The sequence below is a fragment of the Trachinotus anak genome, unplaced genomic scaffold (genome assembly GCF_046630095.1).
Source record: "Trachinotus anak isolate AG129_WGS33_773 ecotype Australia unplaced genomic scaffold, CSIRO_AGI_Tana_v1 ptg000004l, whole genome shotgun sequence".
NCBI classification, from domain to species: Eukaryota; Metazoa; Chordata; class Actinopteri; order Carangiformes; family Carangidae; genus Trachinotus; species Trachinotus anak.
The window spans coordinates 17143340-17277056 of record NW_027273855.1 but is presented as its reverse complement, the minus strand read 5'-3'; the positions used below and the strand labels follow the sequence as shown (position 1 = coordinate 17277056).

The 133717-nt window shown below is 41.2% G+C and overlaps 5 protein-coding genes across 19 annotated transcripts in view; 2 read left to right on the top strand and 3 right to left on the bottom strand.

Annotated features, from left to right (window-relative positions):
- The window catches only part of uckl1b (uridine-cytidine kinase 1-like 1b), a 16017-nt gene extending 4507 nt beyond the window's left edge, over positions 1-11510 (bottom strand). Inside the window, exons 1-8 of one of the 5 annotated variants that reach the window (XM_071476477.1) lie at positions 11362-11509; positions 5554-5747; positions 4843-4949; positions 3364-3534; positions 2927-2998; positions 2448-2637; positions 2151-2212; positions 996-1012 (exon numbers count right to left, since the gene is read on the bottom strand). In XM_071476477.1, the coding sequence (XP_071332578.1) occupies positions 996-1012; positions 2151-2212; positions 2448-2637; positions 2927-2998; positions 3364-3534; positions 4843-4949; positions 5554-5747; positions 11362-11435 (887 nt within the window). In that variant the 5' untranslated portion in view covers positions 11436-11509. Of the gene's footprint in view, positions 1-995; positions 1013-2150; positions 2213-2447; positions 2638-2926; positions 2999-3363; positions 3535-4842; positions 4950-5553; positions 5748-7358; positions 7620-8457; positions 9938-11361 lie in introns of those variants that run through there. The other 4 variants (XM_071476479.1, XM_071476476.1, XM_071476478.1 and 1 more) reach the window with 4 other exon arrangements.
- Positions 11511-12508: 998 nt separating this feature from the next.
- znf512b (zinc finger protein 512B) lies at positions 12509-38014 on the bottom strand. 9 transcript variants are annotated; one of them, XM_071476471.1, is made up of 18 exons: positions 37596-38014; positions 36800-37069; positions 35070-35204; positions 26809-26888; positions 26525-26653; positions 25998-26173; positions 25603-25886; positions 25431-25502; positions 24425-24559; positions 23383-23510; positions 22065-22157; positions 19424-19522; positions 18623-18874; positions 18126-18467; positions 17653-17754; positions 17403-17465; positions 16809-16907; positions 12509-16446 (listed from the first exon to the last, which is right to left on the bottom strand). In XM_071476471.1, exons 3-18 carry the CDS (start codon positions 35200-35202, stop codon positions 16102-16104), a joined length of 2532 nt encoding a protein of 843 aa, XP_071332572.1. In that variant the 5' UTR covers positions 35203-35204; positions 36800-37069; positions 37596-38014; the 3' UTR covers positions 12509-16101. The 9 variants fall into 9 exon arrangements, with proteins under 9 accessions (XP_071332572.1, XP_071332573.1, XP_071332575.1 ...); XM_071476472.1 differs by having other exon boundaries at positions 36982-37069; XM_071476474.1 differs by lacking the exon at positions 26525-26653 and having other exon boundaries at positions 36800-38014.
- A 3641-nt stretch (positions 38015-41655) lies between these two features.
- samd10b (sterile alpha motif domain containing 10b) lies at positions 41656-90194 on the bottom strand. 2 transcript variants are annotated; one of them, XM_071476464.1, is made up of 5 exons: positions 89808-90194; positions 69694-69878; positions 59462-59630; positions 52020-52160; positions 41656-43480 (listed from the first exon to the last, which is right to left on the bottom strand). In XM_071476464.1, exons 1-5 carry the CDS (start codon positions 89818-89820, stop codon positions 43458-43460), a joined length of 531 nt encoding a protein of 176 aa, XP_071332565.1. In that variant the 5' UTR covers positions 89821-90194; the 3' UTR covers positions 41656-43457. The 2 variants fall into 2 exon arrangements, with proteins under 2 accessions (XP_071332565.1, XP_071332564.1); XM_071476463.1 differs by lacking the exon at positions 89808-90194 and adding an exon at positions 79290-79451.
- A 9419-nt stretch (positions 90195-99613) lies between these two features.
- prpf6 (PRP6 pre-mRNA processing factor 6 homolog (S. cerevisiae)) lies at positions 99614-112217 on the top strand. Its single transcript, XM_071476460.1, has 21 exons — positions 99614-99868; positions 100359-100521; positions 100687-100805; positions 100941-101019; positions 101436-101612; positions 102176-102304; positions 102416-102510; positions 102611-102767; positions 102924-103086; positions 104004-104122; positions 104259-104477; positions 105813-105935; positions 106027-106148; positions 107147-107285; positions 107428-107547; positions 108593-108769; positions 108936-109069; positions 109598-109689; positions 109890-110004; positions 110143-110269; positions 110785-112217. Exons 1-21 carry the CDS (start codon positions 99681-99683, stop codon positions 110935-110937), a joined length of 2910 nt encoding a protein of 969 aa, XP_071332561.1. The 5' UTR covers positions 99614-99680; the 3' UTR covers positions 110938-112217.
- Positions 112218-117214: 4997 nt separating this feature from the next.
- aar2 (AAR2 splicing factor) lies at positions 117215-120155 on the top strand. Of its 2 annotated transcripts, XM_071476461.1 has the most exons (4): positions 117215-117317; positions 117584-118399; positions 118495-118724; positions 119345-120155. In XM_071476461.1, the coding sequence occupies exons 2-4, from the start codon at positions 117616-117618 to the stop codon at positions 119510-119512; spliced, it is 1182 nt and encodes a 393-aa protein (XP_071332562.1). In that variant the 5' UTR covers positions 117215-117317; positions 117584-117615; the 3' UTR covers positions 119513-120155. The 2 variants fall into 2 exon arrangements, with proteins under 2 accessions (XP_071332562.1, XP_071332563.1); XM_071476462.1 differs by lacking the exon at positions 117215-117317 and having other exon boundaries at positions 117324-118399.
- Positions 120156-133717: the final 13562 nt, after the last annotated feature.

The window sequence follows — 133717 nt, the reverse complement described above, 5'->3', positions numbered from 1 at the left end:
GTCAAACGTCTCAGAAATACGCTTGCCACTGAGGTAAACGTCCATGTTAAGTAAAATAGTATTTACTGGTTATCACTGCATTGGTCATGTTACTGAGAAGAAATGAAGTAACAGACTATACTTTAAAAGAGCTTTACGGATACTAGGGTTAAAGAGAGCACAATCAAATTTTGGATAAGATTTGTATATCTATACATGTGCATCCATTGTGTGTACGCGTGGGAGGTGCACAAGCTACCGTGCGGCTGTCACTCTTTCACCATGTAGAACAGAAGAGGTTGGTATTTCAGCTCACAGGCCCCAGCACATCCTGTGTCTAAAGACAGACACCAAGCTCACTTCCGCTCTCTCTCTGTCTCAGATACTGTGGCCGACATTCGATGGAAAAACTCAGCGCTTTGTAGTAGGGTATTGGAAACTTTCTCTGTGGCTGAGGTATGCGATAGTCAACAATAGCTGTAGCAAAAGCTTCCTCTCTCTCTTGCTTTCTGGTATTGTCACTCTCTCTCTCTTATTCTTGTTGCTGCTAAAAGGAGGGGTCAGTGACTTGACTCATTGGTGTATTTTTAGACACAGAAGGCAGGAAGAGTGTGAGTTGTCGTTTCTCTAAAAGGTAGAGAGAGGGAAAACCAACGTCTTTACATTAAATGCTGGCTGCACCACATCACTTCCAAACGATTGATCTATGTTTCACTTTCAAATGTTGACAGCAGTTTTCATGCAGTTTTTAAATTCATTCAATGCTGGTGTGGACTAAATCTTTACAATACTTTGATGCAGTCTTATCACAGATCCTTAATGAGTCATATTTGGTTTGCAGATTCAGAACAAGAGTGCCGCCTTGCGATGTGCCATAGCAGCCAGCAGGTCAATAGAAGGTAGAAGTTGGTTTTGCTGGCCTCTTTTTCTCTCCCTCCCCATAAAAAGCTGGAGTGGTTGGGGAACTGGGCAGATGGTGAGGAAGAGAATGATAGACAGGATAAAGGCCACTCTACCTGACGCTGAGCTCGCGCTGTGAGCCATGGAGGGATTTAGGGTGGGGGGATATGGGGGAGAGAGAGTGAGAGAGTAGTCCATCAACAGCATGTGTGTTACTGTGTGTGTATAGTGGGGAGGAAACAAAGCAAAGTGCAGTGTGGCACAAAGTGCTCCCAGTAGGTAAAAATGTGCCTTTGGTGACAATTAGTAGGCTACATGTTGCACATCAAATCAAAAGGCCATGCCATGAATCAACACTATGAACCATGAATTTATTATTTATATTATATTTAATTCATGATTTATCAACTTAAAGCTGAAAATGTGTTAAACTGCAAAAAAATCTTAATTTATTTCTTCAGCCAGGACCCCATTATATGTGATATATGATTCACCTAACTCTATCCCTGAATGCATAGTTAAAGGGCTATATTCAAATTCACATATATAGTATATCATTGACCTACTGGACTTCAGTGGAGAAGGAGAAAATCCTTGGAGAAACCAGATGTCAGAAAATGTAATCAAATGCCAAAGTGAAAAAAACAATAGATTTGCCAAACATTAGGAGCCTGTAAAGTCTTTGTCCTAAAAGTGAAAATATAAAACTTTGGCTTCAGACTCATCAGATAATGACTATCAACAATAGATTCTGTCTTATTACCTTCAGGACTGTAGCTGTATCAAGTAGCAACTAATTAGTACTCATTTGTAAATGAGGACCCTACTAAGACACACATACAAGAGTGAAGACTTCATACTTGTTAATCTGTTAAACTGCACCAAATAAGCAAAAAATGTGTCTGGCTCATATTTTAATGATTTTATTCCCTGAGACTAATATAAATAATTACAGTTAACAATTGTTATCACAATATTTTACAGAATAGGCCCAGGGCAATCATGCACAATCATCCTCCTTTAAAAATCTATGCAATGCATTTTATATCCACTAGAGGGAATGGTGGAGCTTGTAATTACTGACTAAAAAAAATTTAAGGCGAATTTACAACTCTGAGTGCAGATCATCTCTACACTTGCTCCTAACAGTAAAATAACATGAGGAGAATGAGGAGAGCGAGGAGCCTTAACGCTAACACTAACATGTAGTTGTCATATTAAATGGGAGTGAGTGTATGTGTGTGTGGGTCTGTGAGTGTGACCTCACTTACCTCCTCCAGCTGACTGTGGACATGCTGCACAATCAAATCAATGGCCACCATGTTGCCACCACCTGGCAGGATGACCACAAAACACAACGAAAAACCCCCCCCCAAAAAAACCCAGAAAAAAACAGTAACATTATGTTAAGTTGCAATCCTGGAGGATTCCAAACACAACACACTTGAATACAGTAACTGTACTACTACACTGTATAGTAAAATTAAAGACTTAGTAGTATCATACAAGTAGCTATGTAAAATTGAACCTGTATGTACATAAATATGTGTGTCTGAGTGTGTACATACCACGTGGCACCACAATATCAGCCAGGCGCATGGTGGGCTCAATGTACTGCTCAAACGCTGGCTTCACGAACTTGTTGTATTGTTTGATGACCCCCTCAATTTCTCGTCCCCTCTCTGAAATGTCCCTCCTCAACCGGCGCACCAGCCGGATATCAGAGTCTGTGTCCACAAAAAGCTTCATGTCCAGCAACTAACAGGAGAACATGAAACCAGGACCAACTGTTTAGCTTAACATCAAGCTTTATAACAGACACAAAAAAGACATTAGAAAAAAGCAAGCTAAAGATACTCTCTTGATTCTATTTTGAATGGATTTATATTTAAATCAGGGATTGTACATTTAAAAGACCTCCGATGCTTGTTTTTGCATAGACGATACTAGCTGCACGTTTGACCATGTGCACAAATAACACTAAATCTGACACCAGCGACTTCCAGTGACCAGCTGACCATATTAGAGGACAATAACCTTGCCTTACCTGCAAGAGCTCTTTATCTGCGAAGGCCATGATTCCCTCAAAGATGATAACACTGGCTCCATATACGGTTTTCTGTGGTGGACACACGTGCATGTAGTATTACAGTTCCATGGACATACAAACAACAGAATGTGAACATAAAGACAGTAGACACCTAAGTATATTGCAACAGTCATTGTGATCAACCATAACTGACAGGTGCCACTGACGAAAGAATATTCAACTTAATGGACATTAAAATATAAAAACAAGTAGAGAGAAATCACAATGATGATTTGTCAGAGACCATCTGGAGCAGCAGATTTGCGATGTGACTCTAAACCTCTAGCAAGGGAGATTAAAACCCTTTTAGGTAATCCAGAAACTGAGATTATATGCAGTAAATTATTAACTTACAAAGTGCATTAATGTGTGCGGATGTGTGCTTTCAATCTTACCCACTCCTTATGTCTCCCATGAGTTGTAAAGTCATACACAGGGATTTTCACGCTCTTCCCCTGTTTGAGTTTGCGCAGGATGTGTTTCAGCAAATCAAAGTCAAAAGCGTCAGGGTGGTCGAAGTTATAGTCATTACTGGCAGCCAGAGTCTGCTCCTCCGGGGTCAGGACCTGAGGACAACGACCACAACAATGTTGGAATGACTTTACAGTAACCTTGCCACAACAAAGATGCTTTCCAAGCAAAATTCAAGATGGTGCAAAATATTTTTTTAAAATATGGTGCAAAATATTTCTTTGTCTCTCAGTCTCTGGTCTTTTCTTAGACACACACATATTAAAATTAGCATATCAAGAACAAGAAAAGACTGATGAAACATTACACAAATGTGTTCTAATAAAACAAATACACATACTCAAATAATGTTTTGCTACATAAATTACATAAGCTTATGTAAAAACACTTGGACACAGATCACTGTTCAAGAGCAGTTGAAGTTAGGAGACCTAAATTTAGGAGAACATCATGTGCCACTATGACGTCTGTACCAGGTGGCGCGCGTGTGTGTGTCTGTGTATGTGCCCTTAGGATGGTGGAGCATTAAAACCCTAGACCTGGTATGTTGCAGTTTCAGAACAGCAACACTCCCTATTCAAGTTAACTGATTACACACTTAATATGATAAACCAATATTACAGGGTCTCAGGGGGCTGTGAGCAGGCAAAAGGAAACCCTTCTTCTTTCCAACACAAGAACACGAGATATGAATTTACAAAGAGACAAGAAACAATTCCATATGAAATGTTTTGGATGCCGACCTACGGCAATGCAGTATGCAAACTGGCACTTGCTGAGGGCTAAAGTACCACTGGTCACTGGTAGATTCCTCCTACTCCTGTTGTGACAGGATTGCATAACCAGAGAGTGGGTGGAAGTATAGAGGGGCATGAATGACGGCTCTTGCTTGATTGCTCTCCCCCACTCTTTTTTTTCTCCCCGATTCGCTCAACACTGTGCTTCTCTTTTGACTCATCTGCCTTCTAATATTTTATCCTTTCTGTCTCCTTTATCTCCACTGACTCATCTTATCTTCATTTTCCCTCTGGGATTTAAAGTGAATCCTATATTCCCTCTTTTACTCTGTCTTTACTTTATCTTTTGCACCCAGTCTCACTCTTTCTTACCTTTCCTTCAGGCCACTGGGTGAGTTAGCAGTCATATAAGACACAAATGAAGCAATCACTAAAGGAACAAGTTATTTCTTAGACTCATCTGATGTCAAGATTCCAACCTCTAGTGTTTAAAGGCATTTGGATTGATGTAAGGACATGCACAGACATGTCAAAATTCACATAACTAAGTAAGTAATAGGCATCCTGTATCCTTACCTCACATTAAAACATACAGACAGCTGTGTGGCTGCATGCAAATGGACACAGACCATCATCATGTACCACACATACTACACACATGCACACCTTGTAAAAAGAGTCCATGGACAGTAGTACAACCCATGGAACATCTAGAGCTTCGATAATTTTTCTGGCTACGGTTGTCTTCCCTGAAGCGCTGCCCCCACACAGACCTGTGGCAGAGTATTGACATAAAAGAATTACATAATGTGTGCATACATGTTTAATTGCAAAGGTGTAATTTTATTTACTGGTGGGAATGTACTAGCGCTAACTTGGCAGGACATCCTGTTATGTGCATGTTGAAGTTGCTCTAGGCAATTATTTGCATGTAGACAAGCAGGTAGAAACAGAGACCGTGATAAACATTCCCATTAACAAGTGAAGGTATTTTCAGAAAATCCTATTTCCAACACATCTCAGTTGCAAAGCAGAGCCACTTTTAACTCAGTTAAATATCAATAATGACACTGAATGAGCTTGTCAATATCAATTAGCAGTACATAAGGTGATCTATTATTTCTACAAAAGACACTTCTTGATCTGCTTATACAGGGAATCAGTTAACTTTGTTTCCAGCAGATAAATAATTCTGTAACCCACAGACTGATACTAAATTCTTTAGATTTAGACTTGGTACTTGAACTAGTCCAGGGATGCTTTTTCCCTTCAGGTTTTACAGTACTGTAAATTTATAGGAGAACATACTCTAGATGAAACAACAATATCAAAGTAAAAACAGGTCAATGTTGTTACATTATGTTGTTTGTATCATACCAATGACAAAGGCTTCTTTGGACTGTGTTCCATGTTCGTTGTACCAGGGTGGGCGTCCAGCGGTGTAGATGGTTCGCTTGGAGGTGCGTAGGAGAGGAGGCTCAGACTTACACTGGCTAGTGGTCCTTTTCCTGGGTGACAGGCCTGTGCTTACCGAGGGGAGAAGCCGGTCTAGTGATCCCTCACCATCTCCACTGTAAAGCAAAAAACACACAACAAAGCAAACCATCACTGTCTGGAGAAAAGGAGGAAAGACTTGTTTGTTTATTTTTTGCAATTTGTTGGTGTACATTTTATAGAACTGGACAAACTGCTGGTCTTGCATACAACTCTTTATACGTTTAAAAAAAGCAACTTCTTGTCAGTTTCATTTTGCCAAGGGTTAAGCTAAAACATCATCATTATGAGCAACTTTATCTTATCAAGTGGTAGATAATAAATGGTAGTAAATGGTTACAGTAAGACAGGGGTTTTTCATTTTACTAAATCAGCACAACACCAGCACGTAGTACAACCAATGCTCATTAGTGTCATTGTGTAGCGTTACATTTGAACAGTGGTTGTAAACAGACGATAACGCACAAATGCATTTAACAGGATCATCAAGATCAACATGATCATCTTTAGCAAAAGAAAAGCTCCTCCCTGTTAAAGCTTTCTGCTAGACTGCTTGATTGTCCTTTTAATGAGTAATTTACCAAACAGACATACAGACAGATGTCAGTTTGGGTGTCGACTTTAAAGAAATGTTATAGAGTTAATGACAGTAAACAAGTTAGTGTTGTTACCCTGTCATGGGTTAATCTTTTTTTTTTTGTTTTTTTTTTACTTCCAACCATCGAGTACAGTATAACTGCCTCAGGTACCATGTTATCTCTGTGGAAAAATGTTGACTCACCTATATGAAAACAGTCATTTGATCATTCGTGCAGTTTAACGACATGCGCATACAATATGCTGAGGGTGTTGTCCATGATTAAGACAATCGTTATGATGTGTTATCACAGGTCCTCATAAACAAATGACAGCAAGCTCATTCAAAACAGGTGCGAAGCTCTCGGGAGCCAGGCACAGAGTGAATTTGCATAAACTATTCCAATCAAACATGCAGGTCAATCACATCTTCTGCAAGACACAATGACAATACTGATGACCAACTTTCCACGAAGAAAGCTTTGTGCAATACTCGATGCAAGTGTCTTGAATTTCAACACCAAAAGAACTGCACCTGCATACTTTTGTAAGAGCTTTTCAACTTTTGTAACTGTTTAGTTCCTAATTGGTCCACCCAGAGACCATGTGTTCGGTTTAGTAACATTACAATAGGGAAGTGAAGAAGAATGCACATTAACATTCAGTCAGTGGTTGTGGCTAATCATGATTCAGAGCACAGAACAACAGTACAAAGAAGTGGTCTACCACATTGCTGTATAAACCATCTAGAATTCAACTTCCTCTGGAAAACACTTATTCTTTTTAAAAAAGGCTCTCTCTGAAAAAAACCCTCTTTCTTTATATTCTTAAGTGTTCTCTTAAAAACCACCTTTTTAAAAAAGGCTAGTCTAACCAACTCTGAGGCATCTGTGGTGTATTATCTATAAAAATATTACAGTCCAAAGAAAAAAGAAACTCGAACATTATTGGTGAAGTGATCACTTTCAATTCACTGATGTCGCAAATATTAAGTTGCACAAGGAATATCACCAAGAAGCATCCCCAAAACAAATGCTTCCTTAGTTGTTTCACAAACACAAGTTTCTCGTAGTGATAAGGCTAACCAGGTAACAGTTGCCAGCAACACTTACTGCAGTATCCGAGAAATCCACACTTCACCCAATGAGGACTGTAAAAAGCAAGATGCCATAACTATAGGAGGCTGTGTATGAGAGTAGTCAAAGATGTTCCTTTGTCTGTTTCTCTGTTTTTCTGTCAACTCTTGGCTCCCACTTCTTTTTATAGATCATACACCTCCCCATGTGTAAGAAGATTGGAGGTGACGCAAACAAGCAAAGAGAGAGCAAAGATTTATCTTATCACATCAGGGTTACCTGAGCTTGGATGGAGCCAGGGAGTGAACTGAAACTGAGAGAGCACATTGACCACATGCCCATGAGGCACAGCGCTCTCCAGGATAGCACACCCCAACTGGGTTATCAGTTAAAACCAAACTAGGGTGCCATAAAAGATAAGCCTAGTCGACTATGCTGAATCATGCCCTTGTTCATTGGTTACAGTAACAGTACACAGTGCTTCTAAACATTGCATACACAGATCTATGCATGAACCTTTATGAAACCAAAGGTTGACATGAGGTTACAGTGCAGGGTACCTGAGACCAGACTATAAGAAGATTTTTATAGAGCAGACCTGGGGACCATCTGAGCCCTACAGTCAGCAGTGCTCGAGGACAACAATAATAGTAAATAAGGCACAGGGTCATACAGTATCTTATACTATGTGCTGCTTCTTTTTCCCTCTTTAGAATCCTTGATTAAGACCATCTGGCTATGCAGAGGGTGACAGAAATTCAGTCCAATTACAATATGCATTGTAATGCAATAGAATTGTGTAATATGATAACATGATATGATCGTATCATTACATGTTGATTCCACTTAGACTTTGGGTGTCAGCACGAAACCACTATTGCAGTCACTTACATCAAAATGTAGCTCTTAATTAACAGACACAAACTTTCCCAAAGCATGTCAACAAAAACCTTATGGCTATATTCCAGAGAGCTGATGACTGAGGTTGTAACTCCTGTTTATCCACATTACGAAGGGAGAAACTCACGACACTTAAACCTTCACTTAGCAAAACACTCAATCGTTAAATACACGCGACAATACTAGAATTAAAGGAAAAAAGACACAATATAAATATATGAATAAATTCACTTACCTGCCATCAGATGTCAGAGTCCAACAGCCAGATATTCTAGCTCCTGAGTAAGTCGGTAGATAGCTCATGCCTTGAGACAATGTAATTACGGCTTCCACTTTGTGTACTGTGCAAGTTTTGTCTTGATCTTATATTTTTGACTCAGTTTATATACACACTCAAGCACAATGAAGCAGTTAACAACACTGCACTCTGGTACAACACATCCAGAGAGAGAGAGATAGAGGGAGGGCAATATAGAGGGGAGTTAGCTTTAACGAGAAACAAAACTTTAAACATCTGTTTAGCTTTCTGTTTCTTCCATTCAGTGGAGCAGTAGAGAGAGAGAGGAGGCACTGCAGCTTGGTAGACAGCGCATTCCGAGTGAAACTACAGTACAGCTTTTCCCTCCTCTTTTACTTGCTCTTCCCTCCTCCCCTCACTTGTCCAGCCAACAAATGTAAGAGGATAACCTACCCTACAGATTATGTTCATTAGGTGGTATTAATAGCATCAGGTTAGAGCCAGACCTTCCCACTCCTGGCACACACACACACACATATGTACACACACTCATAAACACACCCATACACATGCCAAGCTTGGGTCATCTGTCTTTGACAGTCAGTGTTGCAATACGTAGCTGGAGGTGAAAGAGGAACCAGAAGGGAGCGACAGAGACACGAAAAAATAAACTGGGGAAAAAAGAAAAAGTGTAAAAAAAGACCCAGTAGGAATATACAAACAGACTGCTATTATTTTCCACTGTTATTGATGCACTTGACCGAATTCACAACAGATGCTTCAGGCTGTGTTGGAGAGGAGAAGAGAAGGAGAAATGAAGAGGTTAGAGAGGGAGAAAGCAACAGAGGAAAAGGGGAGGCGATGTGCTTTTTCCCCTGCAGGGACTCGCCATGTCTCTGTGTACCTTGCACCAGAGTCTGGAGATGTCAGCACTACAGCGAACGCACACCACACAGACACAGACACACACACACACACAAACACACACACACACACACAAACTTCACCCACAGGGAATAAACAGCATGATGAAACCCAACCCTACCTCCACTGCTCTATCAGCTGACAGTCTGCGGAATAGCCCTGGGCACATACAGTACAGTGAACAAACACACATGCGCACGGGCACGCACTCACACTCCTCCCGGACCACAACTTGTAGAGACAAACAAATCATTATACTCAGAGATCAGGGGAGACAGACTAATTCTTTTCCAGTGCAACAAAAACAAATCCATGGACTGCACAGGCCACGGTTTAAGAACCCTACTGCTTAGAGAAGACACGATTTAAACCAACATTCAAGGCTTTTCCAAATATTTGGACTCCGGATTTGACAAGACCTCATTTCTGCTACTTCCCTGTTAAAACCACAAGGGAGAAACATAAGAGAATTCAGTGTTTTTCTCTAATAATCACTGTAGTTTTGGGATTCTTGCTGTTTCTTTAAACTGCAGTCAGAAGGCAGCTGCCAAGTAAGAAAACCACATCGAAACAAGAAGCCTGAACTGGTTGCTATGCCAAACATTCAGCTATCTCTCTATAGCTACAGGGACACACGGCAGAGTTATGGGCCCCCCAGTTGTAAAACTTCACTAAAAATAATATTGTTAAGTACACTGAGAGAAATGTTAAACTATTTATTAAATGTAGCTTATTATGTGGAACAAACCCATTTGTCTCTAAACTCTTATGACTCATTTTCAATAAATAAGTAATTAAAGAAAATGAATGCCTTCAGTGAAAAATGGAAGTTACATTCCACAGAAGCCATGAAGGTATAACATTTTTCAACATGACCCAAATTCCAAACGCATATTCTGATCTATTTCAGAAACTAGGACAGACTTATGTAAGTAGAAGTATATTCTGTACATACAGTGGACAATATAATTGAAATGCTTGTCCCGTACGTTGCAATTCAACATCATGAACCTGCAGTTGAATCCTACTTAAATTTAAATTAGATTCACCTGGTAATTTTTGATGCCAGATTTATTTCCTATTTTTTGCAGTAATCTTCAGACATACTTATGTCAACAATGCTTTGTTTGACCATGTGAGTATAACTTAAATGCTTGTGACACGGTTTAATAAACAGGAATAAACCCTCAGTGGATTGACTAATGCAGTAACACCCTCTTGTGGCTCAGTAAGGTACCAGGCTGTAGGCTGGTTTTATTGTAGGTGGACACAGAAAGCTGACTAATTGGATGAATGACAGTATGCGTATGCAAATTCAGCCACAGTGTTAGTCACCTAATTCAAACGTCATACTCATCTCTAGCCTCATACTGCCTTGGAGAAGATGGCACTTGTTTGTCAGAAAATAGCACTTACTCATGCTGCAGTGCCAGCACAAAAACACATGCCATGTTTCTTTCCCAAGCTAAATGAAAGCCCATTGCTTCACTTCCTCTGCGTTGCCCGGGCTATTACTTTCTCTCCCAGCTTCAACCGTCACTTCGCAGTTAGCGCACACGCTACACCACATTAGCATTATTTCATGCGAGGTTTGCTACGTGTTTTTAAATATTCTCGTGTTTTCCTCGTTTGAGAGGATGACAAGAGAAGTTATGTGAGGAGGATACCTCGTGTAAAATGTGGCAACTGTTACAACCAGAGTGAGAGAGTGGACAAACCGACGGGCAGAAAGCACCCCGAGTTAATATGACATCTGTAAACTATCAATTACACTGTGCGTCATGTTACTTGTACGGTAAGTTAAAGTGACTGTACCCATTAAGGCAAACAATGTGACAGGTCCAGTTTCCTTAAAATATGTCACCCAACTGCCAGTGGAGATTTTTTTTTTTTTTTTTTTTTTTTAAGTCGCCAAATAAAATCGTTATGTCATTCCAAACTTTTCCGAGTAAACCTCACGGTATCTAACCCTTTTACCTGTTCGATATTGAGGGAGTTTTCTCTTCGTTCTCCATCTTTGAGGGCCTGTCTTCCCTGCCAACGTCAGACATGCTACTCTCTGTTGTTGAAGATTGCTGTTGAGAGTACAGTTAGCTCTGAGGCACCATGGGGCTTGTAGGCGTATCGTGTTTCAACATCTCAAGTCCTCACCCGCATCGAGCCTGAGATGGACTACATACCCCAGAATGCAGCTGTTCTGTACGGTATCATCATCATTCAGGGTCTTTCCAACAGATCAAATCCGTGAATTTGCTTTAGGATCTTTAATTGTTCGACAGGCCACGAATGAAAAGATTTTAGATCTGAACACTGGCCTTTTTAAAAATGTATAATTTTATTGTCATTTTGCAGTTGTGCATCATAATAAATATATATCATGAAAATATTTATATTACTTTGTGATACAATACACTGAATCAAAAGTCAGTTACAACTGAACTAGGGCATTCACAAACTCCTAACCCTGGGAAAGACACATTTTAGCATGAGCCTTTTTCAGTGCTCACTTTGACATCTTAGCATGGAAATCACAGGTGGAGTGATAGGCTGTTAATGTAGCAAATTAATGCGACTCATTTCAATTTGCAGTACTGTGCAATACTTGGGAACTTTGGACGTTTAGATTCATATCCACCAAATTAAACTATACTAGGCACCTGGAACACATAGTATGATCCCTAGAGAGCGATGATCTCAACATCATGGAGTCAGTTTGGGATCGCATGAAGAGGCAGAAGACACTGAGATGGCCTAAACAGGGGCAAGTTCTCCAAGATGCTTGGAACAACCCCCCTGCCTGCTACCTCGCATGTACGTGTAGACTGTGCAGAAGTGTACATGGGAGGTGCTTCAAAGGCAAGAGGTGGTCGCACCGAACTAGTTCCTTGTAAAGATTCATGGCATTATTTCTGAAAGCATCCTCATTTTACTTTTAGTGCCTAAAACAATTACACAGTGCTGTGTGTGTCAGTGAACCTGCATGCACAAAACAGGATCCCTGCCATTATCAATCTTAGTCTGTTCAATTCTAGTGATCCTAGATTCTAGACATCCAATGTAAGCTACATGAGCTATAGATAACAGATATCCAGACTTACTTAAAGGTTGAAAGAGCTGACAAATGTTTAGTCAACAAACTTTTATTAATTAGTTGAGGGATACTAATGCACAGGTAATACAACAAGTTTGGGAGAAAAATTGTAACAGTTCAGACTCAAAGGAGGTGTTGATGCCTCCTACATTAGGTACTATACAGCTTCAATTCAGATATGGAAATCTTTAATACATCATTAGTCTCATTTCACCTGTTACTTATATATCTTAACCAGTTATGAGCTACAACATCATCTCGTAAAACTCTCAACAGTTTCATTACAATGGCCCCGACAACAGAGGTGGGAACCATTTCCTGCTTTTGAAGTAGGTAGCATACAAAATGAGCCGCTGCTGTCCAAATAAAAGGGTGAAATTCTCAGGCTGTCTAAGGGGATTTCTAAGGATTAATCTTGGTTTTGGAAATAACATTGTTGACAAAGGGAAGACGCTTGAGCCTGCTGTTTCCCCAGGTACAAAAGTCACACCACACACAGTCCAGGTAACTAGAAAGCTCCAACAACACTCCTATTTCAAGCCTATTTCATGGTATAGTAAGTGCACTAAATACAGAAACAAACACACATACATATGCCTTGTTGTCCCATATTGAATAGATAATAATAAAGGACTCTCTCATGTGTTTGTCATTGTGTACTGAAAAAGCTCAATTTATGTGCATCATCAAAATGAATAAAATAACAGTGTATGCCGACACATAGGCCTACAATGTTCTTTGTGGTCTACAAATTTTTTCAACCTTTTCTTTTTTTTTTTTTTAGATTTCATAATATGTAAAAAGCATTTTCAAAGCAAACAAACAAAAATAGGGGAGTGAAAAAAGCCATACATTTTTTGAAAAGACACATCAATATCAAAATATCAGCAAGCCAACAAAACCAGCTAAATATGGTGTATTGCTGTACTCTCTAAACATGTTGCAGTTAGCTCACACTGCGGGATAGATATGTGTTTTCCACATCGTAGGAAGACAGATAGTAAAGGGTGTGATAAAATATAAAATACCCACTGTTAAAAGCAGTGCTAAACTATCATATTGCAACACCAAAGCTTGTCAGGTAAACACAGTCAATGTGACGTTATTAATGAAAACGAGTAACAAGCAGCTGATGAACTGATTCTGTGCCACAGCATAACACTCAACGAAAAGTGTTACCATTTCTGACATCCAGTCATTACAAAGGTGCTAACTGTTTAATACACTCTCACACACACACACACACACACACACACACACACACTCTCGCAGACACGCAAACACACACACAAGGACTGGACAACTCATATTGGAAAGGTCCAAGGACCAATCAGTGCTTGTCTTACTTATCCTCTCGGTCAGTTGAACCTGGATAGAAGATAAAGGTCCATCCCACTAACAGAGACAGACACATGCATATTCATCCCCACCTGAATAAACTCCATCAGTTGATTAATTATGGAGGAATTCAGCTCAAATCTTTGCTTAACAATATAAAAGGTCATGGTGTAGGGATGACACACAGATAAATTTCAAATCCAATGTTTCTTGAAAATGTTCAGCTGACCTCAGTGCTTGATTTAAATGATGACATTGACATTTGTTGGTGCAAATTTTAGAGGACTTGCCAGTAAGGAGAAAATGGCAGGATGGATTGATGGACTTAACTGAGTTGTATCAGGTCCTTAAGGTAGAGTGGCAAGTAAAGCACCCTTATTATCTCACCAGAATATCCTCACATCACAACTTTACCCAAAGCTATCAGATTGCTACCTACATAAGACACACAAGAGAATATAAAATAGATTTAGGATCTGTCTTTTTTTCTTCAGTAAGCAAGTCATTATTTTTATGGACATAGACTGTAAATATAAATCAAATATTTATGGAGTTTTCATTTGCTCAAATTGTTAATATAACTGTGGATTCAAGTATCTACTTTAAACATGTTTAAGTGAAAATATTCTCTGATTGCACACATTTTAGATTTGAAAAGTTATTTAATAATATTGGATTACTTTGTTTAAATCTGAAGCTAAACTAGCATTAAGTGATAGAGCAGCCTTAATTCAACAAGACCAGTTATGGCTTTGCATGGTGAGTCATAATTACACGGTCATGTTGGATTACAGATACTATATAGAAAGAGTTAACCACGCTGCTCGTTACTCATGTATAGACAAATTTAGTTTTCCTCTAGTTTAATTTTTCATCAGAGTAAAATATTCCCGCTCCTGTGCCTGACAGCCGCTAGGCTAAGTTGAATACTCCTGGAGTGCAAAAATACAAGAGGGGAGCGAGAAGGGTTAAGGGTTAAAGTGCAAGGCAATAACTTTGAGCATCCAGGAATTAAATTCATATACATCATTATATGTGAATCTTCATTTGCAATTTTTCTGTTTAATAAAAGATTTTTTTGTTTCCTCAACCTCTCTATAAAAGATAGTATTTTTATTCTCTCCTCAGTTCTTCAATTCAAGCTAAAGCAGTGGCCAAATATATGGCCTTCATTAACATGGTGTCACATCATTTGATTGTGCTGCAACGGTGCAACAAGCTTCACACAAAATTCATCCTTCTGTCCAACATTTAGCTTTGCCAGTCTTATTTTAGACAGAATACTTCAAGTTTCTTTTTGTTTAAAATCAATTAAACAATGCCATATTAAGTATTATTGTAACTAACTCATACTTTACAGATGGAAATCTCAAACAATCACTTGTGGTGGTATTCTGCTTACTAACTTCAGTGTAAAAGAACTGTGGAAATAACCTTTTGACACGTAATTCTGGTTGTCAAAGCAGATACCTTTCACTGTCATGTGATGCAGATAAAATAAAAATAAATGTCACTGAAGTGACACCCACGTAGCTGTAGGAAACACAGAGTGAAACATGATTAACAACTGACCAACATTTTAGCTTATATGACATTTGCTTACATGAAATATGAAAAGTATAAAACAATAAAAGTAAAACCAGAAAGAAAGTTTAAAAAAAAAAAATCAAGTTCAAAACGACATTGCACTACAGCACACACTGCAAAAATTCTGATTGCTCATGATCCAATTGGACGTGTCAGGCTTGAAAATGACAGATGGCATCATTGCTTTGAGTATATAGATATATAGATATAGATATTGTACAGTACAGTATATCTGTGAAAAAAATGTGAAAACACTAGCTATCATTTAATGACTTCACCATGCTAATAGAATATCCTTTTTAAAATCTCTCAAACACAACATGAATCTCGTAGAGAGAATTACTCTACATTTGTTTGGAATACTACCTCTGTTTATAAAATGCTATCCATGTAGAAGTCAGGATTTTATCTTCGATTACACCGTCACCCCTGCTGTGAGTACAGAAACTGAAATGTGTGTCTTAAAAAGGAGACAAAAGTGGAATGGAGAAATCAAACACTACTGTTACATGAATATTGTTTCTAACAATAGCCACATCAACTCTGGGGTTTAAAAATCAAGATTGTGTTTTACTTCTTAATGGCTGATTTAACTTTCTTCTCAGTGCCAAGTCCTTGTGGAGTTAGAAAGGTCTTTTAGCTTCCTGGCATTACATTTACAGTAAGCATCCTCTCTGGCTCCTGGGTCGACAAAAGCAGAGCTACTCTGACAATGACAGCCTCTTGGGTTTGCTTCGTCTGGCAGCGGAGGGGATGGGCTGTCTGTTTTGGCCTGAATTAGCACTGTCCGTTGGGTCGGGGATCAGGGTCGGAGATTGTGTTAGGCCCAAGGAAGGAGTCATGGCAAGGGTTGAATTTTGAGTAGTGGCGGGTGCTTCAGTTTTTGTTTGAAGAGGCGCAACCACAGGGGGACGCTCTTTGGGTTTGCGGCCCCTCTTCTTACCAGTGGTGGCACCGTTTCTCACCTCGGCTTTGATCCCATTGTTCTCTGGTGCTTTACTCTTGCTACTGGAGACCACTTGACTGGCTGCTGCACGAAACCAGTTCTGCGGCATTAAAAAAAACACTTTCAGTGATTATTACAAGTTCCAAAGAAAGAACAAGAGCATGTCAACTATAATTAGTAGGACAAATCAACATGTCTGAATACAGAACAATGAAGTCCCAGAAGACTTAGGAACAAACTACTATATAGTGGGAAAAAGTAATTTTGAGGGAACAAAATCAGTAGTAACAAGTTACTTCGTTACACATACTGTATTTGAGCGGGAAAAAAAAGATTAGTATTCCAACAAGACCTGTAGATATTTGGTCCACTTGGTTTACTGTACATTAACAGACATGAAAATGCTGAAATTCGTGTTATGAAATAGTTCAGAACTTCGTTTTAATGTTCAGACTGACCCACCTGTGAATGTGTCTTGCTGATGTGGTACTTGACACCACTCTCTGAACTAAACTCCTTCTGACAGATCAGACAGGTGTACTTCCCCAGTTCTCCACCACCCTGCAACACACACACACACACACACACACACACACACACACACACATGCACACGTATACACACACACACACACACACACACACACACACACACACACGTTATTCCACTTGGTTATTCTCCCGTCATTATCATTAACAGCTCAGCATGTTATCTGTTAGGCATCCATACCAGGGATCAATCAACACTAGAAGCTGAAAATTAATATAAGCATCTGTGTAGACAACAGTTTTCTCACACCTTGTATATTGCGCTGCTATCCTGTGTTGTTTTTAAATCAGGTCAGGAAAGTCGGTAATGTCCTTTATGACTCTTCTAAATAACTATTTTTTTTAGAAGATACGCATGTTCCAATTCTTATACATTCTTATACGTCCATAATTCATCACACTTAATTTCTGTCAGAATTCTGTGCGTGTGTTTTCTTATTTTCATTTTAGTGTCCACACAGACAAATGTAATCAGACTGGTGTCTTTTCTGCAGGTGGGTGTTTGTACCTGGCTGCAGTTGGCGAGGTGGGCTTTCAGTCCTGATACACTGGAATAGACAGCTTCACAGTTCTGAAACAAAAACAGAAATAAATGAGTGAACAAACTTGATTCATATTCCTGCAAAATCAGTAGCTTTAGTGTTAAGAAGCAGGTGCACACTATGAAGGCAAATCTTTGATTCAACATCTTGTTTAATTTTAATATGGAAAGTAATTGTCTGTACATGGCGTCACATTAAGCCAGTTCATGTTCTTACTTCATTCGTGCAGCAGATGAAGCCCTTCTCCTTGACTTGGTTCTTCCAGGTCTCTAGCAGCTCTGGGCTGAAATTGGGGAGGCCAGGGCGGGTGTAGTTTAACTATATAAAAGAGAACGTTTATTTCATTATTCCTAGTAGTTTCACCATGTACTGTGTGTGCAGAGTCTGAGAGAAATGTTTATCTGCTCGTTTCACCTATTACCACTCGCACCTTTAAGTGGAGCCTTTTCATGGAGAGGTAGGCTTTGATGCATGCCAGTGTGTAATCCTTTTTGTTCTTCTGTATGTTTTGAGTGTGTGTTGATATATTTGAGTTGTCGTGCAGTTGTCCTGCAGTGCTAATGTATGTCTGTTCCTGTGCCTGTGTGTGAGCTGAGTGTGCATCTGTTTCTGTCTATTATGGTCTTTTTCTTCATGTCTGCTAGGCATGCAGATCATGTGCGCATAACGCATCCATTTTCTGTCCTCACCCTCTTGCTGTCAGGCACCAGGTCATCCTTGATGCGACGCTTGGTGCCCCAGTCTTTGGCCAGCTCATCCTCTGCTATCTCCTGCAGGTGGAACACTGCTACCTGCGCTGACCGGCGCCTCACCCTCCCGCTGGGGGTTCGTTCAAAGTCCTCCCCCTGGCTCTCATTCTGCACTTTTTTTTCATTGCCACGCTCCCTCTCCTTTTCTTTCTCCCTGTCTTTCTCCCTGGCTTCCCTTTCCTTCTCCTTAGGCTGGGCGGATGGTGCTTTCTCCTGCCAGTCCGTCTTCTCGGGCAGGCTTTGCTCCTTCTTGCCTCCTGATGGAGACTCCTCAGAGGCCACCTGGAAGAGCAGTGGGACACCTCTTTAAGTGGGAAATGTTGAGAAACTTTGGCTACTTAACTTAAATATAAATACAGTAAAATACGCTTATAAACAGTGGAAAACAGCTGTCTCCTTTATTAACTACTATTTCCTTACCCTTAGTGTTTTCTTACCCTCTCTTTGCCAGTGTTGTTGTTGGTGTCAGTTATATTGTCCTTGTTGTTGTTTGTGGTGGCTGCCACGGTGGTGGTGATGCTCGGGGAGTGTTCGGTACGCACATGGTAGTCTCTGCCAGCCTTGGAGCGGTAGGTTTTTCCACAGTGCTGACACAGAAACACAGGCTTCTCATCGTCAGAAAACTCTCCTCCACAACGCTTCTGGTGATACTGGTAGCCCATCAGACTGGAAAAGTGGGCTGAGCAGCCCTGTACAAGTGTGTGTGTGCGTGTGTGTGTGTGTGTGTGTTTGCACACATAATGTTTATGTGATTGTGTGTGGCGAGTGACAGAAATGGGACAGAATTAAAACAGACATTAAGTAGGAAACTGGGTGAGTGAAGTAAAGTGTAGGTTTAATGGAACAACATTACTGCACTTGGTTAATATTTTGTGGTTCCTCTTAAACAGACATTTTTCTGCGTGAAGACATGTCACTGTAGAGAGTCTATTTTTTACGGCTCTTTCTCTTCCTCTCTGCCTTTTGCACTCTAGTGTGAGTAATGGGAAGCAGAGTGTTGATGTGGTTTTGGGCAACATGTCAAGAACAAGGCATAAAGGAAAAAGGAGGGAGAGAGGTAAAAGGAGGCAGACAGAAAAAGAGGAGCCTGAGGAGGAGGGAGAAATAAAATCGAAACTGGCATTTATGAAGAGGGGAAAATGTGATACGAAAGAAAACTTGGACACATGTAATTGAGGGACACAGGAAAGACTGAGAGAAAGAAAAAGAGAAAGGGACAGTAATAAAGGAATGCATACCTCACTGGGACACTTGATTCGTCCCATCTGTTTGAGAACTCGGCGCAGCCTTTCTCGCTCCTCATGCTCGTCACCCGTCTGGCCTTCGCTCCCCGAGGGCTGAGGGGGAACAAACACAACATTGCATAAGTGTGTCCCACCACACTACCTCCCCCTCCTTTCTAACTTTAAAAAAACGGTGATGAAAATGTGTTTTCCATCTTGGGTGTTCACACTGTGCCAGGATCATTAAATCGTTTCATGGTGAGGCTGTTACTCAAGGCATGTTTATGACAACTGTCAAACTCATGTTTTCACTCGAGTGTTGGCTGGTGCCAAACCCCAGCCAAGACCAGAACAACAGATGGTGGGGCTGCCAGGGAGAAGAAAGAAGAGAAGTGCAGGGTACTAGAGAGAGTCTGGACTTGGGAATCCCAGTGGAGCGAACTTCATGTGTTTTCTCATGTGTTAACACACAGAGCAAGAAGTGAGATGGCTTAGACACAACCCTAGCTTTCTGTAAAGGTAGGGAGGAGATGAGATACGGCCAGAGTACTTCACTAATTCAAGTAAATCATGCTCAAGCCTGCAGGCAAGAGAACAGACACAGGCTCAGCCTTTGATTTACATAGACAGGGGAAGAAACCACAGAACAACATCAGCATGTATTCTTAATGCCTCGATCATAGACAGAGCGTGCAAGAGAGCAAGCACGAGAGTTAGACAATAGGCGGCAGTATCACAGTCGCAACCGCTACATCAAGGTCAAACTCAGTGGGTGACCCCCGTCCTTCTGTCAGCCTGCTGTGTTTTCCCACACTGCACTGGGGCTAGGCCATGTGACTGCACTGACAACACACTGGACCCAGGGTCAGTGCAAATGCCAAATCAAATCATATAAAAACCAAGTCAAACTTCCCTGCTTCACCGCAGACTGAATCAGTAAAAGCATTTTTCCAGTTCCCATTTATGGACACACTTCAATGCCTGTGTAAAGATATTGGACCAAGAGACTGAAACACTGTAAAATACAATACCTCAGTGTATTTACAGAAACAACACCTCTGTAAATATGTCCTTAGGTAACTGTCAGGACTTTGTTGCCTGCCATGGACACAAACAAGAAACCTAGCATGAGCCTATACTCAAAGACACAAAGCAACTCTCCCCTTCTCACACATGAATACAACAGTGCTGACAATATAAACTCTATACAGGGGCCACATAGTGTACAATTAATAACATGATTGATACAGCTAACTGTTACATATACAGACATAATAGTGTAGAAACACACCTTAATGTCAAATAAAGTACATTTATCTAAATGCTCAGGGGGCTAGACGTATGTGTAAGATTCAGTGACAAAAATGAAATAGGATAGAATAGAACAGAAGTCTATTTAGCAGCTCTTCGTCAACGTACAGCATAAGAGAAACAGCATAAAAATGCAGCCTAATGTGCTATCTCTTTTGAATTTGTTGCTGTTTAAAGTTTTCTTGGAAGGAAAAGAAATGAGAGTATGACACCAATCAAACCTGCAAATAAAGGCCTTGAGCACAATCACTGACGCCAGCATACTACCACAGAATTCACACAATGGTGGCTTGAAGCCTGTCGCAAAAGTTTTAATTATCTAATCTGAAAACATGTTGCAAAGGTTTAGTAGTTTCCTGAGGAAGACTGAGCATTTTAGTATTAACACACACACATAGTGCTTTCTTTTCCTCTGCTGCACTGGCATGCTGCTCATAAGGTCAGGGCACCACAGGTCTAGACAAATGGAGAAGACAAATGGCGGAATCAAACAGTTTAGCTTGGCCGACACAGATGGCACAGTCATCTATCATCACTATTAAACTGGCAAACATTACACACACAAACCTCCTCACACTCACACTGTACACGTGTATGTGAACGTATATCATATACACTACTGGAAACATGCTTGCAAAAAAAACAAAAAACAAAAACAAAAAAAAACACAAACACACATGCAGTATGCCACAAGGTTTGCTGCACGTACATTCATTAATCTTTCATGATACTTTTTGAAACAGGCAGTGTTGAATTATTCAGCAAACTTCATAGCAGTACCATTGCTCTAATGCAGGAGTGTCATGATAATATCTTAATGAAGCTCTCTGCCGTCGGAGTTAAGACAGCTGGAGGAAGAAATGTGAGCACTTCAAGCACAAGAATACCAGTCACCAGTTCAAATGTATCATCGTTTACAAGAGAGGGGCACAGCAGCTGACAATGAATATGCAACAGTGACAATATAGAGTAGCTCATGGGAATGAAATTCGGTTTTTGACCGTGGTGGCCATCTACATGCAGGACACCTTTAAATGAGCCCAGTGAAAACTGACACTAGCATTCGCATATGGTGGATTTCCATACATAGAGTCACCACTGCAAGTCTGACCACCCCCTGAATAGGTGTAGTGCTTTGGCGTGGTGTCTAATTACTAACTACCGTGTTCAGCGGGTCAGTGTGCCAGTGGCAAAACATTTGTATCCCCGCCTGGATACTGACTACTGAGTGATGGATTAAGGGGCAAAGATCATTCAAAAAGAAGTTGCACAGGCAGCCTGTTTTAAAGTTTGTTATTTGACATTTTGATGCAGGCTTTAGGTATTACAGGATCTGTGGGTGTACCTTGGTGCTGTGTTCAGCCATGGTGTGGTAGTTGAGGCCGGCCTTGGACCGGAACTGTTTGTGGCACTGCTGGCACTTCAGGGCATCCTGGAGCTGCAGGGGTTTAAGGCCAAACAGAGGATCAAATAACATTCCTATGAAAGTAAACTAAGAAGGAGCCCAATCTTGCCGGCTTGGTCTTTTTTGGATCTATCAATATAGCAACATTTCATCTAGAGCCTAATAGAGTTTGTTATTAGTGCACAATTCTGAACAAAATAAAGGACAATGGACATATCAACAAACTTTGGGAACCAGAAAAAGCTAATTTAACACTCAGTGTTCCTTTTCGTAGACTTCTCTCCCTGCCTTGGTATCGATTTGGAGACGGAGGTGTTTTGATGGTGAGTGACCCAGTAGTAATGTGGTGATTCTGTCATTGCTTAACAGCAGGCTGTCACTTTAATGGCACATGGGCCACTGGGTCACAGAGCCATTAAAATGGCTGTAAGAACACTTCTCTCTGAGGACCTAGAGGCTACTGCACCACTCAAGGTGGCTTGTCCTCAAGAAAAGCTCAACATAATGTAGTTATATTAACTTTTTCTATGCTTTACCCCTACTTAGTTTATTACTATGATTGAACATAATTGAGTGCAATGCAAACAGAAGCATAGTGCCCTTCCCTTGATCCATTTCAACTGATATTAGCTTTCATATAACAGCAGATGAGTAAAGGATATTACATGGTTGAGATTACTGTACTGAGATACTGTCCGATGTTATTTCTACAGCCTTCCAATCAATAGCTACTGTAAAGGCTCCCCAGACTCTGCACAATGGGGTCCTCAGGGAGAGGTATCTAATAACATTGCAGCTGAAGTTATAATCCAATGTGGAGATTACAGCTCTGGGTTGAGAGAGTTTTATTCCATACTCAGACAGAAAAAAGTTTAATGATTATGGTATGAAAAAGTTTTGTGCATATGAAAACTGGTTTTTGTTTTTTGTTTTTTTTTGGAGGGGTGGGGGGCATGTGTGCACACATCATGTGTGCTGCAAAGTGTAACATGTTACACAGAATCCTAATTTAAACAGGAGCAGCTCAGATTTTCTTTCCACTGGAATCACATGATGGTATAATGCTAAGGAAATTCATGTCTTATTCAGATTTTCAGCAGGCAGACTCAAATGCAATGAAATCAACTTTGTACTGACATTTGTCTTGGTATGATATTAACTAGTCTGATAGGATTTTTTTTTTTGATTTCACAGTAAACTATACCAGAAGCTGTGACAGCACTCCAATATCTAATGGAAGGCTGTATCACCCACTGACCTTCTGGCAAATCTCCATGTGTTTCTTGAGGCCGTGGATTGTTTTCCTGGTGACGATGGAGCAGGTGGGACATACCACTTCACCTCGCTCTGAGATTGCACGCTGCCATTGGATGTCAGGAACGGCACCTTAGAAACACAAAGATATTACTCTACTGTCAGTTAGCCAATCAAGCATGACTAATATTATGTCCTTATTAGCATAACATTCCCCTCTGTGTGCTTAAGACAAGCAGATCAGGTCTGTCTGTAGCACTTAGGCTGTCAGCATTTGAATGTAATCAGTGTATCAAACAGGTATAACAGATTTTACTTGTCAGTTTGAATTGATAATTAAAAAAAAAAAAAACCTCACCGCAGACATTTCAGAGTTTGTTCCTGTTACTGACCAAATTATTCCCATTGGACCAAGTACTGAAACAGTCAGTTAGCAGAGTTGATGCTAAATGCTTCATCAGATTCATAGTCTTGTTAAATTTTTCTTTGGACAGATGTCACTATGAGTAGTGCTGTAACAATCAACCATTAATTCATTAGTTGATTGTAAGAAAATAGATTAACAACAATTTTAAAGATCAATTAACACTTTCGGAGGTTTCCTGAGCAAAAATCCCAACTGGTCTCAAATGAGGATTTGTTGTTTTCTCTGTTTTATATCATTGTAATTGGGTAATCTGGGAAACTGTGAGCAGCATTTTGAACTATTTTGTGAAATATTAAATATTAAATGTATTAAAAATATTAATTTATTAAATGAAGACCTAATGAATAATTAACTGAGACATTAATCGATAATGAAAATAATCATTAGTTGTAGCCCTAAATTGCTCTATGTTTATCATGTATGTTATTTAGGCCTAATAAAAGTTCTTGGAGGGATGATATCAGTGATGAATTTGAAACGCTAGGCTTCTCATGAATGAAACATTGGGGTTTAGTAAAGAAAAAAACATTAAAAAAACTCAAGTATTATGATTGCACTGGTATCACTGGTAACATTTTTGAATGACAATTCCTAAAGCCCTAAATTTATCGGTTTTCACCAGAGCTTGTTGTGCCTTGGTCTTTCCTGGAGGATTGACTTGGAGTAGGTCTTCTCTGAGGCTCCTCACTGAACCCACTCCCCTCTGCTCTCTTCGCCCGGCCTGCTTTCAGCTTCTCCTCCACCTTAGTCATACCTGTAATGCACACACAAACACACACACACACACACACACACACACACGTGAGTCATGGTAATAATTAATAATGAAAAATATTCAAGGTAAAGTGAGAAATACAAGCAGAGAGGGACAGATGGAGGACAATGCTGAACAAGAGAAATACAAAAAAAACCAGAAAGATGATACTGAATATATGAAAAAAGAAAAATGACTAAGTGTGAGTGGGTTCAAAAGAGAGACAGAGATAGAAAATTGAGAAAAGAAGGTTGTTTATGAGTTGCACCAGAATAGTCACAAGCAGACTGAAAGGGAAGAAGAGAGCGCAGTGAGCCCTACAAACTGTGGATGATTTGTTCAATGAGAGCTGATGAGTAGTTTACAACACTGTGCATGGAATGAGTCAGTGAACATTTTCAACATATGAATGAGACTGAAAGAGAGAGAGAGGAAGCAGCGTGATGTCTGCTTGGTGTGTGAGTCACTGATTCAGTTAGCCACATATGAAACACCTCTACAACTGCCACATCAGCACTGGCCGATACCATTGATCAATAGGAGTAGAGAGCGCTCGCATAGCCAATCACATGATGTATTAAAGTCCTTTCGAACAAGCTCCAAACCCACAATCACCATAACTATCTTCCAGCAGTGGTACATTTGGTTTCCACTATTCAGTAAATAATCACAGGGTTCCTGAGGCCGGCTGTATTGTCAGCAATCAATGATGAATCAGCCAGCACAGCAAAAGATTACAATTTCTTTTATTCATTTATTAATATTACACCCACATGAGATGACAATACAAAGCTGTTTGATTATTATGGGCAATAAAAAACATGGTTAACTGTCAACAAAAGGGTGAAGTGAAAGAAATTTTGATATCTACCTTTCAATCCAAATGTTCCAGATATGGACGGCTGCTCTCCAGTGAATTTCTTTGGAGTTTTCTGCTTCCGTCCTGGCTCAAGAGAAAAACAGAGCAAGGAATGGTCAAACACATACACTGCAAGTGTAACGAGACTATGAAGTCCATCACAAAAGATATGCTGTAATCTTACTGTGCCTCATTCGCTCTGGGTCTTCGTCAGGGAAAGAAGGGGGAAGACTTCCCCCCTCACTTTCACTGCCCCCTGCGTCAGACGACGTGCTTTGGGACTGCGACTGCTGGGACTGAGGAAGGACTGGCTGGGACTGGTGAATCTGCTGTGAAGGCTGGCTGTGGCTGTGCTGTTTCCTCTCACTCTTCTGGTGGGCCAGCTCCCCGTTCTGAGAGGGTGTGGACACCTCGTGGGTCTTTTTCACTTTGAAGAACACAGGAGAGGGGGGACTGTTCTCCATGGGCCTGAATTCACAGACCGAAGGAGGACAGTTTTGGGCAGTCAGCATTAGGACGTTACTAACACCATAATGTGGGTCAGTGTGGGTGGGAATTTGAGCTCTAAATCCCAGTCACCTTTTCTTGGTGTTAGACTTGACAGGGGTCTTTTGAAGTTTAGGCTGCTCGTCCTTGGGCTCCATAGTAACCCTGTCGGGGTGGTTCCACAGCTTGTGCTTCTGCAGGCGCACCTTTGTGGCAAACACTGCCTCACAGTAGGGACAGCCATGACTCAGCTTCTCGGCAACGGTGGCCTGATACAAACAGAGACATGAGGAGAGGGGATTTAGAGTGAGCTTCCTCTCTGTGCATCTGTGCAGATGGCAGTTGGTAGCTGTTACTGGATATCCTGATCATAGGTTCCTTCAACAGCCTAACTAATCGCTCACGTACGGTCATTAATTACTGGAGAGTATTTGGAGAGTGAGCAACATACATTATCTAGAAGTTTAAACTGATCTCCCCACTCAGTTATCACTGACTATTATGGTCCTTTACTTGAGGCTTTTCTTCAATACTTTACTGTGATCCACTGTTAACATCTACTCTGAAGCACAAGGTAGAAATAGCCGCATAGCAGGAAAGAGCAGAGGTTAGTGACTCACCCCCTGGCAGCGTTGATAGTGGTACTTGACGCCATAGATGCTGGGAAACTCTAACCAGCAGCCTGAACACGGACACTTAACCCTGGAGCGCCGCTTAAACTCTTCCTTCCATTGTACTATCATATGGGCCTGCTCAGGGGTGAGGAAGAGAGAGTTGAATACATGCAAGGGTTATCGCTATACTGTGCTGTATATTATGCATATTCATGGGGAGCCGCCTACTCTGTTGCAAGAAAAATGAAGCCCACTTCAAACACCCACTCCGTTCAAACAGAATTACTCACAGGGATGCTTCTCAGTTCCTGCACTTCTGCTTTAGGACGACCTTTCCTCTTCCCCTCTGCTGGCTCATCACAAACCGGACCTGGCAAAATGAGAGCAAAAACCATTTCTGAGTTCACACTGCTAAGTCAAAGTAGTGCCAGTACTTCATATTCATAGAATGGAGATATTAATTACGTGGGGTATCATTTGAATCTCAAAGACTAGTTGCATTCGGACCTGTATGTTCTAGATCTATCTTGATCTAACCACTTTTAGATATTTTCTTGGCGCTGCACAAAACCCCAAAAGTAAAATACCTTTTCACGCCGCTAATTATGGTCATATATTCAAACTACATGAACACATACAGTATAACGAACAAATACAGCTATGGTGGTGGGTTTGAATAGTGAGAAGCGTTAAGATGTGGTCAGAGAAACTAAGGAGGAGAGAGCATGTGTGTTAAGGGGTGTGTGTTTGTGAGAGAGAGAGAGAGAGAGAGAGAGAGAGAGAGAGGGCAGAGTGGGTAAAGGCCTTCTGTTGAGCCAAATAGATCAGCTATAAATCCATAGTGCCTGTGTGAACCTCTGACACAGCACACAGCAGACCGACCGCCTCAGCTCTCCCTCTGCTCTCTATTACCCCCTCCCTCCATCTCTCACGCTGCTGCTTTCCACTTTTCTCATCCCATGTCCAGCTTTCTCACTTTCCTTCCTTTTTCCCTCCCCACACCCTTCCTGAGCTTTCTCCATGTGAACTTCAGAGGACAGGCAGCGCGCTGGCTCATTACTGGTCTCTTTTCTGCCACAATTAAACCCCTGCACTATCAGCCCCGCACTGTATTTCCTCTATACACTGCTTCTTGAGAGAGGGAGGGAAGATGGAGAGAGCCGAGGATGAGTGTGTGCATGTGGGAAAGAGAAGGGGGGTGTGGGGGGGTGGGGGGTGACAAAGGGAGAGAGGAGAGCAGAGGATGCTGAGGGAGAGAGGAGAGAATTGCAGAGGCGTATGACTTCTTCCTCTGACCAAGCAGAATACTGAATGACAGTGCTGCAGGTAGGAGCTGAGGCTGTGCTCTGTTCTTCAGAGTGATATATCTTTACATGCGCTCTCAACTCGGCTGCATTGATCTGGAAAGGCCGGGTAGCGGCAGCAGAAACAAGGCAAGCAAGAGACACAGATGCTATTCAGTCATATCAGATCTAGGAAATGTCAAAGGGAAACTACCTGGAGTAGAGATGATAGACCTTTGTTGTGAAGTGGAATGCAGCAGTGGTCTTGCACAGACTCTCTTTTGAATCTCTTTCACTTCCCCATGGTGAGGAACACAGCACTCTGTCTGCCAACTGCTTTCTTCTCCTACAAACTCACTGACGAGCAGCGACAGGATGCACACATGCCTGCTGCAGCCCATTTGCGGCCGGTCCCAAAGTGGATCAGAGCACTCTGTGTGCCTACCAGGATTATAAAAATGGTTGGAGGATTTCTCATCAAATAAATTAACTGACTTCCTGCCATTATTGCTCATACAAAAAAAAAAAAAAAAAAGCTCATGTGGGCAAAAGAATAGCCCTCAACCCAAAAAACATCTCTCTTTCTTATGTCAGTGATGTTGATGTTTATAAGAAACACTCCAAGACTCACCTAACGCGACCTCCCCTTCTCATTTCCCTCTGTGTTTTATTACACAGTATCAACTTTCCCTTTTTCTCTCATTTGTCTTCTTTTTGTTTCTCACTCACAAGCACAGACACAAACACAGGCTGAAGGATTACATGTAATCTTTTACTTCAGACTCACAGTAATAAGGTAGAAAGAAAATAAGGCAAGGCTGAATAAGATTGAATGAGAGGTAGCACAGTGTTGCTGGCTGTGTTTGGGAATAGTTCATGACACAAGATGTAAACACATGCGTCAAAGCACACACTGATACACACAAATAAGTACACAAAACCATTACCAGTGTGTGTGAGTGTGATTTGTGTGCATGGATATGAGTGTATTAATATTCTCCTGGCGACACAGCATTTCTCTATTAGCTGTCTGGGTAGCAGCTGGAGAGGTGATGCAGTCGGCGCTGCAGCCCTTGTGCTGAGGAGGAAATTGAGCATGCATTCTAATTCCTGTCTTAGAAAATAAAGGTCTTGTAAAAGAAAGGCATAATTAATGAATTCTGCTCTTGGGAAAGATATGTTCTTGTTGCTATGGGAATAGGATCCACTTGTCTTAGTTACCACTATCAGAGGCCTCTTTGCAGCAAGCAGAACAATTAGGCCCTCATACAGTAGGCTACAATGCAAATAGGCATGTGTACACAAACACACACACACACGCCAAGGCAGGACAGGTGCAGGTGCAAACTCACAGTAAAAGTTTACAACAGTACACAACAGCACACTTGTCTTTCCTGCCGTGATATGCAAACACAATAAAGGGTGTTCAGTGTCTTTTACTTTGTTTTGCTTGCTTGAATATGGGTAGCACGCTCTGGCTCTCAGACGCTCCAGCAATAACAAGCATTGTCTTGGTATGAAACAAAGCAGGCCCATTGTGTCAAATCTACAGCCTGGTTCTCAGGCACAGGCCATGGGGATAAAACAGCTGTTCAACTAATGTCAGAGTATGACTCGCTCCCAGCTGTCTGCAACTGTTGCTCCACACTGGTTAACCCTGACAGAGGAGAGGAGAGGAGAAGAGGAGAGGAGAGGAGAGGAGAGGAGAGGAGAGAAGAGAAGAGAAGAGAAGAGAAGAGAAGAGAATAGAAGAGAAGAGAAGAGAAGAGAAGAGAAGAGAAGAGAAGAGAAGAGAAGAGAAGAGAAGAGAAGAGAAGAGAAGAGTCAGGGCCCAGGAGTGCTGGCAGCTGCCTAATGATCTCAAATAACCTCTGAGTTCTCCTAGCTACGCCTGCAACTGCTCCCCCTGAGTGCAAGGGTGCACACATTACCCACAAACACACACTCACATATACACACACAGGCGCACACACAGAACAGTCATTTGTTTTCTTTGACAAACACTCACACAGGAGCCTTTGTCTGTGTCTGCACAGTAGGGTTTTAGACATACTGTAGTTTGGAAAGACAGCGCACACAAATACAAGCACCACTCACCACTGACACAGCTCCGTGGAAAGAAGACATAGTATCACTACTTCCTCAATCTCAACAGACAATAGATGGAGAAATTGATACACCTGGACACAGTGTAGAGTAAACACACTGACAGAGTGTAACTACCTCCTGTATATGTAAGCTGTCCAACCACTTTTTTTTTTTTTGCTTTCAGCTTTATACTTTTACTTCTTCACAACTTTCCCCTCTGTCACACATTCTCTGTTTAGTGGCACGTCAGCACACACACACAGACACTCACACTCACTCACACAAATACACGTAGAGTACAAACCCATCATATACGCACCTCTCTTTGAAGACATCCCCATAATTCCCTCCCAGTCAGGCCTGATTCCAGACAGTGAGTAAGAAGAAGAAGAGAGGTGGAGCAGCACCAGAGCAGTGCTACTCAGACACTGACTAACTGAATGAAAACCAGACTCTCTCGGTGAGTTCGGCGCTCTCTCTCTGTCTTTGTTTTTTTCTTTCTCTCTCTCACTCTCTTTCTGCCCTCCCTCTCTCACTCTCTTTCTGTCCCGCTCTATATCTAAGCTAATCTCTTACATATATACACTTGTTGACACAAACATACAAACATGTTTCAACTCGTTTTTTCTTGCTTATTTATATTTTTTGTGGAAAATTTGCAAAATACCTCTTCTGATAATTACTGATATTTAAAGTGGACAGCCATTCTTCAATAGAAATGTATATCACTCGGGACGTGCTACAAGGGGTCGCGGGGTCGGGTAAGTGTGGCTTTACACATATTCCACTGGGATCATTGCAAAGAAGAAGATGTGAGCTGATTTCATCACCTCTTCGTTTATTACTGTCTATAATATTTTGTTGTTCTGTGAGATAGATAATGACACAGTGCATTAAACTTTAGGGCTAGATATAATGGACTGAACCCACCATCAGCATCAGTGACAGTTATTCTTTGACATTACTACTGGGGGCACCAAAGATCTGAAATTTAAAACTGTCAATACAGAGACTTTAACAGTTGTATTTTTTGAGGACATAATTCATTCATTCATACTTTATTTCTTGATTAGTATACGAGGAGTGAATCTCCAAAGGAAACACCAACTTTAACTGTCCTCAGAGGTCTTAACTTCTGTAAAGGAAATCACTTTGTCTAAGAGGCCAGGACTCACCACACAGACCTGTGTTAGGCTATCAGTTTACTGGCACCACAAAACCACATTTAAAGCAGCCAAATCAAAGAAAAGAGCTTGGGCTTAAGATTCCTGCTACATAATCTGGTGACTCACAGTACCTCGACAGCCTCTTCAGACCTGCATTGATTTTACAGCCTTCCACATCAGCTGCATGCTTTATATTATTGGAAACCTAATCTGTTGCCTGATGCCCATTTGGCCCACGGCCAATAGTGTGTTTAGTGACATCCAATCACAACAGCTTCGGATGACTGGACACATATGTGGCCAGTGAATTCCTGGGGGATGATGCTGACAGGTGAACTGACAGCGAAGCAGATAAAACACTTTTAAATGTAAGGCTGACAGGACAGAAAATTAAAATATGAAAAATGTAAACAGAAGATGGTGGAGTTTACAATCGTTGAACTGAAACAGGCACCCACGAAAAAAGGCATGTGTCTATGCAACAGTGCATACAGTACTGTATATGCGAGCCAGACAGACAATGCCTGCTCCAGACTGTTTGCAGTGCCCTCCTTATGGACAGTGACTCACCAACTCAATCTCTCTCCTCTTCTATTTCCCTGTGCTTCCTATAATCTGCCATCCTCAAGCCTGCCAAATAAAGGTGTGACAAAGATGACAAAGGGCTCTCCTCAAAACGAGACGCCGCATCAGGCTGAAAAAAGCAACAGAATTCAATTTCACCCCAAAACAAACATTCTCCAATCTATAGCTCTGTATCGATTTTATCTTTCGGTATTTCACTAATTTGGGAGACTCAAAGCATCAGCAGGCGAGAACTACAAAACATATGAAATATGAGACGTGAGAACAGTGAGGATGGGTAGGGGTAGGGTAGAGAGGGTTGCAGGGATGGAATTGACTGTGGCAGGAATAGTGAGGTTGGAGGCCCGGTAATTCACTGCTGCTGATAATGCTGCCTAATAAGTGAGACAAGAGAGAGATGAAGAGTTTGGGGGAGGATAAAACGGAAAGGAATGACAGTTATGTGTGGAGAATTGGACAACAAACAAGTGATGGAAAGTGTGACAAAGCAATAGATAGAGAGGAGAAGCGAGAGATTGCTGCTGAAGCAAATATGCAGGGTCAGCAGATGGTGACTGTGGGCCTGGAATGAAGGTCCTGCAGTCAGAGTAGTGGACTGTCATTTGAGAGCGCACGTGCCAAACACACACACACAGACATGTAAACACAAACAAAGCGCACAAACTAACACGTTCAACATTCACACATAGCCTTGAGCATACAAACCTCTGCAGACTGCTTGCCCAACCCACTTACCCTTCATCCCTCCCCATATAAACAGAGACTGCATCAAGGCCTTGCCTACAGCATTTTGGCAGAACATCCAAATACTTTTACGTTGTTTGACAGCTATTGGTGGAGAGAAAAATGACAAAACTAGGGTTCTAATTAGATGTCAATGTGAAAAAAAAATCTGCAGCAAAGCAGCAAAGAGAGAAACAAAGAGAGATCATGTCACCCTCAAGGACCACATCCTTTCCTGTGAGTTGTCTGGTGTGGCAAGGTGACAGCTCAACCACGACGCTCTAGGAAAGCACACAAACCCCAATTTTAGTCTTTGTTTCCTTGTATAGAAGCAGAGAGGGATTTCACACAGGATTCCTTTATAGTTACTATTATGCAAAATTTCCGACAGGGACATTTATCAATCTGTGTAAGAACTGATAAAACAGCAAGGCCAGCGACCAGTGGGAAGAGGGCAGATAATGTGGTACCTGGTTATTTGAAGAGCACACTGTGCACAATGGGCCTAGACGGAGCATTGAAAAACCTCCACAGGGAGCCTTAGATATTAATGCCTTTGTTTCCTCAAACCGTAGCTCACAGCCCCCCTGGGATAGATGAGCTAGCGCCAGACTCATTATGATTAGCACTGTAGCATTTCTCCTCATCATTACCTATCGAAAGCTCAAGCCAGTCACTGATGAGTAATAAGCTAAGAAGGCCAAATTTAAAAAGATGGCTTTTTGTATGGAAAAAGTATTTTGATGTAGAAAGAGCTGGTGTTTCACTAGATGGAACAGGCCATTCGCAGTCAACGAACACCCTCTTGCTTCAGCCTTGACTACATCTGAGGAAATTTTAAGTCAGCTGTGGTGTGATGGTTGGGGAATACAAACTCCACTGTAATCAAGTGCCTTTTTGAAATGAAAATGTACAATACCTCATGCATTTCTTATGCTCTGCTTTGTGTCTAAATGAAGTCCAACTTTTACATTAGGTTCTGCATGTGTTTCAGTAGCCTTGTGTTCCCCCTTAAGGTTGCTGGATGGTCTTAGAGAATCTTCAAACCATAATCACATAAAACTAAGTCCACTGGCAATGTTACCAACTAAGCCTCTCTAAAGGCTAGGGAAACCCCTGGTAATGTTCCAGATAAGAGCAACTTTCCAGCCAAACAAGACAATTCTTCAGCTACAACGTAGTGGAATGTAGATTCTTATCTTGTGCAATCAAATACTGCTGGAAGCTGTCCTTAAATCAGATTTAACAAAAACAGACTCCTTAGCACTGACTTGCAATATCAAAAACATTGATATAATTACTGTAGTCATAATTCTGAGAAGCTTTACTTTAATGAGAGTCAATGCAGATCAACTGTAGAAAGAGAAAATGAAACAGACGTGCAGAAACAGTAGAGTCAAATTACCAGAAAAAGTCCCGTAAAAACCAGGATCATCACCTGTATTAACATTACTCGACACATAAACACACACAGTCGCAATCATCAGCCTTACTCATTAACAAACCTCAGCAAAGTGTGTTTCTCTCAATTCTAGCCTTCAGTCACAAAATGATCAGGGCAGAGTCCACCTCCAACTTTACACCGATTGATTTATAAACAGTCCTTGTTTAATGAGTAATAAAGTGTAAGAAGTCTATAAAACATAAGACTGAGAGGCTGCAGAGAAAAACCTGCCATTCAAATACACTGCCTTCTGCTACATAAAATCCTTTAATAGCAAAGACAACACAGCAGCCAGCAGCCTCTATACAATGAGGAGTTGGAGAACATACGGTGGGCCTGTGCTATACTGCTAACTGTGATAAGATTAGGCAGAAAATCATGAACATAAAAAATAAGCTTTGGACAGCAAGCAAACACACACACACACACACACACACACACACACACACATGCACGCACCCACACAAGCGTGCAAATCCAGCCTACAGGGCTGAATATTAAGAAAACAAATTGAAGCACCTAGTCTAGATGTTGGTGCTCCGTGTGTGTGGGAATGAGAGGCTATTTTGTAGTAACCAAAACAACTGGGTCATATTAGAGCAGCCCCAGTTTTCCAAGTCTGCCTGACTCCATTAACAAAGTCATGATGATCTGCTGGTTATTGGATTGAAACATAATTCCCCAGTCCGGCTCTCTCTTTCCAAAATCTTCCATCTCCATCCAGATGGCTTGGGTTTTCACTCATGTCAGTGCTTGGCAATACTTGTTTGTTTGGTTTTCTCACTGTAAGGCAGTCTGAGGAAAAATGTTGTAGTTTCCAGGCCCTTCTGTGGTGAGAGGGGTAGAATTACATTGAGGATGGGGAACCATTGATTCTTAGTAAAATATAACCCATTCAAAAAAGCAGCAGGGACAGTTTTATGTATGGTATGTTGATCAAATCCTTGAGAAACAACTCTGAAGTTCTGAAAAAGCCTAGAATTACAAAACTCCAGCCGATGGAATATAGACTAATACGCAAAAATACAATTGCAAATGTCACATATGTGTTAGTACGTCATGTTGTATGCAGACAATAGCTATTCTTTACGCTGCAACTACCACGTGGAATTCACCCTGGAATCAGTCCAGGAGCAAACCTCGGTCACACAAACAAAAGCTCTCCCAGTTCCCACATTTAAAACAATCTGTGAAGAAATGCTGCATAGATCTAAAGTCACACACGGTTTTCATTCAACAAAGTGTACCAGCTCATTACTCACTATGTTTGTTGTTGTTTTCAGACACTGGCGTGGTTCTGACAGGCTCCTGGGGATGTCCATGCTTGGGGGTCCGGCCCCTTGGCAGCCCTGATGAGGACAGCTTCCCAAGCCTAGGGCCACTTGGGCTCTCCATGCCTGTAATGGTAGTTGAGGGGGCACAAACACACAGGAGAGGTAGATAGCTAGAGGCAATATTGGTATGCTTTCTGCCTTCATTAATCCTGTTCCATTGCTTGTCAAAACATTATTAGCAATGTCCACTGCATCAATAGCCTGTGATGATGCTGCCTCCTTGTTCTATAATGCACTTTCTTCATGTCGGCCATCGGTGCTATTGGACTGAAGGTTATCCGAGTGGAGCCGCACACATCATTTGCAGTGGTAATGAGGGTGTGACCTTCCATGTTTCATTTCAAAATCAATACTCTCACTTACACACTAACTCCATGCTCTGCCCATTAAACAAAAGGTGACTCAAAGATAGGTGGGGGATACAAAGCTCCCTTCCTTTCTGTCTTTATATGAAAACCAGTGATGCACTCTTGCACTCTTGATCGGGTCAAATGGTCAGCACCAAAGTTTTTTTTTTTTCTTTTAAATCAGGGCTAATCCTCATTTGTTGTCTGCTAGATAGATCACACAGCAAAGCCCAACAATCCATTTTAAATCTCATCACCATCATCATCATCATCCATAGTAAACCTATATGTCAGTTGTGGGCTCTTGGTGCTGAACCCTCATTCCTCGACAACATGGGACAGTCTAATGGATGAAGGCTGACAATCGCTAATTATGCTAAGTGGGACCGATTACGATCCAACATGCTTTTTCTTAGCACACATTCATGTCACTCTCCTAATGAATTACAACAGCACACAAAGGGTCAGTCAGTGGGGGCCATTCAGTGTCCATTTACACGCCGTGCAATTCACTTTACACTGAGTGATGACACCTCATCCCTCACAGTCATAATATGCTCACAGTCTGATATAAGGTATTAATAAATTTGATTTTTAAAAGGCATGGTGAGCTCGCTGCACAGTGCAAGTTGCAGAAACACTGCACACACCAACACTAGACACCTTCCTTCCTTTTCCTGTATGATGTGTCAGAGTGTGAAGAGAGGGTGCATTCAACTACTGCAAATAAACAGATGTTGTGAGAGAGAAGACAAGGTGGACTGGTCTGCTGAATTATCACTGGTGAAAAAAAACATTAATTTCCTTTAAGGTAACAGAGTGCGTGTAATATTTACTAGTGAGTTTCAATAGTGACACAATATCGTGGACTATGAATTTTGATTTCCTCTGTTAGAAAATGGACATTCCTATAATATTCCTGTGGCACAACAGTTTTTTAGGTTTGCTCTGATGTTTTAACACCGTGACCCAATTTTTAAAAAAAACAAAAAACAAAAAAAAAACATTGCAGCTGGTGTTTTCATAAAAGATCAGCTCTACAAGTAAACCACAGCCCCCTAACAGTAACTACATACATTTTGCCAGACACAACAAAACCTGGTGACACCCACTCACATCTCCTCACACAATCTGCTGACAAACCAACCTGGAAATAAGTATTCTAGCTCCGCACATGGCACACTGCCATGCTGTGTGTGTGTGTGTGTGTCAACTACAACAAGGCTACAGAGTTTCCTATTTGAGCGGTTAGGAAAAAGAAAGCTCCACTTCACTTCTCTTCTCTTCTCTTCTCTGCTCGGCCACACCTACCTGAAGTGTCGGGCAGTCACCCAGAGCCAGGGGCCGGGTGGCCCCGGGTCACCCACGTGAGGGCGGAGGAGGAGGAGGAGGAGGAGGGGGGAGGAGGGTGGGGGTGGGGGGTGGGGGGGTCAGGAGACAGGCACCTAAAGTGGGCGTTTTTCCACCAATGTTATGTTACATGGCAATCACACCTGCTGTGCGTCAAGGACCGGTCAGACTGGGGTTGGGGGGGCCAGAAAGGAAGAGGACAGTCGTCACCGTCGTCCTGTTCCCCCCACTCTGCGGATGACGACGAGGTGGAGGAAAAAAAAAAAGAGCAGGGCAGGAGAAGAGAAATTACAATTTCGTCTGTACATGAAAAGAAAATCCAGGATACTTTCACCTTATTCCCAGCTTGCAGTTGCCTTGCCCCCCCCCTCCGTCCCCGCATTAATATGTATACCACGAGGCACTTCTTCAACCTCTGTCTTCTCGTTAAACACTCCAGAAATGTTAGAAATAGCCAGGAAAGATAGGTAGGTCCCCGACTCCTTGAGGAAAAATATTAGAATACGGGATGGTTTATATAGGCAGTGAAGCAAAATGGCGACTTTATTACGAAGGAGGAGTAAAAAAAAAAAAAAAAAAAAAAAAAAAAAAAAAATCCTTGCGCTGGCTGGAGCTAAAGGGAGGCACAAAAATATGTTTAGTGCAGTAATTTCGACGGCTGCGAGACAGTTGGTTAGAGTAAAAGAAAACGAAGCGAAGGAAAATCAGCAGAAGCGCCAAATCTCAGTCGGTTTTGGTTCACTCCTCGGCTCCTTACCTCGGGATTATTTCGCTTTTTTATACGGATATTATCTCGGCGGCCGTGTACAGTATTACAGTAATGTGTGTTGGGTCATGCGCGTATCCACTCCACCTTTGACAGTTGCAACTACAGTCTTGAGGCAACTTGCAAACTCTCGCGTTATTATTATCTATATCGAGCAGATTAATTTTGGGGGGTTTTCTGTCTGATAAACTCGCTGCAATGCCGGGTCGTGCTGCTCTTCCGACGTAACGGCGCTCGTCCCTGACGAAAAAGGGTCAGGGCTGAAATTCCTTAAATCAACCTCCGCCAAGTGTTTTCATCTATTTGCCGCTAAACGCTCTCTCCGCGCGTCCTCCAGCCTATCGCAGCTCTACCAGATCAGACAGGGAGCATGGTCATTGTCCGGTCTGTGGTAGGCTTTCTCCGGTTGTCATTGCCTCACTGTAGGCCGGTGCTGTGTAGCCAGTCTCTGCAAGTGGCTCTCTCCAAAAACCGCTGGGATAACTAAATATTCCTATAATTTCCTATAACAGCTGGATTTCATGGATTATACAATTACAAAATAAATTCAGGCTTTTGTAGTCATGCTATCTCATAATTCAAGGTCAATATTAAGACACAAGCTATTCATCCCATTGATGTCAGCCAAACGACACACAGGCCTACAGCCAATTTACACTATTGGATTTTTAATTGCTGTAGCTGAACGCTGGCTACAGGCTATGTGCACAGTACTGGCATTTCCCCATTTAACTCAGCTAATAATAAATGTTTCACACATGGTGTGAAGCCACATCTTTCTCGTATCACAGCTCAGCGCATGAATAATTCATAGCATCATTGCCACCTCACTCGTTTCAGTAAAACAACAGAGGGTCCCTCTTAGTCTTTGATTGGTGCCAGTCATCATGACCTAATATTTCCTATTAGTGGAAATTATCTGAGACCATGATGTAATGTGTGTGTAAAAAAGAAATGTTTTCAACATTGCCAGTAGAGGGCAGGAGAGCCTCATTTTTTGTACCAAATGTACTGTCATGTGTCAGCCCATAGTAGGCGTTTAAGTACATTGAAATCTACTTTTTTAATTAATTAGAAAAAGACCTAAAAGTCATATTAGAGACGCTACATTTAAAAGAGACACATCTCCTAATGCATGGTTTAACTCTGAGTGAATATTGGAGAAGTAAAAAGATCACAAGGGGCCTGCGGGCCCAACTACTGAGGAATCAAATAAGAGCTCCGCAGGTTTTCCTTAATTTAAACATCATAATACCAAGAGCCGCAGAAAATATGAGAATAAAAGTTTTTAATATTAATCTGCACATTTACAAAAAAGTTATAAAAGAAAGAACTGAATTGTTATTATAAATGGTTTATTATTCTAAATTATTATAGACTCCTGTGCTATGTCTTATTTTTTCTACTTAATAAAAATACTTTATAACACATACTTATTGTTAAACAATATTATATATCAAGTTGTTAAGTTTCAAACATATTGTTAATGTCAAGTCCAGGTTTGTCTGCATTAATCTTCCACTAGGGGGTAGTGCTGTTCTGTGATTTGTAAGGAGCAGCTCTTAAACCATATGTACACGCTGGCCCCTGTAGCATCATTGCCACTTATTAATGTGTGGTTGTTTTTCATGGCGTTGTCATGTGTGTTGTTACAAACACATCGCTCGCCTAGAGGGGACGCTCAGCTGGTTCATCATGACACTCTGAGTCTGAGGGGTGTGTTCATCCCTCAGCTGACTGACTGACAGCTGCCATTCTCCTGCACAGTGTGTTCAACTGATGAAGTGAAATCTGCTTTCCGCTGTCTTTGATGGCTGCCGATGAATAGTTCACGCTGGGCCTCGTCTGACCCGTGATTAATCCTTTTACTGTGGCAGTGATTTATTTTCCCACTCCTCCTGTGCTGACTGAGCAAAAGGCTACTTAATGGTTTTTAAAACTGGCCAGGTGGAGTGGTCTGTGCCCTAAAAGCCTCTTTAAGAGTCCATCCAGCCACTGATTGTGTTATTTATCTTTTGACCTTTCCAGAGAAAGTTGACTGATGTGCCTTGTAGTGGTATGACGAATATTAACACTTGGGTGCTGAGCAACTGCACTGGAGCAGCTGCTAGCGAGCTTCTCAACAGTAGCTGATGAGAGAGGACGGAGTGTTTCTCATTCAGTTTCAGTGCTGTCAGAGGACTGAGATCTAGATGATCAAAGCCACAAGCAGATAATGATAAACAAGCCGGATAGAGAGGCTCCGCTTTTGGGTGTTTAAGAGAGTAATGACGAAAGGCAAGCTTTCAAAAATGAATTGCACATTTCCTAAAAAGAAAAGAAAGAAAAGACACTTAACAGTAAACAGTGCCCAATTAATTGCACCATCCAACCATCTGCTCCACAGTTTCATTCTCAGTCAGGGTTGAGAAGGCCACTGTTCACTGAATCTGTTTATCATACATGTGCCTGGTTATTAACAGGTGAGATGCTTCATGTCTCTCAGTAATTGGATCCCGGTATGTGTGTACGTGAGCAAGAGACAGAGAGCATGTGTGTCTCTAGGCAGGCAGCGCTGTTTTGCATTCACAAAGTCGGAGTCGTGGCTCGTCGACCCTGACTTGACAGGTCAGAGGGCAAGTGCAAGTCCGGGACAAGCATGTATATAAACATGCACTATTTAATGTAATAATTGATGAGTAAATGAATGAATCAATTGATGAATCAAAAGAGGTAGGGAAGGGAGAAAGAAACGTACACAGCATGGGATAAAAACAGAAAGAAAAACAAAAGAGAGAGGGAAAGAGAAGAAATGTGTATCCTCAAGAGCTGTGCAGCAATTCTTGGTTATGGCCAGAAGAGGATATCTGGGAGCACTTTTGGGATTTGTGGAAAAAACCACTGAGGCAAATCACTTTTGTATGACTTAAATCAGAGCAGTTGGCGTTCGTGTGTGTGTGTGTGTGTGTGTGTGTGTGTGTGTGTGTGTGTGTGTGTGTGTGTGCATGTTTATGAATGTATAGACAGATAAATAAAAACACACAGGGAAAGAGTCGTCTCATAATGTTTCTGTATGGTTATAGCAGAAGAGTTATTTCTAATTAAAACTACTTTCATTAGTGTCAGACAATGTGTCAGACAAACAGAGAAAAAAGAAATGGCTCGGGATGAAAAACAAGCCGTTGGGAGAGGTGGTGGTTTGATTCTGGACTCCTCCAGTTTTCATTTCGAAGTGTCCTTGCCCTGGATGTATCATCAGTGTGTGAGAATGTGTGTATGATAGAGAAGCATTGTATGTGTAGGAAAAGGTGCTGTATGAATATGTGCGTGAAAGGATGAATGTGGTCTCCATTGTGAAGCTCTTTGAGTGGTCGATAAGACTAGAGAATCCTGAGAAGAAAGAATTTTCAAGTTGTGAATATCATTATTATTATTATTCATTCTCAAATTTGTATCATTTATAGTCTCAATTTGGTGATAACTGCAAAAACTTACACTGATTTTGGGATTGCCCAATGCTAGATTTATTTTGGTCACATTTTCCAGTTTCCAATGTGTATAACAAACTATCCTTCCCCACAGAGTCTTGGTTATTTTTGGGCGCATGGAGGACACTTTATCACTCTCCTCTCATGTGGAATAAGCTCTGAGGACAGGGACACTGCTAGCCAAAATTAAAAAAAAAAGATTCTTAAAAAATGGGAAACTACAGTTCCACTTGTTTCCAAACATGGATACAAGAACATGATTTCTGTCATACATTTGGAAAATCTTTGTTTTAACAACTTGAATATCCTAAGATAAGATTATCCTAAGATAAGATAATTGAGGGTTGACTCTTGGTGTTTTGATAACCTACTTAAGTTGAACAGAGATTTAGAGATGACTCAACTTTCTTTTTTCTCCTTTCTTCCTCTAAGTTTTTATTATGTCTTGTAAGGTTATTATGTTTCTTTGATATGACCTTTGAATCAGATGTGTCCATATATTTCAGTGTGATGACCTGACTATATATGAAAAACTCCAATAAAAACAATAAAAACAGACACATTACAGAAATCAGGACCAATGCTTCGTTTCAATTAGTTTATTCTAAAAAGACAACTTTCATCATGTTCCACATCGTCTTTCCTCATATCTGTAAAGCAAATAAATATGTTTCATTTTTTCCTCTGTTTGCATTTCAAACAGCTCATCAATCATCTTACGAAGTAAACCAAAAGTGTCTATATTTACAGTACATCAGGTAATTCAAAAAATAATACAGAGTGTTTTACCCATTTTAACAGTCAGCTACTTACATTACCCAAAGACTCCTTGTCAAAGGACAGTTGAAAGGATTTTGGAAGGGGAAGTTTGGTTTGTTGGACGTTTTTGTATGTGTGTATGTATTTATTTATTTATGTGACTTAAACACCATCATCATACATAGCTGTCAAGAGTGACATCAAAGGTGCAGTCAGGTGCAGTCACGCTGGGAATCTTGCCTCTGGGTAGCTGTCAGAGTCTCTTGATTTCCAAGCATTTGAAATCACAGTGTCACATCAGGGGACGGAAACTGGGTAGAATACAACAACAGAGGCTTGTCCCTTCTCCTCATATCTGTGTGTGAGAGATGACATACAGTATACAGTATAGCACACACAAAGGACAGAAGCTATGAGGTTGGCAAATGCTACCACTTTAACAGGAAAAAAATGTGTTTCCCTCAGCAGACACTGACACAGTGCATGTCAACTCTGTAAATAAGTTTCCATAATATTTATCCCACACTGTGCTGTTCCTTTTCACCCACTAGGCTTTAGATTATTGCTTTATCAAGCATAGACAGTCAGTGATTATCACATTAACCTCTGTGTCCCCTGGATTCATTTCATTAATAAAAGACTAAGGTACTGTTACCATATACACAGATTAAATTGTATGTTATTCTACAACGCTCATACTGTATATATATATGTGTGTGTATATATATATATATATATATATATATATATATATATATTTCTAAATTTCTCACTGACATACTGCAGATCAGTCGTAATACAAAAAATCTGATTGTGGGAATGACATTCAGCTTGACGTGTTACTGTTGATCCTCCAAACCTACAACTTCAAAACTCAAAAGTCCTGAGAAGAAAATGCACTGTGACCTGTGGCTGAGGAACTGATTACACTGGCATCACTCAAATGCATTTAAGACCGGCTCTCAATCCTTCTGAGCAGGCTCTGTGTCATAGCTTCAAAGGGAGATGGAGATCGACTTCAGATCAAGTGGCTGGATGGTGGTGTCTCATGTAAATCTGTGTTTATGCCATACTTCAAGCAATCATCTACACAGTTCAGCGTCACTGTGTTTCAGAGATTCAGGTGATTTAAAACCGCAACAAAGAATTATTCACGATGAGAGAGGAAAAACTGTGAATCCTGTTTGGGCACATGTGAAGCTTGTGTTAAGAAATAAACCTGTGTGTGTGTGTGTGTTCACCAAGCTTCTGATGAAACTGCCCGATCGGTCCAGTCCAAACAAGGCAGGAAACCAAAAAGGAGATTTGCCGTGATCAAGCATATACCAGTGACGGGCCTACATCATCACTAGGGCTGTGAATCTTACATCTTATCACTATGTTACAGTGGGTATCCCTGCCCTGAGTGGGGCTTTGTCTCTGTGTCAGTGTCTGTAAACCACATTGGCCGTGTTGAATGAGAATCCTTCAGACTGGTTGGCATGTCGTCTATAGGCTCGTCCTCTCCCCCTTTCACTCATTGATTCTCCGCTCACATATCTGAAGACAGCAGCTCTTCCATGGCTCCTAGAGACGTATTGTGACAGGGGATGAGGGAAAGGGGCTGCCAAATGCATCCAGGGATGAGCTAAGAGAAGTTTCCAAAGGAGGCTGCAGAGAGAGGGGACAGAAGGGAGGGAAGGGGGGGGGGGGTACATAATTAGGATTCACATAGACAGCAAATGGAGAGTTTAAAGCACAACAATAGATTGTTCTCACATCATGCTCCTTTGTAAACTCACTGCACGGTTAAAAATACATTCCTCTCTCTAATGAAGTTGTTTGTCCTCTGTGCTGAGCCCCTGTTGCCTTGAAAACACACCAGTCTCATAAGAATCTTTCCAGAGATCAAGTATTGGGCTCCTGAATCTGTATGAGACACCTTACTCCCCCAGACTTTACTGAATTATCAAGTAACCAGTGCAGCTGACCTCGCTTCATGTAACACGCTGCACTCAATCACAGAGAAAAACAAGACTTGTTTTTCTCTGTGATTGCTATCATGGCTCTCAAGACTGAGAGAACAAGAAAATAACAGCAGTGCATGAAAATTACTGCAGTGTCACCAAAGCAGGTAGTGAAAGAGACACTAAAATAATGATATACAAGATGATTAATAAGGCGAGTCTTTTCTTTTTTTAATCTGTGTCATTATCGCTTTCTCTCTCTCCTGAAACAACAGATGTGAGCAGGTGGTTTCCCTGACACCTCGCCAGTTCACTCCACCTCGAGAGGCAGACGTTCCTCTCTCCAGCTCTAAAGCCCTCCCCTTATTGATAGCCAAGGAAGACGGGTCACCTGTCTCTAGACACAGACAGATGTAACGTGGCACTGGAGTGAACCTGAAGCAAGGAAACAATAGTGAGAGACAGAAGGATGGAAAAGCGTCGATATGACTGGAGGCTTGTACAGACACAGAGGGAACCACCTCTCTGATAGAAATCATTTTAAATGAGCTCCCTATGGAGTCGTCAGAGCTTGGGTGCAGCACAGGAGGAGAGGAGAACAGCAACCAGGCAAAATTTGTGTTGAAGAGAAATGACATGTCTCTCATTTTGCTCTGTCCTGTCAGGAGTGGGTTCATTCATATTCTAATTCAGAGCCACAGTTCAGCTGGCAGGCACCACATGGAGCTTTTCAAGGATGGGCAGCATCACAGGAGAGTTTCAGAGCTGCAGCGTTACCCAGACAGTCTTCCAGAGCAACCAAAGTGCTGCTGACAAGAAATCTTGCTGCAGTGGGTTAGGGGTCAAGGGTCATTTTGAGGTTATCCACAATATCATTTGCTTTGAGCTAATCACCTCTGAGAGTTTGAAACATGGCAGATGGCTACACAACAGCAGAGACTGACTTTGATGAAAATTTGATGTGCTAAGAAGGAAGGAGTTACTGACTGTTTATCATAAAGATATACCAACAGCCAGAGGCTGAGAGGAAGGAGGGCAGATTACCCACTGGGCTGAGCTAAATCCTCCCTCCAAAAGCTTTCCAGATGTTACAACAACCCCTGCATGGTTTGAACTACCGTGGGAGAGCTGTGGCTCTGGGCTGTGGAAGACTTCATCCTCACTTTTCGCTGACTGACTGATGTAACATAGCCTAGTCTGCTGAAAATACATGAAATACCATAAGTGAAGTGTGGGAAAAATGTATAAATACAAGATTCATGTACAAAAAAAAAAAAAAAAAAGAAACCCAAGAAGCAATAGTTTCCCCAATCCTGAAAAGTAAGTACAAGGCACAACAGACTATGAAATAATGCAATATATAGTGTGTATGTACACACAATGTATAGTACAACAGTGAAGGTTGAAGTAATGGATGTGGCCCTTATATACTGTACATTTGCATTTCACTGATTTAAATTTCCACACTGCATGAATTTTAAGTTTTTAGGTCCATGACCTGAAACTTTGTCCCAAGTTTAAACAGATGCTACAACAACAAAGTTTTGAGCTTCCAACAGTTGAAATGTGGCTGTAAAAAGTTTGCAGATGCCAAAGGTTTTTTTAGATTACAATGCATGCAGTGTTCTGTATATTGAGTGTAAACCACTGCTTTTGCATAAATATGACAATTTGGAACACAGGGAGCACACATATAGAAGACAGCAAGGTGGATTATGCTGCAGGAGCATAATCTGGATCCTTTTTTTCCACCATGAAACGAACTATAGCTGTTGCAACTCATTTCATCTGACATGAATTGATCCCGTGCACGGTTGCTGTGCTCAGTGAAGGATGAAAAAGAGTATAAGAGTTTGATATTGAAAAAATTTTTCTGTGGAGTATGACTTATTTATCAATTTTGCTTTTCGTTTGCTGAAATTTTACTCTTTGCTCACCACTTCACATAAAACCATGAAAATGTCATGTACTATTTATAATAGTTACATTATTCTGTGTCAACAACAAATAATCTGTGATTCAGAGCTTGTGCTCATTTCATAAAATATTTGTACTCTATTATTCCCGCGCTGTCTGCTGTCTCGAGCTGAAATCTGATTCACATTTATCAGAACCCGAAAGCGTCAGATGCTGTGTTGTGTATTGCGTAAAAACATCAAATTCAGGACTTCATTCACGTATTCTGTCATTGTAGTAAAGAAGTAAATAAGCAGGCAGGAGTGATCTGTTGCCTCTGTTCACTCAGGAAGAAAAGAAAACTGTCATCAGTCTCTGAGGAGTTCATGTGCTCTTTGCAACCTGAGAGCATTTAGCTACTGTTAAAGAGAGCAGAGTCAACAGACCTAACTTTAATACACATTTAATTCCACTGTTAAATTTATCCTGAAATGATTCATTATTGATTAAACAGTCAATAACTTAAATAACATTTACTTTTAGCCACTTTGGGCAGAAGAAACAAGCTGGAAACACAACATCGATATATCATATTAAAAACACAATATGTAACTTCTGCCACAAGGGGTTTCTCAATCAAAACAGTAACAAAAGACAGCATTTGGGTGATCATGGAAGTCTTCACCACCAACTTCTCCCAGTTTGGATTCCTTTGGTGACAGTCGTTCAGGAACAAAATTATCTGCAGAGGTCTCCTCCTCTCCAAAACAAACAGATCAGGTGATTATACACGGTAAAAACACTGAATAAAGCAGTTTCACATTAAAAGTCAGTGTTTTGCTGATGCGGTACGGCAAACGCGAGATGTCAGGAAAGGGTTGAGGGCTTAGACTGCTAGCCTGTGTTTCAATCGTTTCTCTGATAACTTCTGATCCAGACATTCAGGAGGTTTTTAAGGGGAGCAGAATCACCTGCTGAGGTGTTCTTCTGCCCATAACAGATGGACCAGGGGATTAAAACCAGTAGAAACACTGAGAAAAGCCGTTTCACGTTAAAAATCTGTGATATGCTGTTGCAGTCTGGTGGACACAGGACGTCTCTGAGGGGCTGGGAGCTGAGCTGCTTAACATTTGCTTAGCTTTTTTCATTGATAACTTAAGATCCAGACTAAAATCCATCATCTAGTTAAAAAACATAGTTAAAAATGATGAAGGTGACAAATGTTTGACACTGCTGGCAGGCAATCACAATGCTGACACATGCGCATAGGGGATATGACGCCACTGACATGCGACCAAATGAAACAGACCCTTACCACGATTAAAATCGTGGATTTCACTATATGTTTGAAAAACACTGGAAACATTTGGGATAATGTAAGTAAATACTGAGGTAGAGTAAATATGGATGGGCAAATGTAAATTCAGTGTTGACTCTCTTTTTTTTTTAGCCCTGCTTTGGGCTCCACCAACTCCTCTGGGAAATATCTGGCTTATGTTTACCAGCTTGTTCCCTGAAACAAGCTGCCTGCTGCATCTGAAAATGGCACTGAAGGGAGCAGCAAGAATGAAGCAGAACATTAAAGTTGCAGCCTGAAAAACAAAGCAATAAGCAGAAAAAACAGAGCTGAGTACAACTATAAATTAGGCGGATAATTCTGTATGGGTTTGTCACTACAAGTGACCCCTGTCACACACACAAGTAATGACGTGTGAGTAAAACATTTGATTTTAGCCACTTTAAAATGCTGGTAAACATTGAGATCATCTTCAAACAACCACTTTTTCTCTCGACTTTTTCATCTCTCTCTTTCAGTCATAGACTCGTGCTTTTTTCCCTTCGTCATTGTGTGGAGAACATCATTTTCAACAATAATTTGCAACAGAAGTAATGTGATTCCATGTTGAGTGTGAAATGTTATTATGCTGCTTTGAGCAAGTGAGCCTGCCACAGACAGATTAGCATGGTGCAGAAAGCAGGGCCCCACAGCCAGGGAATAAAAGTGCTATCAGACCGAGCTTTCTTTCACTATCCATGTCCCTCCATTAACCTCTTTGTCCATCTCATTTCTTTATCTCTGTGATCTGCTGATTTCATCCCCTGTGTTTTTTCTGTATCTGTCCAACATCTCACCTCCGCTCGCAGTTCCCTGTCCTCCTCTTTATTGCATGTTCATCTTCCTTTTCACCCTTCTCCGTATTTAAATCTCACCCCTGAGGTGTGTCTGTGCTCTTTCCTATCATTTGTTCCTTAAATTCTGTATTACAGCTCTGTCCTTTATGTTATTTCTCAAAAGGAGTTGGAGGTTTAAAGAAGTCACTGAGGAGACGCTTTTACAATGCTGATGTGAAAAATGCGAGCGCCTTGTAAAGGTTGTGTTAAATTGTGCTATCATGGCTCAGTTCAGAGACAGTCTCACATCAGATTCAAGCTTATTTGTATTTTCATCCTCTTTTCAAACGTTATTGTGAGATCAATATTTAATTTTTGGTAAATCCATTGGAGATGAATCAGACCTGACAGGCGGTGTGACATAAGGCTCCACTAAATCACTCCAGAATTGTAAATGTATCGGGAGAATCGCTCAGTGAGAGAAGATGGAAGTGTGTGTGTGTGTGTATGGAGGTCTGTGAGCAAAGATGAGCATGAGAGCAAATTCTAAATGTGCATTAGCTACTGTGCGACAAGTCTGGCTCTTTCCTTCGCACCTCCAGCCCTCATCTTTCCATCTCACCATCACCATGCTTCTCCACACACATCACCTCCGATTTGCCAGTCAAAACATCAGCGCCTTTCATTTTTTTTCTTTAGGCCCACAGAGTGTAAGAGTCTGCAGCTGTGCTAGCAGCTCTTTGAAGCTGTACTCGAGCACAGCAGTGCTTTGAGCGAAATATGAACATGTGCATTAGGACAGTGTTTGCATGCTGATGTTTTGCATGTATAATGTTTACTGTGTTTACCAGCTTAGATTAGGGTGTTAGCATATTGACATTTTCTAATTAGCCCTTGACACAAATAACAGCTATCAGATAACACACCTTCCAAAAGCTGTGGATATTTCACTTAAGATGAACCTCATAGCGGTGCTACAGGAAATGTAAGGGAGTCACCAAAGTAGAATGAATTCTACATGAATTTGTACAAAATTTCATAGCAATCCATTTAATAGTTGTTGAGATAGTTCACTAAAAACTACAAATGTCTTGTGTGAAAGTCAGGGGATCACTAAATTCAGTAGGCTCTGGGGACTCTGAATGTCTGCACAACATTTCATGACAATCCATCAGATTCTTGCTGACGTGTTTCAGTCTGGACCAAAGCAGTGGACTGTCAGACTGACTGACATTGCCATCCCTAGAGTCACGAGCCAGCATGACTGAAATTATGTACATACCGCATGACTCATTCAGAGAAATTTGATGCTGATGGCTTTTGCAGTTTTTTTTTTTTTTTTTTCAAAAGACCTTATTCAGTTCAGTAGTTTGAAAGAAGGCAGAGATGCAGAGACATGGCTCAGCTTATCTTTACTGAAGTGTCAGTTGTCATTTTGTAGATAATGACAGGAAACGCTGTTTCCTACAAATGACATTTAGATGAAATTAAACTGCAACAGTTTAGGAAACGTAATCGCTGGCTGGATTATCTTAGGAGGCATAAGAGGCATTGTCCCTTAATGAATGGACCGCTACATTTATGAACTCAGCAGAGTCACCAGGTGGTGATTGGAGCGGGTGGCAGCTAAACAAAGGGCTCAAATTAAAACATTGTATCTAAAGTCACAGTGGTTTTTCCCTAACCTTAAAAGTGCTGTGAGTGCCGAAACATGACCATAAAAATGTGTAATAATCACTGAGTGGATATTGTATTGCAAGATTGGATATTTCGGTGGAAAACAAACATATTCATCATTTTATTGATATGATCAGTATCAACATATTTACAATTTGCTAAATTCATGCATTAACAACATTTCCTCATTACATTGATAGAAAATGTAATGTGGTCACAATTATGTTTCCTACAAAAATGTATTTGCTGTTGTAGTCCAGCTCGATATTAAGTGAATTTCCAGGAGACAGGATTGTCGGGATTGTCATTATATAGTCGATTGTTTTCCTGTCCACACGTAGACCTTCATCACCTCTGCCCTCATCTCCCCCCTTATCACCACCTCATCACACTTCTCATTTCATTTTCAGCACTGAAACACCCCATTATCACTCCTTCAGACGCCAGGATGTCCTACCTTTGTCACATCTGAGTACCCTCCAACCCTGTGAACCTCAGGTGTTTTATTATGAGGCCACCAAATTAGCTTGGCCTTATAGCTTGGAGTCATAGCCTGCTGAACTGGCAAATTACATTTGCATTGCTCTATCAATAGAGGTGTCCAACAGCAATTTCATTCTTTCTCTTTACCAGTCAATTGCTTTCCTTCTCTCAGTTTAATTCAGTTTCATTCAATTCAAAATGCTTGACTGGCATGAATGTCATCAAAAACACTTTTCCCACCACGTGTCTAAGAGGAATGAACAAAAATGATAAGAGACAAAACATTAAATTAAAACACAAAATAAGGTGAGTCCAGGGGTCCTGGTGATCTGCCGGTTTAAGGAACATGCCAAGTAACTGTGACGTCTCTGGTTTGGTCACATGTCACCCCCGTTATGCCCTCCTCATTTCTTCCTGTCACTCTCTTGTGACACCTTTTCACTAAAGCACAAATTCCATCAATACTTTAAAAAGTCAATTCAAATGATTTTTAAAAGAGCTTCAGTTTAGACCTCAAGGAAAGAACCCTGTGCTCCATGTAACCTTGATGCATTTATGATTGGACTGAATTAAAGGTTTATTTTTTAATGTTTATTATAATTGGAGAATAACCCAATGTATTTTGTTATTTTCAATGCAGTTGGAGGGTTCACAGCTCAGGTTTCATATGGAAAATGTTTTTGCTTAAATTATAACATGTGCTGAATAGGTTACTTTCTTTTTTTTTTTTTTTTTACATTTTTATTCTGTACAGATCAACCTCTTTCTGTCTGTTTTTCTGTTTCCCTCTCACAACACTTTTCATTTTCTGCCACTCTATCCATACATGCAGTAGTTGATGTTGGTTGGTCATGGAAACATTAAAACTGAGATCAAAACCAGAGTTATTTATATTGTTTTGGTTAAAAACTCACTGCAAAGCAGACTGTGGAAAAAAACACCAATAGCATCAGCAGCAGAAATGATCAGAAAGTGAGAGTGTGAGCTTGTCAGCTTGTTCTTTTACTCATTTGAATGTTACTGATGATTATAAGAGCCCTTGCACATCAGTTCATAATGATAAGTTGATGGCAAAAAACAATTTCACTGCATTTGCAGTAAGGACTCTGCTCTTTAGGATGTTCTGTGAACAAGAGGAGCACAGCAAAACATCCACACGCTTAATTTGCCTCTTGTTTCAGTACTGAATTACTGGGGAGAACATAGGAAACAACTACAGTAACAAGCAAGCTGCAATCCTCCTTAAATGCAGCTGATCTCAGCAAATGAGCTCAGCCAGGAAGCTGCTGCTGGATATATGTCATGTTCTTGAAGATTATGGTGCCCGAAGGAAAACCTGAGTGAAATAGCCAGAAGGTGCTCAGTGCATTTGGCTCAGAATACAAAAACTAAGGCACTCCTCATCTATCAAAACATTAAATGTGCCTTTTATATATATATATATTTGCTTGAACTGTGGATGACATTTCCTCTGATCAATAGGTGCCTATGTAGTATTTATCCAGGCACCTACAGGGAACATTTTGTTGCAAAACTGGAAGATTTAAAGAGTCTCCGGGGAACATTTAAAATCCAGAGAATATATAGAGAATACAGGGAATACAGAGAAATAAAATTGTGTTGACATTGTACTTTGATGACTAGAGGCCATCAATGAACCCAGTAAACAACCACCCATAACGATGGCCAAAACAGCCAAAACAGGCCTGCAAAAAGCGAGCCACCTCAGCTGCTGAATCCAGGTCAGCAGAGATTTACTGAGCCAGTTTATTGATGGCTGGATAATAAAAGTGTTTACCGAAGCCATCATTCAGAGGCAGGGCAGCAAATCAAGAGCTCCCATCAATAAAACCGCACACAGCCACAAACAATTGCACTTGGATGCCCAATTCCACGTATGTCACAGCAGGGATGCAAGGCCTCAGTCTGCCTCCTTCCAATTTAGCCAAACCCAACTGCTCTCCCCCTGCTTGTCACTTTCTTTGTCTTCCCCTCTCTAACATGAACAGAGAAAAAAACAATTACTCACAGAAATGCACAGAAAAATGGCCACAAAACATCATCTTGTTACTTACTTCTGCTAAGGAGCTGCAGGTTGCGGACCTCTTCTCTGACCTGCAGCTGGAGGACTTGTTGGAGGACCTCCTGCCTCAGTGTCTCCTGGACGATTCCCATCCTCTCTAGCTTCTCCCCGTTCAAACGCAGCAATGCCCGTCCTGCCAGGAAGAGGCATGAAGGGGTTAAGTTTCTCCACTACTTTTGAAAAATAGCCCTCTTTGCACAGCATTAATATTTCCATAAGAGCTGAATTAATCAGTAATTTGATTTAGTCCGTGAAAATGAATGATTTAAGTCAACCAGATACTCTGTAAGCATCTAATATATGGTTCATAACATATTATAATGTAGCTGTAAGAAGGTATGAAAATTTTTAACAGTTTATTTGTCAACAATAACTTCTCATACAAAGGCACATTTTAAATACTTACAACAGTAACAGTAATACTTAGTTTTTTTACATTACATTACTAAATACATATGTCTTCACAAAGCGCTTATAAATGCTAAATAGAGGGACTCAAAGTGACCTAAGTGAAGTGTGACCAAATAATTTAAATTTAAATTACTTTATCCATGGACAGAACAGTGTGAGTGTGTCACATGCAATGTTGTGCTCTACATATGTGTCCTATAGGTTCAAAATATATAATATAATAGGGGTTTGCATATTCTTCCTGTGTTCGTGCGGGTTTCCTTACAGTCCACAGGAGACTTTGGATTTGAACGTGAAGGCCTACATAGTGCATGAATGTGTCTGCAACTGTACATTTGACATTGTCTGTACTAATGTGTGATTTTCTTTATGTTTTGTGCTTGCTGATGCATGCATCTAATTTACATCCAGAGCTAGGGTATGTATTTTCCTGGTAGTCACTGCAGCCTCGCAGTGAAGAGGCTGGCATGGGGAGGATTACCAAGGCTGCCTGTGTTCTGTGGCTGAGCTTTACTACAGAGTTTGGCAGTTAACCCTGGGGACACACACATTTAACATACCATTACCCACAGTAAACAGCTTTTACAACTAAGCTGTACTCACACAAACGCAAAGGAATTATGAAAAACTTCAGAGATGCATGTGTGGTAATGCAGGCACAAACACACACACAGGTTACTATGGGTAGAGGAGCTATGTCCTTCACCGGTGCAGACAGAAGAGGCATCCATCATACCTGCAGCCGCTCCTTAAGGTGCCGAAATCATAATTAGACTCATTATTCATGCAGTTCACTCTCTGTATCGTTCCATTCATTCCCATTTCCTTCAGTACATCCTGTGTATCTGTCTGTGCTCTGTCTTTCTCTTCATTTCTCTATCTGTGCATTTTGTCTGTACTGCAGGGGAAAAGTACTCAAATGTGCCCCCCCCCCCCCCCCCCCCCCCCCCCCCCCCCACTGTCACACACAAGCGCATGTGCACGCACGCACGCACACACACACACACGCACACACTTATCACATATTTATCCACAGCAGCTAATAAGCATGTCTGTGAGACGAGAGCAAAGAGCACAGCTGAAGAGATGAAAGAAGAGAACAGAACAAAAGAGAAGAGAGAGAAAGAGAAAGGTAAATGAAAAGAGAACTACAGTCCTTCGTCCCCTTTCTCTTTTCTCAGCCCATGAAATATAAATATCCTTAATAGGGAGTCGGCACTCATATTTTATAAGACAGGCTTTAGGCTGCAGAACAGACATGTGCGTGTAATCGTGTGAGAGACTGAGGTGGGTCTGGTTGTGACCCTCAGAGGACCCGGGCCTGGGCTGAGTGCTCCTGAAAGCATGTCAAGAAAAATGTAACACAAATGGATACATTTGTAATATTACTGTAGTCCAAAGCCATATGAGCTTATAACAGCTACTGGAACTCTTTTTTTTCTCCATCATTAGTTTATGTGGCTGGACTTCTTGACAATCTTCCCATGTTTTAAAATGTACAACTCGGTTGACTCATCTGCTGACCAATGCAGTCTCACAAATCAAACTGCAACTCTGTCTGCTCCATCTTCATTTTCTTCTTTTATGTAACTACTGTGCATAGAGCTGTAGGACTATGTGCCCTCTGGAGGAAAATCACATTTAAGTATTGAACGTTTAGAAAATTCAGTATTGAATCTCTCAGAGTGGCACTGAAAAAAAGAGTTACATTTTGTACTCTTTTATCTACTGGAATGAGGAAATATTCTTTTGTTAACAAAGCTCTGAGTGATTGATACTTTGTAGGCAGCAGACAGGCTACTGAACGTTATATAAGGAAAAAGCAATCATTATTTATTTATTTTTTTGTTTTTTTTTTTGTTTTTTTTACATGACATCTCTTTTAGTTATGATATATTGCTCTCACTGGAGCTAAACAAGCGAAATGAGTACAGAACTGTCACCCGCTCTTTGCCTTACAACCAGATGGGCTGAAACAATACACACAATAACTACTTCTACTGTGGGCAAGGCTCCCCTCCCTGGGAGACAAAGCCATGACAAACCAGTTAGCTTTCATAATGGTTTAATGGATATGTGTGTGTGTGTGTGTGTGTGTGTGTGTGTGTGTGTGTGTGTGTGTGTGTGTGTGTGTACGCACACACATATGGTACTGTAGACAGATTATTTACTTCTCTTCAGAGTCCAGGAACTCTCTGTTTCTAGCACATAGAATGGAACAAACCATTGTGTGTGAGAACAACTACCTATGGGATACAACAACAATAATTTTTCATATATTTTGTGCACATTTACAGTATTTTTTTACACACACATACCTCTGATTGCGTGTACACACTCATCATCAACCTATTCACCCATCTCCCCTAAAGCAATGCCAGTGCGTCCTAGAAAAACCACTGCCCTTGGTCTCTCTCTCTCTCTCTCTCTCTCGCTCTCGCTCTGTGTGTGTGTGTGTGTGTGTGTGTGTGTATGTGTACAAATGAGACAAAGCAGATGAATGGAGCTCAAATCAATTCTCCACAGACAGACTTAATACAGCTCCTAATAATTGCCTGCAGATAGGGAGAGTAGTGCTGTCAAAGGGAGAAAAGAGACACAAAAACAAAAGCTGTTTCAATAGAGATCGCTTCTCTCAATTTGGCTTCAAAATAAACTGCTTATTAGCAATGTCTGTGGGCAAATGGGAAGCAGCTCTGCCTTGGCTAAGGCAATAAAGACTCTTAAAACAGTCTGAAAAACAATCCAAGAGGGAGGAGGGTAAAGCTTTCCTTATAAAAGAACAAGCTTTAGATTAAACCTTTGATAGTAGACCAATTCAGCACATGCTTTCCCTGAAGGCCTCCATACTGTATTACATTTCGGTCAGCTTGTATATACAGAGGCAGAAAGGTTGAGTGTGTAGCTCTTTGGCCACATTTACTATTTGACTCACTCATTTTATTTCAGTATTTGTTCTGTGTACTGTATGTTCTCCCTGTATCTTCATCTTATCTGTCTTATTTGACACATAAACCTGGTGACCTGCATCAGGATATATTACCTTGATAAGGAAAACAGAATATTAATGCAAGGTGTAAATTCATGCAGCAGCAGCAGCTGGACTACATCTGGAGGTGGTCTAACTTGCTTTATGATCAGATCTCGGTCTGTAAATGCAATCAGTGCAGCTTGCAGTCCTGACAGAGTATCTGCACATGAGCTGAGGAGAGCAGATGACAGATTAATGACTGTCTGACAGCTGAAGTCTTCCAACCTGCTGACCTACTATATGTTTGCAATTTCTCATCGCAGTGTGGACAGTGTGGATGTAGATAGCAGTAAAAAAAAAAAAAAAAAAAAACACAAGGTGTGAATGCAACTGTGGCATTATTCAGAGAACTAATCTATATACAGATCACGTTATTAATACCTGGGGGTCTTAATAAACAGGTGCTCTGTCACTAAATCACATTCGCACCATGGCATCCCTTTCACTGCTTTCAACTTTCACAGTCTGCCAACCACGAGTGTAATCCAAACCATTACTTATACAGTGTTGACGTTGCTAAAGTCTGCCACAGTGGTGCAAGAAGTATTCAGATATTTGACTTAAAGTGACACTACGTAGCCTCTGAAAGAAGAAATAGGACATTTATTCCTTAACAAATGAAAAATTGATTTCATAAGAAATTAAACACACCCTTGTTCGATTCATTACACTCAGGGGTTTTTCTGCTACAGCCTCACTTGGTGTGACATGACCAGTAGCTTGTAGCGGCTAATGTTAGCAAACTTTTGATACATGCTGGTGGCAGTAAAATTATTGCTGTGTGGTGTGTAACTTTATTGAGTAAGTTTTCTGACCTACTTGGGTTACTGGTTCACTACGGCTTAGCCTTTACCATTATCCTGTAATTTAACAGTGACACAGAGTTCACTGTTTAGCAAAAGTTAAACAGTAGAAGCACAGAACACCACACTGTGAAAATACACCCTTACAAATAAAAGTCCTACATTCAAAATGTTCTATAAAAGTACTTATCATGCTAAATATTGCCAAACAACACCTATGATATATTTTCAGGTGGTATATCTAATTACAGGCGTATTCAGTTATATGTTTAGCAAAACCTTAAATTTGCTAAATAATTAGGTAACTACAGCTGTCAAATTAATGCAGTGAAGTGCAACATTTCTCTATAAAGCTGTAAAAACACATGCATAACATATATATGCATGTGCATAACATATTCTAATATAGGCCAAACTCAAAACTGGACCAACCTCATATCAAACATGTTCTGCGAGTGGATGAAGAAGTGATGCGTTTTGAATTTGCTTCATTTCTCTTATCAATAAGGGGAATAAATCCCTGATGTGATTCAGGGGAACTCAGTTCATGTGATTGAAAGCTCCACATACATTACTGTGCAGTCAAAGTGAATTATAATCACATTGCACACATTGACTGACAGTCTATTTCCTGCTTTTGATGTACTACTGCAAATAATAATATTTGAAATAAAAGCAGACAGAACAATAAAAACAGTCATGACTAAATGAATAAAAGTACGATAAAAGATGATAGCATGAATCTAAGCACCAATAAAATGTAAGAGCAAGAAACACTAAAGAAGCTGCACTGACCCGAGGCAGTTTCACTATAATGGTGTCCTTACTGAGAGACTGAGAGAAAAACTATTACTTTTGGGTCAATGAACTAAGATGATACAGACACAGAATCCATTTCTCAACCGCTGGTGAGTTCCAACTTCCTTCTGTGTGCGACAAAAGGCAGAGTATTTCTATGTGATTCTTTGATACTGATCATATGCATCAACAACAAAAACACATATTCACCCAGCATTTGCAAAAGAAAACACTGGGGCTAATAACCCAGGCAAAATAAAATCCAGGTGGACATCAGCAAGTGAATACATAAGGATAATTGGATCTCAGCCTCTCTCTGTCTCTCCCTCTCTCTGTTTGAGAATACATAAATAAAAATGATCAGATCAGAGCTGCTGTAACTGTGACGGTGGCAGCAATGTTATCCCTGAAGCCATTGTGTATGTATGTGTCTGTATGTGCCTGTGTGTTTGTGTGTATGTGTGTACATGCAAATGCTAAGCGAGTGGTGGCTACCCCTACGGCACAGAAGAGCAATCTGTTCTCTGCGAGACACTAAAAAAGGAACCGCTCTACCGTCTGGTCTGTCAAGGCCGGGGATGTGTACCAATAACTGTGTGTTTGCATGCATGCGTATACGCATTTGCTCATGTGTGTCCAATGGTGCTGTGGTTTGTGTGTATATGCACTTGCAGCAGTGTGTGTGTATGTGTGTGTGTGTGTGTGTGTGTGTGTGTGTGTGTGTGAAAGTGTGTTGTTTGAACTCGAAACGTGATAACCTACCATTTTCTGCACAGCCTTCCCTTTTTTCTCCAAAAATAGGCTGCCCGCCTTTCGTCACCTCACATGAATGACTTTTAAATCTCCTTTGCAGAGATTTGAGTGTAAACCTGTTTCCAGTTGAAAAAGCTAAGCTGTGGAACCACAAACCTAAAAATAATACTTGTGTGAGATTTGGTAAGCCTTTTATAGCATTGGTTTGCAATGTCTTAGCCCAAAGGAGCATCACTAAGGTCAATGCACAAGGTTTTAGGATATTATAGGATAGTTTCAGAATTTTTCAAGTCTGTCTTAATATTGATAACAGTCTTGGTCACAATACTCTTCATCCTCTCTCTGTGACTACGCTGTAAGAAATGGGGGAAAAAAACACAGCCCTTGCTCCAAAGTTTGGCTGACTTTGGGTGAGTTTGCCCTGAGTTGGCTTAGTTTCCACTCAGCAGTCCCGCCAAGTTGAATCCAGTCGATGTCTTTCAAAGTTACAGTCTATTTAACACAAACTTCCCCCTGTTGTTTCCCCAGGATTGTAGTCCCCAGCTGAGCTGTGGCGGAAGGATACCTTCTAATAGTTGCATGTGGTGTTAGAAACAGAGTACAAAAGTGGTTATGTCAGACTTTGAATTGGAGGAGCAATTCACATTGTATGGCATGTTTGGAGTATTTCAATTTATTCTGACAAAGCTGAGGCAAATAATGTCAGTGTTGCACTGTAGTTGAGCGGCTCAGGATATGTCACCTCCTTACCAACATGGATGTGCCTAATCTGTTTAGAAAAGCTGCAGCTTCATCATAGTCACCTGACCGGTCATGGTACAGCCGGACTCTTCAGACTTTTTCTCACATCCTCTGAGCCATGAGCTCCATAGACACAAGTCTCTCAGCTAGTTGCAAACAGTGTACTTACGCCCATTTGACCACTATTAGCCACAACTTGCTCAACTCACTGGAAATCTATGGGATGCTTCTTGTTTCTTCCATTAATCCAAACACAAACCAAGTTCTGTGCAGATGAGGCAGGAATAAATCAAAGGGGTCTTGAGGACAAAAGAAATTGCTAGATTGACCCTGAGATGCCACACATGCACAAATATAATCCAAACACAAACTCAGAGGCGGTTTTTACCAAATCATTTGTGTCCCACATCCACAAAGTGCAAAGAAATACTCCAGCTATCAAATCTGCAAAGGACAAATTCACTATTCACTCCAAGTTAACTCAGAGCACAACTTGAGCAGTACAGGCCAGTTAACAACAACAAGCTTAAACATGAAAACTAGAAGGCATCCTGTAGGTAGTCTTATGAGCCTCAGCAAAATTTAGAGCCCATTTTTGCATGGCTGTCCATTTCCTACATCATAGCTGTGTTCAAGGTGAAAAGTTTTAAGGCCAGTGTGGAGAATGTCTTTACAAACATATGGACATATCAATATTATTTTTTTTAAAATCCAGAACCTTTCCTTTAACATCAGGTAACACCTCTGTCTTAGGTCAGTTTTATATGTTTTATACTTTTAAATTGTATAAATTATCAGCCAGTACAACAAAATAGCCATTATCAGTGTGGTTTTAGTAGGAGATGATGCTAGACAATATCTTTGTGTGAATTCAGCTTCAAGTGTTGTGGACTGTACCTGTGATGGCGTGATGAGAGAAGGCCTCTACATAGGTTAGGTAGTTGTGGGGACAGTGTTTCTTAAGCCACTTGCAGACGTCCTGCTGAGTCCACAGCACCACAGGTTTGGACAGACTGGACAGCGTAGGACTGGTGTGATACACAGTGAAGGCTTCACCTGGACGCAACTAAAGAACACACAAGAAGCAGAAAGCTTTATATTTACCACAGTTCCAACTTGTTTCATATAGTAGATTTTTTTATTTCACTTTTTTTTATTAACTTTTTTTGCTTTTTGTTTTCACATAATCACCTTTTAATTGCTGTAGCTTTCTTTAATACACACCACGCTGGATTTTCTCATTAATGTGAAATTCGTTGGGATGATTCATTCTAATGCCACAGTTTGCAACAAAATCCCTTCTGGTAGTTCACAAATAGAAAATGTACAGAGGGCAAATAAACTGATGTAATGGAAAGCAGCTTATTAAAGGTCTGGACAGTATTGTGTAGCCTGTGTTATATCTCACATTTATCAGAGATACAAGCCAAACTGTGCAGTAGTGTTACCTTTACCTTGTAATAATTTGAAAAGGTTACTCTTTTCTCTTGCGTGAGACAACTGAAATTCCCATAATGAGCTTAAATGAAAGCCTAATCTAAGCCAATGTGAGAGTGAACATAAGGTTTAAAAGCTTGTAGACACTAAAGGGCAAACAGATGCTGTTCTTCTGATTCAATGGAGCACCCAGATTTTCACCTTTCAACACTAATTTAGAGATAACGATGCAAATTTCCACTGCATCTCCATATTTTCTCACACATTACGTTATTCTAATTCTGTTCTTCACCTCTCTGTCAACAACATATCTTGATGCAGTAATTACATTCCATATATTATTTCTACCAGCATGGGCGCTGACGTTGGGTCGTTTTATGGCTGGAATGGTCTCATTCTGGAGGTTATTGTCCCTGACAGCACTGCCTTCATTAAACACTCTGCACAGTATTAGTGTGATTCTGTCATCTTTATCTTTCAACCTCACACCTTTCTTCCTCTCATTCTTGGTTTCTCTCTCCCTTCGTCTTCTCCACACAATTTCCTCTGACCCCTGCAAGTTGCCAGATAGCAGCCCTTTCTTTGTGTGCCATGGCCATGTGCAGGGGAATTAATACGGACATTAATAAAGTCACAACCAGTTCATATGGGCAGAAAACACAGCTGTCTCCTTGTCCCCCCTCAGCTCTCTGCCTCTTGTGTGACTTACTCTCATATCTAATCATTCATTCATGCTCTGACTGAGCCAACTCCACAACAAAAGACTTGGCTGATTTTCAGCAGGAAAACACAGAACTGCTGCCAAACGTTCCACTCCATAACTGACTGCATTTAATGGGATTATGTATGCTGAAATGTCATACACACAAATGCAAGATGCATGCACCCTTGTAGCTTCATATCCAATGTTCTCCCTGCTGCTTTCTCGTTAATGATGCAAAGACTTAATCTTAGAACACCTTCACATCTCAGTATGTGATAGGTTCATAACTATTTACATCTTTGCAAGCTCCAGTAATGAAATCTCCTACTGTCAATTTAAGCACAAATCAGCCCTTTCAAGTTCTGGCTGGTCCACTCGCTAAGTGTGTTCTGCTCTGTAGGTTGTAATTGAAAACAACTCCATTTCTCTGCCCCAGTGTGTTTGCTCATTTCCTAATTACACACATACTTCTAGTCTGACTCAATGGAGCGCTGAAGCCATTTTAATAACCCAAATTTACTGCTCGCCCCCATCATTAATTGAGATTGCGTTGGAAGAGGTGTGGAAATGCGCTCTCTCTTGTGGATGATTGAGTGTGGACAAGAGAAGGTAAAAATGTTCTCTCATCTTTGGATGACCATTACATCTGACCGCAGCAAAGCTGGAAGCCTGCTGGTTTCGTCCCGTTCAGCTTTACAATCCTTATGTTGACATAGTTGAGTAGGTGCTGCGAATGCCTGGACAACCATTAAGCGTGGTAAACAAGACAAATATATCTTTGTCTAGACAGGACCTGCTGTTTGCTCTCTCAGTACCAAATACAAAGGTCATAACCTTTGACCCGGAGAGCTGAAGGTCTTCACAGGAAATGAAAGGGATTTGATTTTTGAGGGAATGGTGGGTTTATTTGGAGTGAGGAGCAAACAGCAAGTTGAACAGCCTGCAAGTTAAATGAAAAGTTCCACATCTGTGTACTTATGTTCTATCTTGCCAAGAGTTAGAGGAGAAACTTGATAGCCTACCTCACCAGGCATGCAGTGTTCCTCCATGTTTCCAGTCTCATGCTAACTGGCTTCTATCATCCCTTCACATTTATCATACAGACATACACATCTCTGAAAATGTCAAACTATTCCTTTAATATATGACATCATTGTTCATAAAAGAATGGGAACAGAGATGTTTAGTTGCACGAGGTAGTGGGACTAAATACGGGTGTGGTTGCTGGTGGTGAGGGTAAGAGTGCTTTAGCTTCTTCTATCATTTGTGTAGTTTAACAAGAGATGTACATATTGTAGATACAAAAAAAAAACAAAACATTTTTTTGACACTGAGTTGAAGAGGATTATGTTACACAAAAAAGAAAGACAGGTAAAATGATGTTGAAATTTCACCTCTACTGTGACTACTTCTTTTGTCTGCATGATGCGTGGGCTTCGGTTGACATGTGTACTGCCTGTATGAGGCATCTGAAGTGTTCTGCACTTACAAGTGGAGAGGAGAGCAACTCTAGTAGCTCTACAGCCCATAACATTTAAGCATAAATCAACACCATCACCATCAGTACAGTTAAAGACTCAGCAGGGAGATTCATTATAATCCAGGGAGCTATTTTGTAAAAAAAAAAAAAAAATGTAATAACTACAGTATATACAGTATGCTCCCAGAAAGATGACCCAATAATCAGTAATAACTTATCTTTGATAGCTTGTCTTTAATAGCTACAAGGGAACTGACATCATTACAGCAGAAATAAAATGTTCTTAAGATCTACTGAGGGATCATTTAGTACTCATAACAAATCTTGAAAACAGATAAGGATCTTTGCATATAGAGCTGTAATGATTAATTATTGAATATTTCATGACTCACATTGGTTGACGTCTATTTAAATGTGCAGTATATGTCATAAACTGAGTCAATGAAGACAAAGACTGATGACAGATTGACAGTGAAAAAAGACAGACAAAAAGTGGCAATAAGAAAGAGAGGAAAGCGTGCAGGGGAGAGAGGTACTCTCCCCGTGATTAATGGCCTTCATCATCAAGAAGCCAGACAGAAGGGAAATAGAATGATAGGTCCCCATCATCCTGCCTTTTCGTTTCTTCTTCCCTTGCTTTTCTTGCGCCTTTCTTCCGTCATCCATCTTTGTGCACCACCGATTCTCTGTCGTCCCTGTTCACCCTTTCCTGTCTGCCCCACTCCTCCTGAGACCTACTTCTGTCCAGTGGGAGGAGCTCCTTCATTCATTACGTACAGGGGAGAACAGGGAGAGATGGAGCTGAGGGGGAGGAGAGACGTAGGCAAGATGGACGTGCATATAGAGCAGAAGCCTAATGAGAGAATGAGGAAGTGAAAAAGGGGGAAAGCAGGAAATATATGCAGTAAAACTGTAGTCAGTGAGCCAACGTGTATTTAACTGATGACTTCTTTTAACTGATTAAAAATAAAAAGACGAATATAGTATAATCAAAACATTTGTCTGTCTGTATGGTGAATATGGAACTCCAGCCAGGAGGAGGTTAGCTTAGCCAGTGTAAAGTTAGCCAGAATAAAGATTGGAAACATCTGCCTACTAGTATCTCTAAAGTTCACTAATTAACATGTTACCGATCTAATTTGTTTAATCAATACAAAAAACCAACATCACTGTGAGGCGACCTGCAAACACTTCAGGAAGTCATTGCAGTGGGGCACAGAAATAGTTCTGCACTTAAGCTCCAATTAAACCTACAGCTTGTCATTTCTACACTTCTCAACAAACAAGATATGGTGTGTTAATTAGTGAGCCTTAAAGGTGCTAGTACATGAAACACTGCCATAAATTGTGGCCACTACCATGATAGGTGTTAACTGCGTTTTATACTAAGCTACAAGCTAGCTGGCAGCATCATATAATTAGTGAACAGATATGAGATCGAAAATTAAAGCAAAGACGCCTGATAAATTATAATGATCTAGTACGTTATGTTTAGGTGTATCTGTATCTTGAAGAAGACAAGTTCTGTCTCTGCTGTTCCCTGTTGTCTTTTTTCCTCACTTCCACATACTCTGACTTTATTCTCTGCTCTTCCCTATTGATCATTCTCTTTGTATCCTCAAACAGCTTATTTGCCCTTCCTTGCTTACTTTGTTCTATCATGTCTCACACCGGCCCCCACCCCACCCCCCACCCCATCCCCCTCTGCTTGCTCCTCATAAATTTTACCCTCTGCCTGCCATCCTCCCTCCTTCCTTTCGCTTGTTTCCTCCCTTCGATCTTTATTCCTGACTTCTGTGCACAGAGTTACTTTTTGTCCATTTAAGAGCTTGTGTTTCAGTAAATGTGTGTGTGTGTGTGTGTGTGTGTGTGTGTGTGCATGCCCTGCCTCCCTTGTGTAGCTGAATCGGGGATTAGCTGAAAGTCAAGGGAGCGTGGGGAATCCTTAAAATTCACTCTTTGTGACCGCTAACACCTCTCTTCCGATGCCTGCCTCTGTCTCTGCACATCCAGACTCCGCCTGAGATTGATCAGTGATGCTATACCCATAAATAAGGTGATGCTATGTTTTATAGCACGCACGTCACATATGGTGGCTCACACCTGCCTTTCTCCGCTCTGCATCTCTTCTTGCTGTCACTTCATCTCTCCACAGGATACAAAACTCTCCTCCTCTGTCTTCCTTGCATGCTCTGCTGTCCCACCTAACAACACTCCCTACCACACCTATCCATCTCTCTTTCTGCTGAGACTCACAGCTTCAATCCATCTCTCCAATCCCAAAGACCCTGACATATCCTGACACATGATCCTTCATATCTCCTTCACACCTCTCTCCCCCACTTCTCATTTACCCTTCATTCCTCTCCTCTCAGTAACACTGAACCCGCCCCCTTGTGCCTGGCAGTTTCTGATGCATCATTTAGCACCCAGGTGTCTCCCACTGCTCACGAGAGCCTCGTGCATATGTGTGTTTGAGTGTGTCACTGTGATTCTGAAAATGTTGAAGTGTGAGCTTTTGTGAGTGCCTGCTCGACTGTTCCTGTGCAATGAGTGTGTGAACTGTCAGCCTCGGTTAGCTTCGTACAACTCTGACTTTAGTTGTCCTCAGAACTCTCAGTGTGTAAATGTCTTAAACTCATGTGAATGTGAGTGGGGCTCTCATCGGGCGGACAAAGGGCCAGATGGGATTTTCACAAAGCTCTCTATTTAGCATGAATCAAACATGTGTCTCAGTCAGAGCAACACATCACTGAGTGGATAGACAAGGCCAACAGAGACTAAAGCATTTCTGACTCACTGGCCAGAAGCTCTCTGTGTCTCTCTGCTGTGTCTTTAAAACCACAAGAATCCAATGCATCATCGCTACACCAGCGCAGCCACTAGCCACCAAGGTGATGCTTCAAAACAGATCGTCACACCTGAACGACAAAATGTCATTTGTCTCTGCCTTCCGAAAAAAACAAAAACAAAACAAATGAGCATTTTCTGATCTGCTGCTTCTATCAGCACAATGACAACAAGATGGGATGTTTGTCTGCGCCTTTCAAAAATGACCTGTATGACATTTGCATAAAAAAAATAAAATCATATGAGGGTTGTCTGATGTGCCACATTTATGGGTAAACTTGGTTAAGGTTACAGATGGTCCACGTCACTGGAAACCACCAAAAAAAACTAATGCTGTCTGATGCAAGGAGATGTCAGGCAAAGTGCTGTTTCTGTTGTCAAAGACACTTTGCATGCACAACCACCCACACACCTCCTCATTCAGAGGTTTTGTGGCAGGATAAAAACATCACACTACTTCCGCCTTTCCTTCTGAGAGAGGACAATCATTATTTGCATGACAAGAGGTAACTTGTCATGGAGATTTTTGAAATCAGTGACAATTGCTCCACCACCCACATTGAGAAGAAGCTGTTAAATGTTAAAGTATTTAATAAACAAAAACAAAAGAATTCTCTTGATTTGACTTAAAAGGCTAATATGAAAGGTAATCTGTGTGGGTGATGGTGTTTGATTAAAAGATCAAACATATTGTAACAAGACTAAAAGCTCTGACTCAGATAATGCACAGCAGTGCTTTGAGCAAAATGGTCGGCATGCAAACATGCTCACACTGACGATACTAACACGATGATGTTAAGCAGCTGAAATGTTCACTGTCCTACTTTAGAAATGTTGGTATGCTAACATTTGCTAATTAGCACTGACCGCAAAGTAAAGCTGAGGCTGATGGGAAAGTGAGTGTAGCTTAACTTGTTACAGCTCTACATTGGTGTACACGATGACAATATAAGCTATGCCCATAGATCACATATTGGTGGCTATGATAGGAAACAATGTGTGATACAGAACGGCACAGAGCAACATACTGACGCTATGCTGATGTCAGTGGACATTTACTGCAGTCTGACTTAATGGCATTCTCTGACTAGCATTACCAAAGTGGACAAGCAGGACAATCACAGCAACAGCAGCTAATGGTGGACTCCATGTATGAATCCAACTGGTGTATAAAATAATGAGCTGGACTGATGACAGCCACTTTAACGATGTAGGATGTATCTTGTTCATTTCTTTGCGAGGAGTGGTCAGAGTTTTGTGTAGTTTATTTGAATGTTACTTCACTGCTTTGTGTTGGTGTCAGCTGAGAAGGTCAGCCACTGAGCTCTGTAATGAGGAGGGAAAAATAATCACACACGGGTTCCTCTCATTCGCCCACCCAGTGAAGCAAATTAAGACTTACTTCCTGTAACAGGCTTGGTTCTGATACAGAAAACGAAGGCGCAGTGGCTGCTGTAAGTTCCTAAATTGCGTCTCTGTTATTTCACCTATTCCCCAGTCTCATCTAAAGGTTCACCCACAAGCTGTGTGTCAGACAGCAAAATGAGAGCCACCCACAGACCCCTCCCCTCACCCCATCTGGCTACCCAAACAACAGCCAATTCAAAGGATGGCACAGAAGGTGCGCCAACTACACAATGACTCATTATTTGGAAAAATCCTATTAGCAGATAGGTCTGCATACAGGTCCACCTGAAGCAATGTAACAACACAAATGAGTATATAACTTCCAAAATCATTTACGCTGTCAGTGAGTCAGTGAGTGGTGCTGGGTGATGTTATATACCTGTTTCCAATACAAATGAACTTGACTACAGTCAGCCTTATTCTGTCTTCTTTCAAGGCACACACTTTCATTTCGACATTTCCATCAAATTACTAAAAAATACTTCATTATGGAGGAAAAATGGAATTATGCCACCTTTTTGGTATTTTTTTTCTATTACACTGTGAATGAGACAAAAATATATCATTTTGCAGTGTACTTTGTGAGTGGCCACATCTGCAAACTGTAATCTATATGTGTCTACTTTAGGTCAGTGCTGCAGACACTTGGATGCTGGCATCATCTTTGTTATAACAACCGTGTGTGCATGCATGAGCAAGAATATACTGCATAACTAAGATGTCTTGACTCCCTTCTCTGTAATTCTTGCCACCTCCCTCTGCATCAGCATATTTGTGTGTTGTGTGTCCGTGCACATGTGTGTGTGTGTGTGTGTGTGTGTGTGTGTTCAGGATGGGAGTTTCAGGACATAATGTGTTATATCAGCTTTGTTAAACAGATAAGAAAGATTCCCCAAGTGTTACCTCATATATATATATATAAGCTGAGCTGTGTTTCACTGAACTGGCTCCCTCATCACAGCTGATGTGTGCACAACCAGTGTAATGAAGAGTAATCTAATCATCACTCCTCAGAGAACTGAGTGCACAAACACCAATCCACACAACTCACATTCACATACACACACAAGCGCACACACACAAACACACACACCAGAGAGAGCTGGACTGCTCTCCCATTTGTTGAATAATGCATAAAGAGGCTTGTTGCCACAATGAAATGATAAGCCTTACTTCTCATGGTATAGAGGAGGTTTAATTATCCAGTCTCTGTGTAATCACATGGATACAGCTTCCCACTCGTCTTTTATTAAGCCTTTTATAGCTGTTATAGCTGAGGGGGCACTCTTTTATGAATTATTGAACAATCTTGCAGTGCATATGTACAGCTTACAGCCTCATGGTAGCAAACTTTCTTCAAGGCAGTGGGGAGACTGAACAAATGACCTCCACTGGCCTTTCTGCTCTCTTTCATGTGAGGAGTAGGAGCCAGGAAGGAGGCTGTTGTGTCATATGCTGTTTCAGGTCAAACACGGACAGAATACCTTAAAATAGATCTTTTTTTTCCTCCCCTCTTTGTTTTGCCTCTCTCTGCTGCTGCGCAGATGGGTTTCCATTTTAGACAAGAGCGATGTGTGGAAGTAAATGATGCTCTGGCTGTTTACATTATACTGCTGAGACACTGAGCCACCAAGCAGACATTCCTCACCACCCAGTAAGGCTTATTCATATCTGGTGTTTATATCTGTACAGCTTTGGAGAAAAAGAACATGCATTTGTGGAATAAATACATTTTCAGACATATATGAGAGACAGTAGTAACTGTAATTTTTTTTAGTCAATTTTCTGTGCAGCATGTGCTCCCTTGGACTGTATAAGCACTGTTACATCACTAGCCATGAGGTAACCACTCCTCTGTTATGTAAGCATTTTCTCTCTGGTGGTATCTACTGAGGGCTCAGGTGAGACAAGCCAACATCATGTACAGGATAAAACAATTAGACTCTCTGTTACCACTGAGATTTGGCAGCTAGGGATGCAGCAGTGATGTTCTCTCTTGTCTCTCTGATGATAACAGATTAACTGCCACAGTGTATATACAGCTTTTTCCGCATCCAAGTCAAGACAGCTTCATTGCACCAATCCTTCTCTCACATACTGTAGTTAGAGATGCTGCTTTGAAAACACAAAGCTTTTATGAGCTCCCAGTTATTTCACACTGGACGATAATAAATTACAGCAAAGCTCCCCGCAAGGGAAATAATGTTTTCTTTAAAAAGTTCACACTACTTCATGAAAATGTTTCATCACCACTGTTATGTAATTTAATACAAAACAAGTGAACCGTAATATTAATTGGAACGTATTACAACATAAAATAAGTAATGTTGTAAGTGAAATATTGATGGTGACTATCTCTCTCTCTCTCTATCTATCTATCTATCTATCTATTTATATATGTGTGTATATATATATATATATATATATACATATATAGATAGATGGATAGATAGATAGATGTAGATATAGATATTGATATCTTAATGTGCAGAAATAAAATAAATGAATAATATCTTCCCCTCAGTAGACTTGTTCAGCCAGTACTTTATGATCAGACAGCATTTAGTAAATGTCACCTTGCATCTGTTTGCCAGCTTTTTTGTGTTATTGGTGTTATATATCTTAATATATTGTCATGTATCTTCATCATGCGCTGTTTTATCTTGAGGGAAAGAAAATTTTTTGATTTCCTTGAATGTCTCTAAAACATTGATCACAAATAAAATCACCTAAATCCTCAAAATGCTAAATGCTAAGGCTTGGATATGAAAAAAACACGACATCTCCTCTTTCTTATTTCATTATGCCTTAAAATGACAGAAATAAACCACTAAAAATACTAGCTGAATGCGGAATTGGCTGAGCTGACTCTAAGCTACACTGCAAAATGTGATTAGAGCGAGAAATCTTAAAATATTCCTTTTTTTAAATGTTGGTAAAAAATAAATAAATAAATAAACAAATAAAGCTTTCTTTTCCTAAACTGCTGTGATTGCCCAGTGGCTGGAATTTATTCCTTTTGAAAAATCCCAAATCAGCCACAGATTATGCACAAACAATTTCACCGCAGATTGCTTCACCAAGTACGTGTTGGGCCTCAGAAGCTTTCTTTCTCTTTCATGTTTGTTATGGTCCAACCTTCCCAGTTCTGAGCTACTGCCTGAAACAACTTATTGTAGCTGCCTGTAATCTGTTTCCGTAAGAGAAAACACATATGAAAGTCATTCACATGCAGTGAAAACGTCTTTATACCTGGATGCCCTCTGTGCCGGGCTGCTGCAGTAGCTTGACGGTGCGTGTGTGTGCTGTCTTCTGGCCGCGGCCGTCGTGCCAGGTCAGGTTGCTGCCTCCGGCGCGGCGTGGCAGCTGGTAGCTTAGCTCCTCAGCAGACACCGTGTGCTCCAGGGAGGCACGGCAAAAACTGAAGCTGGACGCCGCTGAGAGGAGAGAAAGGAAGGAGAAGAGGAGGGAAAAGCAAAGAGGCAAGCAGAGAGAGAAGAACAAACACTGATAAGCACTCACTTTATATTGTTTTTGTTTAAGGGGTTTGCAAACACATTGTCTATAAACTGAGCAACAGGAACACCAAAAAAACAACAAAATAAATGATTGATAATCCTCAAAGAGCTTAACAGGCTGCATTCACTCCAGATTACACGCTCTGTGTACTGACTTAGCTACAAACAGATGGCTGTTTTGGTGATGGTGGTGGGCATCAGTACTACTCCACTGTGATCTCCAATTATGCTGAGTGCATATTCACAGAGGCCGTGCATGCTTTTCTGGAATTGTGTCTCTCTTGCTAGATTAGTCCTTGATTATTTAAATCCCGCATCATGAATATTTGATTTTTTCTTTCTTTCCTCTCTGTGTCTATTCTTCCCTCATTTCCTCCCTGGACTGAGTGTTAGATGTGAGCAAGCAAAGCAGAAAAGTTGTCAATGCAGGGTTGAAATACAGTTGTGTAACAGCCACATCGCATCTTTTACAGTTTTCATCAAGATGAATAGGCTACTGTATTTGAATGTCTGTGCCAATAGATTTATTCAAAGGTGGGACAAATGCAGCCACTGGTCCAGCCACGTCATTCAGAGTGAATGATACAAGAGGATATGACTGCACATCAGCCAGACGCAACAGAAAGGAGACAGTGGAGGGGAGCAGAAAAGGTCAAGGGAATGCATAATAGCAGTGAAACAGAGAGAGAGACACTTAAGCAGCCTGGTTTTTGTCTGCTTTCTACAGTAACCTGATTTTTTAAACAACTAGGTAACTGATGCAAATGAGAAACCTGTTCCTTGGGGGGTAAGAAAAATCTGGTTAGAACACAGCTGGATTTGGGCCAGAGAAACTTTAGATACTTGGAATACAATTCTTAACCAGTTTTCTAACCTGTGTAATGTGAGTTCTGACAGGGAGAGTATCACTGTGACAGAGATATTTAAAGCTTATGTCCAGACAAAACTGACACTGAAATAAATAAGTTACAGTTACATTCAAAAGCTCTTTCTCAGAGCCCTTCCATTTAAAAGACTCCAAAGTTGCAGCATGATGAACTGCAAACAGACTTTAAATAAACAGTGTTATCAGTGGTTCAATACTATGCTTGAGAAGAAATCAGATTACCAAGAAGCTGCAAGTAAATGCAGGATTGCAGGACATGTAAAGTATTTTACAAATTTCCTACATTAACTGGATTTCTCTCAGCCATGAGTGTATAACCTCTATATTTTCATGTGCGCATGTAAACACAGTCATTGAGACGGAGACAGAATTGCTGATGACAGAGCTAAAAGTGGAACAAAGCATAATAAATGTCGCATTCATTACTTTTTAATATTTAAAAAAAAAGCCTCTTTACGAAGGAACAATGTCAGAACATTCTTTGAGTAAAGCTTCATTTCATCTCTCACAAATGGCTCTTCATTCCTTTTCCCTCTCCTCCTTTGGGACCACATTTTAAAAAGGGAGATTAGATATATTTGAACTCACTGTTTAAAGTTATATAAGGCTTTTTCCAGTATGTTCATCAATTGGTCTCTTGTATGTTTCTTCTTTCTTTCCTCCTTTCTGACCCTGTGGCTATGACCTTAATTCCAACACCACTTACTACAAAAGAGGTGAATAGGCGTGAAGATATAACAAAGACCTACGCTGTAAAAAAAACAAGACTAGGTCACAAGCTCCATTTTCCTGCAGTTCCCATGCAGCTGGGAAACCAGGACGGCAAGGTGACTGCCTGAAACAAGAGATTTCGCCCTAAGTCCACGGTTGGCATCCATATACAATCCAGCCATAAAAAATTTCTAAAGTTAGCAATAAATATGCTAAATTGGAAATACTGTAGGCTGTAAATGCCTCTCTACTGAAAGGGCAATGGTCAATGGGGAAAACTCCAACTCAGTCACATGGCATTTGACTGACCAATGGTGGAAATATGATTGCTGTACTGTGATCACTAAGTCAGTCAGTCAGTCACTCATTTGCAATTACAGAGCTGGCTCTGCATTGTGGTCCAGCCAAAAATGGAAGTAAAAACAAACAAAAGTAGAAATACCACCTCACAGTTATATGCCTTCACCAACCAGCCAAGTAGCAGGAGATATGGTCACAATCTCCCCTTCCTGAGTCATTAAATTGTGTCATAATTAGCATATAAATGTGTGAGTTATGGCCAAAAAGGTGTTTTGTGAGGTCACAGTGACCTTGACCTTTGACCTCTGACCACCAAATTCTAATCACTTCATCTTTGAGTCCTAGTGAATGTTTAAGCCAGATGTAATGAAAGTCCCTCGGGGCATTCCTGAGATATTGCATTCACAAAAATGTGAGCTCGCTATAAGCTTTAACTTGGAGCTTTGCTCACCAAAATCGAATCAGTTTATCAGAAAGTGGACATTTGTACCAAATTTGACGAAATTCCCTCAAGGTATTACTGAGTTATTGTGTTCATGAGAATGGGCTGGACGGACAGACAACCCAAAAACATAATGCCTCAGGCCCTGGCTCTCGCCTGCACAGAGGCATAAAAAGTACGACCTGCCATTCCATCCACCAACAAGAGAGAACTAGCCTTCCCCGTTTAGAAATGCCCAGCAGACCACTGAGACCTGCTGTATGACAGCAAAGACTTGTGGGAAGCATCCTGTTGCAGATGAAAGGAGAGAGGTAAAATAACAAACAAAAACAAAACACTTCCCTCAACCCAACCCATTACAATACAGAGTTCACACAGCCATGATGGAGGAATGAAAAAAAGGGTGGTGGTGAAAGGGAAGAAAGGCCTGTCAGGAATCACTGATGTGTGACCTGCTCTGTCTCTCTCCCCTCGTACACATCTTTCTCTCTATCCTCTCTTGTCTGGTGCTTTACTCCTGCTTTCTTCATGTCTATATGTTGCAGCTTTTGTATCTTATACAGCAGCATCCTTCTTGTTTCTCTCTCTCTCTCTCTCTCTCTCTCTCTCTCTCTCTCTCTCAGTGTTTCTCTGTCTCTTCCTGGTTGTCAGGTTTTCGGGGTCATCGGGATAAGCTAGGCCCAACCCTGATGTAATTACTGCCAGTCAGACTGAGGGGGAGGAGACAGGAGGAAGAAACGTGGGAAGCTAAGCGCCTTGCGGCCCTAAAGACCTGCCAATCTCGCAGAAAGAGACAAGAGAAAGCCCAAAAGCAAGAGCAAGACAGACAAGAAAGAGAGGGGAGGGGGAGCAGTGCTGTAAATTAGCTCTTGATCCATGCAAACTGACAGTAAACTGATCAAACTGTATCGAGGTAAAAGAGCTCAGGGATGAGGCGGGAAGACACGTTAATAGACCACGAAACAACTACATTTCACAAGCTGTTAAAGACAAAGCTTTCCAGTTATTAGACAGAGACCACCCAACACTTTATAGACACCACTTTTAAAATGAAGAAGTGTAGCGTCATGACTTCCCAGTTCTGCTGAAATCTCAATCTCTGCCATGTCGCCAGACCTTGCCACCTCCAGGAGTCATTAAATGAAGACAAAGCGCCCATTCTGCAAGCTTTAATGGACTCGGTCAGCTTAACCTCCTGGCACAGGATGTGGCTCAGAATTTAGAATAGGCCAAAAGTGATTAAATATCCATAGCTTCCTACTGACATCTTTTTTTTTAAATGACATTGCAATGTATACCTTTGCTGGTGGCTTTAAGAAACACAAAGCTTAAAGAAAATGCAAATGTTTGTAATAAGACTGAATGAAAGGATGTAGCTGTGCTAAATCTCACTGTCCTTAAATGGGTATGCCGAGGGGGTTATTTGTCACCTTTCCTTGTCTGTCTGAACATGCATTTGATCAGCCTGGACAGCCGCCAAATCTCCTCTGTCCTATTTATCACTAACTGCTGTTGTATTATCTCTGGCTGCCCTTGCCGGTGACTTTTATCACCTCCAACTGAGGGAGGGGAGAGAAGACAAGGGATGATGGAGGGTGGATGGGAAGCAAAAAAGCATGATAGGTATCATCTGAGTTACTATCAGTGAATGAAAAGGAAATAAGACTCCCAGCGATGCAGTGGATTTTTAAAAACTCAGGAGTCTAACTTCAGATACACATAAAAAAGAGAGAGAATTGTTGGTGGTCGAGGTGCCAAAATCAAGGGCAAAGTATCAGACAGGTGTGTGTGTGTGTGTGTGTGTGCAGAGGGTTGGTAGGTCAATACGGCTCAGCCCAGTGAAGTGTAACCTCATATCACCTCCTCTTGACTGACTAGCATATCTGCTGTGCAGAGTGGCTGCTAAACCTCAGAGGTATTCCCTTCTGAAAAGGTAATTAAGCGGTTAGGTACGGTACCCTGGAAGGTCGTTCCAAGCCAAATCCCACAGTAGATTAACACGGAATCACTGGACATTACTCATTTAACTCCAAAAGTGAGCATCTAAATTAGTCCATGTGGACTATATTGCTGTGTAGGCTTTTTGCAGAAGTTTGATCTTTGCATAACCTTGGCATCAACTTCAGAGCTGCATGTGTGTGTTCACCTCATCCCCTCATGAGGAAAGTGGTCCGGTCTAATCCACCTTCAGGCATCACAGAGAGAGCACCATGGTGTATTTCAGTGGCATGATATTGGCATCAACGCTCTCCCTATACCGAACACCTCTTATTCAACTTAAAGATAAAATTTCTATTTGCAGTGTAAATTTTATATGGAAGAGGAAAGAAAAAAAATCTGTCATTCTCATTCCTCTGTAATCTGCGAGAGGGTGAAACTTCATCATGCAGATTTCATGCCTCAGTAATGCACCTTAAACCTGGACTCCAAGTATAACACCAAACAGACCATTGCTGCCAGCTCCACCAACACATCGCCCAGTGATCCAGATTTGTCGGGGCTGTAGTATGTTGGGGGTAAAGCAAAGGGCTATTTACAACTCTTCTACTCCACCAGACCTGGTCTTAACCTCAGGAATGAGCCATGAAATTACTCTATTTTGAAAGAGCAGGGGAAGGAAAAAAAGAAGAATTTGGTTTCAGCTTTAAAAATAAATATAAAACCCAGGACCCCAGGGTTTTCTCCCATGATGCATTGCAGTCTATTATCCACTCTGACATGAGACATTGTCGCAGAGGCTGGGGCTGAGGTTTACCTTTCACAAACTATCAGTGTCATGGCAGTGTGCAGATAGGGAAATGGGAGTAAACAATGGACGTCCACAATGCAGGCTGATTGAAGATAACAACACACCAACTCTCATCAGGACACAGATGAGGGAAACGCCAACTGAAGTCTGTGTGTATATGTTTGTGTGTGTTGGCGAATGCATGCATGCTCATGCATACGTGAATGTGGCTCGCGATGCCGGCATGAGGGCTCGCATATATCCACACATCTGTGTAATCCCTGTCTGCTTTCGTTTAGGCTAGGGCATCTGAATAAAGCTGCAAAGAGTTTGTATGTGTGAGCCACGTGGATGGAAGGATTCAGTGGCTCGTCATGGCTCGTAACGCACAGTGTAGCCCAGAACACAGGTGGTGTTGGCTTTTCTTTCATGATTCTGATAGTCACTGGAGGAGCCCGACTGCACCCTGAGAGCACAGAGCAGAGAACAACAAAGACGGGTATGAGAAATGCGACGCCGACCTTGGCTTCCTCTCTTTGGGTAGCGCTGTGGAAAAAAAAACAAACAAACAAACAAACTGGAAGGTGCAGCACTGAGGACAGGATGACTTTTATTCTCATACTCTCCACCCTGGTCCCCACAGCACTTCCACAGGGACAGACAGAACTATTGATTATCCATCACCGTGTCAGAGAACATACAATTACAGATCACTTTAGATAAAACACGCACACATACACACAGAGACAGCCACGCACACAGTCCACCTAACTCTTCCACCCGAGACCACTGACTGTCACACTCACTCCTGCTCAAAGCAACTCACAGGAAAGGAGGGAAAGGAAGAATGACAGAGAAAAAGAGATAGAATACAGAGGTCTGACATGGTCATGCCCTCTTAAGAGGATGAAGGAATGAAGCCCGGGATAAATGTAGGAACAGAGAGATGGAGAAATAAGGAAGATGATGAGTCATAAAGGGGAGAGGAGCTGAAAAATGATGCTTCACTGTAGAACATTAATATTAATTGGATCAGGTAATGGAGAAGGAGAAAGAGAGAGTGCAATGAGGAGAAGAGTTTATGTGATTCTGTTATTTTCTCCCCTTCACAGCCAAGTCCCTCAAGATGATTCAGGACAGATTACATCTCAGTGATAATCGGTAATTCCGAGCGAATGCCAGAGGTGGAGGAGAGGGGCGAGTGGGACAAGGTGGAGTAATAGGATTTGAGGTTTTGATCAAGATTGATCAAACTAGGGAACAGAAAGATCAATGAGTGTAGGTGCACGAGCACTAGTAAGCGAGTTATCTAGTGTTCTGGGGGGTGGAGTATGCAGTTATGTGTTGTACGTATCCTTATTTTGATAAACCGGAGATACCGGCTAAAAAATGAAAAATGTAACGATAACCGCCGCAATGCTGAAATGAAACTGAAAATCTTTCTTTTGTTGTCCCTTTCACTTTCCATTACAGATGGAAAAGCTAAATCCAGCAGAATATCAGGCACCTGAAGAAGAATCAAAGACAGGGTTTGCTTGTAGTGATGAACCTACAGGTAATTATCACCTGAATGTGCAGCTCGCTTCAGCTTTAGTGGGGCTTTGCAGAGAGTTTCAGTTCACTGTTTAACTGTCTAGTCCAAAACTTTACTGTGTTGGTTCATAGCATTGTTTTTGGCTGCAGCAGGGAGCTTCTTTCAGCAAAAAAAATCTATAAAACTAAACTGCTTAATACTTGCTCAGCATACAGACTTGATTAGCTCCCAGCTGGTGAGCACTGTGGGCCAAACTGTAGGCTAGCTTAAGAGCCACAAACATGATGACTCCAAATAAATGATAATGTTGCTCCTTTGCTCGATGTATAAATAAGGCAACTAACTTTAACTGTTCACAAGTTGTATATCAAATTAAGGGACGACGATGTGTCATTGTATTCTTTATATTTGCTCCAAGTGGCCAAAAAATATAAATTATTGCAAGTTTAAGCATTTCTCTGCAGGCTATCATTATATATTCATCACTAAATAAATAAAGCAATCAAAGTTCAAGTTCAGAAAAAAAGCCTTGTCAGACATGTTTTATAACAGAAACCACTAAAATTCCTGTTAATCTGCTTTATCTAGACTGCATGGGTGTGGTTTGGCCAGAACTGATTGACAGTGACCTGGTAACACGAGCAAACAACTATACAATTGTCCTCATAATTTGAAACAATGCTAATGAATCCATAGAAATACAAGGCATCACCCATTTCAGGCTTCAAACCGGTAAGAAGAGCACAGACAGACCAGCACATACAAAAAATCATGCGAGACAGCAAACACAGTTCAGACTTTCTCCATATCAGAACCCATCACTCATAGTAAAGCACTGAATTGTTGGTTTTAGTTTTCAACACGTACTGAAACCAAAACATGTTTTGTATTTTTGAATTTATATATGGAGGACTGAGTAAATCAGTAAATAAAGGACTCAGTAGAATAAATAAATTAAAGCAATTAAATGCACCAAAAATAATCAAATTAAATAAATACAGGTATTATTTAAGTAATAATATGTGACATAAAGTGATATTTTATAAAGTGATATTATTAAATGATATGTTTTAATTTGCTTCTGCATTTATTTACGCTTTGTATTAATTTTCCTATTTATTTACATTCTCATTTAAATTTCTGTATTTTCTTACATTTCTTTATGCGCTTCTGCTTCATTATGCAAATGAGGGGCCTGTCATTCAGTGTGTCACGGGGTCAAATTTTTGCCAATTGGTTGATCAACATCAGAATGTATAGATCGGCTATACATGCCTCTCTCCATGGCTGGGCTCGCAACAGAAATTGGTACTGCCAGTCAGGAGATCGTTAGACAACTGAGGCACTTAGCTAATCTATCTGAAAACATGACTCAGTATATATACATATACATTGACTCTGAAAACTGTGCTCCTGTCCACATAGAGAAGAGCAACACAAGCTCCAGTTAGCTGTATTTGTATGATTCATTTATAGTATAATCATCACAGTGGATCTAGAAAAACAAAGGCATCAGTGTTTTTGTGCCAGGGCGCTTCAAGGGCGCACACTATCTGTGTTTATTTGCATGATCTTGTTTGTGAGATATTGAATTATTATTCGACAAGCCAGCCTAAGTGGCCAGGTAATCAGATGATCAATCTGTCCGCACACACCCACTACACCGCTATCACTATTATGAAAACCTTTAACAAATCCGTCCAAATTAGCGCGGTTGGGACTTCCAAATGGATGGAGGCATCAGATGGGAGAGAACACAAAATGAGGAAAATTACATTAAAAGGTCAAACAGGCAGAGCATAACTTCATGCATGTTTAAACCGTTTGAAATTCACATGGCAGTGGCATGTGCCTGTCCACAGACAGGCAGCATAAAGGTTAGGCTAAGTTGTAATGAGTCTGACGGGTTGAATGATTTAATACTGTGAGGTATTGCAAGAAGTCAAACTACTTTGCTGCTTTATTGTCTGCGTCACTGATTGAAAACATTACAGATTTAAAAAACAACTTAAGATCCCAGCGAGACTTTTATGCTTTGCCTTTCAGATTTACAATTTAGGATTTCTGAGGTTTCAGTCAAATAAAAGTGAGAGAAAGCTGGCACAATGATCCTCTGTGTTTGCTGAATTACAGTCATTTTCGCTGTCACATAAAAATAACACGTTATTCTTCAGCTTTCAAATCTCAGTGCATGCTGTGATCTAAAATGTCTTCACAGTTTGTCTGTCATGCAGACCGTCCTCCTCTGTAATGTGCTGGAAAGAATCCAAAATGATGTGGGGAATGAAGTGAGCAGAAGCACATAACTTCTCAGCTTAGGCAAGATTGGCTTTTTAAATATTTAGTGTTTGTTTACAGCTGTTCCCCTGACTGGCAAAATGTTCTGTCGGAGTGGATTAACGGATGTTTGGGTACAAAATATTAAAGCTCTGAAATACTCCATTTCCATCTAGCACAACAGCAGGAAGTTGATGATTTAGAGGGTTGCCACAAAAACAATGTCTGCATGCATTTCAATGTCAAAATATAATCTTTTGAATTCAAGTGCAATTTAAGCTGATCATTTGGAACCACAGGCTATAAGCCAGATGGTCCACCAATGAATCCCAAAGTGACTGAAGCAATCAGACAAATAGGTTTCATCATTATCATTTTTTTTTCTTTCTCTAAACCGAAGTTACACGAACAAAATGTGGCATGCTAACACCTTGAATTCACATCACAAATACCTTCAGTGATAGCCTGCAAGGCCGTCCGGCAGGGATCCACCACACTATGTCTGCTGAGCATAGAGAAACCAGGTCCTTATATTCTCACATTATAACTTTTTGTATTTGCCCACAAGCAGATGGCTGCTGTCTGCAGAGGTTAAACTTCCCAGAGTGAACTGTGTGGAGTCTGCGCACAGGTTGGTACTCACTCACCCATGCACACACAAGCCTACTGTGATGGGAATGGACTACAGTTCATTGTGATTGTCACATGTGGTCTGTGAATCGATGCGGTGCACTCACGCTGTGGCCTGGTGAGAGAATGCAATGTGGAGGGCTTCAGCACTCAATACTTTATTGAGTGTCCTCAGGCCATGACTCTCACACAAGTACCCTACTTTGTTTGTGCATGTATGTCGGTGCTCGTAAACCTCTGTGACATATTAGAGAAGAGATGTCTGAGCAATGTAGCGTGTCAAAAATAACAACCAGTCAATGGCACAAAACGTACATGTACGCGCACACACACACACACACACACACCAAACTTGCACAAACAAACACAAAGGTTATTGAGCACCGAGGGGTTTGCAAACAATGAAGTGAATAAATGACCGTCGTGAGAGTGAGTTGATAATCTGCTCTACACCATCCCTGCATCCACACAAAGAGACCAGGATGAGGGGATAAAAGAAGATAAAGAGGAATGAAAAGAGGAGGAAATAGGCTTATAGAATGGGTGGAGAGCTGGTGGGAAAAAAAAAAAAGATAAAAGTTAATGCTCCACAGAAGCTGAGAGGTAAACAGAGAGTGAGTGAAAGAGGGAAATGTGCCAATGAATTTGAAGTGGAGATAGACAGGGAGAGAATGAAAATTGCAGACAGGGAGCGAGTTTGTAGATTCATAAGCAGCATGAATGATTAGAAACAGCAACTCAGTGATGGCGGTGGCTGCGGTGGTACTACTTGTGTCAGCCAGTTGAAGAAAGAAAGAAAGAAAGAAAGAAAGAAAGAAAGAAAGAAAGAAAAAGAAAGAGCAGTCATAAACTAATTCTATTTCCTCCACACATTCTAAAGATTATTTCAACAGGCAACAAAAGACGTGAACCCGAATCTTTGCCAGCACTCTGTTGAAAGTGTGAGGATTTCTTCAGCAGCTGCAGCAGCAGCAGGTGTCTTCTGTTTGAGATTGAATGGTTTGTGTGCACAGTACAGTCAGCCATGTTCGGGACAAGCCCTTCAGGAGCTTCCTTGTTTTCAGTCTAACAGCGAGACAAATTAGCTCACATCTGGGGGCACTCACCCATTCTCCCTGTGCCTGCGCTCACTCCCCACAGTCCAACCTGTCTCTGTGGGTCTCAGCAGTATGCTGTGCTGATTGGGGGTCTCTCTCTCTCTCTCTCACTCTCTCTCTCTCTCTCTCTCTCAGCTTAATTGCCATGTTATCAGCTCCAGTCCTGCACTGCCCAGGACTTTCAGTCAGATGGACATGCCAATTACCTCTTACACACACACACACACACACACACACACTTGTTCTTGCTTGCTCACATGGTTTCCTTAGGCTGCACTGTCAGGTAACATAACAGACAGCAGTAGTTTGGGATCAAACAGAGAGGAGAATCAAAGCTCTTTTGTATCCCTTATGCACACATGCAGACAAACACACACACATCAATACACATAAAATCCCAGCAGGACCTCCTTGTCCAGGCCAGAAGATCTCAAGGGAACCTTTTTACTTCCCTTTCCGCCTTAATCTTTACCTCTGAACACATGTACACACACTCACTTTCATTCATCTCTCCTCTTCCTCTTGCCACACTCTTTACCCATTTACCTTTGCTTTCCCTTAAAGACACAGTTCACCCCTTTGGATGCACATTTACTTTTTTTTTCTTTTCCCAGACTTTGAAAGTTGACACTGGTCTCATGTCCGTGCATTCAATATGAATACGAAGGCATCAGGTGAGTCACTTAGCCCACGACAGAGACGGGAAGCAGGGGGAAATACACATCAAACGGGTTGCCAGCCACAGCTACAACAGCAAATCTCTTCACAAACAATCACTACAGCGATAGTGAATGTAATTAGGTGATTTTGAACCAACTTCCTTACCCACTTTCAGTAGCAGATACATCACAGCACCCTGTCAGTGTCAGGTTTTCAAACAGTATTAGCTCTCTACTGATCTCCTCCCCTTATGTTGACTTCTAATGACGCCAGATGTTTCATAGACAGCACAATGGGCAGAGGCTGCTCTGGGTTCCTCACAGAGACCCAACAATTCATCAACCTCAGTGTTTGTGTGCATGCATATCCTTGTGTGTATGTGTGCGTGTGTGTGTGTGTGTGTGTACTGGCTTGTTAACACTGACACTGCCACTTTTCATGGTGTGTGTCACAGCGATTTCAGTAATTCTGTTCCAACATAGCAGTGCCAAACCAGCTCTTATTCCCACTCTATTCCACTCCACTGAACCATTTCCTTATTATCACCCAGCTACTCAGACGTCACAGACACATACAGACAGACATACACACGCGCGCACACAAACTTATACACACTCCAATTATCCCACAGACACATCATGTTAACAATGGGGCATTAATAGCACATGCATGAGCAACCCCGCTGACTCGATTTTTCTCTTTCTATGTCACACACATACACACACATCCATGTCTGTGTCATTACATCTACTCATATTAATGTACTGGCTGATTGTGAGCCATTTTCACTTTGGATGAGAGAGGACAAGGGAAATGAGCTTTATTATCTAATGCTTAATTATTTCACTTTAAACCAAATTAGGTTCACCTCAAGCCCATCTGACCTGATATCCCTGACTATACTTTTCTCTGCTATCACCCATTATATAGGCCTCTAAACCAGTTTTAAAAGTTTCCTAATATCTGTCTCATCTCTGGTGATCCATTGTGAAAAGCTTTTATTCAGTCTATTCAAGTCTTTCTGCGAACTTAATATATAACTTGTGCCACTTTCTTTTTTCTTTTAAAGAAAAAAAATTTCTCAGTGCCACAGTCGGTGACTCAGCTCGCCCGTGTACACGTGTGCAAACGAGGGCACAAACTGTATGTATGTGGCTTGGGTTATGTGTGCAGAAGTATGTGTGTCTGTATGTGTGTGTGTTTGCTCCCGCCAAGACCCAAAGCCTGCAGAGCACCAGTGACCTGATATGTAGGGCGAGACTGAAATGCTGGGATGACAGCTTAGAGCCCGCCCCCACTAACTCTGACTGACAGCCCTGTAACCTTGGCTGTCTCCCGCGACAATAGTTTGGTCTTGCTTCCACTTTAACGTCTGTCATTCCTAGCTCAATATAACAACTATTTCTGGGCCAAATATTCCATAAAAAGCATCTCAGCAGGACTGGAGGACAAGACAAAACCAGATGAAGTGGAATGAAAAGGAATAACAGCTTTTAGGGCGATATACTGGGACTCCGACAAACTGATTGCTGTTTATTTCTGAAAGCATCTGTCAAGATCTGCAGAAGTCGTACAATGCCCCAGGTACTTGTACAGAGTGAAAAACTACATGTATCACTGCAGGATTTTACAGTCTTTTAGTCCTACGGCCCTTGTGACCAATGCAGCACTGAGGCTACCACATCCCACTGCCTCTGTCTGCGACTCTTATGGGACAAATCCCTCCTACAGATAAGGTACAACAGCCGCATGTCTCAATGGATTTCAACAAAATCAGGTCAAAAGACTGCAGCACTCAAAAGAGCATTATTGTACACAAATACTGCACAAAGTGACAGGCAGCTTTCCCACCATTTGACATAAAGGAAGCAAAATACCAAAGTAAAGGGTCAAAACAACCACACCAAAGAAAACTAGGGTAAAAAGAAAAACAATGATATTAAGAAATCTACGACCTGAAATCTTTATAGAACACGCTCAAGATTTCAAATCGAGAAAACACACACACACACATATATATATATATATATATATATATATTAAATATAATCTGTAGATGTTGCATAAGAGACTGACTGGCATCATAGTTGCAATCTCTTTGTGAGAATGAATCATTCAGTAGGAAGCGTCAGGAAGGGGCACATGAAGTAGTGGGTTAAATTTAGGCTAAAAAGGATCTCAGCCTCCAGGACATTTCTAAGCTGTAACATTAAGAAAATCTGAGTCAAAGTCAGAGTCAGTTCTTATTAATGGCTGAAAGGCTGAAAATCCGATTACATGTCGGTGCAAACACAAACATGTACATCACATTTAACTCCACGTCGTCTGAGCATGTTATAGATCTCTGCATGTATTTCCTGTGGCATGAGGCGTTTGTTGATAGCCATATGGCTTTTATATATCTAAGCCAGAGCTTCCCCTGGGTTCAGTGAGCGTGTGAGAGAAAAAGGGAAATGTTTGTGAAAATCTCACATGTTCAATGAGCATGCAAAGGACTGTGGGATTGACGTGTCTCGAGAGGGGCTTTTTTTTTAAATTATTTTTTTTAATGTAACTCCAGAGAGGTACCATAGGGAGATGATAAGAGACAGGAATGTTTCAAACAAACAAGATGATGAGATGGAGGTGCGGTTGAGAGGAACACATGCAAAACAGACGACAAATGCAGCGACTATGTGAGAAAATGCTGAAAAGTAGGAAGAATATTAGTTCCAGAAGTTGGAGAGAGTCACAGAGACTTGAGCTGCATTGAAACAACTCTTTACTCCCCACCTCAGCTGTGGAGTTGACACGCTGATACTTGGCCGCCTATTGACATGGTAAATTGAGGGCCCATTCAGGCAGCACTGTGACAGCCAGAGAAGGCCATAGACTGTGTATATTCACAGCACCCTATTACAAGACACATCAGGGGACAGAGCAAGGGGAGAGAGAGAGAGGAAAGACAGTGGAATATGGGTGTATAGAAGTAGGAGCGCAACAGAAGGTGAGCCGTATGGCGGTAGGACAATTTTAAAAAGTGTGAAATATAGGCTGGAGCAGCAAGAGGAGGAGCAGAGAGAACGGGAGCAGCTAAAAGGCTGATAAGAGGGGAGGACAGAAAGCAAAATTGATTTCTATTTTTGGAAGAGGTATGACCGATGGGTGGAATGAGTTTAAAACATGTTCACTTTCAAAGTCACACACACACACACTTGGATAGTTTTTTATTATGCATGTAAACTATCTGGCATGCAGATCAAACCTGCCACAGATCATGCTACTAGATTGCGAGTGGCAGTGTAATTGCTTTTCGAGTGGATGAACGTGACTTGTGGTTCTGAGTGTGCAAGGATGAATGCCTTGTTAGGGTGTAGCTGCAGCCATTAGCCATTTGGTTTAATGGGTAATCTGCACCACAGACTCCACTGACCCCCGGCACTCAGAAGGAGGAGCAGACCAACTTATTAACAAAGAGTGAAAAGCTCCAAGCTTACCCTTTCGCACAAGGCCACACTTAATTAGACTGTTTGTTTAGCAGGCTCTAATGGGAAGGATAGAGAGTGGGGGAAGAGGCTGGCTGCTCTCCTTGAAGCTACCGACTGAAAGACATCTGGCCAAGGATGAGACGGAGGACACAAGACATTAGTGGAACATGGCCTCATCACATTTGCTGCTATCTCATTTTCTCAGGACAGATGGTAATGATGGGGAGCAACAATGGACAGTATTCATAAATGGTGAATTGAGTCATTACAATTCCACTAACATAATTATAGTCTGGAATAAAAGTACACAAATGCTTCATGTGAAAGGCCCAAACACATTGATTACATTGATTAAGTATGTGTGGGAAGAAAAAGAGAGCAAGAGAGAGAGACAGAGATTGAGTTTATGAGTATTAAGTCAGTAAGTAACAACAGCGTGGTACATGAGGGATACAACCCCTGTATGAAATTATAGCTAATTAGTGCAATCCTTCAGAAAAATTACATCTCTCTTCTTCATCCAGCCCTACAACCTTTCAGCCCCTCTCCCTTGATCCCTCTCCCTGTGCAGAGGGCTAATTAAAGGATAGAAATTGGATATGGGCCTATGCGCACTCTAATTCAGGGAGAGAAAGGAGGAAGGAAAGAGGCAGAAGGGGGAGAAGTCGAACCCGGGACAAGGGCACTGGCTCAGAACTGGATCAGGCCTTGTCATTTCTGGAGGTATTAACAGCATGGCAAGGTTAGCAGTGCAGGCAGACTGCATGAAACAGTTGAAGTGTGACGCCTCAGAACAGAATCCAAAGTCCACCACACTCTGCTCCTTTTTAATCCACTGCCGAATTATACTGAAGCTGGCCTCTCTTCTCTTACCACTTCATCAATCTCTGAAAGGGACTGCAGGACCAGAGTGTAAATGTTTATCTACTAAATCACCCTCTGTCCATCTCAGTGCAACACAAGGGGTCAAAGGTCAAAGCAGTTGGTGGTTGGTCTGAGAGGACCACTTGACAAATCCATTAGATCGATAACTCATTGAAAATATTCTCCTCCATCAACACCAGCTCTCTAATGGATGTCTGAGTTTGAGTAAAATTGATTAGTGAATTACTGTTATAGTGAGCAGTCGAAGTGCCTTCATCCTGAGATACAGTGTAACAGTGTATCTCAGGTTCCTTTCAGGATAATTCTTATTAAATGCAACTTAATTCCATTGTTTTGTCCATCTTCCCTGTATAATGTCGTTCCAACTTTCAAATTCAATAAAGTTTTCAGGTGCACTCGCTTTCGGTGTTACCTCCAAGTAAAGTGGTTTAGATAACCTAGCTAACAAACTCGTGTTTCCTTGTACTAGGTTATCATAACTCGTAGGAATGATGGACAAAACTCTGAAAATAAGCCAGTTGTAAGAATTCAGATACCGTACCCGATACAATATACAAACACATCCCTCTCTGTCTCCTCTCTCCCTCTGTCCACTTTGTTTTTATTGCTCTCTCTGCGAGTCTCAAATCCTCAGGCTCAGGCCAGGTGCAGCTGCAGAGCTGCGGTGGATCAGAGAGTTGATAATGGATGACAGGTGTGTGTGCTTGTGTGTGTGTGTGCATGTGTGTGTTCAAGAGGATTCTCCATGCATTATACTGAGTGGCACACTCCCTGCTGTGGGGAAGCATGGGATAATGACGGACAGGGGAAAGTGGTTAACAGCTTTCATGCTCTCTAACACACACACACACACACACACACACATTGCTGTATAACCCCCACCATGCCACTGTAACCGAGAGGTTTAACACACTATTAGCATATTACTTTACTACAGAGGCCAGAGACACATTTGGCTCCAACACCAAATGGACGCTGTCTCCAGCAGGCGACGCCAGAAAAACAACAAAGGGTGTATTTGTCTGTGTAAAGCTAACGCTCCCCCATCATCCCACCCACTGAGGTGCTGGCTCCCCTTCTGTTTCATCTGCATGTTCACACACACAAACGTAAACACACACATGGACCAAAACACATGCACACACTCACATGCACACATGCACAGAATCCTGTGTCAGAGCTGGAGCGACCCACTGGAAAGGGGCAATTATTTCACAGCTGACTGAGCACACGACTATGTGCCCTGATCAGAAGGAAGGTGTGCGTTTGTGTTTGCTGCGGAGGTTTTGAGGAAAGGGTTAACAATAACGGCTCCTTGGCTTAACACAACAAAATAGATCACTCAGTATGACAAGATAGACAGCTGTGCATTTTGGCAATGATGAAGTGATAGTTGCTTATTTGATTGCAAGAAATCCATCATACACTCTCCTCTCTACCGCCAGTAAGACTTTTCTCAGAAAAGGCATCTGTGTTTTTGTATTGCTGGCATTTCAGTGTCCTTTAAGGAAGAAATTCCTATTAAATCTTCTTTTATTGAGAGATGTCTACTGTATACACATTTCTCCACATCCGTTAGCCTCCTTCCTACTCACATGTCCATCATGTAGGCAGCCAATAGACACCCCTCCCTCTCACCCTCCCTCTACAGTGGAAAGTCTATCGACATGCTCAGAGAGAGATGGGGGTTGAGATAAATAACTAGGTTGTTTTTTGGATGGAGATCCAGCTGTGTGCTCGTCTCTATGTGGGCCTGTCAAGTTGATGGTGAGCACAGCAGCTCCCTTTCTGCTTTGTGTGTGCATACATCTAGCAGTGTATGGATGGCTGGAGGCCAACATGGCATCCTCTTGGAGTGGAAGCACATGCAAGCACACACTCACAAACTGGTAGCCCCCGTGCTTATCCCTGATGTAAATAGGGGGTAAACCATTCTGCCCTCTCAAGCTTCCTCCTCAGAAAAAAAAAATTCCTGCTCCTGGATGTTGCGTGCCAGACAACACAATGGCCCAGTGGCATCATTTGTATGACTGCTTATCTCAGATATGACAATACAGCCAGATGTGCTGGCCAATTTTTGCAAAGATCTGATGAATTCCACCCACTTTGACTAGCCAAATATGTAGGACGACATAATTATGTAGCGTGAGTTGCTGTGCAGCACACAGCGAGGAGGAAAATGTAATTCTCTCTGCAATTTACATGAAGATGAGACAAAAATGTCTATTATACCATTTAAAATGCAGATCACCCTTTGGAACTGATAGTGTCACTGACCCGTGGCTGATGGCCCACCTAACAATGAAACCTCCTGACAAATGGAAATCGATAGAAACATTACCAATCAACTCAGCTATTATCCTGTACATGCCCCACCTAAAACAGTCACGATTAATAACCCAGAGTCTGTGAGGTGCCGCATTAAACGACGGAGTAGTTTGATTTTGCTGCCCCTCCATTTTAAGGATGCAGTGAAGGATTTGTGTGTCTGTTTTTCATCACAGATTTGACTTTCTTTTAATTATCATATCCCCACCAACAGTTATCAGTCATCCATTTCTGTGTAACAGTGTGAAACATTTCAAGATCTTCTCAAATAAATAAGAGTGATAGTAAATCTTCTAAAAGGGGTTAGGGATCCCTGGTCATCACCACAGGTTGTAAGTCAAGCCCTGTGTGTGTCTTCAAACTTGTCCACAGTCTTTTGGACCAACACTCATTGCAGTTGAAGTGGTACAGCACACTGTCAGGGTGGTGTCAACGCCCCAGGGCACTGAGTAAATTAATGATGCTTAAGTAAACTATGGATTAATTATAGATAGCCCCATGTGTCACTCGGCATATATGCATATCTGGCTGCGTGTCCTGTACCTGCAGCCATGCTAATGAAGAGCTAACCTGCTGCAGCAGACAGGGGACAGATGGGAGACACAGTTGTCGTTACACTGATGCTCTCACACACATTATTGCCCTTGAGCAGAGAGAGGCTCTGATTAGACTTCACTTAAGTTAGTTAGCCTGGAGCAAACACCAGCCAGCCAAGTACAGGAAAGAGAAAGGGGCAGGACAACAACAGTACAAACAATCCAAAACCACTGAAGAGCTTTTCATGCACAGTATAATAATGCCTAATCGGTTTTGTCCCCTGAAGCTTGGGAAGCGGGGAAGGCATTTAAGAAGCCTAAAAAAAAACAACCAGACATTAAGTTTAAAGCCAAGGATTCATAAAAGCGGTGATGTTTGATCAAGTTTGACGTTTTATGCACTGAGTTTTCTGTGAAATCCACATTACCCTGACAATAGTTTGAATTTTTGAATTATTATTTTTCTGACATTGAAAATAATTGTCAGTTGCAGCCCTAATCCAAACACACAAATAAGAAAAACATATTTTCCTAGTATGCACTACAAAAAGGGATACTCCTCCTTTGATAGCAAATTTGTATTTATGTACGATTAATTCAGTGTTTTGGTTATGGTTTTGTTTAATTTATCGTTTCTGTTGTGCATACATATCAGAAGAACATGATAGCCTTCTTATTTTTGTACAAAAGAGCATTTTAAGAATGAAGAACAAAGAATGCTGCCTCACTGTTGTATTCCTGAGCTGAACACTGCCTCTAATCTATCCAGGTGAGTCAGGTGCTGGCCCACAAATAAAGACCATAAATGTAGAAATAGAGCATGGGAAACACTGAACATGCAATGTGCTGTAGTTCTATTGTCAGTAAACCACTTAACTACAATAAATATCAAAACATTCCAAAACATGGCAGCAATGAAAGACTTCAGCTCTGCTTGACTGCATGGATCAGTCAAATGATAAGTTTCACTGTGTTTTTATGTCAAATTCAAGTTAACCTCACAGAAAAGAAGAGCATGAAGACTTCACTGACAGCATTTGAAATCCTTTCGGGCACTACTTTGAAGATTTACTTTGTTGAAGAAAATGTAGGTTATTCCAAAATCAAAGAAATTATTAATATAGTAGATGTAGCTGCAGCTTACAGCATAAAAGCTTCTGATGAACACATAACTCCGTCTTGTAATTATAACATTCAGTTATAATTCAGCACATGCCCGTATGGAAATATTGTATGAAAAATATTTCTAAGAAGATTTTAAAAGAAATCACAAAGTAGTGCGAAGTGATTACTGAACATGAAGTCTCTGTATGAATACTGTGGGGCTTGTTAGGAAGCCCAGTGAAAGGAACAGTAAGCGCTCTTACCGTCCACAGCCATAGTCGGTCTCAGCGTGTATCTCTCCGTGGTGTCAACAGGACTCTCCCATTCTTTTGCCAGACGGATGAAAATGTACTGAGTGTGGGGGATAAAGAGCGCCTCTTGCCCTCTCTAACCTACACTATGTCAGCATGAAGGCAGCTCTTATACACTGAGAGAAAAGAAACGTGGATCACACTCTTCCTCTCTGTCGGTTCACGGCCATTTGTTGTCCGGGACGCCGGGACCAGTCCGATATGAAGCGGCTCCTTTTGAATCTCCGCCCCACTCTCCGTACCTGACCGCCGGGAGACAAAAGGTCATTACGCCCCTACACCAGCTGTTACTGGATACAGACTAGATGCTGCTGTCGCTCTCGCTCTCTCTCGCTCTCTCTCTCTCTCTCTCATGCACAAACACACACACACACACACACACACACACACACACACACACTCACTCACACGCCCCATTTTATCATTATGGCAACCATAGACTACATTAGAGGCTACATTAGAGGCTTAGAAAAGTGTCAGATTTTGATGAAGGATACCTCCCAATATGATTCATTTGATGAAGTGACACCAAAACTGACAAAATGCCACCACCATTGGTGAATATGTTGTTTATCACTGCAGTCACTGTGAGTTAAAACTATGGCCAGTGATAAAACGGAACCACACAAAGAACACAAGGAAACTTTCACATGGGTATCAGTATATCAGTAAATGTGTCTTCCCTTTCTGTCCACATTTTCCACTTTTAAAACCAAACCAGAGTATTTTTGGTTGTGCTTAAAAGGAAATCACAGCATTTGTGGACCCGGGTGTAATTTTTATAGCCTATTATTATATTGTAGCCTACTATTTTGTCTTTTATGACTGTTTGTCATGATAAAATCTTACCACCTCCATTGTACTGCAGTAAGAGCAACGTGATTAAGGGCACAAGCCTACCAGATTTCCACTTACATTTGTCAGAAATCTTATTAAACACCTTTTGTCTTTGAGCAAAAGTAAATGGAGGGAATCTATAAGGGCTGTAGTGTATGTACCTTGTCTTTTTATTTTTGCATTATGCAAACTTGCAGCCACAAACCAATGCCTTGTGTTCAATACTTCCTCTATATGCAAACAAGCTAAATCAAAAGTGAGCCTCCATCTCAGGCTAAAATAAACAAACCTGCATGCAGCAGGAAAGTCAGCCTCAGAAAGTCAGCAAGTTGACAATATGGATCAGCTATGCTACACTGCTTTCTCTATTTCCTCAAACACAAATGTTTAAGATGATTTCTGTTATGTATTTATTTGAAAGCTGTAGGTGGCTTGCACTTGACTCAAAAAGTTTCCAAATTCTCTACAGTGGAGGTGGTGAGTAGGCTAAAATATTATTATGTTTTGTGACAGTAAGCTAAGGTCCAGGCTGTCACATACTGAAATGTAGTATTGCACTTCCATAAAGATGGGGGATGAATAAAAATGATCATTTTAAAAGAAGAGTGGTCAAAAGTGAAGCAGCAGAAGCTGAGATATTCTAACTGACTAATATTGTTATTGCCTCATTTGTCAAACTCTGCGTCGTCAGTTTGTAACATATGCGTTTAGAGTTTTTATAAGCTTTATGGGCCTAATAGTTTGAAGTCTCAAGCCCAACCTGAGATAACCCTGATGACATCATCACAGTTACTCAGACTAGAAAGTTCCCTCCAGAACTACAGAAGACATTATATCTCTTTTTTTACATACTCTTCAAGAAAAATATACTGACCTTATTGTGTAAAAACTGTGAATTTCCTCTTTAAGGTGAGGAGCTTCACACTAGAAAAGCTGAGAGCATGTGTGGGCTACCATCTCTGCAAACACACAGAAACAGACACGAGGGGGAGATCCACTGGATGCTTGCAGAAAAGCCTAAAAACAGCTGCTCCCTGGTAGACACCCACGTCAGCTACTATTTGCCCATTAAACAGTCGAGCTTTTGCTTCAAAGCAGAGAATTTGGGAGCAGGTTGTGAACACATCTTTGTCAATGTATTCTCACGACATACCCGGCTAATTGATTCTGCTGGCATTCAGATGCATGCAGCCTGCTCAGCGCTGGTGCTATTTTTTATTAATTTTTTTTTATAGAACAGTGAAGAGATACGTCCCCGAAAGACTTCAAGACAGTCCATCAGTCTGTGTTGGAAGATGAGGGCCGTCCCAGAAGCCCAGGCACTGGATTATCAAAGTGTGAACAACACGGAACAAAGGACTAGCTGGTCCATCAGGGCTTCACCAGAACACATACTGACTGGGACTAAAAGCACTACTCACTCACCCACACATCCAATACACACTCAGATTTATACATGATGTTGCACTCATTGTCTTTCCCATGCACATAGGCCCATACACACATATGCAGAGACAGTCATTTGCACACATTCATTCGTAATCTCAGAGACAGAGCTTAATTTAGAAGTGTGCTCCTGTGTGTCCCTGTGAAAAACTAAGCAGTCAAAGCATGTACTGTCTTTAATTCAGAGGATGGTCAGTGCCGTGAATAATGAATAGACTGGAACCTGCAGAGATCACGGGGTAAGACTTGCTGAGCACCGACCCATAGGGTGTCAGTAGGCAGAAACACAGCAGCTAGAACATGAGCAACCGTTGTGGAAAGAAATGTTTGTCCAGTGTTTTGTGGCACAGTGAACACGAGGAATAGGAGTTTAGGGGAATAGAAAATGTCATTGGTTGTATTCATTCTAGATATTCATTCCTTATTCTGTAGTTAGGAGCTTCCACTGAGAGTTTGGTAAAAGCATCTTTTCTGGGTGATAAGCAGTTGTGCAGGGGGCAGTGATGGGGGAATCAGAGAGAGTTGGTTTCTCCATAGAGCCTATGCATTACATCATGTCACTAACAGATGATGCTATTAAACTTTTATCATCTATGTTATACCATCACATATGGCCTGTCCTGCTCGAGCCAAGAGACCTTTGTCATTTTGCTGTGACAGTGCAACACACATGCACGCATAGATACACAGACATTTTAGAAAACATCTGTAACAAAAAAGAGTATGTGTTTGTACTGCAAACAGCCAGATTGTGACTGATACCATGAAGAAAAGCACATCTTGAGCTTGTCTTAGAGCTCTCTTCAAAGAGAGAAAGAGAGAGAGAGAGCGCTTTCTCAAGGGACATAGAGAAGCTATTGATACTGGAGTGTGGCATCAGCCTTGCCAAAGCCGGTGTCATGGTGAATGGCGGTCTCTGAGTTGGCAGTGAGAAATAATGGTGCCAAATAGAACAGAAAAATGGGAAGAGAAGACCAGACCAACCTTGGGTGCATCTAAATGCTTAGAAACAGAAAAGATTCAAAGAGGTTGGATTTCAATAGAACATAAGAGTTCTCTTCTGCCTGTACTTAATCTGATCTGAAAGGGAGGGCTCTTTCAGGTGAAAGTGAAGGCAATCTAATGAATTCCCACAGGAAGCTATTTACTCCACTGAGATGAGTGCTGATGATAGAGAGGAATCCACTTTATAGTGTTAAGTTCTGGCCCTGAGCTGTTTTCCTAATCAGAGACCTGAAGGATTTTTTTGTAATTCTAAGTGCATATTGTAGAGAGCCTTCCTTTGAAAGCTGTGTCCCCTCTCTGGATGTATTCAGCATGTGGAGCAAAAGATGACAGAACCTATTTGAGAGATATATTCTCTTTGCCACTCCTTGATCATCACCTCTTGCCTCCTGCTCAGCAAACTACATATGTATGTATGTGTGTGTGTGTGTGTGTGTGTGTGTGTGTGTGTCTGTCTGTCTGTCTGTCTGTGTAATGTATTTTTGCCCCTGTATGTGTGTGCATGTGTATACATGCACTTATGTGCAGGGAGGGAGGAATGGGGAGTGATTCTCATTCCACTCACTCTCTGACAGTGACCTCACTCTTATGCAAATGACCACATTATAATAGACAGAGTCTGAGGATGACCTGCGCAAACACAAACCCTCTCTCTCTCTCCACACACACACACACACACACGTACACACAGACACACACACACACACACACACATATACACCAATTTTACATTTGTTGCTATTGGGGATATTACATAGACTTGCATTAATTTCCTGGAGACCCTAACCATAACTTTAACTTTAACCTTAACCTTAACCTTAGCTTTTTCCCAGCTGAAGACATGGCTTTTGTTCCTAAACAAGCCATCCCCAGGTAACAGGTCTTGACGTTTGTCCCCAAAAGTAACCTTGCCTTGTGTGCATGTGTGTCACAGAGCAGGCGAGTGAGAGAGTCCTTAATATGTTTCACAGGCACCTTGTCATAAGAGTAAAAGCAGGGCATTTTCCTGGCACGGTTTGGGTCCAATTGCCTCTTCAGAGAGAAGGGTCACTGCAAATCAATACAAATGTATTGTGAATGATCGCCTTTGTCTTATGATGAAACATTTCAGTCCTGATGAGTGATCTCTTTCAGGATGGTTTGATGAGGATGAAAATGATGAGTGAATCATAAGCTATGGCCTTTGAAGTCACCCACTGAACAGCTGTGGGAGATTTGGGACGATCACACTCCATCACCATCACCCAACGAGGGAATATATCCTCCAGTAGAGTTGAAGAGACTTGTATAATCTATGTCAAGGAGCATTAAGAATCCTCACCTTACTATGATCATTTATATTGGTTATTCCTTTACTGTAGCTTACTGTAATTTTAACCCATCAATATCCGTTTGGATGTCCTCTAGTTGTAAGATGGGCTGGATGCACAAATTTAGGTTTTTGAGCCAAACAGTGAAAACTTCTTTCCACACTGATTGAGAAAAACAAGTTCACAGTTCAGTAAAGTGGCAATACTGATTTTTATATTCATCAGCACCTTACTGCGTTGCTTATAGTACTGGCCAAACCTAAAAGTAAACACTGTAAAAACCACATCCAATGAAATTAGCAACCCCAGAAGTGTTCAGGGTTTGAACTGTGTTTCAAGCCCAGCATTTTTGTGTAGAGCATGTTCTCCTCGTGCCTGCGTGGGTTTCCTCCAGGTGCTCTGGCTTCCTCCCACAGTCCAAAGACCAGCAGTTTAGGTTTATTGGAGACTCCAAATTGCCTATAGGTGTGAATGTGAGTGTGACTGTCTCTATATGTCAGCCCTGTGATAGACTGGCAACCTGCGCATGGAGTACTCTGCCTTTCACATAATGTCACCTGGAATTGGCTGCAGCCCCCCATGGCCCTCAAAGGATAAATGGTATTACTAATAGATCATTTCATTACATCATATCATTTCAGTATATTTGAACATATATTGGAAGAGCAACTTTCTAAAAAAAAAAGCAACCAAATAGTTTCCATTTATGTAGCACAGCTAATTCCTCAGCCTCTTTCAACATAAAATATACGCTTAAGAACTTAGTATATTTAAAGAAAATATACCCAGATAAACTATGTTTAACTGGAACATAACTTTGTTTTCATTGTTTTCACTGTTTCCACAGCCACAGAGGCATTAAAAATGATCACACCTTAGTATTATTGCATTATGATTTATCTTCCTCATGGTCTGTTATTATCTTCACAAGGGAGCAATTCTCTGAATTCAGAGAACTGAAAATGTCAACAAATATCAAAAAATACATTGTGCCCTAAGGCAGATTTTCTGACATAAAATGGCAGATAAAGAGGACAGTGATATTCATGTCATCTTTGTATATACAAAGACCTCTTTGTGTTGGGTCCTCAGGGATGATTCTGATAATAATAAATATTCCAAGTTCAAGCTTCATACCTCTGAGTAAGGCAGGATGCTCAGTCTCCCTCTCTCTCTGTCACACCCTCCCTGCTTCTATTTGAAACCCACTCATCTTTTCTCTCTTGTCCTGTCTCTTCCACTCCATGTATCTGTGTTTTGCTATCCATACCTGTCAAAACTCTGGGAGTTTAGCTCTCCTCTCTTCTCCTCTCCTCTCCTCTTGTCTTCTCCTCTCCTCTCTGTAAAGACAGGGTCAGAGTAAACTGAGTGCATCGAGGTGTCAGCCATTGTGTCAAAATAATGCTGCCAAATACCAGTCTCAGTCAAACAACAGGTCAGGATAACAGCTTCAGTCAATAATCTCATTTATCTGCTCAGCCGTCAGGGAAACAAATCAGCTCCACACTAGATCATGTTAGCTGTCAGACTTTTAATGTGAAAAATATGAAAACCTTTTACTAAACCAGCGTGAGTGTCATTCACTTGCTCCCATTTCTTCTCCCACACTGAGTGAATCCTTACAAGGAGAAATGTAACACGGCAGCGGGGGGATGTTGTGACATCAAGTGAAATGTAAAGCACATAGCTATAGCTATAGCTATAGCTATAGCTAGAGAACACATCAGCTATTCCTCCTCACTCTGAGTTTAGAGTTGTGCTTCCGTAATTCTCTCCCACAGACTCAAGGTGACCTTAGAGCTGCTCAAGGAGATGAGTGGAAGGGTTCTTTTTCTTTACATGGCAATTAGTCTAATGAAGCATTTCCAATGTGATTGACCCATAATGCACATATGTCACATTTGTCAGTGCATTAGTATTCAGAACACTATATCTGCCATCTTTTTCTCCTTTTTACAATGTCTCCGATGCTACCCTAGACTAATTACCAGACTGTCCTTATTCAAAGCTTTGTTGTCACACTAAGCTCAGTGGATCAATGAAATTCAATTTGAGCATCTGTTGCCCAAAAAGACTCTAGCCACTCCTTAAGGAAGGCCCTAATAGCAATTTACTGTTGTCCTTTCACAAGGACATTTTTCTTTGTTTCAGAATGATACACAATCAGTAATCAGTGCTAAATAAATCATTAGTCCTCCCAGGACTTTCTTATATGTATGAAGTCAGGCTTTGTGCACACAGACCGCTTTCAGCTAAGAGACAGTAATTGAGTTTAGCGTGAGTGTGTAATAGTGAAAAATGATGATGTCTGTGTCCTATTTTGCGTTTTTTTTTTCTTTCTTCCTCTTCTTCGCCCACATTGTATTGTTGAAAGTAATGAGCTAAAATTAACTCACAATGCAGCTCAGGCAGTGTGAATGATGTGTCTGTGTTTCTTTGTGTGTGTAGGTGTGTGTTTGTAGGTGATGCATGAAAGTATATCAATAAACCTGTTATCTCGACATATCATCCTCCTGTGCCTCTTTCTTGCAAACTGCAGCTTTCTCTCAATCAGACAACCAAAAATGGGACATAAGTTTGACCTTTTAATTCTTGGTATCTTTCTATAGACCTCTTCCGCTGCATCCATGCAGCTCCAGCTAGATTTTATATATTTATTATCACATTATGGACATCTGCTAGGACAGTGGTTCTCCCCTCCATCCCCTGTAATATGCTCTGAATAAACAGATTAAATGGAGTCATGCATCCATGCAAACTAGCACACACATGAATGGATAAACATGCAGAAACATGCAGATTACTGTACACTTGCACAGAAATAGACACACTCACACACTGTAATTTGGCCTGTTTATAACACATTTCAATTCACCAGTCATACATTTTCTCACTCATCAATTTATCACCATCTAACAAAAATAAAAGTATTAGTCACAAAATGAGGGCTATTGTTTTGTGAACCTCCCACACCCAAAATGCAATCCTATCCAAATGAAGTGATTAGTCTTTGTTATGAAAAAAATAGACTGAGCTACTTAATTATTATCTTTCAGCTTTGCTCACATAGACATATCACACCACTGATTTCAGTGCAAAATCAAATTCTATAAATAACTCAGTGTCAACAATAACAGAAGTCCCCTTTAGTCTTCTGTATCATCATACCAAGTTGTTCATAATATATGCAGATAAACGAGTTTCTTCATTCTAGACACTGTCTCCAGCTCACAGCTGCATTTACAGGAAGCGTTGCCAAATGTTTTATGGCAGCACATCAAAGGGAATGATTATAGTACGAGCTTAGGCGAGACCACAGTTGCTAAGTCTGCCATTACAACCCCCAAGCAGATATCAGCTATCTTCTGCTGCCACTGCCACCACAATTTCAGATTTTAATGCACTCTGTGGTGGAAGTTGATGGATCCCTAGTGAATGTGTTTATGATTATGGAAACACTTCTGTTATACAAATTCAGGTTGTCACCTTATGTGGAATTCCCATTTTAGCCATTTGGATGTAACATTGTTGTTAGTACTCATGTATTACTCACAACAGAGATAAATGTTTCCATTCTTGTGCAAAGGTTGATTTCATGTGTGCTTGGACCAGGCTTTGAAAGACTGTTTATATTGTCCAGTATAATTAATGATTTATTAACAACTAAAGAGACTGACCTGGATCACTCATCCGTGGGTTAGTACTATGATGAGCATACAGACATGTAATCTGTTTTGACTGCCTTTCCCTCATTGCGAAAAATGTGATGTGAATTCAAGCTGGATAGTTTATGTGATCATAAAAATCACTGAACTAAAATGAAACGATCATTGACATAATCACAGGAAAGTAAAAGAAGCCATGCAATGCAATAGCTGGATGAAATCAAGGCTTGAGTTGCACTTCATGTTTAAATTGGCCCTTGCCTGTGTGAGCTATATATCTTCTAATGTGCCTGACAGTCCATTTTCATCATAACATCTTCTCCCAGGAGTGAAATAATGTCTGCCCTCCAGGCAATGTAAATGAAGAAAAATGTAAAGGGCTGGGCCGAGGCTCAGACTATGGATGGGTGAAGTTAAACGTGATTGAAGCTAATTGATATATGGCCTCACTTCATCTCATGGGATGAAACCCAGAAATGTCATGTTAGAATGTAATTACTTTTACTGCAGTCTCCAGTCATTCATGTTTGAATACAGACTCTCCAATATGAATATGTTTTCATTTATAATGTAAGATAAGTTATTGCTGTAACACACTAACACACATCTGTCCGAACTACACTGAAATCACTTTGTAGGCTCAATTGATTCTGTGCAGGTAAATATCCTCTTTAAGAAAATGGCCTGTAGTCAGTTTCATTATTTAATTAACTACTGTTGATGTAGAGTTGTTGTAGAGTGCGCTTCAGTTAAGATCCAATAGAATGGTTTAACCATGGAGTGCATACTGTTTGTTTCAAATGTAGGAGCCACGATAAAGCCCAGTAAAATTGAAGGTTGGGAAAGTTCACTGACGTCGGGCAATATGCAACCTTCAGGACAGATTGTGTCTTCAAACACATGCCAAGACTGGGGTCACAGGTCCATTAATGACACTGAGTCAGGGGAAGAAATGATTTGCTTCTTGCTTGCTGTTTACTTATGCCCAGAAAGAAGGAAAGCGAAAAAGGAAATACATATGAATATTACAGTAAAGTACAAATACCACAAAAAAGAAGGGGGGCTCTTTTTAGGAGTGTTACACACTAATTCTTTATGTTAGTACTTCATGCAACACACACAAATGTGAAGAAGAAGACTGCCATTAGCTCCATGGAAAGCCCCATTAGGAAGACCAGTCTATAAATCCTACAATCCTATAAATCTGATTAGACGCAATATTTCAGCAGGCCTGACATTGGTCAGGATGTGGCGCCCTCCTGTGGCTTCTGTGAACCACTGAAATCAACACGAAATGTGATAAATATTCAAAAGAAATGTTTCAATCACACAGTTACACAGCGAGAGGTGTAAAACGACAATGTAGTAGTATTCACGACAACAACTTTGAACCGAAAACACAACCCAAGAGAAAAGAAAGGAAACTGTTACCAGTCTGTCCTGTGGGGGCGCTGTGGCAAACACCTGCGGATATTTCTAGAAGGACGGCGCTGCTGCTCGGTGCGAACGGAAGTGCGGATGTTGTTGATCCGGCTTTGCGTCTCCTCGTCGTTGGTGCAACGATGGCCAGCGCTACCGCTAAACAAGCGCCTAAAATGAACCAAAAGTCCTCCGCGGGAGGCACCGGGGCGGCGGGGGTTAGCGGCGGGCCCCCGATAATGCCCCTCGCCTCCCCGCTCATGGGGAAAAAGAAGAAGCCGTTCCTGGGGATGCCTGCTCCGCTGGGCTACGTTCCCGGTCTCGGCAGAGGGTGAGCTAGCTTGCTAACAGCGCTGTAGCTAACAAGCTAATTGTTGTCTGCTGGATGAAGTCGGTGTTTTAGCAAATTATCCTGCGTTGTAACAGGCTCGGTTGAAGTGAAGAATACATCGTAACATCAATTACTATTAATTACTACATAACAGAAGCTGGTAACACGCACAAAGATATTAACACGGTATTATGTATGGATGCATTTAATTATTGATGACCTAAAGCCATCTAAAAATGGTGACCATGTAGTTGGTTGAGTAGATTTTTCGTTTGTCATATACATAATACTGTAATCAATACTGTTTCTGTGCTGTTAAACCCGGGGCAAGTATCTGACAAATCTGCATGATCTAATGAGTCAAAACACTGCTTTAAAGTATAGATGAGGTTGATATATTGTTTATTGAACTTCCCTGTGCATGCTCATCATGGTTCCTATGCCCACCGTTTATATGTGTTATTAATTGTAAGTAATTGCTCCTCTTCAGTGCAACTGGTTTCACCACCCGATCTGATATTGGTCCTGCTCGGGATGCCAATGATCCAGTGGATGACCGACATGCGCCCCCAGGGAAGCGGACGGTTGGGGACCAAATGAAAAAGAACCAGGAAGAGGATGATGAAGATCTGAACGACACCAACTATGATGAGGTGCCTATTGTCTGAATTGGCTCTGGCTGTCATTTGATGTTTATCTGTTGTAAATATAATGAATAAAAATGAACCCATGCAAATTTCAAAGTTGACCTCTGTTTACATTGAGTATATGATGTCTTCTGTCTTGTGTATGAAATCATGTTGCCTTTTGTTTTGTAGTTTAATGGATATGCTGGCAGCTTGTTCTCCAGTGGGCCCTATGAGAAAGACGATGAAGAAGCAGACGCTATATATGCAGCACTGGACAAGAGGATGGATGAAAGACGCAAAGAAAGAAGGTCTATTTTCCCTCCTGAGTTTTAGTGTAACAGCATAAGCCTTCCATGTTTTACCCAGTGTATTGATGTTGGACGTCCTGTGCAATTGATAGTGCAAGTGAGTGTAATTTTTAAAGTTGTCTTGTGTATTTTCAGGGAGCTGAGAGAAAAGGAAGAAATAGAGAAATATCGTATGGAGCGACCGAAAATCCAGCAGCAGTTTTCCGATCTAAAGGTATAAAATTGCACATGATTTTCCAAACTGTTGCCCTACTTTTCCACCTCAAATCATCAAATTTTCCTTTACTGTCTTCTTCTTAAACCTGTCTCTCAGCATTTTAGGCACTTATAATATTTTGTCCCCATCAGGTGATATGTTATATTTTCCTTTGTTACACTGTTTAAGAACAGGAAAATAGCATGACTTTATGGTGAACCACCATGACTTTTTGAGATTATCCAGCTGGAGTCATTTCAGTCAAGCAGAAGATATGTAAAAAAAAAAATTAAGAAAATAAATAGATTTTATGTTTTCAGAAGAGAACAGCAATGTACTGCTGTATGTTTGAACTCATGGTCCTGATGATCCTAGTTATTTAACATCCCTCTTTCGTCCATCTTTATTCTCCCTTTTTTCATATCTTGTCACAGAGGAAATTGGCAGAGGTGTCAGAGGAGGAGTGGCTGAGCATCCCTGAGGTGGGAGATGCAAGGAACAAGCGCCAGAGGAATCCCCGCTATGAAAAACTCACCCCTGTCCCAGACAGCTTCTTCTCCAAACACCTGCAGACCGGAGAGAACCACACCACTGTTGACCCTCTGCAAGGGGTCAGTATGAATGTGAAAACAATTACCTTTCCTTTGGACATCCACATAAAACACACAAGATAATAATATGATGTAGTTTCAGCCTGCACCAGCAGGAGTCACAATATCTTGCTATAAACAATGAAACACTTCAACTGTGCAAATTAATGCAGTTTTTTTAAAAGGTCCTTTTTTCATTCACCTATTTCTGCAAATTGATCACATGACCTCTCTTGACACTTAAAATACTGCATAGAAATGAGGCAACTTGGTTGGTCTGTGCATGCAAGCTGTATGCATTACTACATATATGAATTGACAGCAAATGGAACTGTTGAGTAAAAAGTTGTCAGTTTTTACCACATATATATTGCATTTTCAAATTTTACATTATTACTATGAATATTCCACACTGTATATGTCATTCTACAGAATAGGAAAACCATTTTGCAGAGTTTCACATGTATCATTTACATTGGTGGGAAAAGTGTCATATGATCTATCTTTTCAACATGCCATGACAAAATTTTCACAGAGAGACTACAGTGTTCTTTTCCATTCTAATTATTTTGTCTCTTCTCTAGCTGGGAGGTCTGAACACCCCTTATCCAGGAAGTATGACCCCTGGTCTGATGACGCCAGGAACAGGAGAGCTGGACATGAGGAAAATTGGTCAGGCCAGGAACACACTCATGGACATGAGGCTCAGTCAGGCAAGTGATGAATCATTGTCAGCCCCTTTCACTTTTAGTTTGTTTAACAATCCATTCTCTGCTGATTTGTTTATTCTCTCTCTCTGTGCCTTCGTTTTAATCTGTCTTTAGGTGTCTGACTCAGTTAGCGGACAGACAGTGGTGGATCCTAAGGGTTACCTGACAGATCTCAACTCCATGATCCCCACATATGGAGGGGACATCAGGTAAAGACCACTGGGACCTCAGAAGTTCCTAGATTATTTGTGTGTAGAATAAGTTGTTGCGCGTGTGTCTGATGGTTTATTTTTTACTTCTCACGTCCAGTGACATCAAGAAGGCACGTCTGCTGCTGAAGTCAGTCAGGGAGACCAATCCCCATCACCCACCTGCCTGGATTGCCTCTGCCAGGCTGGAGGAGGTGACTGGCAAACTGCAGGTGGCAAGGAACCTGATCATGAAAGGCACTGAGATGTGTACTAAGGTAAAGGATGATAGACGGTACGCTAAATCGACTTAGGCCCTGTGCGCATATGCAAATAGATGTGTATCATTAGCTTACCCAGACTATAGGTTGTAACTAAGTTTATTCATGGTCCTTTTCCTCCCATTGGCATAAGTATTTTTCTCTGCCCACCAGAGTGAGGATGTGTGGCTGGAGGCAGCCCGGCTTCAGCCCGGTGACACAGCTAAAGCCGTGGTGGCCCAGGCTGTCCGCCACCTGCCACAGTCTGTCCGCATCTACATCAGAGCTGCAGAGCTGGAGACAGATGTCAGGGCCAAGAAACGAGTCCTCAGGAAGGGTAAGGCTGTCATGCACCATCACCTGTAAACCAATCCTTTTAACTGATTCTCTTCTTTGTGTGTATCCATTGTCAGATTGTGTGAAAGTTCTGAAAAGACATGTTACTGTTATGTTGTTATGAGGACAGGTTTCCGAGCAGTGCTTGCATGAATGAATGTTTTGAGATTGCCTGCCAAAAGGAAGACACTAATTTCTGCAGGGTAAAAATTTACAACTAGTCTGAATCTGTCCTTTGTATCATTAAAAGCACCCACACAGAAATACTCCCTCCCTGCACACGTTAGATTGCATAAATGATCTCCTAACAGTTACATTTGGCAGCTGTGGTTCTGGCTTTTCATCAAGGCCAGGCACCCTATTTGAACCATGGTGTCAATGCCCTATCACACACACACACGCACATACATACACACACGCTCATATTTCCCAGCAGCATACCGCAGTGACAGAGATGGATGTTAAGCTTCCTCTGTGAAAGAGGTCTCTCTGCCTCTACATATTCAGTTGCCTCTGCTGTGCTTATCTCCATTACACACACACACAATACCCTCACTTCCCACCCAGACTCTATTGGACTTGACTACTATTGCAGAATATGCTGTTTAGTGTTTGTTTTTATTACATTATTCATTGTGTTCACTGAAACCTGTATTGTCTTCATTCCTTTTTGCGATATGAATTATTGTGCAGCCATACTCTCTGCCATTGTGCACAATTTGTTACCAGTGCAAATACAGGTCTGTGCATGTTCAGTGTTAAAATGTTGTCTGTTACAGCAAAGTCCAAGGATTTTAATATTTGTTAGTTAAGTTTATTGCCTTGAGTAACACTTTGACCTGCTCATATACTGTCAGTCACTCAGAATAAAAGTTTCAATGAAATGCCTTAACAGTTGTGTAATTGTTACCCATGTAGCCCTGGAGAATGTGTCCAAGTCAGTTCGACTGTGGAAGACAGCTGTTGAGCTGGAGGAGCCAGAGGATGCCAGAATCATGCTTAGCCGAGCTGTGGAGTGTTGTCCTACTAGTGTGGAGGTACGCTTAACACATGATGCCATTATAATTATTTTCTACCAGCGTATAAAATAAAGGATTAATAGGATGTCACACACAGCAATGCAACAAAAAAAACCCTTGCACCAACCTAAATGTTTCCATCTGTCCTCCTAAGCTGTGGCTGGCACTGGCCCGGTTGGAGACGTACGAGAACGCCCGTCGTGTCCTGAACAAAGCTCGAGAGAACATTCCCACCGATCGTCACATCTGGATCACTGCTGCCAAATTGGAGGAGGCCAATGGCAACACTCAGATGGTGGACAAGATCATTGACAGAGCCATCACTTCTCTACACGCCAACGGTGTTGAGATCAACAGAGAGCAGTGGATACAGGTGTGTTTCTGTGGCTTTGTAATTTCATTGATGTCGTTGAGAGAGAGAGAGAGAGAGAGAGAGAGAGAGAGAGAGAAAGCAGAGTTTCCTGCAGGAAAGCTGTTTATGGAAGAATAAACAGCTGCACTCAATAAATAATTGCATTCCCTAAGGCCATAGAAATTCATACTTTCAAAATAGAATGTGTGTTTCTAAAACTGTGCCACTTATACACCACTTGATAATGGAAGTGGACAGGATATCTGAAACATCTTCAAGTATAATGCTGTCTAGTTAAAGACCACCAAAAAAGACAGCTTCAGGAATGTTGTAATAACATCTCTGTGACACTTGAGCAAAAACGAAACTCTATAAGCTTCACAAAGGCAACATGTGTTGCAGAGCTATTGTGTTGGTCTGGAGTAGATTGTGCACATGTAACTATTAAACTGGTGACTTGGTTACTTTGTCTTTATGACTCATTGTCGAAGAAGTAGAGCTTTTTAAAAACACATTTCTTGGTCTAATTTCTCAGTCACTTCCAAATTAAGAGAAACACTGAAGACAATCTAAGTCTATGTTTTTTATTTCGTAACAAATACATCAGCTGGTGAACACACTATTGGGATTTTTATGTAGGTCTGTAACTCTGTGAATAAACCTGTAAATTATAAAGTGAATGAATGAATGATGTACCTTTTAAATCTTGACATTAATGGAGCAGAGAGAGTCATGTGTCTGTTGGCTCTGATAGCATGCCAACATACTTTGGCAAAGAAAGAAAAAGAAGACAAGCCAGCACTGTGACTGATACTTTGTTTAGTGCAGTTCAGTTGTTTTGCAATCATTGGTCTTCAAAGCAATCCTTTCTCACATTGTTTCTCTAACCATTTCCTTGACTACCTAGCCTTTTCTATTGCTGGCAAAGTGTGTGGTTAGTGTGGTTGGTTTATCAAGGCTTTTTGCCAGTACACTCATTGTAACACCAACAACAGATGAACTTTAAAATGACAGGATTTGGCAGTTCTTAAAAGAATCATTACGTATGAAGAGACCCTGAGCTGGACCTTTGTTCTTCCTGTGAAAATCATCTGTGCATAGATGACTTCTTATAAAAGACTAATTATCTATAAAACTTATCTATGAACTGTAAGTCATCTACATGGATATCAATCAGTAACCCAGGTCCAGTTTTAGTCTGACATATCAGGTGTGTAAATATTTCCGTGTAAATAGCTCCATCATTCCTCTGAAAATGCCATTGGGGTCAGTTTCTTATGCCTGAACTTTTTGCATTCTACATCTTTGTGGTATCCATAATCTCTTTACTCCTAAGGGTTTCTTCTTGTCTTGCAGGATGCAGAGGAGTGTGACAAAGCAGGCAGTGTGGCTACCTGCCAGGCCGTGATACGGGCTGTCATAGGTATTGGCATTGAGGAGGAGGATCGTAAACACACCTGGATGGAGGATGCAGAGAGTGTGAGTACCGATACATCCATAGGTCCCTCACATACTCGCTGGCTGTCAAGAGTTTAACTTTTCACTGAGATGCTTGTCTGTTATGTTTCAGTGCGTGGCCCATGGAGCGCTGGAGTGTGCCAGGGCCATCTATGCCCATGCCCTGCAGGTGTTCCCCAGTAAAAAAAGTGTCTGGCTCAGAGCTGCTTACTTTGAGAAGAACCACGGCACCAGGTGACCAGATTTAGTTTTCTAAATTAGAGGTGGATGATCTGACAGTTTTATATTGTGATTAATCTTGAAGATGTCCACAATCTACTTTCAAGCAAGATCGTAATGTTTTACCATTGTACCAACTGTACTCCTACCCTCCGCGCTATGTTCACAAACCCAAACAGAATGATATGATTGTCTGCTAGATGGCTGGGCCAGGCCAAATGATATTGTGTTTGTCTATCCTGAAGTCTCTTTCACGTGTGACATATTTGAAAAACAATTCAACATGATGTAACAGCATGCGGGTGAGGAGCTTGTACCAAAAAAGGATTTTCCGTCAGTATTGTGTTGGTGGTCCGTCCAACCACAGTCAGAAATTTCTCAAAGCAAAGTTATTTGTAAACTTTGTCAGGCGATGGTTGGCACTTCTGGAGATAATGCAACAAATATATTCAGCTACCTTAATAGGAGACATTGGAAGGAGCGTGCCAAGAGTTTCAGGTTGGTACAAACCCACTTATCTGTATCTCACAAGGTCCTGAAACATAAACAGTTATCATTGACTGCATCAAAAAATGTGATAAAAGCAACAAAATGCAGATGGAATGAGGTGACTGAGGCGGTCACAGTCCGTCTAGCTTAGGATATGGTGCCATTCAAAGCTGTGGACAATGCAGGATTTAAGACACGGATGCAGATAAGGTGCAGATAGATAAGTCAATGGGCTGGTTTTTGGAGTTTGGCTTTTTTTTCGACGGTAAAATGTTTGGAAAAAAGGATATCCCTTCACATTGTGGGTCACGATTGTGCATTAAAAAGATTGTGGTACTTTTTTCCTTTTTTTTTTTTTTGGAAGATCGCCCACTCTTACTCCAAATGTACTTTATTTCCTCACATCTTTATTTGTTAATTTTATAATTAATAATTATATTTAACATTCTGGTTTTCTCTCCTTTACCTCCCATCTTTCATCGCTGTGCTCCTCCCATCCATTACTCTTTGATTGCCTCTCTCAGGGAGTCTTTGGAGGCCCTGCTTCAGAGGGCTGTGGCTCACTGTCCCAAGGCAGAGGTCCTGTGGCTGATGGGGGCCAAGTCCAAATGGCTGGCTGAGGATGTGCCTGCAGCCAGAAGTATCCTCGCTCTGGCCTTCCAGGTGTTGATGCAGTCATGCAAACTTTGACTTGTTCATGTAGTGTCCATGTGAGCTTGTGTATAACTCTATTTTACCCTTTCCTCTGTTTCTCCCCCTCTTACCCACACCTTCTATCTCTGTGCCACCTCCTTTTTTTCCCTAGGCTAACCCTAACAGTGAAGAGATCTGGCTTGCTGCTGTCAAACTGGAGTCTGAGAATAATGAGTATGAAAGAGCCCGTCGACTGCTGGCCAAGGCCCGCAGCAGCGCTCCAACAGCCAGGGTGAGTGTGTGTGTGTGTGTGTGTGTGTGTGTGTGTGTGTGTGTGTTTGTGTATGTGTATGTGTGTGTGTGTTTGTGTTTGTGTTTGTGTTTGTGTGACAGTGGGAAAGGGAAAGAAAGATTTCCTTATTTCAAACTCTCATTAGAGTCGCTCTGCACAAATATACTTGTCTGCCAGAAAAAGTCGAAAACTGGTCTCCCCAGACAGGTTTTAATGTATCTTTATTTTATCAATGGAAACCTTCAGTAATGTGTACTATCAGCTGGTATTTAGTGGATTATAAAATGGGCTGAAAGGAGAAAATAAGGGAAAGTGAGTGCTATTCTTAGAAGATTGATGCCAAAAAACTATTCTGGCTGTTAATTTGTACAGGGGAAGTGTATCCACATTTATAAACTGTCCTGTCCTTTTACTCTCCAACTGTCCTTCCATGACCCTGTGTACCGGAACAGTTAGTTTGTTTTCATTAAGTAATGCTGGAGTAGAGCTCTGACCCATGTTTTTTGAGGGGCTGGATTATCAGGTTTTATTCTTCTTTACTTTAAAGCCTATGTTTCACAGTAAATTAATAGGGCATTGGAAGCTTCTCCAAACGTGCTGTTTTTCTCAGGTTCAGGCTTGCCAATACAAAACAGTCTGCAGCACTGACGTTGACAGATGCTGTCAGCAGTGCTCATCAACTATCATTCTATCAGGTCTATCTGACTGTGCTTACTGACAGCTATGACTAAGAAAGCCTGTTTTAATGTGGGCTGTACTGATTTCCCTGTCAGATAGGACAACTGCATGGTGTTGATGAAGCAGTTAAGCATTTAGGCTATGCCCTAGGAAGTTGGTATTTAATACGGTTGATAGCTGGTGAAGTATTTCTATTTTATAAATTGGGCTTCAGTAAAAGCTTTTTTTTTTTTTAATTATTTTCAACAATACTACTCTACATCAAGTGTAATACAAGCCATGGGGAATTTAAAAGACAAGATCACAGGCCCTGTTTATACATGTTGCCTGGTTGAACAGCTTTTGTGTTTGTTTGTCATCTCTACAGGTATTTATGAAGTCAGTGAAGTTAGAGTGGGTGTTGGGAAACATAGACGCTGCCCAGGAGTTGTGCACCGAAGCCCTGAAACACTATGAGGACTTCCCAAAACTTTGGATGATGAGAGGCCAAATAGAGGAGCAGTGTGAAAACATGGACAAGGCCAGAGAGGCCTACAACCAAGGGGTGAGATGGGGGAAGTGTCAGGGGGAGAGGGTTTGTGTAGGTGTTATAATATATAAACGCACAGGCAAAGGACTTTTAAAATCATTCTATTTATATGTGTTTCTGATTTAAAAAATGTTTCCTTAATAAATCTAAAGAGTGGCTTATGTCTTGCTTGTTGCTGTAGTTGAAAAAGTGTCCCCACTCGGTGCCCTTGTGGTTGTTGCTGTCTCATCTTGAAGAGAGAGTGGGACAGCTGACCAGAGCCAGAGCGATCCTGGAGAAGGCACGTCTCAAGAATCCCCAGAGCCCTGAGCTGTGGTGAGAAAGCACAACAAACAAAATGTAGTAATGTGCAAAAGCAGGACGTAGCTTGAGGAAGTGCTTCAGTTTGAAATGTGTCACCTGTGTAGATGGGGTATTAAGCATAATCATATGTGTTTAAAGTTCTGATTGAGCACTGAGCAATTGAAGATATTTACTTTGGCATTCAAGTGGCGTCTCCTTTGTTGTCATGCTCTTGGCTTTTTGGGAAAGCTTTCACTTCCCTGTGTGAAGGAGAAAATGCTGGCACACTTGCACACACCCACTCACAGATTGTTTTATTCTTTTCTGTAGAAAGGGAGAATGGAAATGTTTTTGTTAGATAACATATACATTAGACAACATGTGCTAAATCTGCTTGTTAATGCATTCATAAAAAAAAAAAAATCTTTGAATGCAGCACAGAAACACAAACTTGGATTGATGTCAACTTAAAAACAAAAATGACTCCACCTACCACTCAAAAACTGACAGACGTGTACAACTGAGCACCTAAAATGATGTGTATGTGATCATATTAACCAGGTTGGAGTCAGTTAGGCTGGAGTTCAGGGCCGGTTTGAAGAACATCGCCAACACACTGATGGCCAAAGCCCTGCAGGAGTGCCCCAATTCAGGTGAGAACATATTGTTGCTGTTGGGTGAAACCTTTTTCTAGACGTTTGCAGATTTTATGGTGTCCTAAAATCAATTTCAAAAACACCTCTGTTCAGGTTACAGACCTTTATACACATTTCAGTTATTTTCTGTGCGCTCTATCACTGCCTGTTATCTCAAATTCTCCACTTCACCCCACTCCCTATTCCTTCCTACAAAGGTATCCTGTGGGCAGAGGCTGTGTTTTTAGAAGCCAGGCCCCAGAGGAAGACTAAGAGTGTGGACGCTTTGAAGAAGTGCGAACACGATCCCCACGTCTTGCTGGCTGTAGCCAAGTATGTCTTCTCACTGTTTTCCCCTCAACTTCTCAATAATAAGCTCTGCTGTTAGTACAGTACAGTTTTTGTTGTATTCAGCATTTAACATTCTGGAAAGATTTTTTTCAGATTCATTTTCTCATGTGCGCATTTCAGGTTGTTTTGGAGTGAGCGTAAGATCACCAAAGCCAGAGAGTGGTTCCTCAGGACAGTAAAGATTGAGCCAGACCTAGGAGATGCTTGGGCTCTCTTCTACAAGTTTGAGTTGCAACATGGCACAGAGGTAAGAATCTTAGTATTGTCAATCTTAATCTGGGCATGAGACTTGTGCGTGTTATTGCTAGACTTCGCAGCTAATTAAAGGCAACATTGGAAAGACTAAATCCATGATTTAGGTCACACGATTGACCATGAGATGCAAAATCAATTTATGCGACTTTGGTTTGACTGAGTGGTATGTGCTATTACTGCATTGGCTATCTTTACCACCACTGAAAAAAACTGTGCATTGTTAACAAACAAAATGTGATGGCCAAGAGACAAAATTATTGAAAAGTATTTGGGCGGAGGAGTACATCGAGGAATACGTGATGCTGTCTCTCTAACCTATTTTTCACCATCCATAATTCTTTTACTCATTCATAAAGACAGGTGATGGACACAACCAAAATGTGTGTGTGTGTGTGTGTGTGTGTGTGTGTGTGTGTGTGTGTGTGTGTGTGTGTGTGTGTGTGTGTGTGTGTGTGTGTGTGTGTGTGTGTGTGTGTGTGTCTAACCTTACTGTTCTGCATCCCTCAGGAACAGCAGGAAGAAGTGCGAAAGCGCTGCGAGAATGCAGAGCCCCGTCATGGCGAGCTGTGGTGTGCCGAGTCCAAACACGTCCTGAACTGGCAGAAGAAGACAGGAGAGATCTTAGCGCTGGTAGCCAGCAAGATCAAGAACACATTCTGAGCCTCAGGAAATTTTAGACTGAAAACACCTGGAGGACTCTGGCAGTCTCAAGTCTCGCAGGGAACAGCTATGGACACGCTCAACGATTGGTCTCGACCAGGACCTGGCCATCTCTGGAACATACAACATATTCACACATAACCCCCTTGCCTTTTTCTTGTTTTACTGTTTTACAAACTTAAATTACAGTTGCTGTACTTACTAACAAAAAAAATATGATTTAATGTCAAAGTGAAAGTGAAAGTATCAATATAAATTTCAAAATCATTCCTTACCCACCCCAAGTGAATTTGTAGCAGCAGCAATTAAAACATTGGGTTTTGTGGTCTGTCTGGTTGCATGGGGACTGTCAGTCAACAACATTTTCAATGTCTTAAGGTAAACTGAGGTTTGGACTTTGCATTTTTGAGCTTGTGCAGCTTTGCCTTTATTCTTGAGGTCTTTGTTTTGTTGGCAAGTAAACCTTCTCTAGAGTTTGCTCGCAGACTGCTGCAGGTTGTGGCTTGGGATTTCTTTGTATTTCACTAAAGCCATTGTACCCCCAACCTGTAGAAGCCTTTCAGGATCTGCCCACAGTATGAGACTACTATCACCATGCATCATGGTGGACACTGGTCTATGGCAGCGTGGATTATTTTGCTTACCCAAACAACATATAGGTTAGTATGATAGCGATCGTCTTTTGCTTCAGTCTCCCACTTGCCTTCAGCCAAACACTATCTCCACACTCTGTAAGTGTGTCATAGTGAAGTAGGTTAAAGGTTACAGGCGGTCAGTTATTGTTTTGTCTTTATGAAATGTGGATTCATTTGTTTATCTGTTTTCACTTTGACATTTGTCTGTTTTTCTGTTGATTGTTGTCAAAATTCAAATTTCAGTCATTGTGGCTGCGTGGAAATTGTGAAAGAGTAAACATGAAAAAGAGAAAGTAGAAATGGAAATGAATACTTTCCACTGCAAGAGAGAAATATACTGAACACACTGGTTGATTCCACCGTTAACCGTTTGGACAGATCCCTTTAGGCATCAAGTCTAAATCTGTGTTTGTTAACAAAATATCCAGAAATCTTACTTTGAGGAATTTAATTTCAGTTTATCCCTGTGGATATGTAAGAAGTGCAGATTTGGGTCTGTCTGTTCAACAAGATGTGACAGTGTATATAAACTCTTTGTCAGAGATTATTACATGATTTCTCATGATCTTTTTTTTTTTTTTTACACAGCTCGCTTGAAATGTGTTCAAAATACTTTGTAGGAATCCAATAAACAAGTAAAGTCCATTGCACCATTCCCCCTTTTCTCCCTAACAAGTTCAACGCTGAAATGGTTTGTTGTGATTTGAATGTCGTATTTATTTCTGAGTGCACAGTTAGTTTCTTTGTAGGTTGTGTTTTCCCTGACCTTTCAGTCTAGGAGTTTCACCCTCACTAATCCTCCCATGCAGTTCCCATGCACACCCAGCACTGTGGTGGTCCTGTATGGGTTGTCATTGTAAGTTCACTTTAGGTTTGGCTTGGCTGAAACTGGTTAGGATCACTGCATGTTAGGATTACAACCATCAAGCATCGTTTCATACTATCCCATGGTTTTCTGTAGCTCACTCAACAGCCTGGAGGTTCCGTCCTTTGACAATGTATGCCCCCCCCCAAGAAGCGCTTTAAGTGGCGCTTATGAGAATCGTTCCACCAAAAAGCACTGGCTTTACACACCGCTCCCCCTCGGCATCACGTATTTCCCACAAAACCGACAGGATGAAGTCAAATGATTGATTGCAGAAGTTTTCCTCGACTTGATCGGACTGGAGTTTCGGTGAAATCCTAAGCCGAGCGTCAGCAATCCATGACAGTTGAAGGAAACTGGAGCAGCAGTGACTTTGTTGATGTTGGAAATTACGGAACACTTAATCGGAAGTCTATCCGCCACCGTGTTAACCTATCCACCAGAAGAAGTGTAAGAAATACTGAGAAAACGTGGTTCGGAAACAATGAACGCCGCCAGTTCAGGAGTAATTCACTGGATCTTCCAACTACTGGTAGAGATGGGTTTGCTCGTCTGAGGTTCCTGCAGCAGAACATGATAAATGGTAAGTGTGGTTTTAATACCTTGTGCCTAGAGGAGCTGATAGAAAATATAGAAATTTGCGCAGCACCAGCAGTGTTACCAGCGCCGTGTTGACACTGGTCACGATGGTTGAGCGCAAACGGCTGGAAAGCGACGGGCGCACTGTATGGACTTTTATATTGTACTTACTTATCTGTGATCCACAGAGGACAATCCACAAATGTGCAATACCAGCCACAAATATTTCACTATCCACAAACATGTTTATTTTTTAACTTGTGTTAAGAATTGAGCGATCAGCAAATGCATGCGTGACTTACTGTCAACATTTTCAACATTTTACGCATTTACGCATTTGTGGATCCATTTGAACTTGTATTTTTTCAGGACTTCTTTTAAATTTTTTTATTTTTATTTTTTTTTTTACAATGCCTGCCACAGCAGACCTGTAGAAAAAAAATCAACAAATGTGAGGTGTCCAAAGAAAACAATCCGCGAATATCTACCATGATCCACACATCTCATCCTCATCCACGTTTTTTTTTTTTTTTTTAATTTGTGATATTCGCAAAACAGAATTCACCGTTTCACCACAAAAATACACGTAAAGCGATATTTCCATCCATTTTCGACTCTGAAACGGTTTCGACACACTTTTGGATCGCTTCACGTCAGTTTGTGGGACATGTGACATTACCCATACATAGGGGGCGCTCGAAATGAATGGGGGGCCAATGGCGCCATAGCCCATAAATGTAACGTTTATGGGATAAAAAAAAAAAAAAATGTTACTGCCAATTTTAATAATGTTTTCAATATAAGATTGTAGAAAGAATAGATATAATTACGTAAGATTTGATTTTTTTTTTCATTTTCATTTTAGATATTAATACTACCATTAGTGCTACCACAACCACCTATAGGTCCTTAATAACCACCTTGCAACACCCTAGAAACCACCACCTTCTTTCTCATATTTAGCTCCTGTATTATGTTATTTTTGCCCTCATATCACTGCTATTACACTCCTTACCACAGAAAAGGAGGGGAAGACAAACTATAAAGAAGTATTCATGAGTTGGGGAATATTAATACTATCATTGGTACAACTAGTGGTAGGATTAATATCCGCAATAGTAGTAATAGTAGTAGCAGAGGCCATAGTTTCAATGGAAGTGGCTCACTTTATCACAGTTTAATGCACATGTGGTGCAAATAATGCATATGGAAGACTACAAATACTGACCAGTTGGCGTGTCGGATTAGATTGGACATTGAAATCCCGGTGTGCCTCGGGGATGGGGGACCACCCAGTCTCCTAGGTGAAGCTCAGCTGCTGTCCGTCTCCATTGTTGTCTTTTGAGATGGCAGTGATGAGCCCCCATTCTAAATCAGGACTGTTGGGTTAAATAAAGACGTGACCAAGGTTGTTTGGAGGGGGATCAGACTGGTCATCAGGAGCACCGGGAGAAATCCCAGTGAGCTGTTGTATGGAATGCTATGCTAGTTGTCCTTCTTCCAGTATAGGGTGTACTTGTGTCAGCTCATATGAGAGAATGTCGACACTTACCGGTGTAGCTACTAATTCCGCTTCATATTCGGGGATTTTTTCCCCACAGATCGTCTAGGGTGTGAATTGGACAAAGTTCCGCAAACAAATCGGAGGGAAGTCAAAAATGTCACATGGCCCACAAGCTGACAGGAAGTGATCCACAAATGTGCAATATCCATTTCACCTGTACAAATGGATTATGTGTAAATCACTCACATGTGCATGGATAGTGAAATAATTGTCAATCATGGTACACATTTGTAGACTGTTCTCTGTGGGTCACAAATAACAAAGTCCAATAAAAACTTAGCACCGTAAGTCTTAGCAGGAGCCAAGTGAACAATGACTCATGGTCATTTTCTAATCATCTTCTTCTTCTTCTTCTTTATATTAAACTTGTAATGAGACGCACTTGTCTTTTTTGTAGTGTCTGACTGGAACTCTACTCCGTAGTGTCCTGGTGGTTCTCTTGTTGGCCAACACTATCGGTAAACGTAGATGTAACTATAAAGAAATACTGGGCTCGTACAGAGAAGTCATCTTCGTTGAACTGCAGAATCTGGTATGAAAACATTACAGATAAGACTATGTGCACTTCATTTGTGACTTTGATGGAGACAATTAAAAAAAAATATATTATTATTGCCTTGATTTTGTGTTCCATGGTCTCTATGTCAGTTTATTCATAGCAGTTGCAGGTGGAATTAAACATGTAGGAGCAATGTTTGAATATCTGATGACAGGCTCCCCTCCAGTGTTTGCCACTGTGTCCACTGTACCAGCTGTACTGCTACAGTCTTATCTTTTTTCTCCTTTGAATGACAAGCAGTTTTAATTTTTGTTAATAAATCCATATTGGGTTGTTCTTTCGCAGAATTTGACAGGTTCATTTAATACCTCCAAAGACAGAGACCCCTGTCCCCCTGGAAAGGTAAACGACACTACAGTATATACACTTTTAGCATCATGGACAGGGTAATAACTCATAACAGTCCTGCAATGCTGTGGGTTTCACAAGAACCTGTAACATAATCTGCTTGTGTAGCTGCCTCGCATTACAAATTTAGAAATGCTAGGGAAGAATTTCCCCGAGGGCATTATGAGGTTTAACTTCCAGTTATTGTATAGCACCAACAAAAGATAACCTATGGTCTAATTCAAATGCTGTTTTATTTTCTTCACTTTGTGGGCTATTGTCCCATGGCAGGCGCGTCGCATCCTGGTTTCAATCTATGGTATGACACAGCAGATTCTGTGTCAGAGCAGAGGCAAGCAGCAGTCTGACCTGGAAAAGCCACTGGTGAGCATGGAGCAGCTCATCAATCACAACTGCAGTCCTGATTATCTGGTGAGAAGGACTTCAAAGAGCCACATTCATCTATTTTTGTGAACTGAATATATGTGTTGATTATTGATGTTTCCACAACAAACAAACAATACAAAACAGCACAGCAAAGAAAAAGGTGTTCCACTTACCACTTTCATCCACACACAGAAATAAAATAATTCTTCTGTTTTTGAGCTTCCAAATCAAAGGTTGGACTTGGGAAATGGTTTGCAGATAATCTATACAAGGATACATAAATATCCTCAATAATAGTGCTACTCTGTTAAAACACTATTAAAGCGGATAACTGGGTGGTTGCATAACTGCACAACAATGCTTTTCTTTTCAGGGGAAGAGAACCTCCTGTTCAGCTGTCCAGAAAATACGAGGAAAGAAGAGAAAGAGGATCAGGTTAATCAAAGTTATCAAGGCACTGATCACTTGTTGGCAAAAACTTCAGAGCGTATATGTACTCTCAAAGTAGGATATGTTGTGTCTTCCTGATTCCTGTAAACCTACTTTCTCGTGAAGATATCAGGTGATTTCCAGAAAGTCCATAGCATCAAGCAGATGATATTACTAACGACCCACTGTATTTTCATATGAAATGTCATGAATGTTTACTGTTGTCAAGTTCTCAGTGTTTTGCCTATTAAAACATCAGACTTTTCATGTCAGCAGTACTCCCTGTTTTATGGAATAGTTTTATAGTAACCACAGATAAGCTAAAAAATATTTGCAGTGCATTCAAATACTTTCAGAATATGCACATTGTCTCTCCGGTTGTAACAACCATTATTTTTGTGTTTGTAAGCCATATGTCGTCATACCTATAAAATGTTACTCTGTCAGTGATGTTGTGGAGTATATGCCATATAATAAAAATGTTAAATGTCTTTAATTATTATTGATATTACCATTATTATTGGTAGTAGTAGTAGTAGTGGTGGTGGTGGTGGTGTATGTTGTGAAAAGCCAACAGAGGACTCCTGTTGTTTACCGTTCATTTTTCAGTTAATGTACAGTAATTATAAAGCTTAGAATAAATGAATGAATATAAACAATTACAAACAAAGTAAATAAATGATAAATAAATAAAATAAGACTTTACGTTAACCTATGTTAGATTTCTTTGTTTACTGCTTTCTAGGAATCCTCATAGTTGCATGAGAAAAAAAAAAATGGGGGAAGATCATGATTTACCTAATCAACCTAACAGTGTAATAAAGTTAATGATGTCTTTTGGATTGCGACGATAACTGAACTGGAAGTAAGCAGTAATATATTTTTGTTTATGGAAAACCCCCTTGGCAAAGAGACCTGACAAAAGCGGAACTCTTCTAATACAGCAATGTTTCTATCCGGAGCAGACTTTATGTTGCACATCCCCGACAAAACGATTTCCCAACGACGGAAGACGTCAACAAGTCGTCACTCAAGGTATCGTTGCGGGTGTAATGAATTACTACTAGTACTTTTATACAAATGTAGGTTTAAAACCTGCCCTTTAAAATGTTTTATGCCCGTTATATTTCTCACTTATGATTTTCAGCGACAGATAAACTGCATCCTTTATTAACATTGAAAAAAGCAGCACCAACATTTTGGAGGAAATTCTGTTGACTCTTTTGAACATGTGGAACCTTCATATAACACTTGAAAGCGGAGTTTAGCTCTTGTCTTGTCTGGTTTGGTTTAATTGTCAGGTTTCAGTCAAGTGGCCCTTGACAGAGCAGGCATGGCCAGCAGCAGCAGCAGCAGTAGCAGCAGCACTGTAGACATGGATCCAGATGTTGCTCTGAGGCTGTTTGAGGAGGGAGCCACCCTGGTGCTGTTGGGTGTTCCTCAGGGCACAGAGTTGGGGATTGACTGCAAGAGTTGGCAGGTCGGTCCTCGCTTTCGGGGAGTGAAGATGATCCCTCCAGGCCTGCACTTCCTTCACTACAGCTCTGTAAACCCGCCAAGCTGTGGAGCAGAAATCGGCCCAAAGACAGGCCTCTTCCTCTCTCTCAAACCCAGAGAGATTGTATTGGCTAACTGGGATCCCAAAGCAGAAGATCTGGACTTCTCAGCCTCCAAGAATGAAGAGGAGGTGAGCCGCATCCGGGCGACCTTGCCAGAGCTGGATCCTTACCTGGGTCCCTATCCATACGAGGTGATGAGGAAGTGGGTGTCCCTCACTGACCGCCTGAGCGAGGAAGTGGCCAATAACCTGCAGCCTCTGTCTGGCAGAATATGTGCCTTCAGTGAGGTCATTCCTGTGACTGAGTACAGACACACCAAAGACCGAGCAGAACAGCCGAGGAACGACATAGCCTGTCAGAGCATGAAAGAGGGACTCGACAGGCTCCCCAGGATGAAGCACAGGGAGGGGACGGAGTTGCGCTTCTCTGCGATCCCCAAGAAGACCTACCCACCTGGTGCAACACCATCCGAGATCACCCAGTGTAGTATGGACCTGAGCTATGCCCTGGAGACTGTGTTGGAGAAGAACCACGAGCTGCAGCCTCTCAACCTGCTAGGTATGTGTTGGTTACACCAATATTAGGTCATCAGAATAGCACACTATTACATGTTGTATATTTAAACTGCGTACTTTTCCTTTCTCCACTCTCAGGTGAGCTGCAATTTGCCTTTGTATGTTTCGTAATTGGAAATGTGTATGAGGGCTTCGAGCACTGGAAGCGTCTCCTGGCTCTGTTGTGTCGCTCAGAGGACACCATGAGGAAGCGTAAGGAACTCTATCTGGGGCTCATCGCTGTACTTTATCACCAGCTTGGAGAAATCCCGCCCGACTTCTTTGTCGACATCGTGTCACAGAACAACTTCCTCACGTCCACACTGCAGGTAGATGCCCAAATTTAGAACACCATAAATACTATGAACAAAATTAAATGCGAGCGTCAATACAAATGAAAGAAAAGACTATATTGTATCTATATTGTATTATACCTTTGAACTTAATGACATATTAAGTCAAGTCTTCCTAGGTTGCTGCTTTGGGCTTATTTATCAAATGTCTCTGAGATACAAAGTGGATGTAATTGTCTCCAATTTCTCAGATCAACTCATATTTGGAGGACTTTTTCAGTATAGGAGTAAGTTTCATAACCCAGGAAAGTAATTCTGTCATAACTTTTTAGGAAGTACCTAGAGGCAGGATATTATATGAAAAATATAAACACACACTCCAGTTTTTAAAGATTGTCTTTATCGAGGGAGAAATCACTGAGAACTTAGTAGCAAAAAGGAAAATGTGAGTCCTGCCAATGTCAATGTCAATGTCACGAATAGCTCCTATGACATTCCATCACAGTCCTAGTAGATGAAGACATATTTCAAGTCAATCAATACTTCAGTATATACATCCATGATCCTGGATGTCATTATTATTGATTATTATTGTCACAGGATGTTCATATTTAAGACTAAAATCAATTCACATAGCTTGACTTTTTTCCTCACAGGACTTTTTCCAGTTTGTCAGTGGACCTGGTGTAGACAGCACGCTCCGTAAGAGAGCGGAGAAGTTCAAAGCCCACGTGACCAAGAAGTTTCGCTGGGATTTCGATGCAGACCTGGACGACTGTGCCCCCGTGGTGGTGGAGCTGCCAGAAGGTGTTACAGTCGACTGAAGCTGCTCTGCTATGGACTTAACATTCATACTGGAAGCATAAACAGGGGGCAGGACTGAAATGATCTTAAATTGAAGGAGAGAGGGGAAACTTGGTATCTAACAGTAGATCCAAAGGCTTTAGAAAACTTTAACAGTGGGTTGTACATGTGCTCAATTTGTGCCCTGTTGGAAAGAAAACAAACATGCTATTAAGTCATCCTAAGTGTTACAGTTGGGGTGGAGCTGCTGTTTACAAAATGTCAATGGTGCCCTCTGGTGGTGGTTTTCTCTAAGTTCAGCAAGCAAGTTGTCTTGCATTAGTGGTTTTACAGCCACATTTGCATCGTTGGTTTATTGCCAAAACCGATTCCCTAGTCCTTTTATTTAAAATAGTTGTCAAGTTAGTTAATGGTGATAATTGTAAATAATATCATACATAAACCTGTCATCTTCATCAGTGTTAGAGCAGTTAAAATTTCACCAGAACTGCCACATGATACCTGTATGGATGAAGGAGCTCTAAGTGTGAACCATAAACATCACCCAACAGTCTAAAACCTCTATATGAGATATACAGGATTTTGTTAGAGGACAATAAAAGTTTAGTAGTGAGTGACTGTAATGATTTTGTACCTCATTCATTAAAGATAAATATTGTTTAATGTTGTTGAATCATTTTTCTTTTATTCAGCTGCACTGGAAAATGGCAGTTGTGGTTTATAATGGTAAATCGGTCAGACATTAAGATTTTTTTTCCTTAACTTACTTTTCTATAATTCATTTGATACAAAATTTCCTTTAATAAAAACAACACCTCTGATAGAAAATAACTGTGTAGTGCTTTGTGTCAGCCCCATCATTCAATGTTAATTCATGTTTCAATACATCCCCCTCTAATCCACTAGATGGCAATCATAGGCTTTTTGGGAAGATTTACAACTTCATGTGTCTCCCTCTCTACAGTCACTGTACAAATATAAATGTGCATCAACACAGCCTCTGGTTTTGGTGCTGGGAAAACTAGGTTCTGTACACAACAAGACTGTCAGGGTGGAGATTATCTTTAAGCTTTTTTTGATTTCACCCAAGATGATTTGTGAGGAATAACAGGTGGAGGAATAAGTATGGGCTGCACAGATAACAACTGAATCAATTGGATCACATAATTGCATGCAGTTTACTAGCTGTGTGGTTTTGTGTGTCTGTTATTTGACTTTGATGGATGGGACAGGCCTTGTGTTAGCCTGCTGGTCCATGATTCCGTTCACTCATTCATATCTCCTCTGCCCCTCCTCAACCTTCTTTCTCTCCAGCTGGACGTCTCTGCTTTGACATGCCCCAGCTCCATGAACCCATCTATAACCATAAAGCTGCTGTGAAAGGGACCAAAGCCATCTAATGTAATTATCTGAATCAATGGAGTCTGGGCCTGTTGATGGAGATCCAAATACCAATACAAGAAATCCATTCTCTTGCCAGAAGACAGATGGTATTGTGAAATGAATGGTAATGCAAGGCTTTATGGTGAAAACTCCTCTTTTGAAAATGTATGCACATCTTAAAAGAAGATCAGTGCTGTGTTTGTGGTCCACTCTGTGACCACTGGGGCCCTGCGCTGGTTGTTATTTTCCTTTTGAATGCAATTAGATGGAGAAAATGGCTTGGAGCACATGGTGGAAACATATCGGCACAACATGGAAGGAAATGTACACCAATTATTTGTAGATTCGTTTTTCCTCTCTGGAGGTGAAATACTGTACATTGTCAACGAAGACAAGTCTCAGAAATGAGACTACTGGGATGTCCTTGGCATTCCAGCCCCTTCACTTAAGTTGGAATTATAATGTACAGCAAGTCAGCGAACAACTGATTAGGTGTCCAGCTTTTCTGTGCCACACGCACCCCCCCCCCCCCCCCCCCCCCCCCCCCCCCCCCATAACCCTTGGTGAACAATCTCCGGCCATGTTGCTGGAATTGCAACCATTTTCCTTTTAATCTCGCTTATTTGTTTAGTTTGGTGTGGCTGCCCTGAGGAGTGAAGCACGTTGGGAAATGGGCTGTGTTGATTGTGCAGCACCTCAAAGCTGAGCAGGCCCTGTCAGTCATGGTGCAGCTTTCTCTCCATCAGATGTGAGCTGGTCATTTTCACGGGGCTCACACAAGCTGCTCAGCCTGCCAGTGTAAACACAGGCCCCTCTGTTTCTTTCTCAGCCACTCACCCGCTCTCCTCCCCCTGTCACTGCAGATGAGAAGATGGCCGTTGGTGTGTGCGCGTGCATATGTGTACAATACTTCTTGACCAAGTCTTGACTCTGGTTTTAATGTAAATTATTCTTGACTGAGGAAAATCACATTTCATCGTGTGTTTAGGTGTAAATAGACCCACTGTTCTTCTGATCAGCCAATTGCAATACATGGGGTAAATTAAGTCATTTGTATTGTCCACTATGGTGGACATTCAGAAATATACTGGGAGATATTTTGTCTGATGTTTTTGCATCATCCTTTGCATTTGCAATTTTCTAAGTACTATGTTTTTTGGAGAAGTTTTAATTCCAGGCTGTCATTTTGTTTTCCCTCCCTTTCTGTATAGATGAATGGTTGCCATTTCTCTGCCTGCTGTCTGTCTTTCACTCACTGATGTGAAGTCTGTTTCTTTCTATCACCACTTTGATGTATGGCAAGATGCATAATTATAATGAATAGCTTGTCAAAAACGGGGCTTTTTGGTAATTGCCTGTGTTGTAAGATTGCGTGTGAAGAAAGAGCCCTTACTGTGCAGAGATTGCATGGGCAAAAAGTTGATTTACAAACCTTGGCAGGGTGGTTTGTTGTGGGACAAGTTAAAACAGTTTCAACTCACTCTTCAGGTGTAACAGTTAAAACAAATATTCCTGGACAGCAGTTAACTGACTTGCTCTCATAAACGAACTATATAGCTATGCCACGAAAAGTTTGTACTTATGCATCTGTTGTGTGTATTCTGTTCATGTCCACACACACACACACACATGCACGCACGAACACATCAGATTCCAGCTGCTACTTTCTCTCAGCTTTTGTGTTGGAGTTTTCCTTTTGTGTCTGCCTCATAAGTGTGTGTGTGTGTGGTGATGACCAGGCTGTGATTCCTCCGTATTCCCTCTCTGCTGCAGTACCAGCGGGGCTTCACATGTCTGACTCGCATGACCCAAATGTGAGGCAGGCACGTGTACATTTTCCCAGGACGTGTATATGAGTATGGGCGGTGTGGGGCGCGTGCACATTTTGAGCTATGGTGCCCAGACATATGGTCGGGGGCGGGTGTGGGGTGCTAAAAGTGGGGATGGATGAGGTTAAAAATCCCTCCTGGAAATTTCATACGCACCGTGGGGGAGATAGTGAGAGAGAGAGAGAGTGTGTGTGTGTGTGTGAGCGCGCGCGCCTGAGTGTGTGAACAATATGTTCTGTTATAGTGTTCTGCTGAAGTGATTAAAGGCAGGAGCTAAAAACAAGGCAGTAGACCTTTGAGGTCTGCTCAGCAGACATGTGTGTCTGTCAGTGTCTGTGTGTCTGCCCTTCTGATCATGTACAACATAGGGACACGACAGCGGGCCAATAAAATTCCCAGGCTAACTAATTAAAGTTGTAGAGGTGAAACAAGTACACGCTGTGATTAGCACACCCGCAGCACAACAGAGACAGAGATAACCGCCACTGTCATGTCTCACTGCTGTTACAGAGCTCATAAAAGTGTCTGCGCCTGTGCTGTATATCATTTTTTAGACTTTAACCAAACATTGGACGAGTCATTTTGAATGAAGCACGGCTTAGGCAAACCACAACAAAGATCCTTTCCTGGTCCCTATTCCCAGACTACACTCCATCAGATATCTTTCACTCTCCCCCACCTGCCCATCAGATGACTGATCTCTGACTTCCATTTTTAGTGTGCGTGTTGTCTTTGGCTGTGGCACTCAGAGCATGAACTCTAAGAGACCTTGTCACAGCAGAAAGGATTTGAATATCCCTGCACCCCAAATACACACACACACACACACACACATACAATCTGTCTCTATTGCTCACTTTCTCTTCCTACCCCTGTTTTTTTAGCAGTTGTGTGTGTGTGTGCGTGTGTGTGTGTATGTGTGTGTGTGTGTGTGTGTGTGTGAGGGTTTGAGGTGAAAGCAGGCCCCTCCTGTTAGCCCCACACCCGGGGGAGAACCTGCTGAATGGTTAGGGGTCGGAGAGGAAGGGCAGGAGGGAAACCCTGAGTAGAGAGCAGGCCTTTCGGATGGCGCTCTGAAGAGGATGAAAACATTCATCTCTCACTGTTTTCTACTGGGTATTAAAGCCATTCCTGTTTTCTTCCATCCTTTTTTCCCCTGCTTTCTCTCAATTTTCTGTACTTTCTTTTTGCTGTGTTTCTCTTCACCCCCCTGCCACCTGTGCCAACACCCTCCACCTTGTAAATAATTCAGAGATTTCTGATGTATTATTCAGACTTTTCTCTCTCTCTCTCTCTCTCTCTCTCTCTCTCTCACACACACATCACACACACAAACACTCTGCTTTTGTCTGCTTTGATTTTTCCCCCCCTTAATATTTAGATACAGAAACCTCTCCTTTGTCTGTGCCCTCTGTGATATGCTCCCTCATTATGCCCCAACATATCACGTATGAAATGTGGTATCAGCAGGTGTGAGGATCTTCCGCATGGAACAAAAGAATCAAACATTTAATAAACAGTGGTATTGTCCTATAAATAAAACAGCATTTTAACAGCTTTCCACCATTAGAGAATGCAAGTAATGCAGAGGATGCAAATGTGCACAGGAGTCTCTGTATAACAACTAAATATAGGGCTGCTGTAGCTCACGTAGCACAGCGAGTTGACCAAGGTGAGGTTGGAGGGGCGATCTCCATCTCCTCCAGTCCACACGTCGCAGTGCCCTTGTGCAAGACGCTGAACTCGTAAATACCCCTCGTGTGTGTATAGTATATTTGGAGAAAAAATGTCAGCACAATGAATGTAACGTAATACTGAGTGACTTTGGATCCCATTTTTGTGTTAAATTTGGAGCTCACTCTATGGGAAAAGTAAAGAGATGACTGATATGCTTTGGCTTGTTCCAGGTATTTTTTAATTTTTTTTTTTATGATAAAGCAAAAAGGGTATTTAATTAATTTCCTCTTTGTAGGACAAGAAGGGAATTAATGAGCAGGAAACAGAAAGTGGTCAAGAAAATGACTCTTTACTTGTTTTAAACAACTTATCTATAATGTGGGAGTACATGTCTTACTCTTAAATGAAATACACATTTATATTTAAATCATAATCAAGTTTGTTCAAGTAAAAAATAGTGTAGTATTGAACATAACAGTCCAATCTTGATCTTGGAAATTATAGATGGTCTTCATCTGTGCTTCCAGTTTGCTTATTGCCACTAAGATTTTGATAGTGACCTATGAATCTAAAATACAGATACTAGATGCTTTCCTTCAGAAACTGAAGTTTGTAAAATAAAAATTTACATGTAAATTAAATATTTTTCAAACTCAATCTCTCCTTCCATTTGTTGACCTTCCAGTTTTCATTCAACCCTGTTTCTGTATTTGTTATTTGCTTGCTACTTCTTTTTCCTGTTTTTCTTGTTACTTCTTTAGCTCTCTCAGCGGGCGCAGCAGGTGTGTATAGTCCTCCCTCACCGATCATGCTGTAGCTCACTCTGAAAAGCGCAGGATTTGTTTCAGGACACAGGGAGCTTTTAAAAAGCCGCAGAAAAATCCCCACCTCCCCTGTTATATTCCCACATCTCTTTAATACAACAGTAAATCTCTCTGTTCCTCCAATCCTCGGTATTTCTGTATTTTTTTTCCCATCCCAACCTTTCCTACCGTATTCCACCTCCCCCATCCCTCTGCTTCTCCCCATCCAGGCTCAAGTTGAGTTATGGGACCATCATCCAGAGTAGCAGAGCAGCAAGAGTCGAGTCTGATCTGTTATTGGTATTTTTCTATTTTGCACTCTCTGAAATCTTAGCTCTCCAAAATTCCCTCTTAATCATTAGCAGACCCCAAAAAGAAACATCAATTCTCATCAGTGTAAGTTTATTAGGGATATTAAGTAAATAACTCTTAATCATCATTTTCTCTCAAGTCTTTCCCTCCTCCTCCCCAGTTCTAACTCTCCTTCAGTGTTGCTGGCCTGAGTCCCAGGCTCATCTCAGCTGATCGTCCCCGGTCTGAGCCCTAGCTGTCTCCTGTCCTATCCTGCTGCTGTCACCACTGCTATTAAGTCTGTCTAATTGGACGAGCTTCTGTCAGTGTGTGTGCATGCATGTTTGTATGCGTCCATGTTGTGGCCAGGCTTACTGGAGCCAGGTGGCCACGTGTTTGGCTCACAGGAGGCCATTTTTCTATCGATGTCAAACCACAGGCAATAAACACAGCCATGTGATGCACAGTGCAAGGTTTGATACGATGCCAAAGACTTGGCAACAGATGCATGGGAAGACATTAGATGTTACTGAGAATGGGATATTTGGCGTTAAGTTTGAAATTTGGCTAAAGCTTGTATGCAGATATGACCAAAGTGGTTTGAGCGTGTTCCAAGATGTTAATGGAACTATGAAGGAAAGATAATGGCCCTGGATTTGAGATATGTGGCCTAATGGCTAAGCTGTAGCAGAGAATTCAATGAGTCTCTGATGAGTAGGTTGGGTCTTGTAGCTGACATGGGAGAGGTTTGAAGAGGTCAGAGAGCACGTTACTGCAAACAAAACTAAGAGACAACTCAACATTGTAAATAATCTCGATTAAAAACAAAAAAGGTCTTATGGTTTCAGCAACACTCCAGCAACATGTTAGGTGTGGTATAATTGTGGTATGTTGGCTTCCAAAAAATTAAGGGGTGTAAATCACTCAACTCACATTACCATCAACTTGCAGAAGCTGCTCATCCGCCATGATGTCACAAAAAGCTGCAACAGAGCATTTTTCTACCATAAACACTTCAGTTCCCCCTCTCTCTTCTGCAGAAAACTCAGAAGGAGTATCACTCGTGTTTCCACAAACACTCTATATTCTTTCCCCATGCTGCCCCCCTCCCTTCCTGCTATGTCACCTTCTTTCTGTTATGTGGCTCTGTCTGGTGCTGCCGGTGATGTTTACCTTTCTGACCCATGGTGTCTGGCCAGTAAACAGACACTGGCCTCAGTCCTGGTCTGGACTGGCTCCAAGTTTCTGTTCTGGGCCTTCTCCATATCCACATTACCACTGAACCACAGCTGGCTAATGAAAGTCAGGCCCACGGCTGCCCACAGAATGCCTGAACACAAGCTACTGGAGTGTCCTGAGAGCAGTAGAGGACTACTACTGTAGACTTGCCAGTAATTTTGTCGTTGTGTAAATATTTAAGGCTGGATGGAATACAGGAACATCAAGACATGATTTATATTGTATACTGGGTAACCCATTTGCAAACATACTGTATTACTGCAGAAAAAAAACCCATTAGTATTACATTAGTATTCAATTATATCTTACTCCACATCTTAAACCTCGGTTCTACTCTTCCTGCAACTCTGAACTGCTGTTCTTTTAAGCCACTCAGCCCACAGTATCATATTCCTTTCACAAATGTGTATGCATGTGTATGTTGTGTGATTTTGTATGTATGTATATGCATGTGTATATGTGTGCTAGGGACACACTCACACATACAAACTCTGAAACCATTTCCTCTGTTTTACCAGGTGGGGTGTCAAAACCTGACAAGGGTATCCACCTCTCTGGTCAGATTCAGGGTGTCTTGTTCGTGTAGTTTCTTGAGGGAAGACTTCCAGTCCAAAGTAAACAGTTGATCTGAGAGCTCACTCAGTCACATGCAGCTGGCTCTACAGAAAAGACTGTGCTGGCCATATGTTGAGTTATATGCAGGGATGCAGAGTGAAGATCTGCTTTATGGCTAATGATATTCTACTCTCACAGCTTCCAGTCTGCATCCCTTCCTGCACCCCCAACACTGGACTGCCAGGATTCATGGGTAGACAAACAGAGACCCGCAAAGAGACGGAAACACGTGGGGTGATCTGGTCGCATTTAATGATCAGAGAGGGGAAAGGAAGCAGTGTTTTTATACAGAAGATTGGTGCTGGCTGTCATTCCCCTATGTGAGGGGTGCACACAGACATCCAACCTGCGCTCGACTTTCTTCCTTGTAAAAGTGATACTAGTCTCATATTGGCATGCCTAAATGGTTAGAAGGCTCATGGTTTTATTACAGTCAAAATAAGGCTATGTAAATTTTAAAGAAAAAAATAACACAGTCTTCCTCCTACAAGTGGAAAGTTGAATTCATGAGCAATAAAACACACTTTTCACTCAGGGGTTTTGCAGCTACAGTCTTACTTGGTCTGGCTGGTTGAGCAGCTCATGGTGGCTAATGTTAGCAAATTACAGTCAGTTTCTGGATTTTTTTACTCTCCTCTTCTGCTATTGGTAGACTGCATTTTGATGGGATTAATAAACTATCTATCTATCTATCTATCTATCTATCTATCTATCTATCTATCTATCTATCTATCTATCTATCTATCTATCTATCTATCTATTATACTTGTGAACCTATGCAAAAGTTGCATACAAAAAAAGAAAAAAGAGTTCAACATGGGTAAATAGACAGTAAGATAAATAGTAAAAATGTGCATAATTGGAAATATTTTATGACAAAATAATGAAAGATTCTTAACTGTCACTTTGCTGCTGTTTCATGTTTGTATGTGTGTGCCAGTCAAAAGCTCAGACCAGGCCTGGTGTCGCTGTATGTTATTCAGATTACTGTTTTGAGGTTTGCTTCTTTTCTTTATGTTCAAAGACAGACAGGGGAACAAACCATATGTTTAAATGTTTGCCTCTGACAGTAACAGATATGACTTGGAGGCCCCTAAATAAAAGATGAGTGATAACATGTGACCAAAACAATAAGCTTTGGAGATTCATTTGCTGATGTCTCCACTTCTGTCAAAGTTTTTTTTTCCCTTTTAATTGGGAATGAATGAAAGACAAACACACATTTTTACACAGCTGTTGGCAGTGTCACACATGGAGAATTTGGGAGACTGTGCACAGTAATAAAAAATGGTCAGTTCACTGGTTTATAGAAATGACTGAAACAGTTTTCTTCTCTCTTAATAAAAGTTTATTCTTAAGGCTGTTTTTGTGTTTGGATTTATCTTTGTGTGCATGAATTTGTGTCCAGTTTAATTTGAAATGCCTTTTCTTTTTCTTTTGGTAGCCCTGTCAGTCTCATAATAGTGACGGGATGACTCGCAAATCAGTGGTGGTCACACCCAACCAACTTGGAGTACAGCTTTTCACACAATCATTTCACACGCCCTGGAGAGACCTCAGTCTCCAGCATGGACATGAGAGTGCTTGTTTGAGTTTTAATGTTAAGAAGAAAAGATCCTGGCTTTTTGTAAATCAAGGGGGTTGGTGACTGGGACATGAGCCATATATCAAATGTATACATACCATACAAAGCAATGAAAGCTCCTTTCCCTTTGGGATGTACCGCTGACGCCTACATGCTTTAGGGGGATTGGGGGCTAATCTAACAGAATTCCTGACTGGTTCAGTCGGGAATTGCTTCAGTCGTAGCCATGCCTCGGTGTCAGCAGTAGTGCTGTGGTGCTAAGTGGATACAGTCTGCATGAACATAGATATCTGGGGTCACCAATGCACAAATTCTTACCTTAATAACCAATAGCCTGAGAAAACACAAGGCTGCCTGTAGATCAGCACGTCGGGGTTTCCTAATCCAAACCACACAAATGTACTTACATGTGCATGCATGCACTCTCTCTCTCTTTCCCACCCATCCACACACACACACACACACACACACACACACACACACACATACACACACGTGTTTGACTGGCACATGTTCTGTGATTGCTGTGGCAGATATCCTTCATATCCTGCCTGGTAAAGATTGGACATGTGTTAGTCTTTGAGATTCCTGGATGAGAGGCTAAATCCATAGGGTCACTGCTGTGGGAACCTGATGGGTTTTTTTTCATTAAATAAAATCATCTCGAAGGCAGACAAAGTAACCATCCTCAACCCCACAAGTAAAACACTGTCAGGCCATCACAAACATATATGTGTTAGAGAAGATGAGTACTAGGACCAAAGGAATACCCTCTTAAATTGAGAGTATGAATTACTTATTCATGCACACAAATGATCAAGAATTTACCCCTGATATCTGCCAGGCTTTGTACTTAAAACTGAGGATTGCTGAGGAGGAGAAACAGTGAATTGGAATTAACTGAAAAGGAAGTTCATTAGTACTGCATGCCTCTAGTGAAAAGCTTGAGATCCCACATAATAGGCATGAAGGTATTTTGTATGATTAATGGACTTGGTGGATGGGGGGGCCTTAGGTCATGGGATCTGTGTTGGGGTCAAGGACAAGGTCATGGGGATCATGGAAAGTTTGTTGATGGGTTCCTCTGTTTTGATGAATTGTTGATGATGCATATGGCCAAGCTGTGGTGTTAAAGCTAAGCTGTGAGCAGGCAAATATTTCTGGCTTTGGTATTTTTCATAACTTAAATTATACTGATTTGAGGCAAAGTTTGACCACTGGACAAAGGCCCTCTATCAGTATTTTACTAGAGATCCCATTAAAAACACAGCCATCATCTGCTGACAGAAAATCTTACCCCTTAAATTACAGCTGACTTTGGATGAGAGGACATTCTTCAAAGCTGCTAAATCCACAAGTAAAACACTGTCCAAAAGTTCCTCAGCCAGCCAAAGCTCTCCCATTCTTCACCACATCAACATCCTGATAAAACAGTGTCAGGAGCCAGCTGGCAACAGTATTCCCACTTTCTCCAGTTGTAGAATATGCTGTTCATGTTAGCTTCCTTAGAACTACTGGCTAAAAGAAGTTGTTACCACTTTGTCAATAAAAAAAACCCTTAAATGTGATTGGTTATTTGAAATCACTCCAGAATGTAGCTTTGTTTATTGTTATTAGCCATGTTTGTATTGGCTCTGTGATTTGTGGTCCCATTATAGAGGGACCAGAAATCGCAGAGCTCCCTGATGTGTTTTTTACCTAGTAGCTGGACAAACTAAGATCTTGATTGAGAGATATTTGGTTTCTTTTCTGTGCTTTTAAATACAAATAAACTGTAGTGATGTGGGGAAGGTTAATTTTGACTGAGATTTTATGATAGATCCTAAATGAATATATGAAAATAACATGAATTTGAAATGAAGAGTACTTTTTACAATTATATTTTGATTTATCTTAGTTAACAGAATATAACAGATTTTTGGCTGGATTGCAACTACGGGGCCAGCCCTGTGATCACAAATATCCCTGACTGACAGACTGAGTGATCATATTTCCACCATTCGTCAGCTGAATGCCGCATGACTGAGTTGGACATTTCCTGTTGGCTGTTGCTCTTCCACAATGACAACATAGACAGAAAACATGTAACTGAGATGAGCTTTATTGGAAATTCAGTTGTATTAAAATACTTATATGTACTTTACAGTGGTTCCACAACAGTTTTCAACTACATCCTAAATTTCACACATTGGCGGTAGGCTTCACTGTCCAGCCATCTACTAGGTTTTGACCTTGTCTTGTTTTTTCATCACCTTTTAAGTTAATATGGCAAACTTGTTAGCAAACAGTTGCTTGATGACACATTCAGGAATTATGAAGCAACATTAGCATTCATTTGGAGTCATGTTTGTGACCTGGTGAGTGTAATTTCAATATTCATTGTCTTTTTGCTCTGTTTCTGGTCTCTATCAACTCTTGAGGGAAATATCTGGCTTTTTAGCCATCAAAAGCCCCAATGTGTTCACCAACTAGTTGCTACCTTTGCGTTGGTGCTGAGCAGGTAGTATAGTCTACAGTAGCTTTTTAGCCCTTTTTTGCTAAAATCAGCTGCCTGCTGTGGCTGAAGACAAGACAATGAGAGTGGTAAGAGCAAACCAAAACACTAACATTGAAGGTTGGACAGCGAAACAATGCGCTTAAACTTGCTATAATGCTTCATGATGAATTAAAGAGCTGAGCCAATATTCCAGGGATCTCTATAAGCTTTCATAGTTAAGGAGCAAACCATTTCCTGCTGGAGACCCCCACTTGTGCCTCCCAGTGAAACCAAGTGTTTTAGTGAACTAACTGCATACCTGAGGGAGTGGCTATCAAAACCTTCTGACAAAACTGATGTCCTTGTTATACAGTTGATCCTTAGCAAAGAGGGAAAAATTTCAACTTGCACACAAAAACAACATGAACGCTGTTTTGCAACAACCTCTGTTAGATCAAAATCTTAAAGTTTCAACAACATACATCTTATTCATTCATGTCTTACCTATTGTAAAAACACAGCAAAATGATTCTGCACATTTTCTTTTTCAACTCAGAATAAACCCTGAAATGGCTAATTTACTTTGCTTAGTGGTGCCACTCACATGCTGTAGCAAGCCTGTAATATAATGAACTGGACCATATTTTCTCTATTTGGCATTAACCTCACTGATTTGTGTCCCTTTTATAAGTAATTGTTTGTTTCACAGACTATTTATGGGTGAAATCAACCATTTCAATGCTGTCTTATGAAGAAGAACAACAAAATCAGTTGTTTCAGCAAGTGCCCCAAACACAAAACCATGTTTACGTTCCAGTGACAAATCCCTCTAACAGCCATAGTAATTATGACAGGAGCAAAGGACAAAGCCAGGGCAAGTTGTTATAGAGCATTTCCTGTTTCCAATCAACAGAAACTTTTTTTTTTTGAAAGCATGACCACGATCGTATGATAACTGTAACTAGATATTATTTATTGTAACCATGACAACAAAGGTCTCATATATTAATGAATTAATCATTTTGACTGTAATGTCACAATGTTACCCAACCTTAGAAATAACTTATTATAACCCAAATCATGATCTTTCCCTGAATCTAACAAGATACCTTACCTAACCAAACCATAACCCTAGTGTTGTCACCTCATAAAACAGATTCATCTTCTTAACAGGAATTTATAAATGATTTTCTATCAGGGGAGTATGGACAAACAACATATTTTGTTGTTTAGTTTGGAGGAGTTGTTTCACACTGTGACTGCATGGACAGACAGTAAGAGCACAAATTGGGGAGAAGTGGGGGCACTTATACCCCCCACCCCACCCCCCCTCCGCCAATGATACATGTCAAATCCACTCATTAGGCTTTCATACTTAGAAGCAATACATTTACAATATGTTTTCTCTCCAGCATCACACCCAATCCAGACTTGGTCCTCTCACAGTCTGGAGAAGAATTCCTGTCTTTATTAAAATGTGAGATTTATTTGGCAAGCATTGTGTCATATGAAGGATTACACTGCCAGACAAAAGAGTTTGTTTAAACCTCCCTGGGCCTATACCATAGTAAACCACACTCTAGCTTGCATACTTAAACTGTACACTCAACTGATTTATGGCACTGATCCACCTATCCACCATGATTACCTTCCAAACTGTATTATGGCAACAGTCGTTTTGCAATTTGTAAAAGCCGAGTGCGAGACTTTGATTCTCTCCTGAAAGTAATGTATGTGCACATATGTATGTTTAGAGTATGTTGAAATGCACAATAGGGTATGTAGAGTAGAGGCACTGGCAGCAGCTGTTGTATGTTTGCTATGTTTTCTATGCATTATAAAGGCATGTACAGCTGTGTCATAAAAAGCATTTTTCAAGAAGCATTGCAAGGGGTCCAGGGCAGATATGAGGCCAGAGATCACTATGTAGGTTCACTTGTATATGAATACAACCACAATCACAGAGTGTGTTTATTGTGACACACTGTACAGCTAATGTTAGTCAGGTTTTACTAGCCAACATTTGTGGCAATTGCCCTTCATGGTGTGTCTCTCCTACAAACATCATAGTGACCATGTGATTTGGGGTAAAGGTGGATGTAGTGTGCAGTTGTTGCATTGTGGCTGCCTTTGGCAGATGATTTGATTTAATGCTCAGTGTTGCATTTCACCCACTGATAACAACACCAGCACACTAATCAGATTTCTTTTACATTATCAGGCCGTTTAATGCTTTAATCATATACTGAGCCTTTCCTCAGCATGCTGGCTGTTGTCTTCAGTATCAACAATCTCGCCTGGCATGCAGTCACCACATGGTATATCCT

Bases quoted from the DNA above. Each gene is read 5' to 3' on its own strand.
- znf512b (XM_071476466.1), bottom strand. From the start codon at position 28,316: ATGAGCAATAATGGCAGGAAGTCAGTTAATTTATTTGATGAGAAATCC. The intron at 25,503-25,602 runs GTAAGATTACAG...CTCTTGAGCCAG, and splicing joins CCCAGAGCGAATGAGGCACA to GACGGAAGCAGAAAACTCCA. The intron at 16,447-16,808 runs GTGGGTCAGTCT...TTAATGCCGCAG, and splicing joins TCAGCAAGACACATTCACAG to AACTGGTTTCGTGCAGCAGC.
- samd10b (XM_071476463.1), bottom strand. From the start codon at position 79,350: ATGCTCAGCAGACATAGTGTGGTGGATCCCTGCCGGACGGCCTTGCAG. The intron at 59,631-69,693 runs GTATAAAGACGT...TGTGTTCTTTAG, and splicing joins CCGGCACAGAGGGCATCCAG to TTGCGTCCAGGTGAAGCCTT. The intron at 43,481-52,019 runs GTAAGTAACAAG...CTCTCTCTGCAG, and splicing joins CCTGCAGCTCCTTAGCAGAA to CCTCCTTTGGAAACTTCTCT.
- prpf6 (XM_071476460.1), top strand. From the start codon at position 99,681: ATGGCCAGCGCTACCGCTAAACAAGCGCCTAAAATGAACCAAAAGTCC. The intron at 104,478-105,812 runs GTGTGTTTCTGT...CTTGTCTTGCAG, and splicing joins ACAGAGAGCAGTGGATACAG to GATGCAGAGGAGTGTGACAA. The intron at 107,286-107,427 runs GTGTTGATGCAG...TTTTTTCCCTAG, and splicing joins TCCTCGCTCTGGCCTTCCAG to GCTAACCCTAACAGTGAAGA.
- aar2 (XM_071476461.1), top strand. From the start codon at position 117,616: ATGGCCAGCAGCAGCAGCAGCAGTAGCAGCAGCACTGTAGACATGGAT. The intron at 118,400-118,494 runs GTATGTGTTGGT...CTCCACTCTCAG, and splicing joins GCAGCCTCTCAACCTGCTAG to GTGAGCTGCAATTTGCCTTT. The intron at 118,725-119,344 runs GTAGATGCCCAA...TTTTCCTCACAG, and splicing joins TCCTCACGTCCACACTGCAG to GACTTTTTCCAGTTTGTCAG.